The following is a 144179-nucleotide window of genomic DNA, read 5'->3' as shown; positions in this document are numbered from 1 at the left end:
GTGCGTATCTTGGGTGTGACACTGCAGTCTACTTGCCAGGGTTTTGTGTTTTCCATAAGCATTTTACAATCAATAGCCATCAAAGTCCCCAAAGTCTGTTCATTAAGACAGAAGAAAAGATGGTGTCTTATCAGTGACTGCTGCAGAAGCAGTTCCTGCCCCATAAACACTTATCTGAACTACAACACAACTGCTCCCTGTTCATTTCTTCCTGTTTGATGTTTGAAAGTTGATGATTAAGGCAGTAACTAGTGACAAAGCACTGTGCAATACAGATTTTGAAGAGTGCTATATAAATTAAGATGATTATTATTATTGTTGTTGTTTTTGTTGTTGAATGCACATGGCCAGCATCAGCATTCATTTACACCCCTTTGCTCTTAAACCTTAGGTTTTATTTTTCTCAGTAATGACAGTTACACACACACACACACACACACACACACACACACATACACACACAGATGTAGCCTGTCCCAGCTGGCCACCAGCATCTTTCCCCGGTGATATTTGGTAGAAATCAGGTTGTGATGTCAGGGGCCAAAACTTTAGTGTCTAATGCCAACATCAACTGATGTTGAACACTGACAACAGATGACAGATGTTCATAACCAAAATCCAATGTCTTCCAAACATCTCATGCCAACATCATCTTGACATAGGATACCAACATTAAGTTGCAAGGTGTGGAGAACAAAACTTAATATCTGCAAAACATCATAATGTGAACATCCACACAGCAAGAAATTCAAATGTCACTTGAGAATTAAAATAACCCACTTTTCATTCCAACCTTATTTAACATATGTCCAGCTTAAGAGACCCAATGTCTGACAATGTCTTGACAGACCACATATTCTCATCTGAAGTCGTCACATATCACTGCTTTGTCACTGGGCTATCATGTTGACATATTACACGCTAGGTATCTTCTGCATCTGCTGCTGATGTCCAGGGTTGTGACAACCAACTCCAACACATTAACAAAATCACGTGGTTACGTTTAGAAAAAAATAACATAATGGTTTGGCTCTACTGTAGAAGTGAATGCCAGGCTCCCAGGGGAAAGTCCATGGATTGTTGGACCAATCCAACTCCCCTCCCTCCTTCCTGCCCCATAGAGACTTTCCAGCTCCTTATATTATGTCCTTACCGGCTGTGTTTCAAACTGATGCTACACAGCGGCGTATCATAAAGCTGCGACAGGGCTGTCTGGCCAACCAGCAGCGTATCATAACACTGCAAAAGGTTCTGTCTGGCTGCGTTACGAACTGCTGCCGCCTGGTGGTGTATCATACCGCCCACCCTGAAAGGTAGCTTTTGGCATTGGTGTCCGACACCAAAATCACTGACAAAGCATTTGTATTTGGTGACCTCGGAATGAGAACAGACATATAAACACCTGGCAGAGTACTCAGTAAGTATTCTGTGGTAGTTCCTAATACTATAGGTGTCACCAGGACAACATTTTGCCATGTTGACACACACACACAGACTCATAAGGTAAAAACAATACGAGCCTTACTGTCATGGCTGGTAACATCTCAACATTCACATCATGAATTTTTATTGTACCATACTCATAAATTTATTTCAGAAAGTAAGACATTACCTTCAACATATAACACTAAAGTACTGTCTTTACATGGAAACAATACGCAGCACATGGTACAGAGACAAACAAATAATAAAGCCTCACTCGTATTCTGTATTAGTTAGTGAGTAGTCTAGTTAATCACATGTGCATAGGTGGAAATCCCAGGGGGATGGGGGGGTCCGGACCCATCCCCCCTGGGAAAAAGGGGGGAATGGGTATATATTGGGAATTGTCCTCCCAGTATATAATTTGAGGAAACTATACAATTTTAAACTATATAATAATAAAAACTGAAAGCACTTGTGCCAATTATATACGCAACACGATGCATTTATAACTTTAGAAAGATTGCATCCTCCCCCCTCATCTGTCTCACAATGGTTTGGTCCATGTCTGCATACACTGACACACAGCAGCACTCGGCATGACTGACTGTGGATCAGTGAAAGTGTGATAGAGCAGAGGAAACTGAGCTCCACTAAGTAACTACTTTGCAAAAGTTCACTTAAAACAAGAGACATGTCGGACACCTTTATTTACTTCTTCTTTTCAACAGAATAAAACACATTACCAGTTGTAACCAGACAGCGTTTTGTTCACTTCATTACCTTGCAGTTGAATCTTCTGAGTGAATGCAGCAGTCATATAAACAGCCCAGCCGCTGAAGATCATTCAAACTCAAATAATTTTGGACCAATTTTAGTGCAGTTTGGATTGTTACAATTTACAGAAGTGTGTTTACGAAAGAGAATACTTCATTTTCATAACTTTTTTTTAATCTTTTGTAAATGGTAACTGTAATATTTAAAATCAGTCTTTGTTAGTCCCCCCCAAAAATTGCTCTTGAGAAATATTTCTGTTTATTATCCCCCCCAACAATGAAACAACGCCCTTGCACATGTGTATCAATTTTGATTGATTGATTTTTTATTTATTTACGTGTCATACCACAAGTGGCCCATCCCACACGGGATTACATGACACCAATGAAACACAGAAAAACATTTCATATGTGACTTCCGGTACACATAACAAAATTCAACTTTACATAACTACAACAAAACATAATCATCTGTACAATGCCGTACTTCTTTTAACCCAGGCCTTTTCTTTAAATTCTGCAAATGTTTTATGTTCAAATAACCATGCCAGCAAATCTGTATCCTGTCTCATCTCTTCCACTTCCAGTTTGTTAAATAACTGCACTCTTAAATCATGATAATATGGACAATACATGTATCTATATTTATTTGATAATAATCAGGGCTGCTGTGGTCAGATTATGTAATATTATTTCTGGCCTGGCTGTTGATTAGCCAGATAACAGTTTACTTTGAACAAAGAATTGGGCCGCATTATTATCGAGCTGTCTTAAGGTCACTGGGCTGATAGCCAGTATGGTATGTTGCAACACTAATATTACATCCATTGGTTAGATCTCAGGATAAATATACAGTCTAACAGTCTAAGGAGACATGACGCGTTGTCTTCAAAGAACAAAGTTCTCTTCATGAATAACTATCCTGGCCTGAATGGATGATTTACTTTAGCCAGTTTCCCTGTGGGGCTGGGTTTCGGTGGTGGGCTGATGTGATAAGTCTCATCCACAGAAACTCTAAATGATTTTAAAGGTCAAAGTACAAAATTCAAGATCACATGGAATAAAAAAGCTCAAGGTTCATTTTATTCTTTCATAAAAGGACATAATTTACAGTGCTTGTCATCATCAGCCAAGACAATAATACATTTATAGAGGATGTATCATAACAATTTAGTATTTCTAAAGCACCCTTAAAATCTTAACTGGCTTACACTAAAGTTCACCAAGCAACTTTTTTCTTAACATAAATAAGTAAAATGTGTGTTGTTTTGATTGAAAGACCATCCAAAACGGTTAATAATATTTCTTTTAATGTCTGAATAATATTTTGGCAATCTTAAAAATATCACTTAACACTTGACATTATATAGTTTTATCTTTTAGTTAACACTACAAAATGGTGGGGAAAAAAGTAACCCAAGTCAGGGTTAAGAAGTGACTACATTTAGAAAAGTATTACATTAAATGATAACAGAAATAATATACTTACATTCTTGGCTTCTTCTTTTCTTTTTTTTTATATTTTTTTATATTATTTATTTATTGAGTATACCTGTGCTTTTTTTACTTTGACATGTCAAAATATCTGCTGTGAAAAAGGTCTATTGATCAGTTTCTTGTGGGCAGGCATACAACTGTAAACAAATTTACAGTAGAGAATAATTTAATTTAATTTAATTCAATAGAACTTTATTTATCCCGAAAGAAATTCTTTTGCCAGAGAATGCTTCAAATCAGTAAAACAAAATACAGTAACAGTAATATTCACTAAAAATGAAAAAAAAAAAAAAAAACCAGTAACAACCAGAACAACCAGTGGGTTTCTAAACATACAAGATATGAAGTGAACCAGTACCCAATAAAGTATCATAGGAATAAGACACATACAACAGTTACTAAAAATGAACTAAATTGGTGGAAAATGCAGACTGCGCCTGATAACCAACATTATATTGTACATGATATGACAATGAGAAGTATTATTGCACATCAGCTTGTGAAAAAGATATTACACTACATTGACAAGTGATCATGAAATTGAAAAGTAATGTTGCACAGGATGTTGAGAAAACATTGTATAAGATATTGAAAAGCAGTGATGTACACCATGTAAAAGTTGTAGTGCACTTAATGTAGGTGAATATTGTTATCAGTGTTCTTTGTTTCAGCTCTTCTTCCTACAGAAGGGGAGGAGTTAAACGGTTTGATGGCCACAGGTAGAAAAGATCTCCTGTGGTGTTCTTTTGTGCTCCCCAGTGGTCTCAGTCTACGGATGAAAGTGCTGTGATTCGACTCCAGAGTGGCACGCAGGGGATTGTCCAGAGTCTGTCTGTCTGCCTACCGAGTCTGTTAGCATCAGTTGCCTTCAGCCTGCTGCCCCAGCACACTACAGCATAGAAGATGATGCTGGCTACCACAGAGTGATAAAACATCTGTAACATGGCTCTTCTTATACACAGCATTAGTGTTTTCAGTCCAGTCTAGCTTAGTGTCACCCAGATACAGATAATCATCCACAATGTCCACCTCGGTCCCCTTGATGCTGACTGAGTTCAGACGAGTCCAGTGCCTCCTACAATCCACGACCAACTCCTTTGTCCTTGTGACATTGAGTTGCAGGTGGTTTCGTCCACCAAACTCTGTGTCTGCGGTGTAGAGTGTAAACATAAAGGGTGACAGGCCTGTCCCCTGAGGTGCCCCCATGCTGCTCACTGTGATGTCTAGATTATACAGTGGCCGACCTGTGTGGAGCATCGATCCGCATGTCCAGTAGTTTATTGCTGAGCAGAACAGGTCATATGGTGTCAAATGCACTGGATTACACTTGTGACAGAGTAGTAATAGTGACTGAGTATTTTCCCACATTATTTTGCTATTTACAGCAACATACTGTATGTACCCTTTACAGTATCTTACTGTACATATTACAGTCAAAGAAAAGATAGATAGATCACAATGACAGACTCCATATGAGATATTTAAAATGGTTGAGGATTAAAATACACAAAAGTAGCCTTAGGGCTTATCTTCTATTGCAGTTCAACATGGCAGATTGAATAGAAAATGTATTTTAATTAATTACTAAATGTAATGTATTCATATGTTTCACTTTATTATCAGGTACACCTGTGATTTTCTAACTTTGTAGGTTGAAATTGTCCAAGAATTGTTGACTTACAAACATAGAAGTTGTGTTGTCCATAGCTATGCTGAAGGCCAATCCTAAATGACTTATGCATTAGGATTTACATATTAAAATGCAACTTTTGTGAAACTTTAGATTCATGTGTATCAACAGACAGGAAGAAAATGTTACTTGTGCTCTCTTTCAAACACAAGCGTTATACACTTATCTTTTCACCTTTAGGTTCAAGCATTTTCAGATATGAAAGCCAAAGACATATGTATATATTATTTATTTATTTATTTATTGTTTAACTTAAATAATTGAATGACATTTATCATTTAGCCAAATTGCACAGCTCTGCAGAGGAAACTACGCTTTGAATATTTGGTTGAAAATATTAAAATAAAGTAAAACTCTTTTTTTTTTGCTTTTTTTTCATATCCTGGCCTTTTCTGTACAATGTTTTTACAGCAGCTCAAATTCATAATGAGTGAAGAGGGAGGAGAGACAGGCATGATGTGGTAAAATGACGACATTTCACAGAGTCACAGAGAACATTTACACCATCTAGTGACACAATGTGCTCACCACTGTGATACATGTGCAGTTTAATGCCCATCTCCACAGGCACGCTGACCAAAGACTAATCACTAATGCAGTAAACGGCAGTCCAATGACCCTTCACTATAACAACCACTGTCAAATCCTATGTTAGCAACTTAAACTAGACATGAGAGGCCTGTCAGGTTTTCAGAAAAGGGGAAATGTTGAGACCATGTGCATGAGGAACCTAAAAGTCAGACAGTTGATATCCTCAAAGTTTAGATAGGGATGTCATATTTTTTACTTTTCTGAAGCCAAAACCTCAAGTCAGTGTGGAAGACCCCACTCAGAGCTGAATCCTATGAAAATGAACACAAACTCCTTTGTTTGCTCCAAGGTATAATGCTAATGCTACTTTAAACAAATGGCAAAGTAGGATTATTTAGTTTTGCTAGTAATGGGCTAAAACAGATAATGAAAGCTGTTGGGAGCCATAACTAAGACATAACCAAATACCTAAAATACAACTATACATTCTTACTCTGCTGTGCAAGAACATTATTCTTCCTGTTTATATTTGTCCTGTCAAGACGTGGGATGCGTGACAAATGCATCGTTACTGTGAGCTTTTTCCTTGATATTATGTTCTCTTCATTCACTATACTCAACTGAAAAATTATACTGTTAATGTATGCATATTGTAGCCCTCTCTGTCTGCTTCTCTCAGATATTTAAGGACTGTTATTCCAGAAATGTATCATTATTTCCTTTGGAATATCTCTTATCAATATCCTTGAACATGTCATACTGACTTGGCAGGTATGAAAGCTTGACAGGCTTAACAACAGGTAACCAAAGTGGGGGTGGGGCTTAGTGAAGGGTCAGTTGTGCTTGTTGGAAGTATAAAAGCCAGAGACAAAACAAATGTGCTTAGTTTTGACTGGAAAAAAGACATACCGTGTTATAACTACCAGCTTAACTATAAACTGTGTTTGTTGTTAAAGTAAAAATACATTGATTCGCAGTGTTGTACTGACAGTGCGTTTATTTTTAAAGAGATGTTGAAAGAAATGTTGATATGTGACAAGGTCAACGTGAGAATGTGTTGCAGAGATGTTTGTCCTTACCAACATCTTGTGAGGACAGAAATGTCCCAGTATTTGTACAAACTCATTGGCAATTTCTTTATTCTCATTCCACAGTTCTGTGCACCAAACTACGGGACAAATCACATCTCGCATTGATTGAATAAGGGACAGTGGCTTCAGTTCTTTTTTTTTTTTTTTCAGCATTGGCCGATCCCATACCATGCCTGGTTTAAAAGTGTTCTCAGTTTGTTTTGGTATTCCACCTTTGAGGAAGAGCAGTGCGCAGCTGCTTTGTTTCATTCAGGGAGAGTCCCACACAGGGTTCTATGCATGTCAGATGGTCTGAAGGGGATATCACCATACTGGCAGAGCAATAACATAATGCACAGCAGACTATAGAGCAGGTAGATTTATTTTTTTATTTGAAACATTTTGACTTCATTCTCATTAAATTATGATATGATATGATATGATTTTTGTAATATTACAACTTTTTTCTCAAAATATTATAACTTTATTCTCAACTTCTTAGAGAACACAGGTGTGTGTGATATGTTTTCAGCATAGGCAGAAATCTCTCTGAAACACAGCTATTGAAGTCCAGGAGTTTATAAATGAACGAAAGTAAAAATTTATCATTGATGTGAGTGGGTGCCATATGCACATTTGAAGAGATTATGTCCCCAAACGAAAGACACAAAGGAGGAGGGTAAAGTAAACTATGCACACATAGATGTTGACACAGCAGGGATGACATTAAAAGAGAAGTTGATCTATACAGGAGAATAAATATTTGAAAGCAATCCAGAATGCCCGAGAGCCTTATTGCATTATATTCCATTATAACCTATTTCTATATTTTGTTAAATTGTTAACTATCACCTGAATTTTGTGTTTTTCTGTACATAAATAAGGACATTTCCACCCTAAACTGGCATTATAAGTAACCAGAATAAAGCAAATGATGCGTTTGGTATTCAAAATGTCCTGGGGAAGGGCCCCCAGAGCCCCGCTTAATATGTGTCCTTACCAAAGTTGACATGAAATCTACACCCATGGCTGGAGATGTCAGCTGAGACTGTCTTCTGTTGAGCTGTTGCTGAGGGACACTACAGAAATAAGTTGTATAGTATTGCCTGTTTTACATTAGGTCTGCTGAGTTTTAGATAGATCAGAGGACATGACCTGTTGTATCATATTTTAATTTGGACATTGTGGAATAACTCTCAGTTTAGTTTTTCAATGACTGTAGTGTGTGTGTTCCTCTCTGTTCAGGACAGTTACACTGGGACAGGAGATACAATCCATCATCTTTTACACCTGCCTCAGCTGTGTGATGGACACTGCTGGTTTTCATTTCAGCTGTATTTATTACTAGAAACCTCATCACACATACTTTCTGTGCTCCATAAAACATCATCCATCTGTGTATTAGTGCTGTCAATCCACTTAAACCCATCTGACCTAAAGGCTTCTCAAGTCCCCTATAAGTACAGGCTGAATCCAAATATCCACCCTCTGGACTTGCGGACTGAGCCCTCGGGGACTTAAGTTGTACATCCTATGATGTGTTCACTGTCATCACGTAAAGTCTGCGAGGGTAGAGACTGCAAGCTGCTTGATAGACAGGCCTCAAGACTGTTTCACTTGATGCTGTGGAAACATTCAAGCAGCAGCTACAGTCATATACAAGGTGACCACCGCTGTCATATTCCTCATGCAAGCTGATGAATAGTGTCTGCTCATCTGTTCCTGCAGATAGTATAGCCTTATATGTAGTATAGTATAGTGTTTTGTGACTGAACAAGATGATAGTCATATATATCTATAATATATAATATATACACATTCCAAAACATAAATGTCTGTAAATAAGCACAGGACTATGACTAAATAAATTGGGTATTACTTACATTAGAAAACCTTCTTTTGTTGTTTTTCAGCCTATATTCTAGCCTACATAATTCAAGTAGCATTTTAAAAGGCCTAACTACCAATAATTGTTTTACACATTCATGAGTTTTGTTTTTTTAAGTTGGAAATAGAAAAACCTACAATGTTATGTCCATAATACAATGAATTGTGGGTAATTAAATCAGTGAAGTCTGGTGATGTCTGTACCCCAAGCAGACTCTCTGCAAAAAGTCTACTTAAGGACCCTTGTGATCTTGATGAATTGTTGATTTGGGCAACCCTCACCACACCAGGGCTTTCCAGGAACATGCCTGCAAAGTCTGCAAGTGCACTGAAGTCCGGACATTTGGATTCAGCCTCAATGTTGCATGTTATACCAAAGATGGCCAACAGAATGCCAGAAACACTGAGCAGCTCAGGAATCTCTGGCCAGTACTTTCATAGTTTAAGACCCTTGCAGGTAAATAAAATTAACATGTACTATGGTACCTTAATTAATTAAAGTAACATCAAGTAACACCTAAGGGTGAGAGCCAGATTTGGCCCCCGAAAGCATTCTGTGTGGCCCGTCTACCCTTTTCTAATTCACAGTGAATACAAACTAGAATTCATTTGTACTTTGAATGTAAATGAAATGACAGAGTGCATAAAGAAGTGTCAAAATAGAGCATGGTTATAAAAAGAAAAATGCCAGGGCAGGATCCCCCGGACCTGCCAACAGAAGGTAAGTCCCAAATGTTCTCAAATCCTAGAAATGCCCCTGCATACATTGTCTATTGTACCAATGCACTCAAGATAAACTTAATTGTTGCCCTAAGTAGGCGCAGTTTCACAGCAGCCTTAAGACTTTTATGTTGGGAGGAAATGACAATTAATTATCTGTCCACTATATTGGACATTATGCAATGCTGGCTATATTTCAGCTACAATAAATGAAGTTCTAGCACAAGTTCAGTCAGGAAGACAAAACTTTTCATGCTCAGGCTGTAAGTGTCTTGGTCACCCTGCCATTCACGCCTTGCATGCATGCTCACTCACTATCTCTAGGTGCCATTTTGTGGGTAGGTCAATTGAGTCATCAGCTGATTCACAATCAGCCAATAGCACTGCGACAAACCTTTCCTGTCAGCCTATCATCTTACTGCTCCTCATTTTAAATAGGGTTCTTTCTCTGTTGTAGTTCTGTCTTGCTGCCCTCGAGCGCACCCTCCACCTCCCCATCACCACCTAGTCATTATGGATTCATCAGCCTCATACGCCTCAGCAGCCTCAGAATCAGCAGCCACCACCACCATCAGTGTCTGGACTCCATGAGGGGGAGTTATCTTGCTGCTGCTCAGATATCCCTCTATCACAAAATATCTCCCTCTGGTGTTTAAGCGCCAAAGACTTCTGTTAAACCTTAATCAGCACAAATCATCTGTTAATCTGTACGCTCATATTCTGTGTGAAATATTATCTTTACTTCATTCTTCTGTCTTTCCTGATTGAAATACTATTACTGTGACTTTTTTATTGAAAATACCAATTAAAGCTATAGTGCGTAACTTCTACAGGTCCGTAAATGTCCGTTTCACCCAAGCCACTATTAGAGGAGATGACACAATGCTGATCAGCCGATCGGCTCCTCTAACATCTCGCGGTATTTTTCAATATATATAATTTTTAGCATGCGTGTAGACCGGCGACATTCCCGCGCTGGCGCACAGGAAATGCTTCCTCACAACAAGAAGGGAGGGGGAGGACGAGCGGAGAGTGTCACAGCAAGAGGTAGAGCGCAGGTAGAAAGAGAAAGCAACATGGCGGAGAAGCGGCCGAGACACGGTTCAAAAGTGGATCCTACCACAAAGGCAAGTGTTACTCTGTGTACATGGTGTGTGGTGACTGGCAAATGTTACTCTGTGTACACCGTGTGTGGCAAGTATTACACTGTGTACATGGAAGTGCCGCCGGCTTATTAGTTGTAATAACGCATTATCCGCTGGGAGGCGACAGAAGTTACGCACTATAGCTTTAAAATGTAACTGAAATGTTTTGTAACAAAAACAAAAATTAATTTTTATTAAATTTATTTTTTTTTTTCTTAGAATGTGTTAATATAATCAGGCAATAAAATTTTCAGAAATGTAAAATATAAAATATAGACAAAATGTGTAAAGTTTTTTGTGTAAAAAAAAAAAGACAAGAATGAAAAGTAAATCAGGCATATCATTCATCAGGTTATTTAATGACAAGGTTTTGTTTATTTTGTTGATAAAAGCAGTGAGCTAGCTGCAAAGAGCAATTTTCTCATTGGTTTACTTTGTTTCCTGTTTTAACCCAGCACCATGGGGTAAATCGGTGCAAGCTGACACTCGGTGAAAAGATATATCTCACGGTGTCATACATTCATGGTGTGTGTTTGTAGTTCAGTCTGTGGCTCAAGGCCAGTTGCAGCACTTGCAGGAGTCCCAGTAGATAAGGCCGGGCTGGCAGCGGTGCAGGTAAGTGTTTCCATGGAAGCATTGGAAGTAGGTGGTCTTATCAGCTGGATTCTCATACAGCCCATCAGGGCGGCCACGGCAGAAGTCTGCAATGGGGTCCTTGGTGGTGGTGGGGGCTGGGGTAGTGGTGGGCTTCGGGGGGAAGCCTGCAGGATCAGACATAGAGAAAGAAATATGAATGAACAGAGGTTAAATAGACCTTTTCTGTCAAATGACTATAAATTGCACCACGACACAAACACAAACCTAACCTTTGTGTTAAAAACGTATCAAATTCACAAAGACAAGTTTCATTTTTCTCAGATTTCTGGGAACTCTATTGATTGAGCATTAGCATCACATCATCTGGGCAGGGATGGTTTGGCTGAGCTACAGTATTTACCCATTGACATCCTGAGGTGGTTGATGAGAGGATAATGTTCAGCTGAGCAGAAGTTTCCACCAAAGTCATCCATGTCCAGAGTCCACACATGAGCACCTCCCAGGTTGTTGGCAGTCATCCACTCGACCTACAGGATGACCACATCAGTCACAAAGATGATTAAACTGCAGTAGTTACAGCAGCTCTATCAGACAGACCTAGAGTGGAGAAGTAGAAGACCTTCTTTTCTTTGAGGGTCTGTTGTAAATTCTTACAAACACTTCAGATCATAATGGCAAAGACTTTACAAGAACACCACATCACAGATAATATGAGCTGGAATTTGCCTAATGACATTATTATAACTGCAGGTAATAATGGAGCTCTTGGTTACCTTAGAAGAATAGCTGCGCTTGTCATCATAGCCGACCCAGGAACTTCCATAGGTTGCGTATGGAACCTTCTGTTCAGGGATCCACTGAGTGTTAGCACTGGAGAGGAAGTCACAGATCTGGTAACACAAACACAAACAGGGTTAGATCAGACAACACGGGGCTTGGGATGTTGAAAGTTAAGTTTACTATCTGGTGTAAATACTTCAAGGAGAAATCCGTCCTTATTACTTTTATAATTTTGGATCTGTTTAGTTCAGAGGTGTATTCTCTCCTTGATTGAATGTAGACTAACGCAAGCTGATGTCGAGTCATGTTGTTACAGTGGAGTTAGGTATATTAAAAAAAAAGGGCATCAGTTCTTCATAATTTTAGGGGCAAAGAGGCAGAGAGGAAGTCACCACATTACCTCTTGTGTTCTGAATTTAGACTTCTTTGATTACACATATGTGGCAATGAGGCTTACTGGAAGTGGCCCAGCAGTGGATGAGATTTTGTCTTTTTAACACCATAGACTGTAGAAAAGAAGCAAATGTAGCCAGTTTAAAGTCACCCAATGGCTTGTGAACAACCCTTTTGAAGCCTCGAGTCGATCTGACTGACAACTCAAAGACACCAGCGTGGTAGCAAACTGACAATCTTAAGGTATCCACTCCTTAAAGCATAACCTGCTTTATGATAAATTTCACCCTACATGGGGCCATAATTTACAAATGAACATCATGCTGCACTGAAGGAGACTTAAAACTTGTGAATGAGCCCATAAACTCATTGGGAAAATGTTTCGTAGAAGTAAGATCATTTCCTCATCTGCTCTCTCCAATCTGACTTCCTTTTGCAATGAGTGCAGTTGACCCCTGCTGGACAATAGAAAGAATGGAGGTTCCAAGCACTTCCACATTGGCTTCATTTTTTGACCTGGAGATAACCCCTTGATGCAGTGGCCATTATTGGGAAATATTTACCTTAGACACAAAGTCCACTGAACATTATAATAGTGTGCAGTACCTCATAGAAGGCCCAGAAGCCAGCAGTACGAGTGTAAGGTCCGGCATCTGCGGGGCCATTAGCTGGTGCTCCCAGGCCGGAAGCAGCACTAGTAAGGCGGTAGGTTCGTCCGTAGGTTGGGAAACCCAGCAGCAGCTTCTCAGCTGGTGCTTCCAGAGCCAGCCAATGGGATATAGAAGAGTTCTAACAAAAGAAAAAAATAACAGAGGTAAATACTACAGCATCAAACTCAATATGTTTGATATTAACACTGAATCAGATGTCACACTGTAATTTGAAAGGTTTGCCAGTAATGCCCATTCAAACTGTGGATAAACAGATAACTCTGCAGCTTTCAACTTATTCTTTAGGTTTATCGGTCTAGCAGCTGAAAAGGCAGATACTTTCCTCAGGAGTTGGTGGAGACCAAACCAGAGTAAAAATGGGAGTGATTATTGGACTTACATTCACATGCGGCAAAGAAACATGACTCTAAATGAATCCCCATGTCACGCAGGGTCTTTGGATACTTGATATCTATATTCAGTACTATATCAAGGCTCATGGTCACATGTTTTTGTGAGTCCCTCTGCCCACCAGTGGTAAAAGAATCTGTTAATACAAGTTTAAATGGAAAAGGCTTTCTGAAAACCATTTAGCATATCAACTCTGACTGTTCTCATCAGCGAGAAAAAGTCTAACTTAAATACAGATTAATGTCAAAGATTGTGTGTAGTTTGTAGATGTTGGACTTTGTGTGCATCTTACAATATTGTGATGAGCATGTGTGCCGGAGTCCATAGAGCTGCTGTACAGTGGGCTGTTGTGTCCAGTAATTGGCTCCCAGTGTCCATGGAAGTCATAGGTCATGACATTGATGAAGTCAAGGTGGCTGTTGATTTAAAAGGTTTTCTTTTTAGATCAGCCATAGAACTTTAATCATTGTTTGAAGAACAAAGTATAAAGTGCATATTAGCTTTAACAGTGAAGTTGAAATTCCTTCTGACACTGGATAATAAGAGCTGGAGTAATGTAACAGAACTTCTGCTATGTAAGGGCACAAAAGCAGAGTAGCAAGTAGGCGCTAGTTTTTTCCCCCCAACATTACTATTTGGCATTGCTAGACTCATAGAGCCTATGAGTCTAGCAATGCCAAATAGTGCAGCAGGCAGCGTAGTTAAAGAGGTGGGTGCTATCAATCGTTTTGAAATATTGGACAAGTTTTTTTAGTTCTTTCATTCCTATCTTGTATAAATGCTTTTGTAATGTGTTTCATGATGACTCTAATGAAGGCCGAAACGCATTGGTCTTGCAATCAAGTTGTTCTAAGTACTACAAGTGTTGCTGGAGTTTTGGCGCGTTTGGTTCACTTTTTTTTTATTGCCCTACTATATATACACACCTACTGTATGTGTATTAAGTGCACATAGAGAAATGTCTTGATAAAATAATCAAAAGGCATTGCAGAGATGAATTTTATGTGTGGGAATTTGCCTTTGTTTTTACACTTAGGAGCTTAGCTCAACTTAATTATCTTTATTCAACACTCCTTTTTGCACAGGCAGTGTATGATATTCCCGCAGTCTTGGTCTTAACTGGTTTCGAGATAAAATCCCAAGTCCACTCTGTCTAAGACCTAGATAATATCAAATAAAAATGCGGTTAATTCTGAGACGAGACCAAGACTTTCATAAAATGGCCTTGAGACCAAGACAGATCTGCAGTACCATCACTTCTCTGAGCATAAACATGGGCTAGAGTCCAGTGAAATGAAACTTACAGGGCAATCTTTTTAACCTCGTAGGCTCTGTCTATTGTCTGACGGAAACCAGCAACGTTGGCTGACAGCAGCAGTCGCGTCCTTCTGTTATCCTTGGCATCATCGTCAAAGGCCTTGGCCAGCTCCTGTATGCATAATGACAAGCAGATCAGCTGGTGATAGAGCCAGCCAGTACACACTGTATGGGCAGTAACGTTATATTTCAACATGTTTTTTTTTTTTCAGTTATTACAATAAATTTAAAAAAATTGGAAGCAAGGCTGAGTGGCATTCCTGGGGGATTGGTAAGTGCACAGTGTAGTGTTTAATATTTCCTGTCATTATCATCTCACGTTATTGGTTTGCTTTTGTAAACATCACAGGCACCTGCACAAACAGAATGCAGTTCTCAGTAACCATATTAGTGGTATTTCATACATACAGGGAATATGCACCATTTTAGTAGGATTGCTTCATTTCCTCACCAACAAAATCTTATGCCTTTAGAATAATGTTATAAGTGCAAAACGTGACACTATTACACTAATGGCTTTTAGGCAGGTTAAAATGCACCACACCTATTGAATGGCAGATGGGGGATAAAACACTAGAGTAAGGACCGTACGAACCATGACCAGCAGAGTGAATCTCTCCTTGTCCTGTGGTGGGCTGCCATTGTGTCCAGGATATTCCCAGGCCAAGTTCAGCCCATCAAAGTTATGGGTGCGTAGGTAGCTGATGGCTGACCTAATGAAGGCAGTACGACCCTCAGGCCTGGCAACCATGGAGATGAATCTGGTGGGATGTATAAAGAAAAACATTGCTACCTTTATTCTGTTGATACAGCGACAGGAGAGGTTGTCTGACTTCTAAGTTGAAAGTGTGTCAGTGGCATTGAGAAGGTTATTAATATTTGAACTTACGGGCTCACTCCATTGACTGTGCCTCCGACAGACAGCAGAGTCTTCAGTGCAGGATTACTAATAGCAGAGAGAGAGAGACAATCAAAAAGTTAAATGTAATCACGTCCCTCCACTGAATAGAGTTCACACTGCTTAAAAAAAAATCTACAACCAAAGCAAAACTGGACTTAGTAGAGAGCAGATCTCTACCAGGTGGCCCCCTGGAATGATCACATGATCAAGTGTCCCAGAAGCTCACAAAAATACACACCTTGTCTATTTTTTAGGAAGGCAAGGTGCGTTGTACAGAACAGATCAAGTTTTCCTGCTAACAGTCACTGTATGTGAAATATAGGCACAATTGATGGATTCAGTAGGATGAATGTATTTTAGCTAAGTCACAACCATAATCTTTGATCTGTGTCATTTACGTAACAAATATTTATATTTGATAACTGGACATTTACAAGTATTAACTTTGTCTGTAGGCTACAGCACAACAAAGTAGGAAATACCAATAAATACAATTAAAGGAGACCAAGAAGAAGAAACCATAGCCAGTATACTTCCTTATGGTAGAAGCAAAATTATTAAAGGTAGTGGTATGATGGCATGTGGGGGGGTGGAACATACTGAATTGCAGCCATGGCAGCCAAAACATAGCACAGCTGCACCTGGTGGAACTGGCCCTCTTGTCTTCCTTAAAATCAAGATGGCAGCAAAAATGACAAAAAGTGGGATTTATCCATCTTGTATCTTGTCTAACTTTGGTGGATCCTAACATATTGGTTATAGAATTAATCTGCAGATTCTCCTTTCTGTGGATGTAAGATTCTTTTCAGCAACGACAAAGGCCAAAATGTGGCCTGCAACAGATGGTAAGGCTTGTGGTTACTAGCCAAGCCGTTATCCAGAAAACTTGCAGCCACTAAAAGCTGCTTGAGAGGAGTGAGGAGTCAGTAGTCATTAATGCACTGTGAATCACTGCAACCATAAGAGGTGCTTTAGTATACAGTCATGCATGTTCATACATACAAAATATTAGGCTGCCTGGTCCAGTAGTTTGTGGGATTAGATTTGGACACGAAAATAGATACTAAAGATTTATTAACTCACGCATTCTTGAGGTTGCTGAGCCTGACAAACTGCTGTTCATCGTTCCACTCGATGGGGCTGATCTGATTGAAGCTGTTGATGGTGGCCAGAGCGTAGATGACGTGTGTGCACAGGAAGGGGTCGATGTTGTCTGTGGTGAATTTGGCAGCGCCTGGCCTGTACTGGGCCCAGTTGGTCATGTGGCACACCAGTTTACTGGATGAGGCTGAGAGGTGACAGTCAGATAGAAGCAATGAGAGTTAAAGTGCACCGGTGTTTGCTCTGAAACATATATCATATCACTGTGAGGATGAGTCAATGACTGTATGAAACTAATGCTTACCAATGTGCAAAATGAGCACAACGCCCAGAGCTGCAAAGATACCAGAGAAAACAGGAAGAGAGAAGATGTGAGACATTGCCATTTTAGACATGTGATGTATACATAATACATATGTGTCCAAGGAAGGAAAAACATTGAATGAAGAAGGAGTTGGTGTGCAAAACAACAAACTATAATAATATAAAGTTGCTGCAAGAAAAAATAAATATATAATTGTATAATTGTAATTCTAAACTTTATCTTTTTTGTTCAATTTATTTGTTACAAATGGACAACCTAATTATGTTAGTTTACCCATTTCAGCAATTTGGTCCTTAGCATCATATGTGTACTAGATTTGAATGTAGAATATTGCTTAATTTCAGAGGTGGGAGTAAGTCACATGTGGAAGTCACAAGCAAGTCTCAAGTTACTGTGGCGAAAATCAAGCAAGTCAAGTTAAGTCATTGCTCAGTAGAAGCAAGTCATATTGAGTCTTATGAAATTCTAATGATCTGGTTGCACGTTAGCTAGAGAGCCAATAAGACATTTCTTTTTTGTGGGTTATGTAGTGATAGTCAAAGTTGGGCGTTGTAGTGGTCGTGTCTAATTTTTGCACTTCACACCTTGCAAACTGCTGCTTTCTTTTTACTACCATTCTCAACAACACAATCCAACACAATCCTCTGCTGGTCTGCTGCATCCTAGTAGGTTACCAGGTTTGCATGTATTGCACTAGAAGCCTGCGCAGATGCGATGTTTAAAATAACAATTTGGTCAATAGCCAAAGGCGTTGTTCTTTTTGTTGTCGTTGTTGTTTTTATCAAACAATGTGCCTCCTCTCCCAAATATTAATGATTAAAGGTAAAGTAAAAATCACTGGTACATCATAGCCTGCTTCTTAGTAAGATTAATGCCTTTCTTTACAAAGGTAAGCATATCTGCAGTCTATTTTTCTTCTACTTGTCTACTTGTCTTGTATGTGTAAATACCTGGTATTATTGAACCTAAAAAAACTGAAATGAGAGAATAGTATTTACCTGTGAGGAGTCTCGTCATTGTGCTCTCTGAAGATCCAACCAATTTCTGCTGCAGCAGGGAACCCCTTGATGATCATAGAACAATCACATGAGATGATAAAAAACAAAATTAGATATCAGGCAACTACTGCTGAAGCAATTTACATGTTAACCACTCATGGCAACTTTGCTCATTTTTTTTGATATTTTGATGAACATTTGGCACCACTCCTTAACATTTTATGCTAAACAATATAATGTTTTATCAATAACATAATCCTTAAATAATGAATGAAATAATAAGATTTATAATGAAAATCATATATGTAGTAATAAAACAGGTAGCTACTTATAATTGCAGTACAACGTGACCCTTCTTCCCCCTTTTTAAATTGAATATTTTATGTTTGCAACTTGCAGCTAAATGCTAGTGGTACACAACACAAATCTAGACATGGCAATGATCTTGTTACCTTTCTTCAAGAGAAACAGACGCAGAGTCTTGAGCTCAGTGGAGTTGGGTCAGATTTATATTTTACTCATTAATGACTAATAGCTGGTAGCAAAGTGCAGCTGATAAGGGCTCAGGGTGGTGGAGTCTGGCTGATGTGCATAATTACCCCACTTCCAGGTAAGACTGGGTGAAGTCATGTAAGACTTGCTGGGAAAGGAGATATCAGTTTAATTTCTACATTACAGCGACTGCAGTGATAAGTGTAATCAGTGTGCATTTGCAATCATTAGTAACTGGACACAATGCTTGGTAATAATGAAATAGTAAATGTGGTAAATAAGTGATGAATATAGATATCCTTATTATATCTGGAACCTGAAATGGAGCTCACAGCTTCCTGCTGGGAATCAGGTTTTGTACCCCGCTTTATCTTACACATGATTAGATGAGTTGATTGACATCTTTGTGCATACAGTGCATGTGCATGTGGAAACTGCTAGCTCTGTCAAAAATGAAACAAACAGACAAACAAACAAAAAAAAAACCGTTACATTACATATTCCATGATGTATGGGGAATGATTCCCATGCCATTAGGGTACATGGGTACTTAGAGTTACCTATAAACCACCTGTACCAGCCTGGAATCAAGAGTTGCAGTTACACATGTTTCTGCAACTTAAGTCACTTTCATGCTGTCAAATGAAAAAAAAATTAACCTCAATGAATTTTAATCATCAAATTTTGTTTTACATCTAAACAGACACACAAAATTGCATATAGTCTTGTAAAGATTTTAATCTGGAACATGTTTATTTTTTATGTTTTTCATCACATCTTACAAAATATCCTTATTGTGCAACACATTCTCACTCCGATCTTGTCACATATGGATGTTTGGTCATGGACTTTCAACGCTGAGATACGACATGCAAGGTACCCTGGGTGCATTGGTTGTTTATATTCTGGGATGCCGTGTCAACTTCTGCCTGTTACATGCATTGTCTGTTTTTGAAAATACACTTCTGTTTTCACAGGAAATGTACAGTTTGCATACAGTCTCCTTCAAAATAAACCCATTATGTCAACACCAAAAATTGGCGTCTCTTTTACTTCAACAACAAATGTGGGTATGTTTAGCCAACACACACACGGTTGAATTTGGGAAAAACAAAACAAGGTTTGGCTTTACAGTCTCATGGGAAGTAAACTCTGGCCACCTCCAGTCCCACCCACCCTACATGGACACCTTCACTTTTGTTCTTGTCACGTCGCGTTTCCCCTTGACGCTGCTCAGCGCCCTTGAACTATACCGGCAACTGGCCGCATTTCATGCTGGTATGGAGCAACAGCTTTTTTTGTGGGTGTCTTTCACTGCACAACCACTGGCATTCAACAATTTTGGAACGAGACTAGGTTGTACTGCGATATCAAAATAACATTAATTTTATATGCTTCCCTTAAATATGTTTTAGAAAAATTTACAACAGTTGAATTAATTTTCATTGAGCTTTATAAACTATTGTAAATACTGATGCAAAAAGATAAAATAAATTATGGAATTTCACAGTTTTCTCTATGCAATTGGAAATTTTGACAGTAACCTTACATGTCAATTGTCATTATATTTTTAAAAGAATAAAATGTATTGCTCTTATGACAGATATTCCCATTGTAATGTGAAAATCATCTCTTCTTAAGTGTTAATTTTGTTTTTTGTAAATAAGAATCATAATAATCAAAATAAAGCATTGCCACAGTAATGACATCTTGTCATGGTAAGGACACACTGTTAATGGCACTAGTTATAATGTAACCTTAACAATAATCTGCAGTACATCATAACAGTGACAGGCAAAAACAGAAGGTTTTACATGTATCAAAGACCAGGTCAAACTGATTTACATGTTTCAAAAATATTATGGTATCTTAAGTGGATGTGGCACAAACATTAATGCTAATACACTAACACAATCACTAACCGCATCTCGCCACAACATTACATTTGTGTAACAAGTCTAACTATTTCTCATTTTAGCCTGAGGAGTAAACTCATTCCAACTTTGAGGCCTCTGGTACACTTCGGTACACCTTTGAAAGGACCTTCTCCTTGGGGTTGGTCAGTGACCTGCTACTCTTAACTCAGCTGTAACAACATAATGGGACAGTAAAACCCTTGGGGTTAAAAAAAACTTGGGGTTGTAATTGTGACTCTGGAAGTGGAATTACAAAAGCAGCTTGAAACCTTGTTGCCTAGAAACATAAGGTAAGCTAAGCTAATAAAGTGGCTACTGAGTGTAACTCACCTTTAATTTGTCTTTACTGCAATACAGCTGCTGCGGTAAGGACATGTCAAGGAAATGACATTTTTGCTGTTAGCTTTGAGTGTTAGCATCTTTTTATTCACAAATTTAACAGTAATATTAACTTATTCTTTGTATACAGGTCAAAATAAATTATTACTAAGTGTAACGGTAAGGATGCACAATAAATACTTTAGAAGAAAAGATGATCTTTACCTTGTTTTTCTTGAATGGGGGTCACCAAGTGTGAGTGGTCCACTCTATTGTGCATGTGCTCACTTTTTTTTTTTTTTTACTATATTTATTCAGCATCGCAATAAGAACTTAGAAGTGTGGGACAAATGCATTTAGACCAAAAAAATGATAGATATGAACATTAAACAAAAAACATTTTTTAATATGGTGTTAAGTAATATTTATTTGAAACAATTTCATTTAAAATAATGTCATATTGTAATTGAATTAGCAAATTTGACGTATCTCAACAGTGAGACCAAGGTTGTGGGAATCACAATATTTAGTAATTTTTTTGTATCAAGGTGTGTAATACCATTGTGTATATATTTATCAGTTATCACATGACACATTTTAATATAAATCCAAAATTTCAGTGCTGGGACTTAAAAATGCCGGCAGTTGCAGAAACACCCTTACATGGACAAATGTCTTCAACTTGACTGAAATGTAAAGTGTAACCCAGGTTATTTTCTTACAGATGTCCTCTAAACTCTTCACATGCAGACTGTCTTTTGGTAGTTTCTATAATTTACTGATGTGCCCTGATTATATAATTTCAGGCTGTTCTCATGCACTGTTGTACATTTACCTACAAAAAGTAATGCACCAAAATTCATACATATCCCACTTAGTCATAAGCCAGTAATTCATGTATAACCTACATATCTGGGAAGGCTGCGATCTCATGACCAAAGCGCTGACAGGGGTAAAATGAAAAAGGCCAGGTTGGGGTCATGGATGGGTCACAGAACACAGCACTTTCCCAAAGGGACTGGTCATCACATTTTTCTTTTCCTAAATTAAAGAAAGTAACTTTACTTGCCTAAACCCAATGTTCATAACTTTATGAGAAGTACTTTAAGTCATTCATGGGGAACTAATTTGTAGAATTTCATATGAACCACTGTATGAGGATACACTGCTCATTTACAGGCTACGGGCATGGTCATATATGAGCAAATGCAGGTGAGTGACGGTCATCTGCTGAGACGATATTTCTGCTGAATATGGGCTGTGCCAGGTGTGACGCATACGAAAAGCTATCTTGCTAGCTGATGTAAGCTAGCTTGCAAATAAATACCACAAAATATGATGTTATCGGTTTATTTTCCATTTTCCTATGTTCCACGCCTGTCTCCTGACTTAATGCCAGCCAGGCAACATCTCTCATATGGGGCAGTTTGTATTTTCATGTCCAGGATCATACAATATCAGCAGGTTACACAAAAAAATCAGTCAGTACGTTTACATGACATTAGAGAAAATTGATTTATTGTGTTAGTCCGAGTAAAAGCCAACTTCTATAATGCATGTAAACATGTCAGACTGACACAGGACTAAATGGAATTTGTCAAAGTTGGACTAACACACCCAGATAATGAGACTGGGAGTCGAATTACTCCTGCATGTATACAGTCAATTGGACCCAAACTAGCCTATGTGCTCTACCCATGCTCCACAGTTTCCAGAAGCCTGCGACAATATGGTGATATCTACATCCAGAGCTGTGCATTTTTGGATGGATGAAATGTACAGAGCTGTTAAATTGTCCACCATGGTACCAGTTTGCCACTGGCTAACCATAGTTAACCTGTTTGTCAGTTGTTTGATCTGTGATGTAATAAGTCAAATGGAAAAAGGTCCAATACTAACAAGCTGAAAGGGGGCATATCACCACCTATCGTAGTGGAGTCGGACATACTTTGGTCAATAAATCAATTGACCTCCCGTGCTTGTATACTGTGACAAGGACAGTAGCCCAATTAGGTAGCCTAGTCGAGCTATTACGTAACTTGACTTAACTGTGCTAGTAAAAGGACCTTGTGTCTCCTCCACACTTACTTCTTTGCTATAGGTTGAGGCTGTGACTTTACCAGTCAAAGTTTATTGAAGTTGAACTCCACCCAATGCGAAGATGCAAATTTGCTTTGTCACCAGAAATCTAATTGATTAGACTGTCGGGCCAGTCTCTTTCAGTTGAAGCAGTTACATAGGACATTTTTATTCTGATTATTTGTGTAATAAGGGTCCATGTAAATGCAAATATAGTTTATAGTCTCTTCACTCAAAGAACCAAGGTTACTCTGTGACCAGACAACCTCTTACGATACTCTCAAAGCAGAATGACAGTGTAAGAATATATGATTTATGTGTAAAGTTAATCAATAAATAGCACTGTGAATGTAGTAAATACACGTTACTCAAATACAATCCCAGGTGTTTATTTTAAATCATATTTACAGGTAGCACCCCTCCCACCCCTCCCTCACATTTCCATTCAATCACAATTTTGAAAAGGCCCAAAGGCAACATTATCCAGGGCAATCACCCAAGCCATATGAAACACAGACTCACTGTTACCACCTTGAGTGAGTGGTGAGACCAGTCAGTCCTCCAGAACATTCAGTGACTGGGCACCCAGACATGGTGAAATGACTTTATGGCTCTTCAATGAATACTAAAGGCATTGAGAAAAGACTTTGTACAGAGTAAAAACACAAAAGCAGGACATCATTCAACAGTTCTGGGAGCTTTTCCAACTTTTGGACTGCAGCAGAGATGAAACGGCTGTGAGGCTCGTCAATTCTGAGAAATAAACAGTGATGGTGATTTAAATCCAGGTTTAGACCAATTTTGTTTTTGAAGGCTGACACCAAAAATTCAGCATTGTAACTTACAGCAAAGCCAGAAACTGTATTTAGATCAGAGCTGTGAAATCATTGTAGGAGGTGGACCATGCTGGACAAGAGCTGAGAAGTGTCAGCCCGTTATCAATATTGGTCTAACCTAAATTGAAACCATTACTTTTTACTAACCAAAGATCATGTAATCATGAATAATAATGACAGGTATAGGGTGTAAATGTTTTGACATTTGTGATATTCTGCTTTCCAGTGCTCAAAGAAAATGATACTTCCTAGTTTGCCTAATACAACCAAATTAATGTAAATTCAATGATACGAAAACAGCAAAAATATGTGATTAAAAGTTGCATTTTCCTTAAAAAATAAAGCACATCAATCAGGTTGACTAATAAAATAAATAAGAATAAAATGTAATACTGAGGTACACATAAAAGTTCTGGTTGTCCAGACCATTAACTTAAGCTTGTGAGTTCATCTGGATCTCCTATCAAAAGGTCATGGGAAACTGATAACCTTCAAATTTAACTCACAAGTTTGTTCACATTTGGCATTTGAAAAACATTTATTAAGTCTTTTCCCACGAGTGTGGAAAATACATATCCATGCAGACCAGAAAACAAACTGGTGTATCTGTACCCTAAAGGGGCTCTATGCAGAATCCAGAGCATATGAGTTGTCTGAACACAGTTCTCAACATGGATGTGGCTGAGCCAGCAGCTAGCAGCTAACGGTGCTAACTTCATAAACAAAGAGCTATTGGTATTAACCAGGGGAAAACCTGAGGGTGGGCACTATGCTTTCACAAAGACAGCGGTAGCTGGCACATGAGCACACTGCACCGATGTATTAAGAGGACTGGATACAGCACTGAAGGCGGGGCCCTGTTCATTCCTATAAAAGTTGGTGATCAGTGGCACATAATGCCAAAACAGCTCAATTTTCAGGGTACAAAATTTCCATCATTCTTAATCATTGAGCCCACTGAGCAAGCGCTTCAGAGACTTATGCTAGCCAAGCGGCTCATTTTTGGTTTAGTCCTCTCCAAATCTGAATGAGGAGTTATCATACAGAATGGATGAAATCCCGAAAGCAAAATAAGTTGTTTCGTGGGGGTTGTGAAGCTCAAAAAAAAAAAAAAAAAAATGTATCCACAAGTGATGTAGCGGAGGGTGTGCGTGGGTATACCTGCCTCTTTTTTTTAAAGCTGTTTATAGTACACCTACCAGCCAGAAAACCATTGGATTATATTGGAGAATATACCCACTTCCTCTTAGGTAATCTAACATCAACCTAGTAGCACACCCACTTTATCAATTACCACTACACCACTACGCTGGTATCCATTTAAAGACGTCTCTTTCCTAATGTAAGTCAATAGGAAAAAGTCTTTTTGGGTCCAGTGGCATCACATGATGAACCTGGAAGTTGTAATTCCATGATTGGCCACTATGTAAAATTGGCTTCAAAGCCCAGCACTGTTCCTGGGGTCTTGGCACAGTGTAAAGCAATGGTGATGAGCTAGCCAGTGGGATACACATGTATTAATATGCATGTGCAGCCTGACCGGCTTACCCCAACAAACCATAGAGAAGCTCAGATTACAACACACACAGAGGGAGTGGGACTTCATTCTCTGCTCAGGACCCAATTACCCCCTTGTATCTTTACATAGCAAATAATAGTTTGCTGCTTTATTAATGCTCTGAATGTCACATACAGAACCTTAAGGGTAAATCCTTTTACCATTGTTTTTCTGTGATTCACCAGCTCTTAATACTTTGGCTTCTGACTAGTATATGAAGAATTTGATCTGAAACTGGCTATTTCCAGAGCTTTAACATCATGGTTTTCCTCAGTGGGTGGAGTTTAAGAAAAACTATGAGAAATGTATGACAGCTAGCAGGTGGATCTTAAGTTGATTTTGTAAAATGACTGTTTCCAGGATCAAGAATTAACTTTCATGCTGTACTTTGTTAACATTCGAGATAGACTGAGGTAATGGAAACACAAGTTACTGTACAACATGAAGTAAAAACTCCTTTAAAGTAGACTGGGCTGTTTTTTGTTGGCAGGTACAGAAAACCCAAACCCTGTATTTCAGTTGTTAGTGACTCTACGAGGACTGTCTAAACCCAAAGCATGTTACCCTCTGAAGTTTTGAGCATTAAATTGCTGACAACAAAGAGTTCAGACATTTCTGAGCAAATCAACAAAAAAATAAGGTAGCAACAAAAGAGAAATTGTAAGCACTTGATGTTGATTTTTGACATGCTGACCAGACCTGACCTGGACAGGATAAAGAATATTGCAAGACTGAGTGACAGACAGAACGCTGGAGGTCACATCCTTCCTGTGAGCTGCAGTGAACTAGGCATGTTACATAAGAGCTGATAGACGCTGACAGGATTACAATGAGAACGATATATGATACTGTTAACTGTACTCTCTGATAACTTTGGTGACCAACGCTTTCATCTGTAGCAGTGACTCATCCTTGCTGCCCCTGGCATTTTTATATCAACCCACCAGCAGAAAAACAGCTGAGATAAACCCAATAAACACTAAACAGAAGCATTTTACATTGTTGTTGGAAATATTCAAACAATGCAGGCACAACAAATGTAAACAAATAATTAAATACATCCTCCATCCATCCAACTTATACCTCCCCCCAAATATGAGACCTACAAAATAGAAAATGTAAACATTCATTTGGACCAGTGACATATTTCTGCAGCTTGCTATAATTACAGCCAAGACAAAAACACAAACAAGCATACAGACATGAGCAGGAGCTGAAAATCAACAATAAAAAGTTCTTCAGTGCTTCAATGAGTGACTCTTTTTCTGTGTTCACTCTGAGAGCGACAAGACCAGCAAGTCAAGTTCAGTTGGGTAGATGTATGTTTGTAGATAAATCTGAACGTTGTGTCAGTGATATTTGGGTTACTGAGATGATTAACAAAGAAAATGAATTATTAAGTGCAACACACACACCACCGCCAGCGCGGCGCTGTGGCCGTCAAGGGCCGCCCCCAACACACACTGGCAGCGGCGCGCAGCGGCACCGTCAATATGTATTTCCCACCCCAGCCCGCTAGGTGGCTGTACCTACACTAGTTGCCAACGGTTGCCAACTGCTAATAACAGAAGAAGAAGAGGAAAAACTTTGAGGCAACAACAACTTGAATTTCACGGGTGAGTTTCTTATCAAAGTCGTCTTATTAAAAATTTGAAACAACCGGAGTTGATCCTACGAGACGAGACGTACATAAAAGGCTTTTCTCGCAGCGCCGCCATGAGCGCCGGCCGCGCTGGAAATAGAGCAGTGGGCTGAAGCAGAGCGGCGCGGCGCATCGGCCAGCGCCTGTGTGGGTTGGTTCATAGAATATAATGGAGGCGGGCGTTTTGACGCGCGGCGTACGGCGGCGGTGTGTGTTGTACTTTAGATGAAACTTTACAACTGTTTTGGATTTGAATCCATGTCATATGATCTCAAACACAAACAGAAATCTATGAAGTTGGGAAACTTTTTCTGTATACATTTTGTTATGACCCTTTGCAGCCTGTTTTGTAGGGAGAGGTCAAAATGACACACAATTCTCTTTGATGATGTCTTTTCAGTCTGCAATAAACACCAGCTGCATTGTAGATGGCAGTGGTCTGTGAGGCCATTAAATGCATGGCAACATGTGGACAGACAATTCTTTTCACCAGAATACAGATTTGTTCTGTTTAAAACTGCCCTATGGTCGTGTCTCATTTAAACTACACTGCCCCCATGGTTTCCAATGGTACTGCTCCGTGTCGTCTGTATCTGTAAGCTTTCAAAAATTCACTCACAAATACGGACAATATGAATGCAGCGTAGGAACAGAAGGCTCCATCTGTGTCTATATATAAATTACTTAAGCATAAATGAGCCCTTTCATGGAAATGTAATGTTGACATGTTTTGATGCGCGTCCAGTGTGGGTTGCCTTGAGCTTTTTCTAGACAGCTGTGTTACAGTAATTCAGCAGAATGACAAAAAAATCCTCAGTCAAACAGCATCAAGAAATGAGTAATATATCAACTGAATATGTTTTTAGGTACTGAATAAAGACTAGTTGGAGATCTCCTTTACCTTTGTCACTGATAACTGATGATCTTTTTCACCGATGACAGCTTGTTTATACAAGGTATACTCTGCAGGATTTTCCTAAAAAAATAATACATAATACAGAAGTAATCCCTCTCATCATCACATGACTTATTATCATCATTGAGTCCAAGGGAACGTTTGTGCCAAATCTGAAGAAATTCCCTTGAGGCATTCTTGAGATATTGTGTTCACAACGATGGTACAGACGGGAGGACACAAAGCTCAAACTACACGGCAATAATTTGTTTTCTCAAACATGGTTTCTGCCATTTTATTTTATACCACGTTGCTGTCATTTTCAAGTGTTCCTTGTTTCTGATAGAGTTGGTTATAGTAGTTATTTGATGCTATAAAAAGACTGTTTGACATCATGACTGACAGATGTGTGTGCTAATCGATGTGGCGCTGCTTGCGATTGGTCGGATGGGTGTATGGGCGGGAACTCGATACCACAGAGATCACTACTGCACAGACTCTGGCTCCAAATGATGTCACCAGCGCAAGATGGCTGTGGCTGTATCCAAGATGTTTTGGCTTTATTTTTGTACGGTAGAAGCAGCGACGCATCGTCTATTTTTATATACAGTCTATGCTGTTGACTTAGTTGATAGTAGTGCTTGGTGTCAACATGGTGTCAATTTGGTAAGATGTATACAATACTTAGTGGCTACAGTATGTTTGTACAGCCATCTGAATTTAATTTCAAAAGTTCTCAAGACAAATAATTGTTCTCTTGACAATCTAGTGACTTCATAGGGTAATCATATCATAGGGTTTTTAAAAGCTGCATTATGAAATTCCAGGTTTTTCAAAATGCGGAGAAAAGTGACCATAAAATTCTGACAATACCATAAAATATCTGACAATACCAAGCAGTGAAAAATGCATGAAAAGCTATTTTGACACCACCCACTGCCGGTCAGAACACAGAGACTTGTTGAGTTGCTCTCAGAGTGAACAGGCAGACACCCATCACATATCAGACTGTACTGTATGTACACAAGTTATACACATCATTGATTCTATGAATAATTTACACCTGAAGTCTGTGTCTAGCCAGCTACACTTTGGAAGGACACGCATATGAGACGTGTCAGCCACAGATGTGATGGTCCCCATAAGGCATGGTTTTACTGACACCCGTACACAAATACACACCCAGACAGGGCTGCCCTGCTCCCCCAACCCCTCCAACCCAGCCAGATTTTTTGTTAAAAAAGACCCTCTTTGTTGTTATTGTTTAAAAAAACATGAAAACTAAAATGACCCACCCGTCCAATCCCTGTAGTGCTACAACCTTCCCCATCCACCGGAACCCACAACGACCCAAAACACAGGCCGAGACACAGGACAGCTTTAGTTTCAAGCCATTAAAAGCAAAAAGTCCACAAATTGGCAGAGATCACAGGCCTGATGATGGCACGAGGAGAACCAAGCCAATGAGGAGGTGGAGAGTAGGGCTGCAGAGTGTGGAGGAGGCCTCGTTCTGCACCATCATTCCAGTGCCTGTGTGAGAGAGTGAGACAGTATGTAAGGACACAATTTAACAAGATGCAGAGTTGCTCAATGTCAGTGGCAGTCCTACTGAGGCCCTAGCCAAGCCAGCAAATGTTTCCTTCAAACAGCTGTATTTATTCAAGTTTCTTGTTGCCAAAAGCTTCATTTTACAAGATTACAGTGAACACCTCATGGGATGTTATAATTTACCTTCCTTCAATGCTAATTTTTACTAAATAGAGCTTGAACGCCTCACAATGTAAATCAATGCAATCTCCGTGAACTGTTGGTTGTGGCCACTAGCTGCTTAGAGGTAACAATGACGATCTCTCCTCCTGCTGATTTCATGTTCTTTCCCTCCACATCCACTCTTTCAGTAGTGTAGCGGTAGATTTTGTTGTTTTGACATGATTACAATACAGTGTGTTTCTGGTTTCATGTGACGTCAGATAACTGTCCCATCTCCCCCAGAGAGAAAGGTAAAGTAAGCTGGGGAGGGGGGCCGGGGGGGGCAGCAGGAACCCAGAAAAAAGGCCTGTCTATTATTTAGTTGGCTTTACTATGTAGTTATGTTGTTGTGGCCTTATGCAATATGTCAGAATAACTGCAGTCATAGTATTAGTAAAAAAATTGAAGAAGATAAACAGTAATTTTTTTGTTCCGTAGTTGTGGTGCCCCCATGGATGCAGTGCCTTTAGTAATCGTCTATACTGTGATTGGGGATGGGAGGGTTTGTTGTCTTGCTGCGCCCAGATGTCCCTTGATCACAAAATATCTCCCTCTGGTGTCACAGCACCAAAGACTTCTGTTAAATCTTAATCAACACAAATCATATTCCGTATCTTTACTTCATTCCTCCGTCTCTCTTGAGTGAATCAGGGCAGGGTATTGAACCTCAGTATGTTTGGTGCCTACCTATGTGTAGTTGTAGCACCACATTGGCAAAACTGCCACGTAGCCAAAGTCAGCATAAAATGTTTGGTTAGGTAGTTCCACATTTAATCAGAATTTTGCCATTTTGAACAGTTTAACTGAGGTTCAGGGTTAAGGTTGTTGCAAACCTGCTTTTGTCTGGAAAACACTTGAAACCTTCGTTAAATTGAAAATAAATAAATTAAAAAAGGGTCTCTGTAAGAAGCTGTTAATATGTCTATGACTAAGTAAGCATAATTTGGTCCTTTTGAACTTTCCTTTATAACCAAAGGACCTTAAATCACTCACCACAGAAAACTCACTGTTCCTTATTTGTTTGAGATACTGCTGACATGTTTATGATCAGCATTATCGATATCCTAATGTTACTATCTCTAAGATAACATGGCCTTGGATGAATAATAGGCTTCAGTCTTACTTTAGAGCACTGCCCATAACCAATTACAAAATGTCATATTTCATGTAATCCTATTGTGAAGTCATAACTACACCTATAAATATTTCAACTTATCACCTTAAAAAAATTAACATAATCATATCAGACTTTTGCAGTCCGGTGCACAGATTTAACAGACTGAAGATAATGTCATTCTTGTTCTTTTGTTCGTTAAAGTGCACCCAGGGCTCACGTGGTAGAAAACGATGATGTGGAAATCTGTCTGAACTGATGGTAAAGCTGTACATGCAGATTGCCAGACAGTGCACTTTTGACCCCTCCTTTACATATTTTTCTGTTTCTGTTTCATTAATGTTGTTGTAAGCTACTGTCATTACCATCTGTCCTGCATCTCTCTCTGTCTCTCTCTCTGTCTCATTGTGTCATGCGGATTACTGTTAATTTATTATGCTGATCTGTTCTGTACGACATCTATTGCACGTCTGTCCGTCCTGGAAGAGGGATCCCTCCTCAGTTGCTCTTCCTGAGGTTTCTACCCTTTTTTCCCTTTTTTGGGGGGAGTTTTTCCTTATCTGCTGCAAGGGTCCTAAGGACAGAGGGATGTTGACCATCAATCACAATGAAGCTAATGGGCTGCAGATAGTCATTATTTTATGATCACAGTACCGTCAGACAAGTAAAATACAGGTTAATGTGGGGACCAGTGTTGTTCAAGTGATTAGTTACAATATTGCCTCCAAAAAGTTACTGAAATACTTCTACAATCACTTGTAGATTGAAATGTAATAGTTATGAGGGAGAATAACTTCTGGGCTTAAATATCTACTCCAATTCTCTTATTAATGCACACTTTATTATTTAAGTGTTGATGTGGAACAGAGTTGGACAATACAACTGTCAAATTTTATCTATGATTGGACCCATTATCACTAAGCAGTGAAAAAATTAATCACATTATATGTTTGACTGTGCGGCCTGAGCTGTCTGGATGGAGTGGCTCCTCTGGGTCGGTCTTGTGCGATTAACTGTGTAGAAGGGTGTTGTTTTGCTTCATAAGATCAGAATTAGTACTCTTTGATGTGGATAAAGCGCTCACACCTCCAGAAAGACCACAATGGACCACAATATTTTTGTCCTTGATCCCAAAGAGGGAAAAATACTCTTCATATTTCCTGGACAGCAAGCTCAAATGGTCCGAACTGTTAGCCATTGTGTGCAGTGACAGTCTGATGCTGATGATTTAAATAATGTCATTCATTGGGCTGCTGTAAGATCAGGCGACATTAGATCATAACCCTGACAGAATCTGTCCGCTATGATCAAGACAAAACTAACAAGTAAATAAGTAAGTCTATGTAAACTTCAGTAACTGTAATATTGTTATTTAATGTAAAAAAGTATTTATTTACATTTCTAGTTAGTAGGAATTACAGTAATTAATTATTACAGCATTAACACTGGTGGGGTCCACCTATGGTAGGAAAAAAATACTGATGTGGTTCACCGCTTTATTTTCATAGGTGTTCAGCAGAGTCCTGCACTGGATCCAAAACAGCTGATTTGCGGGTAGTTTTTAAAAAAACATTTTTTCCCGGGTTCGGATCTGGGTGGAAAAAATAACATGCGGGTCGGATCGCCGGTTTTAGATAAACACATCAGTCATTAGTTTGGTAAACTACAGATAACTATCGTGGTCAATATTTACTCTCTGAGGATCACCTCCGCTATTTCGCAGCGGTCACTGGTTCAGCTGTTTACATACGTTTCACCATCTAATAACACAATTTGTGATTGGACGACAGAATCAACATGGCTGCCACCGTCTAACAAGCGCCGCTTCCAAAACAGTAAATAATTATTTAGGTATTTGAGAAATAAGTGGATAAAACGTACAACTATCACTTTATGTTTCTGAAGTGAGTCCCTGATGGATTACTTCTCTCCTCGATGGATTCTAAAAACACGTGACGGCTCGTAACTGCTGAACGTCGCTCTGGACAGAAAGTAAGACGATTATTACACATGTAAAGTTCCTTTACATAGATTAAAAGTTTAAAAGCATTAAACGTAACAAACGAGTTCTTTTACACTCGTATAGGAGAAGAACACAGAGGGTTGATGATGGAGCTGAAGTCAGGTTTTTATTGTGAGAGCTGCTTCATTCAGGTTGTTGTTTGCTCACTGGCACCTTAACTGTGGCGATATGCTGTTCAATATTCAGCCAATATGACCCAAAATGATTACTTTAAATCCGGGTTACGGGTCGGGCTGCGGTTCGTGTTTCAATGGGTCGGACCGGGTTGCGGTACTAATTGGCCTGATGCGCGGGTTTGCGGTTCGGGTGCGGGTTTGTACGTCGCCGGGTCGGGTCGGGGCAGATCTTGAAAACTGGACCTGTGCATGAATCTGGTGTTCAGTCTGGGCGATTTTGATTGTCTCTGCTGCTAAACAATTTACATGGATCAACGGTCAGAGTTTTTATTATTTACACTGTGGTATCTATCTCTGTAATATCTCTGGCTATGCCTTTATCAGTTAGGTATTTACTTTGCTGTCAGAGTTCATGTTTGAGTAACAGAGATGTTTATTCATGTGTTTATTAGACTGAAAGAGCTCTCAAAGAGGAACCTATCAAACTTGCCACTAACACACAGTGGGTGAAAGAAACAACACTGATGCAATGCAGTCTAATGGAATACTCTAGTACCGCGGTACTATTTTAGTACCGGTATACCGTGCAACACTAACCCAGACTTTAACAAGTCCAAATCAGCCAGAAAGTAATTCTTGCTTTGTACAAAAAACAAAAGCTCATTCGTTGTCATACATTTAAAAATGTACAAAAAAAAAGATGATTTGTTTTCTGGCATTTCAGAAACAGAATTGTTTCTTTTGTTCGTATTTGTTTATAAATAAAACAGCACATTTAATATTTTATAAGAAGCCCCTTTTTTTATATGCTACTAGGAACACATGTTAGAAGATGGGCCACTCAGTTCTAGCTCCATCATAGTTCAAAATAAAAAAAAATATCATACTTTAACATGTTAGTTTTAATAAATAAATGAATTTAAATAACATACGATTAAAAATTTGATATATTAAGGAAATTTCTCTGGCATTTCTACATTTTTGCTGTATCGAAAACATACCAAATCGTGACACTACTATGTAGTATGGAACCGAACTGCGAATTTTGTGAACCCTTACACCCCTCATGTCCAAGTGTTTTTTAATACTAACAATGTAGATGATCATGAAGCTAACGCTGGCTGTTTACAGAACGTTATTGTATGTTATTGTACAGTATGTAATCATTATAGTTATCGTTTCTGGTTTGGGCAGCCCTAAAATCATTACTGTCCCTCAGAGAAAGTCTCTGTGTGTGTTTCCTTGTTTCTCACCTGAGTCCCGGGACACAATAATCTCATGTGCTGGCCCATCCCCACCCTCTCCCCAGGACCTGATCTCCAATACAACATAGCCATTGTCTTTTGGCAGCGGCAGGCTCACTGAGGTCTTGGCCTTGTCCAGAACCTTCAGTGCTGTTTGGCCCTCATGTTTGTACAGGACCTAAAACAGAGACAGCAGGTGGAAAGTTTAGTTCAGACCTCAATATTAAAACATAAAAGCCATTTTTTTCAAAGCTTAATAACATCCTACTCAGAATACACAGTGTTAGTGATGGAAGTGTTTGTTGATTTTAGTGTTTTATATACTGCAGTGTCATTGTGTTATAATCAAAGGACCATTGTTAAAGTGGTTATCTTTTGATGTTTTTCTCATGCATAAGCAGTTAAAAGGCTTGTAAACATGATCTTTGATTTCATTATGGAGCCTTTTTATTGCTTCTCATATCTCACACGCAGGAGATTATACCTATCGTGATCTGACATTTCAAAAGCAAAACCTCAGCCAGCAGTACGTGCAATCATGCCATACTACACAAGGGTCATTATTATTTAGCCTCTAAACACGATCATCATTTTGCCTTAACATCAACATTTGTGTGAACACTCTTAATCCTCAAAAGCTCGGGCTACATCCAGCCCTAGAAAAACGCAACACACCAAATCTTTAATGTGATTTGTCCTGTTTTTGATGAATCTGTCTTGCTGCTTGTCTTTTAGTGATTATGTGTTCTAGTTCAAGTCATCATAAGAACATAATAAGCCAAAATGTAAATACTACAAATCACTCAATGCTGAGTATTAAAGCATCGCAGCCATGGTTAGATAATTGAATGGGCTTATTGCTTACTGTGCCAGGGACCCACAAAGTGTCAGGGGACCCCTGGCCTTTACCTGCCAAATGTCAGATTGAAATTTAAATAAAACGTAAAAACAAAAACAAAAACAAAAAAACAAGACAGAAACAGCATCTGAACAGTTTGCTACTCCCTGTGTAAATAATGATTTTTACATTAAGTCTTGGATGATACTAACTTACATGATTTATTGTTCCAAGATTTTAAAAGATGAAACTGTAAGAATAATTTGGCGAACAAGTCTCAAGTCATGTTTCAAGAAATGTTAAGTGCTTTCTCAGGCCCCTATTTTTGTTGCTGCAGCGAGTTCAGGTTTTCATTGCCTTGAACCAAACTTTAGTAAACTGCTCTCAGATACCCTTTTCCACCAAAATTAACGCTGGTTCTTGAACCAGTTCCGTTAGGGATTCTTGAAACCAGTCAACGGAAGCCTTTGCACAATGCACGATGGAAGCAAACAGTGGCACCAAAACAGAGGCAGTCCTGGCTAGTTTTACGCCCTGGGCAAACCATCCCTCGCCGTTTTAGCCACCTAAACAAATCAATATCAGTGTGTGTGTATTTTCACTACTTTACCTTTCTGTCGGACAGCCCATTTTGACAGGGATGTCCTTAAAAGGCATCATCTCCCCATCTATACTCTAATCAAAGCCACCAGACTCTATTAAGAAAAACACTAATTTTAGCTCACTGACCACAGGAGCTGCTGGTCTACCCCTGATTTGATGAGTTAGGTAGTTTGTGTTATTGTGTGAAACACCAAAGTCACACAATAGCACAAACTAACTAACTGATTGAGCCAGTGGAAGACCAAAAGCTTCTGTGTTCAGCAATGTTAAACCACTGTTTCTCAGTAGAGTCTGGCTTTAAAAACAAAATGGCTTTTTTTCCTGGTGAAAATCGCTGTCAAATGGAGTGGTTAAGCAGTGAAAATACTATGACTATTGTAATTTACCATCTATTAGTACACCCAGTAAAGTACACCCATAAATACACCCATAAATACACTCTCTTTAGTGTGCCAGTTCACATGCAGACAAACACATATAAGCACACTGTTGGTCAGACAACACTCACTTTGTAGCCCAGTACGGCCGACTCATTGTGCATGGCTTTCACATGATCCCACCTCACTGTTACCCATGAGCCATCAGTCTTCCATGACACGTTGCCTGGACGACGATTAGGAGCTAGGAAATACAAACAGATTTTAAAAAATGAAAACTGACTCCTGCCTAACAGGAGGAAAAGAAAAAAATCTAATTCTGTGTGTGTGTGTGTGTGTGTGTGTGTGTGTGTGTGTGTGTGTGTGAGAAAGAGAGAGAGAGAGAGAGAGAGAGAGAGAGAGAGAGATGAAAAATAGTATCAAAGAGTATCAAAAAAGAAAAGACAAAAGGACAAACAGAAATAGTTTTTCCATTAGGTTATCTGACCTTGGTCTTCGGAACTTTAGGATGTAAAATTCAGGATATCTTATCCTCTGCTGCTTTTAAAAATTCTATTTCATATTTTGTCTCTCACTAATCCCTACCATTTGTATGTGCATTGTGCAGTACTAAATCTCTAGAGTGGCACTTTAAGATTAAAATCTCTACACCATAAAATGGTTAGTATAATGTGTACATTACAAATGAAAACAAAATACAGTGCACTTTGCAGAGATTACAATACATTGCAAGAATACTTCTCTACTAGCAAATGTAAAATATAAATATTTTAATTCTAGGACAAAATTTTGTTTTAAATGCTTCTCTCACACACTTCCATTGTCTATTCATCTTTTATGTATCACTAATGCATTTACCAAAAGTTTGCTTTTTTAAATGTATATTATTTATGCATTTATATTTCATGTATGTCAATATAGTGTATGTTTGTCTACATGTATTGATTTATGTCCACTGTACAAAGTTTGAGCAGGCTATTTTAAATGGGTATATTATGTAATAGCATTAATATTACATAAACAAACACACACACACACACACACACACACACACACACACACGTTAGAATCATTTAGTACAGAGTTTTGTGGGGTCTGTTTTGACAGGTCTGTGTGTGTCCATGCTGATGTGTTTCCAGGCAGAGGAGTGAACTGAAACAGAATCATGTTTAATTCTCCAGTTGGTTACATTTACAGCCAGGGGCCGCGGAAGAGCTAAGTGCCTTCCCTCCTTCCTGAGTACTGAGAGGACCCACTGGCTACTCCAGCTGAGAGGGATAATCCATTTCTGCCAGGAGGAGAGGTGGAGGCGAGACTGCATGGGTCATTTAACCTCCATGTATGAAGTCACAGGATCTTTTAGACAGGAGCCTGAGGGCATGAGGACCTGACTCCTGTGTGTGTGTGTGTGTGTGTGTGTGTGTGTGTGTGTGTGTGTGTGTGTGTGTGTGTGTGTGTGTCTGGGTGTGTGTCTGGGTGTGTAACTGTATCTGTGGATATGGAAGTTAGATAATGACAAAACTGCTGCAAGTCAAAAACTGAGAGTGACACAGAATAGTGAATGTTGCATAGTGATTGATTGAGAAAAGAATCAGTGTTTTAAGCCTCTGAGAAGAATTGTGTTGTAGATTTAACTGACTTACGTTTGTGCTTCAAAGCTTAGTGCTTTTTAGAGCTAAATAAAGATGTTGTTGCGTCTTACATACACTTTCAAGGCCGTTGTTCAGTTCAGTTTGGTCTGAGTGAAGGAAAAAATGAAGATATATTGCATTCTTAACAGATGAGGATCAGCAGATGGATTTAAAGGTGGTTTAGCTTTTGAATTTGAGCTAAAATTACAGATCTACAGTCATAAAATCCAGTTGCATTCTGGTTGTTTGGTCCAAGTTGATTGACAACTTTCACAAACACACCAGATTCTGTGTGACCATATTCAAGGTGTGAAAGCACCCTTATCAAACTGATGTGACAGCCAGATGTGAGCATTTCCTGTTGGATATTTGTTCTCTTGCTCTCACTGAGTATGTTTACATGCACACAAATATTCATCTATTATTTTTAATTTGATGTGGATCATGTAAACAGCATATTCCGTTTGGATATTCCGAATTAGGCCTTTTTCTGAATTAGCATTTTCTGATTACGACAACCAACTCACCACCACTTTGCAGTAGGCTAACTAGAGATGCATGCCCAAAAGAAAAACCCACATTTCTGGATGGAAGGGGAAACTCACCTAATTTTAAATATTATGAAAGACTTGGATATCAACAGGTTTTTGTGTATGTGCAAATATCATAGCACCAACCATTTCAAGAAGCTGGCTGCAGGAATGAAAGAGGGAGGCTGTGTTCACATGGTTGAACAAGGCTGCCATTGGTAGCAAAAATCTTACTTTGATGCAAAGAAGCATGACAAACAGCTTCAGCTGTTCCACTGTTCCATATTTTGGCGTAATAATCGTCATGTTAAGGCACATTAAAAGGAGTATGCAAGGCTGCATGTAAACGAGTATATTAGTGGAATATTCAGTTTCATCAGCGATGTAAACAGCTTAGTAGGAAAATTATCTTTTTCAGGGCAAAAAACTGGATTGTTTTGTAGCCACTGTTGCTGAAGACTGATTTTCAACTAAAGGCAAACAAAATAATTGTTAACAAACTATATATATATATATATATATATATATATATATATGATTTCTGAGAATTTTCCATATATGTCACTGTGTTTGTATGTGTGGGTGCTGTGGCCATACGTGGTTTTCTGGTGGTGACGGTGGTGCGTGGTGAGGGCGGCCCGGTGCCTGCACTGTTGTATGCCAGCACAGCAACATGGTATCGAGTACTGGGTCTAAGTCCAGACACTCTGGCTGTTGTTTCCAGTCCAGCTGTCCGCACTCTGTCTGCTGCTGCTTCCCGTTCATGCTGCCGCCAGTACCTGATCTGAGGATGCACATTATGCAAAACAAAAAACACATTTACAAACCAAACCTGAAACATTGCCTATGAACCTTACAGTAGCAGAAGCTCACTTTCACAGCAGCAGATGTACTAAATATATCAATATCTTTTTCGGTTTGCATTCTGTGTGTTTGTGCTTCTAGTGGTTACCTAATGAGGTCATCCATCTTCATCAATAAGGGAAAATGAAACTGATTATCTAACTGCACCAACAAGCAACAAGCTCCTCAAGTGTTGGACATGCTGACTTTGGGCATCTCTGCATTAATAAAGTGATTCATTTGTTATGATCTCAAGCATTAAAAGAATCAAAGTTGATAACCTGAACTGTGGCAGCTTGTAGGACTGAGATTAGCTCATAAAATGATTAGAACTTTAACAGCAGGTCAGAGGACTGTGTGTAAATAAACTGGACCCATATGCCAGCACAACCTTGTCATTGAGACCAAAGTTTGATATTGTTTTTCCTTTACCACACTGTAACTTTAGATTGAAGGATAAACTCTAAACAAAAACAGAGGCAGGTCCAGCTGAAGGCCACGTGACAAAATACATCTGATTTCACGATAAAGGGAGCAAACATTTTGTTGGATAATCAAGTGTGACAATTTGTGCTTTCCAATCTTCTGTTTTTTTTATTATTGAATGTCAAATATTCACAACAAGAAAAATATTCCATTTTTTTAACCCTGCTTTGCTGTTTAGCAAGATGCTGCTATAAGAGCAGATTAATTTAGCTGAACTATATTCGTGCTGGAAATTAAAACACATGTCCTCTAAAGATTACATTTCTCTGTATGTAAAAAAAATGTCTATGCATGACTTCAGCGGGTCATTCTTCGCCCCTTTAAATTTTTACTGTATCACTTTTTCTTTCCTATATTTGACAGACAGTAAAAGTCTACTGCAATGGATCAGACAACCATCCAGATGTGTGTTTAAGCAGCTCATCACCTCATATCCTCTGAGGATGCCATTGGCGCTGAGCTGCTGGACGGGCTCCCATGAAACCTGGATCTCAAAGGCAGTCAGTGCCGTGGCGTTGATGTTTGATGGTCCTACTGTTGGCTCTGTAAGGAGTCAAGGAAAGGTCAGGGAGTCACAATATCCAACACACTTCATGACATACACTGTCTTGATATATTGGGATCATAGGTATGAAGTGTTCATTTTACGTTCAGTGAAATTCAAACTGTAAATGAGCAGCCTGTGGTCCCTTTACTAAAGGCTGTGGCTGCTCTCTAGTGGTGATAGCAAATACTGCAGTTAGAGACAGAGGCTGTCTGTTTTCACACCTTTCATTACTAATTTTTCACAGTTTATCTTACTGCCAGCCGTCTTCCACTGTACACTGCTGAGTATATGGTTTCTTTATGTGTCTCCACCTACTTCACTCCACTTAGAATATATATCTCTAACAGAAATAAAACCAGGTTGGATCTTCAGTCTATTGCATACCAATTTGAGGTCTAAGCATGATGATGTACCTAATATTCCTGCAGACCAACTGAGCAGAAGGTAGGTAAAAAACCTAATATTGCTATAGTGATGTCAGAAAACTGCTCAGCACTTTAACAGTTCTGTTCTGTGCTCATTTCAGAATCTTAAAGCCTGGCCTGGGTCCAAACTTCCACACTCACATGATGTTTAGTAAGCTGAAAACTGTGTAAGATTTTTTAGTAGGTCTGGAACCTTGGTATGAAACCAGCAGTATGTCGTTTGCTTTCTGTCACAGGTGAAACAGTACACAGTGCAAACACTGGACATTATGCCGACCCATGTTGTAATGCAGTAGTGATGACAATGTTCTCAACAGACAATGGCAGCAACCAAGAAGCTTAAACATTAAATATAAATAAATAATAAATATAAGAAAGGCATATTCATTATTACTGTTATCCATTGAAAGTTTGTATTGATACACTACATACATACACATATTAGAGTTGTAAGCGTATGAGATTTTTATGGTATGCTAACCGTCTCAGAAAATATGGCTGTTTCACAATATCAGGCATTTACAGAATGTATCTTATTATCAGTTAGAATGATCCTTAAAGGAATGAAAACAGAAGGCTATTTTTGGTGGAACAAACATTTGATTACTACAACTGAAACTTGAAACCATTTTTGTTAATGGAAGTATGTGTAAAAAATCTCCCCTCAGAAAATTACTAAAATAAAGGGGATATTCAACGTCCAGTTGCATTTTTTTTTCTTCAATATCGCAGATAAGCAAATGTACCCGTTTTGATAACCGTCAACTTATATGTCACAGTATACCCTGAAACCGGTATATTGCTGCAACTGAACACACACACTCACATATAGATTGATACTAATATTTAATAAATTAACCATTAAATTACACACGTTAGATGATACATGTAAACAATCAGTAACTTTGTCACATGTGACCGTTGGACTAGTTGCTTCCCTTTTACAGTAATTGGCATGGCAGCAGGAAGTGATGTGGTAATTAAAGCTAAGTGCGTCCGAAAAGATACAGTACATACTACTTTTTTTGTACAAAAGTATGTTGAGCAGCACATATTGGGTATGTAGTGCAGAGTGTGCAATTTCAGACCAGCGAGGAGAGTGTGGATACCTGACCTGACCAAGCCTGGTATGGAAAGATATTTACAAATAATGTTTGGGTTTGGGTCGGGTTGACGTTGACATCTGACAGACCTACCGTCTGAGTTGAGCTGAGAGTTAAGGTTAGCAAGCTAACAGTGGAGGACATCAAACAAAATATATCACCTAACGTTACCCAAAGCTTGGTGTACTTCACAGGAATAGAATGAGAGTTCCATTGAAATCAACATAGTAGGATGGTCAGAAAGATGGCCATTTTTATGTGTACTGTTGCCATTGCAACCTTTATAGCTAACTTAGGTAAAAAAAAAAAACAAACAAAAAACAACACTAGTGGCAAGCCACCAACTCACTATGGAGAGGTTTTGTAGTAATAACCAAACCAGCAATGGAGTTGTAATGTTATGTTTTCAAATTAGCATTAGTTACTTTTGACTGTTGCTTCCCTGTTCCTTCAGTTGCCATTAATTTTATGTTTGTTGAAACACGATGTAACATTCAGGTCCGGCTTGGTTACAACTCTCTCTCTGACTCTGCTCTAATATACAGCCCGAGCAACACTCAGACAGTGTAGGTTTGTCCAACAGGCAGCTTGTTATTTTAATTATCTTCAGTGAAATTCTGTTTTAATGAAGTGCCCTGAAATTCTCCTCTTGACAATCACCCAGTGCTAGATTGGATGAAGTCCATCTCACAGTGTTCAGTCTCTGTGATCAACAACACGCTTACTGAAAGTATTTTAAATTCTCATCCAGTTAGTATATTATTTTGGAAGCGAGAGTTACAGGATTTCAGTGAGGAGCCAGATGTTATTGAAGATGTTCCCAATCCTTGTCTCTGTCGTCTTCACGAGGATGCAGATATTCACAAAAGAGAGTGCTATTTTCCTGAACCTCTGAATTGCATTCCTGAATTACACTTGGTGTATGGCATCAATCTGTGTAAATAATCAGCTGAACACAGTAAATCTGGAATGTACGACAGAAAGGCTGATCAACACTCAACTTGTTACAGTAGAGGCCCGGTATTTCTCATCAGGGAGCATTTAAAACTTCACATCACAGAGGAACTGAAAAAATAGACTGTTGTCAAGAACAATAATCAACTTGTGATCTACTCTATTTTTGTTTCACACCTTTGCCAGAGGCCTTTTTTTTTATGGACCTCCCTACATGTCATTATATTTGTATTGCCTGTCCTTCTCTGTGATGTATGTTTTCTTTCTGTTTAACCAAAGAAAAAAACACAACAGTGAGACGTGGTAAAAACTGGTTTAGCTCACCTTCCTCTGCAGAGTAGACCACAGCGATCTGACTGAACGGACCTTCTCCTCTGCGGTTGTAAGCTTTGATCTTCACCTCGAAGGGACTATACGGCGTCAGGCTGTCATTGTAGTAAACATAACGCGATGACTCCACGTGAGGAATACGTAACACTGTCCAAGATGATGAGTCTTTCTTCCTGAATGCCAGGATGTAGCCAAAGCCATCTCCATTCTGGTACTCTCTGGCCATGGGCTGGAAGGTTCAGCAGAGCATTAACATGTGAACCTCTACAAAGAAAAACAGACCCAATTCCAATGTTCTAACAGACATCTGACTAGGGCTGCCACGATTAGTCGCCTAATCGATGACTAATCGACTATTAAAATAATCGGTGACTATTTTAGTAGTCGACTAATCGGTTTGAGTCATTTTTCATAGAAAAGTACTATAAAAGTACCCCAAAATACTCTTGTTGCAGCTTCTTACGTTCAGATTTTGACAGCTTTACACACTCTCCCATGACGGTGAACTAAAATCCTTTGGCATGAGTACGAAACAAGACATTAGATGACGTAATTTTGGGGTTTGGGAGAGACAGACTGACATTTTTCAACATTTTAACACATTTTTCGATGAAATGATTAGTCGACTAATCGAAGAAATAATCGACAGATTAGTCGACAATGAAAATAATCGTTAGTGGCAGCCCTACATCTGACACAACCTCCCTGTGTATGTGTGTGCACGCACTCACAGCTGTCCACTACAACATCAGTAGGCTGAGTAGGCTAATTATAGGTTTACAGTCTGTAAACAACAGTCAGGTGCCCATGTGACACTGAAACAGGTTTTTGCTTGCTGTAGACAGTCCTTCTGTTCCTGCTGATCATGTGGATCTCCTCAAAAGTTAAAGTCTTTGTAGTTCAAAATTCCCTTGTTGTATAACTATCCTCCCACTGCAGCTCCACAAGAAATCACAGACTGGGGAAACTTTGAGAAGGAATTTCAAGCTAAAAACATTTTGGATGATATCCACTTGATTAGACTAGTTCAGACTTTAGAAGCCTTTTAGAAGCATTTATGATTTTTATAACTAATATATCTTTACTCGAGATTTGACTTGGAACTTGAGTGCAAAGAAAAATACTTAATTGTGACTTGGAATATACTATGTACAAAAAGAGCACACGCACACACACACACACACACACACACACACACACACACACACACACACAAACTTCTCTAAGTGCAGCGCTCACCGTCCAGGTAACGATGAGTTCGTTGCGGTCTCCACCTCCTCCTCCAAGACCACTGGGGGCCACTGTAGGAGCTGAGGGCCAAATATATAAACACAAGATGTGGATCAGTGAAAAGCAGCACAAGTGAAGAAATCACTGTCTGAACAACAGATTCTGCTTTTAAATATTACAGTGCTACAGTGCTCCCTCACCCACAAACCAAATCCTTATTGGGAAATGTGAAAGAACACACACTCTGTTTTCATCTTACATCAATATTTGTTTAGTACATCTGGCAGACAGACATGTATTAACAGAAAGGACGTAATAACACTTGAATGTATGGCCCGCTGCTGATCTCTGCCACTACTAACACAACACACCTAAATCTCTCAACAAAATGTCAGAGTTGAAATGCATTTTGGGTAATTATGCTCAAAGTTTTGACAAGGAAAAAGAATGTGTTGCTTCAAATAAGATATATATCTGGTTCCTCTGCATTGATTTTAATGTTAGAGGAGTGTCATGCATGAGGTCAGGCAGGTATGACGAATAAAACTACTCATTGCAGCAGCGATGCAAATTACCAGAATCCCATTGACCCAGAGCAGCGTCTGGAAGTCTGTCTGAGGTAAGTTGTTGTATAACCTACTGCATGATATTTTAGTGTATTGTTTCCTTTTAGTGAAAAGCTCTAAGAGAATCTGACTTCCCTCTGTAAACAGTTGCATAGTGTATGTGTCTTGCATTTTGTTGTGAAAGCTAAGAACAAAGGGAGTGGATCTGGTATGGAAACCATTTGAAAGACAGTTCGAAAAATACACTGTCGTGCGAATTAATTGCACAAAATAATGCCACCAGCATGTAAAGGCCTGTATGCCAATAATCTACTTGTTGCAATGACTAGAAGAAAGAACAACCATATTTTCCCAGAAGAAGAATGCACTGCCACATTTTATGTGTATTTTAATCATTAATGATGTTTAGCAGTTTGAATGGCAATTTGTCTTTGAACTGACTCTAATCAACTTCAGAATAAACTCTTGTGATTATTCATCCTTTAGCAAGCTACTGTACATCTGCTACATCAGTGCTCCTGAGCTGCTTTTACATGTGTGTCTTTTCAAGCTGTACGCTGTTTTTTATACAGTAAGTTCGTGTATCCAGACTATGAAGGCGTGGTAAAAGAGTGGGCAGACTTAGGTTAAATGTAAAGTGACTGCCATTGGTTTGCAAGCAGTTCTGGATGCAACATGTGGCTCTTTACCTGCTTGCTGTGTGCGGATGGTGTGTGAGGGCATGCTGGGCTCTCCACTGCCCAGAATGTTGCTGGCAATGACCTGGAATTCATAATCCATCCAGGGCATCAGTCCCATCACACGAGCCGACTCTGCATTCCCCTCGATGTTCACCGGATCTAGTGTACAGTAAGGAGACGTGTTTATTCGCATAGAAAGAGATGCAAAGCATCAATAATTAATCTCAATCTATCTATATCTTTTTAATCCATTAATGTGACAAAATGTCCAAAATAAATTCCCACATCTCAAAAAGACATTTTTCAAACTTATTTAGGCAGACTTAGTGGTCACATTTGAAAAGCTGTGACCACTAAATGTTTTGTTTGAATACTGTATAAAAAACACTAACATGATTGGAAATTGATCAGTTTCAGTTAATCACAAGATTGTATCAGTTCTACACACTCACACACACACACACACATACACACACACACACCTGTTCTCATCTTCTTCCACTCTGATGACAGCAGTGATCGGCCCATGATGACATATTTGCCGATCGGACTGTGGTTATCATAGCCACGACTCCACCTGAGCTCTACTGACGTCTCAGCGACATTCTTTACCAATAAACCTCCAGGAGGTCCTGGGGGGCCTGGACAGAACATAAAACCATTTGACTGATTAAATGAAAGGATTCATATCACAGTGTGTATCTGTTTACTAAGTAAAAGGAGTGTGATCATAAAATACACATTTGTGTGTGGTGTGTATTTCAGATTTAGAGCTTGTATCATCTCCCTGAGAATATATAACAACAAAAAGTGATTCTCTGATTTCTACAGTAACACTATTACCTCAAATTAACCACAGCAATGTAATAAAAAATACTTATATGCATTCATGCTTGGGCACTGATATTTACGTGACAACACCTGAACATAACACACACACACACATTGGCTGTGCTGCACTCTAATGGAAATGCACATGACGTTTTGTTTTTTTTTTTTACAATCTTGGAACCGTTTGCAGGAACCATAACTCCAAATGTGATGGAACTGGTTCCGTAACCGGAACTTTGGACCCAAAAAATAACCAGATCCGGATCCCAACCCTAATGTTACTACATCTATACAGTTCAACACTGTACCTACTGCAAGACCAACTGTGACACAGGCATTTCTTCACAATATTTCCATAAGGGATGTTTTTCCTGCATTTTGATAAAAATGTTTTACTTTTTCCTTGATTTAAGCCCTTTTCACACAGAGCGCGCAAAGCGCAGACCTCCGCCAATGAACCCATTCATTGTGTATGTGCTAGTGCCGCGCAAGAGCGCACTGCTGTGCCGCCGAGCTGAGTGGCGCACGAGAGGGCACATGCCACGGCGTCTGCGCGCCGCCAGCCTGTGCTAGAATTGAAAATGTTTTCATTTCACCGCAACGCGCTGTGACAACACCTCAGCACGTCCAATAGCAGAAAAGAGCCTGTAGTAGACCTGGAAGCGGTCACCATGGAGCTGTAGCTCCTGAACGAGCCTGTACTCCGCCAAATCCTGTCTTGCGCACCTTGCTCTCCGCTTGTTCTTCACCCTACCCCGCGGTGGGTGCCGCGAAAAACGTGCTCTGTGTGAAAGAGGCTTTACTACGCTGAACAAAACTTTAAACACAACACTTCTGTTTTTGCTCCACAAGATCTAAGAATTTTTTCTCTCACTCAATTGATGTATTTCTGTCAAATTTAGGTCACAAATTAGTTAAAATCCATAGTAGTGAGCACTTCTCCTTCTCCTTCTCCAGGATAATCCCATTGGAGGTACTATCAAATTCACAGAAACGACATTGGAGACGGCTTATGGTAGTAAAATAAACATTCATTTCACGGGCAACAGTTCTAGTGGACATCGCTGCAGTCAGTATGCCAATGGCACACACCCTCAAAACGTGGGACATCTCTGGCATTGTGCTGCATGATCAAACTGCACATTTCAGTGTGGCCTTTTATTGTGATCATTCCAAGGTACACCTGTGTAGTAATCATGCAGTTTACAATGACATTTACTTAATGGCTCAGCAGGTACTGAGCAGGGCAAATTAACAGCACATAATATATTTTAATACTCCAGCAAAGTCTCTCCACAAAGTTATTCATGGCCTGGCTTGTTTGGCAGGACAAGCTGAACCAAGAGGCAGGCACCAGTCACCAGTCACCAGTCAGTAGGGCGCATGCTCTTGCAGCGACCAGCAGCAGATGTGAATGGCGCTCGCTTGTTTGTGAGCAGTTAATGTGTGCAAGTGCTTAAGTGAACTGCGAGCAGGAAGCCGTCCTTCGTGACTGTGACTGAAGCTGTGCTTATCTGTGTTAGCGACCCCGCTAGCACGGAGGCTACAAACTTTTGCTGGCTAAATCCTAGCGTCAACTAGCATCCAGCCGTCCTTCTGTAAGACTCTTCTGACTTTTTTCGGCACCTCGAGTCCCCAGTACTCCCTTGTAGGGTTCAATGGAACCAGGTACCCTCTTTGATGTGTGATTATGGATTTCTACGCTATGATTCTGACGTGGCAGGTGTTCCACCTAGCCAGTCGACCTCGAACCGACGGACTCCAAGTGCCCGTTTTTCAAGGAATTCCTGGCGGCCGAACTCATAAGATCAGGAAACAAGGAAGAAGAGGCGGCACTCATCTGAGGCTGAAAAACCAGCCGTTCTCCCACATCCTGTTGCCATCTATAATACTCTCTAATGTCCAGTCCCTGTGGAACAAAACCAACGAACTTCAAGCCCAAGCCCGCTACAGCCACGACTTCAGAGATGCCTGCATTCTAGCCTTCACTGAGACCTGGCTGTCTGACAGGGACTCAGATGGGGATCTGGAGACGGACGGATTTTGGGGGGGGGGTTCTATATTAATCAGCACTGGTGTAAATCTGTACTGCTGACTTAGAACTGCTCTCTGTTTCATTACGCCCTCCATATCTACCTCGGGAATTATTTCCCCAGATATTTGTGACTCTTGTGTACATACACCCGAGGGCTAATGAAAGAAATGCCTGTGAACTTATCCATCAAGCCACACAGAGGAACAGGAACCAAGGACACGGAAGCAGGTCCCGTGGTCAGGGACAGAAGGCTAGTAAGTTTACTGGAAATCAGACAAAGTAGGCAGGTCTTTTTTCAGAGTGCTTTAAATTGATTTTTCAGAAGTTACTTCACTGCTGCTTCTTTAGCTCAGCTACTGTCAACTGTCAGAACAAAGATAGAAAAGCTAATTTCTTTGGGAGTAAATTGGGGATGGACACGGTGGGTGCTGTGCTTTAATCACCGTTAGCTTTGTAAGTTCAAGGTTAACTGTGTCAACCCTCTGTTAATGTAATGCTTTGTTAGCCACCTGGTTAATGTCAGTGGCAACATATTGTTGTCAAAGAAACAAAACCCATGTGCAGCCTGAAGCACTGGGATGAAGCGCTCCATGGCACCCTGCCAGCCTTTCTGCTGAAAGAAAAAAAAAATGCTATGTGGACACGGGCCACAGTAAATGGAGTGATCTTTGATAAATGACATGACAAGACAGCTCTGATGCTTCTTACCTCGAACCACCAGTTTAGCTGAAGCTGAGGCGCTGTCCACCACAGTCTGAGCTGTGCAGGTGTACATCCCTGCTTGACTCAGATGAGCGTTCACAATCAACAGGTCACCAATGTTTTCCTTCTGAAAGGGCACAGACAGAGCAAGAGAGAGAACATGGCAAATGAGTGAAACTCTGTGTTAGTCAGGAGTTCAACAGACACATAAACATGAGCTGCATGCTGCAGATGAACATTGTACCGAGAGGAAGATTATAGGAGCTCATTTTCAGCTAGACACACAGGTAGCTAACAGCAGCAACTTATTACATCAACATTCATTAAACGTTTAGACATGAAGGAGCCGGGACATGAAATGGATAGTTAATCTCATTTAGGAGCTTATTTCTGCCAGGCTCTGTGCTCAGGTACTGTGAAATGCTCAACTCGCTGTCCTGAAAGAAACTAATTATAGTTAGAAAGTATCTTGCACACAATGGTGTGGTCCATTTTGTCTCTCTGTTTAAGAGGACACTGGGAAACCTGTCTGTGTCGGACATGTCCCTCCAAACTTTGGTGTCAGTGTAACAGCATTTATTTCGGCACCAGATACAGGTGAAACCATATTAGCATATTAATAAACAAGTGCAACCCTTGGTGATGAGGACAACAGCCTCTACCACACTAGACTACACTGCATTTTATTTGGACTTGAAGAGAAATGTAGAGCTGTTCAGTAAACGATGGATGGAACAAATCTTGATCAAATCAATTATCAACAAACTAACAAGTATTGTGAGTGTAATCAGAGCCAGATGTTTAAGTCAGAAGAACTGAGATATGGTCTAATGCATTGCTCATTTTGATTTTGCTGGCGTAGGAAAAATGTTTGGAGTCCACAGATTATTTTTTTTTAAATTTGTGTAAACTAGCATTCCCTTTAAATTAAGACCACTTGAGATGGAGCCTTTTTTTGATGTTCAGATTATGGATGGACAAATTAATTCAAAAACTCATTTTCCCACTTTGTTTTTTCACACCTTCATGTGAAAACTTGCCCAATCAATCACCATTAATCACTGTGGCACATGACCCTGTGATGTCATCAAGCTAACAAAAAGAAGAATCTGCTGTTCTTCTCTCTTTTTCTCCTGGGACCCCAGCAAGGTAGGGCAGAGTCCTGTCCCAGGTTGGGTACCCATTGGTTAAAAAGCTGTGTAACTGGCAAAAATATGTATATATATTAATTTAGGGGTATGGGCACAGCTGAAAGTCAATGACACAAGTTGAACCTTTGTCCCTGTCGTCATATTTGTCACAGAGGACTCCAGTGATAGATCTGCAGCTTGAGGATGAGGTGACAGCCTACATCGAGTTCAAGACACTCAAGGTCTGAGGTTTTATGGTGGTGGAGGGAGCATGTTAACATGTTTCCTAACCTGGCAGTGATTGTGCAGAATGTTTTTGCCATCCTGGCATTAAGCGTAGCCAGTGAAAGAGACTTTTTCTTCACTGACTGGTAATCCAAGAACAGAGAACCCATCTTAATGTGAGTGACTGTAGGCTGTGCGTGTTTGATCATGGGTGCATGTTAGATCACAAGACTTTTATGAACGGGTGTGGGTGGGTGGCTTTGACTTAAACATAATGATGAGTAACGGATCAGTCCTGGTACTGAGCATTATGTGAACAGGCGGGTGCAGGTTTTAAAAAATGGACCTGTGCAGGACTCTGAGTTAGGGTTGTGCAGCTGGAACTGCTACACTATTCCCCCACCTTATCTTACCCGAGCTCCCAGCAGGAGCTGCAGCCTAACTCTGTAAATGGGTCTGTCAATAGACAGACACATGCACAGAGACACAGAAACATTTTCTTAAGTGAAGAAGAGACCAGACAAGTCAGTGCTCCAAGCACACACAAAGTTTGCAAGCTAACTTTCCAAGCAAAGGAGAACAAAGCTGAGTTTGCGCTGAACTGCTAACTTTCTAAGGACACACAGAGCAGCCAGATTCCTCTGATCTGTACCACTGAAAGACAGCACAGAAAAGACTGCACTGCAACCACAACTCTTCTAACCCAGGCTTATCCACGGCAGACAGGACCACCAGCTAACAACTAGCACAATAAACCTACTCTTCCCTACTTTCTTAGACTGGTAACGTAACAACTGGGCACAGCACTAACACAACAGCACAAGCTAAGCAAGACTGATCTGATGTTTTTCAACAAATTGTTGATCTCATTGTTGTCAGGTTATTGGGTTGTTAGTTTTGCCAAAGCTAAGTTGATGTTAGTTTGCTAATGCTTCACACAGACCCAGGGTCTTGCATGCAACTAAACATCCCATTTATTACCCTTGCACCTTTACACAACAAAGATGACACACACATATTCATCTAATTTGGCTTTCAACATAACTACATCCTGAGAGGGAACTCAAAGTTCCAACTTCATAAGTTCCTATTGCTCTTCTGACCAACCACGTGTTCAGAGGACCTCCCTCTGAGGTCATCTTTGATTTGGTCACCATCTTTGTAGTTATCTCTGTTGTCAGCCATTTTATCTTTGTGTGTTCTTACATGCACCCTTGTCTAAACATGACATGAGTCATGCGTCGATGTAAGTCACACATGCATGAAAAAGTCTGCCATCTTGAATAGCTACCTACAGCTACAACACTTAGACAAACCACATACACTCACCAACTCTGACTCTGAAAACTCAAAATAATAACTTTTGACTGCTTTATTGCTACTATGACTGAAGGCTGGTTAAGGTCAATGCAACAACTAACCATGCAGTCAAATTTAAAAGTCACACATCTTAACATACATTCTTTATTTCTAAAAATACAAATAATGTCATTTTTCCCCACAGTAAATGTAGTCAGGGGTTTGTAGGGTCAGTTCTGCCTGCTTCTGTGAAAACAAAAAAAAGTTCAACTCTGGTCTGCAGCCTCTGATTTACTTTACAAACTATTAGAAGAACACTTGCTTTCTTACTTAAACAATTGCAGGTTTCAATGACTGTACACAGTGTGCGTGTGTGTTGATAAAGGACTTCTGTTCAGGAAAAGATGGAGGGGCACAGCAGCCATATTGAAATGAGTGACTAACAACTACTGACTGACAGTAATATTATGGATGTAGAACCAGTAATTCATTCAGTAACCGTCTCCATTACATTTACATTTTCAGTTTGTCTGTGGACAACACAACATAATGAGCTCCAGTAGCACATGGGAAGAGAAGGAGGGGACTACATGAGGGGTTGCAAAAACTACAGCACTTTTCAGTTATTTTCTGAGAGGATGAGACAAAGGAGACACAAGAGGACAGGAGAGCCTATCTACTAATCAATTAATGTCAACTATAGGGAGACTAGGCTCACATAGGTGTTGACTACAGGACACAGGTATGTCATGAATGGCTCTTTAGTGTGCTCGCATAATTGGGATGTGAAACCAAAACTAACTGGATCAAATGTATACATTGTAACAAATATGTGAATCTTGGTGTGGACTATCAGATGTGAAAAGGCCCTTAGCTTTAAATACACTATATAGTGAATTATGGCCAACCTTTGTAGTGGTCTGAATGAAATTATTCAAATCAGAAACGCTGAGTTACTTTCAGAACAAACACAACTCAAGTTTTCAGACTTTGGTGGTGAGAGTAAAAGGCCAGTGGAAACATAAAATCACAAAAAAACTGTGTTTATCCTCTTCAGGAAAGCCAGATAGAAAACCTTTGATCACAGACGCAGCTGGATTTTTTTCATGAGAATTACTGACACTAACAACCTCAAAGCTCAGGTGGATTCTGCTAATGGTCTTATTGGTTGTTTGATGTTTTGAATCCTGAATGAACCTAATCAGAGCCCATCACAGCCTCAGTTATCAGTGATGTCCACGATTCCCCTACACTACCTCACAAAACGACTAAATCCCCCAAGCAATATTTAAACAAACACAGTGCATGTTTAACCTTCATGCAGTAGAACTGTTCTGCAGGTTCTATACACAAGTATCATCCACACCACATTCTCTCAAGCATGCATCAGAGGACTCACCCCCTCCACCCGGTGGTACGGCCCCGCTGTGTCCTCCAGGTCCAGCAGGACCCCGTTGAGGGCCCAGGTGAAGGTCAGGTCCATGGTGGGGTCGTGGGAGGCGTGACACTGCAGTGTCACATTCTCCCCTTGATTGATATCAGCGTTAGAAGGAGCCAACGTGATCTTAGTTGCATCTGAATGGGCAAAAATTAAAGCTAATTCAGATTCAAACGAATGGCAGGGGTGTGAATTTTCTTAATAAGTACCACATGTTTTAAAATCCTAAAAGAAAGAAGAAAATCCTCCAAAATGAAGAGAGAGTTGATGATCCTGACAGGTGACTGTGAAATAATGAGGCTGGTTTTCACATCCTATTGACAGACGTTTTTCACAGCTCACATTTTGGCATGTTCCTCAGGAAAAGCACAACTACAGTTGATAACATCCTAATATTGTGCATACCGGCTACTGTTGTGGCTCTCTGGGACACTCAGTGGAACTGAGCCATCGTTAACAAAATTAGTTTCACCTGCTATTTCTTGTTATGACGGGTAAAAATGTCTGCTGAGCATTTAAAAGGGCGGTCTTATGAGAGCCCTAATGTATGTGTGTGTGTGTGTGTGTGTGTGTGTGTGTACCTCTGACAGACAGGTGTCCAGTGCTGTTAGCTTTGCCCAGGTAGTTTTCAGCAAAGCAGGTGTACTTCCCTTCGTCTGCCCTGCTGATGTTGTGGATCCATAAGATGCCGTCTGGAGTTACTGTGACTCTAAGAAGACACAAGCATACAGAGAATAAAGAGCACCCGCAGCTGGCTGACTACAGCACTGCTACCAACTCAGTGCATGCAAGGAGACGGACAAAATATCTGAAACAACTCTCGTGTAATCCAACATGACATAACAATCTGTTTCTTCAAATGTCATTACAGAACATAAACATTATAGGCATCACAACAATAGTATCGGTGTTCTCACATACTGCTCCTCTGGGTCATGTCTATTTAAGTCCAGGCTTACACTGCATGTGTGAAAGGGGCTTCAGTCACCAGATCCCAACCAAACTGGACATTTCACACAGTGCAGTTTTCAATTAGAGTGCAGCTTTTTGTGTCACTTTCACTGCCAAACAATTGGCTCAGATGTTTTGGCCAAATCAGATTGTTGTAAAGCTGTGTCCTCACATCTCAGCAGTGCCTTTGGTGAGTACATCATCAGAACAGATAGGGATTGTAGACTACAAGACTCAGGCTGGCTGAACACACAGTTTCCCGTCATTACTGGGTGGAATTCAAAAACAATCAGGAGTTGAATTAGACTGAGGCTACCTGGCAGACATCTCTCATATTCACTCATAACTTTAAACTGTGGAAATAAGTATTACTTACATGCTACAGACAGACATACATGCACAGTGCTCATGTTAGCTTGATTGTTTAAAGCTTCAAATGACTGACAGGTACCACCCACTCTACTGCTTTAACACTGAATGACTGATGTGTTTGGACTAAAGGAGGATGGCTGATCCATTAGATGCTGTCAATCACACTGACTGAAGATTTCAACTAAATGGGTAATTGATTGATTGCTTCCTAAATTCATCTGAAATTTTAAATAAGCAATCTAATCTTCACTACTTTGACAGCCTTTTAATCCTTAAAAGGCTGTCAAACATCTGACACAGAGAAGAGAGTTTGCCGACCACTAAGCATATAGACAATGATGAATTCGCAGTTAGACCAACATTAATATGACACTGACAAGGGACTGAAAAACCTTTCCACTGAAAGACTTTAACTCTGATATGATGCATTCTCTACTCTTTATTGTGTGTTTAGCCTAAACTTTGATGTTTTTACCTTTGAATCAATATGACACACACCAACACTCAGGTGGTTACAGACTTTCCATGCAGCTGTGACAGAATCTGATGAAATCAACAGCAATAAATCCTCTGATACATACACACACAACTGCGGGAAGTCGCTTTTGATCTCACCTCCAATTAGACATCTCTGGGTTTTTTCTGTTTTAATCTTTCAACAGTTGATATGAGTTAAAGGTTGTTTTTTAATGAGCTGCGTCTCCCAGATTGTGGGGGCTTGCTCACTCTGCAGATGACATTATGGTAGCTTCTCTTGTTTATTGCTTGAAGTTGCAAGAGTGGACAGGTGTGATTTTGCCTGGAGCAGGGTCAGACTGCGGCAATGACCCTCACTATCAAGAGAATGTAGCATCTACTGCAACAGTATATGAGTAAATTATATATACAGTATACATAGCAACATTCAGTAATGTGAAATTCTGTTAGAAACATTCTCATCATAGTTTAATCACTGGTACACTCAGCAGCAGTGAATGTGTGTGTGTGTGTGTGTGTGTGTGTGCGTGCGTGCGCAAGTGCATGTGTGTTTGTGTCTGTGTCTGTGTGTAATAATGATGACTTATGCCATCAGTCTCATTTCTACTAAAAGAAGTGAACTGCTTTATGAGACTTTACCTATTTCTTGCAAAACACACATTTAGAAACATTGCAGATTTTAGTTGAGGATCACATAAATGGAGTCGTACAATCTACAGATAGGAAGTAAAGACTCTGTGTGAAACCGATTTGTATACTAGAGATATTTTAAATCAATCTAGTGGACCAGTAGCTTGGATGAGTAAGTTAACTGATGGCTTTTGGCTCTAAAAATCTTAAACAAAACACTAACACACAATAATAATAATATAACGTACAGAAAACCATTCAAGGAAAGCTGTGGCTTCTTTAGGCAACATGTGTAGCTGTTGAAACTGGTACTGGCAGGTACTTAAAGGGACACGTGGTAGGTTTTCAATCAGTGTCACTGTGATGTGTTTCGCATCATCAGGCAGATTCTGGTTGCCAGATGGGCAACTGGTGGCACGGGGGGGACTTTAACACTGTTCAATTGCACACATTCCCTACAATACGGCGACACAGCTCTGGTTGAAAATCTGTAAAGTATCCCTTTAACAGCCCAGTCACCAGAATAAAGTTACTACTGAGTCGATTTGTGTACTTGTGTTTGAAATTGTCACTGAAGCCATGTTTTGGGTGTGTTTTCAATCAACTAAACTTTACAGCACTTCACAGAAACCCCTCCGCCAACTAGTGTTTTCGAGGTGTAACTGCAGAGTGACACTGAAACGCCACCACACAAGTATAAATGCTCAAAATGGCCACATGTGTAGGCCACACTGTAGACTCTGCGTAGAGCTGGCGCACAACTATAAATCCACCTTCAGCCTGCAGTATAGCATAGTTTCTCCATTTCATGTATATGGCGTGTTAATTCTTTATTTTGCAACACAGGAAGTACCTGAACTCTGAAATCACAGAAAAAGCCATCCCATAAAATATCCATGGGAGGGAAATGAGAGATATATAAATATAGCAAAAAGGTTTTAAAACATGAGGCAAAGCACTGTACTAAGTATGGAAATCAGACTGATTCTGTATTACCTGCTACTGTTGATGAGCAGCTCAGTCCCACGGCTCCAGAACAGGCTGGGCTTCGGGGCAGCTCGAGGGCGACACTCGATCATCACCTGCCCCCCTCTGGCTGCTGGGATCAGTCTCCTTACTGGATTCAACCTGAAGTCTGGAGCCTGAACTGGAAGGACAGGAGGCAGGATGGAGTAACAACAACAGCACAGAGAGGAGAATACAAGGAGCGTAATGGAAGAGATGCAGTAGGGAAGAGGATGGAAAAAGGATGATTATGAGAAATAAAGAAATAGTGAAAGATGGTTAGAATGCAGTTAATGTGAGGCAAGTGAGTGGTACAGTATGATTTGTACACAACACTTTGTGTACAAATGTGTTTGTGTTTCTTTAATGATGTAGGTCTGAATGTTTAATACTTGTGTCTCAGTAGTATGTGAGAAGTGTTATTTTGGAAATTAAGATCTTTTTACAGTAATAATAATAAAAACAGTGTAATGAATGTAATTTCAAATGAGGGAAATAGAGACAATACTTCTTTTCTACCTTGGACTCTGAGCTCGGCAGTTGAGTAGATGGTGCCATGTTTGTTCTCAGCCACGCACTGGTACATCCCAGAATCCTCCAGGGCCAGGTTACTGATCTTAAGACGAGCCCCGTTCACCTCCACCCGGTCCTGGGGGCATCGGAGAAAAAGGTAATGAGGGAGGTAAATAAAAAGGGACAGAAAAGGAAGAGAGTGAAGAGGTAAAAAAATGATGTGTGAGCTGAAAAATGAAGCATTTGTGTGCTATGGTGTACAGGAAGAAAAATGTCACAACAAGTCCTATTCTACCCAATAAAGGGGAGAACTCCTATTCACAGTGAATCAAAGTGAAGTTGTGCCCATCCATGAAAACATTTCCAATTTTCTTTAGTAATTCTTTCTGAAAGGGCAGATTCACATGGGACTAGTGACATTTTGGAAAACTGATATTTTTCTCTCTGTTTTGGCCTCTCATCCACAAACAAACAGAGTTTTAGATCATTACAACAGAGATTTTTGAAAACATCTTTCAAAGGCAAGTTTGATTGCCATCCTCTCCACTCCCCCACCGCTCAGCTTTCACATTAGTAATGTTGTTTCTTGCTCGAGAAGACTTGCTTTGTCATCTTTGTGACATTTTGTTGTGCTACAATGTAGAAATGATGCAGATGGATACTGCTGCCATGGGCACTGTCATCGGCTGGGACCCGGAGCAGCGCGGCGAAGCTCTGTTGGGCTCCGACAGCAGATCATAGGTGCCTGCAAAGCCGAAACTGGGTCTGTCTATAGAAGCATCAGTATTAAATTGAGACTGTTTCATAACTGGTTAAAAACTCCTCGTAGTCGTGGTAAATAGCACTCCATTTTTGTGTTTTGGTACAGTTGGTGTGCACACCTGTTGCATACTGAACATGCATGGTCTTTTATCAAGACCACTTTTTTGAGCGGATTCGAATACAGATTAATGTAGCATACCTGGGTACAGTACACAGTGCTCAAATTAATCAAACAAAGTGGACATGTGGACATGTAAAACAGAGCAATCCTCAATTCATGCATGCCAGTTGTTGCTGTTTGTAATGACACTGCGCCAGAAACAATAACAACAATGGCGGACCGCTGCACTTAATCTTATCTGCTCCACCTCAGCATCCAGAGGGTTAATGTCTGACAGAAACGACAGTTTTAGATCAGTACCAGCAGATCTTGGGACAACTTTTTTGAGCAGAATTGTTGTCAGTGAGGAGTGGAAGGAAAACTTTTGCATGCCCAGAGTATCATTCTTATCTTTGAGTGAGCTCCTTCATCCTTATATCGAAGGAGAAGGTGAAGAGATCTCCAGTGGGTATTGTGAAAAAACGGAATGTTAGCCTGTACACTTTACTACCTGAGTGACAAGAGGAGACTGTTGCAGAGAGCTAACACTGCTGAGCATTTGGAGTTGTCTTTGCATTCTGTGTGCATGGAGATATTTTGTAAAACAAAGTGATATAGACAGAACTTTTTCTTTTTTTAAACAGAGGGGGAAATATCTATTTTCAAAAACACCTGAACACTAAAGCAGTATGCTGTGTGTTTTACCTGTGTGCTGAGTGGCTGTGCATTGCGTAGCCAGCGTATGGAGGGCCGGGGTTTACCAGCAGCAACACAGCTCCAAAGAAGCTCTGAACTGATCTCCACCTCTGAGTCGCTCATCACCTGTAACCACTCTGGCTGAGCTGAAGGTTTGGAGAAGAAACAGGAGAGAAAAAGAACAGAAATAACAGAGACAGACAATAAACAGGAATGCATTACAGAGTGAACTAAAGGTGCACAGCAACAAGATATTTTGCCCTTTTCAGACACTGAATACGTTACAATGCAGGCTCAATCAGTGATGGGTTCTTGACATTTAGATGGAGGTGACTTTTACATTAATGTTCCTTATGCTTACGCAATATTTCACACCTGGTGCATGAGAAAGTGAGGTACAGGGAAAGAGAGAAAACAGTGGTGAGTTAAAAGTCATGATACCGAGGAGGGAGTGTTTTGTTTTCTCACTTACTGTATCACTGATGGATTTTAAAACATATTTTCCCACTGAACCCTTAATAACCATTGTAAGCTTGAGGGACAAACAGTGAAACTACTCAAACATTTAACTTTGACAACCAATTCTGCTGCTTGTTTTATAATATTAGTCAGGGCATGGGGCCATTCATGTCTGTTTGCTCACATGCTGTATGTAAAGAGTGTTGCTGGGAATTCAATTACACATTCAAGCAATTGGCATAAATGAACACTGAAAATTCATTTAAAGAATGTTAGTCAGATAATTATTGTTTTTCAACGTCTTTTGCTTCATTGCACTGAGGGAAAATAGTTTTTGTAGACTAATCTGATAGGAGAAGATTGATGTTTTTCAGAGTGTATTAATATACTGATTTTTTGCATGAGAGATAAAAATTTAGATAATAAATAATGAATGACAGTAATTTAAGGCCACGTCCACACTACATTTTTATTTTAAAATGGCATTTTTATAATGAAAATGATCTCTCTAAGCGTTTTTACATCGTTTCAGAAATAATTTCTGTCCATATTAACATGCCTGAAAAACATATCACATGACCAATCACCTACATTGGGCATGCATGTCCCACTTTAAACAGGAAGCAGATTATCTACTTTGTTTGGTTGCTTAGTTACTTAAAATACTACAGAGATGGTGAAAGATAAGACCAGAGATTTCTTTTCACCGACACAGCCATACCCAAGCTCTACGGAGAAGTGAAGCATAAAGTTGAGGAACCTTTGAGTGAAGCAGGAAGTGTGGCATTAACTTGTGACACCTGGACTTTAAGGTCAGAGGATTCATATGTGACAATAACAGCCGATTATTTCACAGAGGACTGGTGACTGCTGTCTCACGTTTTCCAAACTAGAGCAGTACACGAAAGTCACACAGACCTCCTGCCAAATGCAGCACAAGGATGGAAGATTGCCCATAAAAACCTTGTCACTGTAGCAGACAACGCTTCTAACACAAGTGTTGCCATTCAGTTAGCGGGATACCTGCATGTGCAGTGTTTTGCTCACCTGTTTAATCTGGCCTAGTAAAGGGAATTAAATCTGCCCACAGTTCAGTTTGTCAGGTGTATGCTATGTTGGTCAGTCTGTATGCTTTGCATCACATTTTGCTGCAATAAAAATAATTAAACTCAGACTGAAAACTTTATCTTATGAGATAAAACTGATGTTGACAAAGTTTTGCTTTGGGAAAATAATTTACAGTTGGAACAAAAGGTAATAAATCACAATATATCACAACATATTTTAGCGTAGTACTCAGCATATCATCAGTGGATGCTTGGCATAAACGTAGCATTATTATGATTATTTGTTTTAAAACAAAAATGTATTAGTTTGGATGTATCCTGAGAAGGTGATGCAAAACATTCAATCACTCTCCCTCTCTGCATGCCTTACCTTGTGCTGCTGCAGCCTTTTCATTAATCCGACGGCATTCAGCTCAGAACTGTGCCGTTTCGAAAGTGATGAGAAAACGTTCCCAGGTCTGACCTCACAACATTGCCCTTGTGACTTTTATGTCAAAGTGTATTTATAAGACCGACATGTTAAGATAAAAAGTACAGTAAAGGGATGCAAGTCTGAAAGGGGCTATAAAACATCAAATTACTTAACATGCTTTGTTGCAATCCAAACAAATGCTCACACAATATGTTTTCCTTACCTTGCACGTTGATGCGTCCCTGGTATGTGTCGCTTCCCTCTGAGTTGTAGGCCTCACACTCGTAAACACCCTCATCATCGAAGGAGAGTTCTGGCAGGATGAGGGTGGGACTCTCAGCACTTAAGCCTGCCTTGGACGGCATCAAGCCATCCACCTTCCTCCATCGCAGTTTTGGGACTGGACTATAAGAGAGAGAAAAGAGCGAAGGTTAGGAGGTGAAGCAAAGGAAGAGGAATTCATTCATTTCTGTAACCTCTTGAGGGTTGCGGCGGGGCTGGAACCTATCCCAGCTGACAGTGGCAGGGTACACCCCGGACAGGTTGACAGACTATCGCAGGGCGGAGGAACAATGGTGGTTTCAAAATGAAACAGCACAAAGAATGAGCGAGAGTCAGGCAAATTTAAGAAGTGTGAGGAAAAACATTCAGACAAGTGAAAAGCTGCACAGGTCACAGCCTCTCAAGCCAAAGCCGTTGCAGAAACATTACGCAGTGATTTCAGAGTTGGAAACTTACTTTCCATAGGCAAAGCACTCTAACTGAGTGGTGTGTCCTGCTAGGGCATAGGTTTCTGCTGGGAAGCGCACTTTGATGCTCGGAGCTGACTTTCTGGGATTGGCTGAAATGAAATACAGATGAATATATTCAGATTAAATCCCATCCAGATTGTGCACCTCTTATCTTATCTTTGATAGGATGGGACATTTGCACTGTCTACTTCACTGTATATTTATGTTACACACATGCTATTCACATACACAGTACAACAGAAAAATTTGTCTTGTTAGTAATGTTAGCCTTTGTTTTGTTCTGGACAGTTACAATACGATACGATATACTTTATTGTCCCACTAAGGGAAATTTGTCTTGGACTCAGCAACCGCGCCATAAATGCCTTGACAGCCACAATGACAACAAACAATACATCAACAGCCATACCCTCCCAACAACAATTACATAACAGTATTCCCATAACATTACACATAACACATACATACGCCATAGATTTTTTTTTTTAAATTCGTTTATTTTTTTTTATCAGGGACCATGTACAGAGAACATTGGACAGAGTAAAGATGCACTGCACCAGATTATAGCTTTTTAGCTAGTTTCCATCTGCAGTCCCTGAGGCAGGCAAAACAATAAATAACAAGAGAAAAATTAAAATATTTCAAAGAGACATATAAAAAGACAGACTGAAACGGTACAAGAAAATAGAGTGCATTGAAATCCATGGGACAACGCACACACAGCGTCCGAAGTGCGAGTCCTCACAGTTCCAGAAAACAGTCATACAAGGTGCACATGCCCATACAGAGCGCACAGTGCAGTGAGGCAGACAGAACACCCACATGTCTCATTTGGTCTTCATGTAATCTGTACATAAAGTACATAGTGCAAAATGAGAACAGGATATTCACAGGTGTTAAATGGCGATTAATCTACTACATAAAGTGCATGGTGCAAGATGAACACAAAATAATCATAGGTCATATAAGCAATAGATCTACACACTAAAATAGGAGACACATACAGGGTAACTATACCAATATGCAATGGAACAGTAACTCGATCGACCGCTTATGAAAAGAAAAAGAAAACAGCACAGCATACCTCGACAGCAGAGTACCTACTCAATGCTGTCAGGTTTGGTTACTTAAAATCATTTTTCTTGCTTCTCCACAGAAGGCTTCATACTTAGCACAGATTTTCAAATCTGTTGGAAGATTATTCCATTCCTTTATAGCTTTATACGAGAAAGCTGTTTGTGCAAAAGCAGCTTTACGTTTGGGAATACAACACTGCCACCTAGAGGTACTTCTCGATACCCTGCTCATTTGTTCAGAGGTCAGCTGAACAAAGGGCTTGAGGAGTGGAGGTGCAGTGTTGTGAATGATTTTAAAAACCAGATGAACATCTGCATACATAATCATGTTATCAAAGTTTAGCATCTTATGTTTGTTGAGTATGTGGCAATGATGATACTGTCGTGTTTTCTTATCCAAAATTTTAAGAGCTTGCTTGTACAGTGACTCAAGGGGCTTCAGGGTTGTCTTGTTAGCTTGGGACCAGCATGAGATACAGTAGTTAAAATGTGACATAATCATGGCATTAAAAAAGGTTTTGGCTGCTTCCATCGTAAGTGAATTTCTGATACATCTGAAATTTGCAAGGCTGTATTTCAGAGTGTGGCTCACCTGTTTTATGTGTTTTTTAAAACTGAGAGTGGAATCCAAAATGATACCCAGGTATTTAAATTCAGTTACATTAGTTATTTTTTCTCCATTTACAGTTATGTAGGGATAGTCCTTGTGCTTTTGTTTGTTGGTGAAAAACATGGTTGCTGTTTTCTTAACATTTAAAGTGAGACATGATTCATTTAGCCACTTAGAGACTTTCTCCATGGCGACTGTTAACTTGGCAGCCACTTGGTCTGCATCCCTCCCATGCGTGTGGATAAGCGTATCGTCCGCGTACATTTGTATGTTTATATCACAGACCAACGGGAGGTCGTTTATGTACAGAGTGAACAGTAGTGGGCCTAGAATCGAACCTTGTGGCACCCCTACTGTGCAAGCTCTTGTAGGCGATATGAGACCATTTATACGCACACACTGGGAGTGACCAGAAATGTATGATTTTAGCCAGGTCAGGGTATTCATGGACAATTTACACTGTGTCAGCTTTGAGAGGAGAACTGAATGATTAACCGTATCAAAGGCTTTGCGCAGATCTAAGAAAACTGCCCCTACCACCCCACCTTTGTCAAGATTCAGTTTGATAGTTTCAAGAAAGTGGCAGCATGCCGTTTCGGTTGAGTGATTTTTCCTGAAGGTGAACTGCATGGGATGCAGCAGGTCTTCAGACTCAAGATGTTCTATCAGCTGTTCCGCCACCACCTTTTCCACAGCTTTTGACAGGACAGGGAGTATACTGATAGGCCTATAATTGCTAATTTCTTGTTTATCTCCTGATTTGTATATGGGAGTTACAATAGCTGATTTCAGAGCACTAGGAAAGGTGCCTTCCTGGATAGATTGATTTATCAACTTTGTTATTGGGGTGGTCAGGTTGTCTTTTTGAGGAAGACAGTGTCTAGTCCATGAATATCCTTAGTTCTGGAGCTTGACAGAGATGAAAGGATTTTAGCTTTGCCTCATCTGTGGGCTGAAGGTTTAGATCCCTTTCATGGTTTATTATGATCTGATCAGGGTAGATTAGTGAGAAGTTGTGACTCAGTTCCTGAACGGACATAATAAAATAGTCATTAAAATTGCTGGCTATATCTAGGCTGTCTGAGATATGTGTACCATTTAGTTTAAGCTGCATGACTTCACTCTTTGAACATTCCTTTCCTGTGAGTTTGTCAATACTTTTCCAAAGCTTTTTATTGTTCCCTTTGCATCTTTAATTATCTCCAAGAAAAAGTTTGCTTTTGCTTTCCGAAGTTGCATTGTGACTTTGTTTCTGAGGCTTTTGAAGATCAGGCGATCTGTACTTAGACCAGATTTTAGGAATTTTTTAAGGGCTGAGTCCCTTTTTTTCTTGAGGTTCCAGAGTGTGTCATGTAGCCATGGTAGCTCTTGTTTTACCTTGTGTTTGCATTGCACAGTTGTTGTATATTTTAAGGTAATCCGTTTAATTGTTGCCATTAGGTTGTCACATGCCTGTTCACAGTTTATATCAGAAGTTATTTCATCCCAATTAACATGCCTTAATTCGTTTTCAAATGGTTCTGTGTTTTTCTTTGGTATAGACGAGGTGTATTTTCCTCTTTCCACAGACTTTGATTTTTGTATCGCATTTTTGATAGTTTACGAGTTACCAACATGAGGTTATGATCAGACATGCCAGTGATCAAGTTGTATAAACATCAGGTCCAGTAGGGTTTCGGAGGAACTAGTTATTCTGGTTGGACTGCTTATCATCTGAGTCATGTTGATCTTGTTGGTGATGTCCTTTAATTTTTTCCTCCGGGTTTTACAAAGCCAATTCAGATTAAAGTCCCCCATAACAAGTAGTTCTTTGTTGCCATACTGTCTGAGTACATCTGATAGATAATCAAAGAATGTGTCCTTAGAAGATGGAGGTCGATAGATCGCAATCACAACAAAACACATTTCTGGGGATAAAGTAATCTTAACCCCAGCACATTTCAGGGATGTCAATTTGTGTACACTGATAACCTTCTTTCACATAGATCATGACCAATCCCCCTTGCAGTTTTTTCTGTCTTGTAGATAGATACTATAGCCAGGTACATTAAAAACAGTTGATGGGGTTGATGGGGTTAACCAGGTTTCTGACAGACACAGGTAATCAAGGTTTGAGTTGGTCAACAGTTGTTGAAGCTGTTCTGTTTGAGAAACAACGCTCCTTATGTTGAGATGACCTCCAAAAATGCCTTTTGGCTTTACCATTGGGTCCCATAAAACCTTAGCATGATTGACTGTCTGAAACATTTTAGTAGCTTCTTGTTTTTCAGTTACAGTTTTTGACCCACATATGTCTCGCTTCACAACAGTCTTAACAGATCTAGTTGAGTTTAGTCCCATTGAGGGGACTACTGCTACGCTGATGATACCGGCCTCCTGATAAGCAGGGTTGGTGTTGTCCTCCAGCTGCTGGACGTCTAGCCCTCGGCGCGGCTCCGCTGGATGAACCGGCGCCACGCAGACACCCGGAGAGACCGGGCCGGTGTTGGTCGCCAGCCGCTGGGTTTCAAGCAGTTGGCTCGGCTCCGTCGGATGAACCGCCGCTGCACTGACATCCGGAGGGACCGGGTTGGAGATGGCCACCAGCCACTGGGCTTCATGCCGTTGTCGCGGCTCCACCAGGTGAGCCGCCGCCGAACTGACATCCAGAGAGACCAGGTCAATGCAGGCCCGCAGCTGCTGGGCCCCCCGCTGTCCACGCGACTCCACTGCGCCGGTTCCCGCAAAGATAGGAGCTGTCAGTTGGTAAGCCGACAGTGTACTCGGTGTTAGCTGCGGTTGCCAAGTTAGCCGGTTTAGCTGTAGTTGTTGTGCCAGCTGCGGTAGCCAGGTTTGCCACTGTGATTGTTGTGCTTGCAGTGGGGGCAGAGCTCGCCCTGTAGAGAGGCTAGCTGAGCTGTTAGCATCCAAGGGCTGTGGGCCCGGATTCACCTCCACATCACCCGCTGGTAGTATCATAATTGCTAGGTGTACAAGCCTCAGAGATGTAGCGTTACCAGCTGGGTTTACTTGCTCTGGTTTCGTGGAGGGCACCCTAGCACGGCCGTTGTCCAGGAATGTGGAGTACAACACCTGTTGACTTTCGGAGGTCGGAGAGTCATGGTTTTCAGCCGTGACATACATAACACATGCTAAAAGATCACCATAATAAAAGCACTATAAAAATTATTGCACAATCTTCGGCCTCAAGCAGAATTATTTAAGAGTTTGATAGAGGTTGGAACAAATTAATTCTTAAAACGGTTGAGTTTGCAGTTAGGGACTCTATATCGTCTGCCCGAGGGTAGGAGGTCATATTCTAAATGAAGAATATGGGATGGATCAGTCACTATCCCCTGGGCTTGCCTAAAAACAGTTTGCTCATAAATGGACTGCAAGGTCCGATAGTCCCTACTTCCCATAACCCTCATGGCCGTGTGCACCAGACGAGCAAGCTTAGTTTTCAGTTTTACAGTGAGGTTCCCATACCAGGCTGACATCCCCTATTGGACTAAGCTCTCTAGTACTGCCTGTTAAAATAAAAACATGATGCTTTTGTCCACACCATACACTCTAAGTCTGTGCAAAAAATACAATCAAGTACAAGTTGTGACATTTGGTGGATATCCATGATCCCCAGAGGAAGAATACTACTAATTTAGATGATCACCTCACCTTTCCTCTAAAGCTGCCCTGATCCTGGCCAAGTTTTCAATTTGTTCCAACAATAACCTTAAAATGTAATGGTACCAATTAAATCTATTAAACATATTGGGCCCTAGCTTAACACCAGGCACAAAGCAGCGCACAGTGCAGTGCAACTGTCATTTCTTGTTTCTGACCGTCACAGTTGTCCTATTTGCTGCCAGTGCCCACATTGTGTAAGTACTAAATGGACTCGCACCCATCTTTGTGCAAAGGGGGTGTAGCATCTTAAAGTGAGGTATGATCCAGCCTATCCCAGCTGACATTGGGTGAGAGGCAGGGTACACCCTAGACAGGTCGCCAGACTATCACAGGGCTGACACATAGAGACAGACAACCATTCACAATCACATTCACACCTACAGACAATTTAGAGTTACCAATTAACCTAGTCCCCAACCTGCATGTCTTTGGACTGTGGGAGGAAGCCGGAGTGCCCGGAGAAAACCCACACTTGCACAGGGAGAACATGCAAACTCCGCACAGAATGGGTTTGAACCAGAAACCCTCTTGCTTTGAGGCAACAGTGCTAACCACCACACCACCCTGACGCCCATGGTCTTAAATCAATGGTGCAGTATCTTCCTCCTACTTAAAGGGCACATTATTAAGATACTAAGATGCGACTACATACGCTGGTTCACAACACGCATTGACGCACAGGGAGCAGCATTACTTGAATTAGAACTGTGTTAGTCTGTAAAGGTTAGAGTCATAAAGCTGAACACACACAAACGCAAACCCCCTCATCCTCAATGGAGGATTTTTTTAGGTGGGGGGCTGAATTCAAGTCTAGCACCTGGTTTGCTCACTGTCACTTTCTACTGTTAAACACTTTTGAATTTGCACACTATACTGTATACTGTACCTTACTTACTGAAATTTCAATGAGGTATGAAGATACAAAAAAATAGATACCACCCAAACCTAGATAGATATCCCTCTGCCCTCTGCTCATACTTAATCATCAGTAAGTATGCATACGGTTTCTCCAGACCTCTGTGTTAAAGCTAGATCGGGCTGCTAATAGATGAGTCATGCAGCTGCAAAGCTTTCATACCATCAGGCAACACAGTGAGCTGGTTGGCCTTGCTGAAGGTGCTCTTGGTGCTGATGTCCAAATTGATGGTGGTGAAGCAGAAGTAGTTTCCGGTATCGTTTGGTTCTGCTTTGGCCACGTACAAGTTCCCTGTTACCTGCGATACAAACCAGCGGCCGTCGTCCGTCTTGATGAAGTTGGGAAATTCGTTGATTAACCAGCGGTAGGACAGAGCTAGAGAGGAGACAGATTGGTGCAAATCACATTAATTAATGAAACAGTTGGGATGTACTGGGTTGAACTTACTGGCATCCTGCCAGTGCTCAGATTTCAAGCAGTCAGCAGACTCCGTCAAAATTTGCGCTTAAATGCGACATCATATTATGTTCACCCTTATCCCAAAGAAGGTTCATAATTCTGTTCATTTCAAACACTGTGACCTGTGAACCACCTTTTGACCCTTATCCCTGTCAGCAGCAGGCTGTTTCAGCTTTTCTAACAGCTGGTTCTCAGTGAAAGAAAACTATCATGGAAATAATTATCCAGCACATCAGTGTCATATCATATCTGCAGCTTCTCCAGTTACCCTGAAAGAGAGCGGATACCTGGGTAATGTACAGGTGGCTGGCAGGCCAGGAAAGTTCCTATGCCTTCATATGCTGTCTGAGGACTCCTGCTGTCTGGTGGGAAGTCATGGAGGTCTGGAGAAACATGCAAAGGTGTCGTCAGAAAATCAGAAAGTCATGGAAATAATAATGTCACACACAGTCCATAACAAGGACAGCAATTGTATTTGCATAGACTTAGTGTAAAGCAAGTCCTCTGAATTGCCACAATGCCTTCTATCTCTGCCACAGTGACCCACTCAGGCAGCTCAAAGGATGAAAAGGTCATTCTCACTCACAGCCAAATTTGAGGTTAGCTGCTCGGCTGATGATGGTGCCACAACGGTTGATGGCCAGACACTGATAGGAGCCTGTGTCTCGAATAGACTCAGGGCTACTGATCACCAGGCTACCAGCCACCAGGGTGTAGCGCAGGTCCAAACCCAATGGGACCTCTGTGCCATTCACAAGCCATCTGCAAGACAAAGAGCAGGGCAAAGTAATAAGAAGAGGAGCTAATAAATGTAACTATTAAAGTTCCAAAAAGTTAGGGGCTGAGAATGGATGTTGTGGTGAAGCTTTTGTCTTTGCTGTGAGCCTGTGAAAAAGATACATACAACATTGTATGTTTGCAGGTTAGGTAAATACTGTGCACAGTATAATAACAACAACAACAACAACAATGCTAACAATAATGTAATAATAATAATAATAATAATCATCATCATCATCATATAATAAAATAATAATAATATTTTTATACAGCACAATTCATGTATAAAATGCAACACGAAGTGTTTTACATAAAAGCAAATAATCATAGCATTCATGATAAAACTGTAAAAAGAAATAAAACAAAATAAAATGGAACAGCAGGATAAGAAAAGATAAAACAACCATTTGTGGTATGTGTGTTTCCAAGTGGCAACCTCTGGGGCTAAAAAACAACCCAAAGGGGTGGTCACTATTTCAGTGTGTTTTCAGTTCATGAAAGTTAAATGTAACATTTTGGTCCCCTAAAATATTCTTGTTTAGTGTTTGGTTGTACTAACTTGTAAACTTCTAAGGAGTCCGATATTCAGTTTTTCCGCTAAGTACATTTTGTTTAATGGTTTCAAGCCTGTTTTTCTCCCACATTAGCATTAGCACTGTCATACTTATCCAAAGCTGTAAATGCACCGTGCTTACCAAGCTAGCAGGTAGCATTAGGGTTATCGTCAGCCTTTCATCCAAATATGGTCATTTGGGCTCCAAAAATCCAAGATGGCAATGGCCAAAATGCCAAACTTGAGCACAATGGGAAGGTCCACAAACCAGTGGGTGATGTCACAATGGCTAGGTTCATTATTTGGTGTTACCCACCTGTAGGATGCAGCTGGACTGGCTCTGGCTTGACAGCTGAGGGTCACCTTGCCTTCAATTAGGCCCTCTGGGTAGATTAAACTGCTCGGCTGTTCTTCAAACACTGGCCCGCTGTCATGACCCGATACACACACGTCTCCACCTGGAAACAACAGTTTTTTTCAATACACTAATCAGTGCCAGAAACTTCTCAATGGTAGGGACCTACAGTTGTGTCCCGCACAATTTTATTTTATAACTATTAGGACTGGGCGATAAAACAATGACACTTATTATCCCTATTTAATTTTCCTTGATAGAGATATAATAAATGTTTAACAAATCCTCCATATAATCAAACCTCCCATAAGCCCATTAACCAGAGAAAGAAGTAGTAGTGGAAGAAGACCGACCACAAAAGGGTATGGTAACATTAAAACATTACAACATTCACCATGCTCATGAAGCTATTTTTGATTTTTTTTTTTAATATCACAGATAACAGCACTGGGCTACTCCCATAATTAAATTCCCACATAATGTTTGCTAGAGTGGCTGTATGTGTGGTTGTCTCATCTAATGCTAATGGTAAGTTAGCAAGCTAATGTGACTGACTAACAGGCTATTTAATTAGAATGACATGACACATGGTAACGTTAAAAATCCTTTTATAGATTTCTTTGTACGTATGTAAACATGATTTCTGCATCAGTCATGTCAGATAGATTTCATGTCATAAAAAATTGTCTTTGTTATTGTTTTGAGTAGGCAATGGCAAAAAATACATATTGTGCATTGCAAACATGTACAGAAAATACTGACCATAGTTAAGATTTTTTTTTGTCTATTTATTCTGTTTACACTGCCACCTAAAACACTAACATAATGTGTTAAACAGTCTGTACAAAACCTATGAAGTGCTCCAGATTTAGGATTTCTTTGTCTATCTGTTGTTTAATTTTTTTCAAAGTTTTTTTTTTTTTTTGTTATAATTGTTTTGAATCTACCACAGATTTGCAAAGTGTTCTGCTGTTTGACAAATTTCATCATGTCCTGACAATAAATAATAGTTTAAAACACAGTTGGGAGTTAAATATCTTAAAATCAGCCATTAAACTTGAAAGTAATAATGACTTGACTATTTTAGATAATTATCGATATTGACTGACACACAAAAAATTTCATCATGATGGCATTTTTAGCCATAGTAACCATATGCTGCACTTTCTTTTACATCTTGTCTTTTCTGGGTTTTAACCATTTTTATTAAGGTTTTTTACTGATGTACGTACTGACTGACTGAATTCTGACTTTTACAACCAAGATTTGACAATCTTCCCTGGGTTTGTGCTGTTCCCTGTTACTCTGTGTTTTTATAAATAAAAGGGAAAGATAATCTCCTTTAAAAAAGGTACAGTATGTATAAAATCAACAGTATAAAGTACATATAGGTTTAAGTTTTTGTTGTTTTTTTTTTTGTTTGTTTTTTTTGTTTGTTGGATTGATATATATTTATTTTATTTCATTTGAACCACAAGATGGTGCCATTTTATGTGAAGCAGACACAGGTGGCAATGCGGGTGATACAGATGATGACTTGATTACCAGTGATGCCTTGTTACGTTTGAAATGTAGCAGCACTTATTTGATATGGTTCAGGTGTTTCTTCATCTAAATAAATGTCTTTTGGTTGCCAGAGATGGACAAACAAAATGATAGTGATAGTTCCAAATGGATTTATGGGTCAACAAAAAAGGTACAGTATGTATAAAATCAACAGTATAAAGTACATATATCACTGAAACAAATATGAATGTTCTTTCTATATAAATCCATTAAATGAGCTTGAACGAAAGAAGTTTTTGTTGTTTTTTTTGTTTGTTTTTTTTGCTGGATTGATATATATTTATTTTATTTCATTTGAACCACAAGATGGTGCCATTTTATGTGAAGCAGACACAGGTGGCAATGCGGGTGATACAGATGATGACTTGATTACCAGTGATGCCTTGTTACGTTTGAAATGTAGCAGCACTTATTTGATATGGTTCAGGTGTTTCTTCATCTAAATAAATGTCTTTTGGTTGCCAGAGATGGACAAACAAAATGATAGTGATAGTTCCAAATGGATTTATGGGTCAACAATCACAGAGGACTGCTAAAATAATCTTGGATGAACTTCAGACCAATGTGACAGTTTGGTTTCAGATGTGAATAAAACAGATCCCCTTCACTCTGAAAAATTTTATGACACCAATGAGGAATAAGCCCATATTATGAGCAGTAGTCTGATTTGATAACTGGCTCTAAAGGCAGGTCCAGTGGGGGACATTTTTGTGAGTGTAGTCAATCTGCAGTCTTTCTTTGAAGCCAGATGCAAAGAGCATTATTGTCTGCAGGAGTACAACTGCCCACCAACACAGTGGGGAGACTTACAGCTTAATCATTACACAATACTTTAGTCCAGCATGAACACTGCACCAGCTGCAAATGGCAAGAAATGTATAATGCATAACAGAGATGTTTTCTTTGTCTGATCTGAACCTTGAAAAGCAGAGTAAGTGGATTGTTTAAAATAATGAGTAATATTTACATTGCTGTGAAGACAGATATATTCTGCAAATCCCTATGCTCCTGCTTCGAGACTAGGGTTGGGATCCGGATCCGGTTCTTTTTTGGAACCAGGTCCAAAGTTCCGGTTCCGGAACCGGTTCCATCACATTTGGTGTAACAGTTCCTGCAAACGGTTCCTAGATTGTCACATGCATTTCCATTAGAGTGCAGCACGCCCGCATATTTCTGTCCGAACCCGACCGAGCCCGACATTATCTAATCACTAAAGCACTGAGTTTGTGTCACACAGTTGTCATGGTTACAGGCTATTTAACAGGCTGGGCATGCGCCGTGGGCGCTCCGGAGAGGGAGACCTTCGTGTTTGAGACGGGAGCGGGCGGCGGCAGGTCCTACTCTTCCAGCGAGGGGAGAGGGAGAAATCTCATAAAATAAGATAAAATAGGAGACACCTGTCTCCCTCTTTTATTTAATTTTCAGTGTTTAATCAAGGTGGAGGCTGGCGGCTGGAGGTCCGCTTCCAGTGAGGGGAGTGGTAGAAACAAACAACCAATGTGTGTCTGTGTGTGTTATGTTCAGGTGTTGTCACGTAAATAACAGTGCCCAAGCATGAATGCATATAAGTATTTTTTATTACATTGCTGTGGTTAATTTGAGGTAATAGTGTTACTGTAGAAATCAGAGAATCACTTTTTGTTGTTATATATTCTCAGGGAGATGATACAAGCTCTAAATCTGAAATACACACCACACACAAATGTGTATTTTCATCTAATTGTACAGTGCAACAGTTAGAATAACGTTTTTGTATTTGTATGATTGCATTTGTGTTTATTATATACTTGTATAGCAAGTATAATGAATATAATGTAGGAATCGGTAAGGAATCTGAATCGTTAAAATCCTAACGAGTCCCAACCCTATTCAAGACATCAGTGTTTAGTTCTAGTAGTTGGTCTTGGTTATGTGTATGAGTGCAGATAGGATAATGCAGTTAAAACTTGTGAATTTCATGAATTTTATTTGAAAGTGAAAGTGAAAAGCATAAAACCTGAGTCACATTCAGTGTGGCTGAAAGAATGATATACGTCAGTGGCATCTCAGAAATACTGCGTGGACTGTCCAAGACTGAGCAACAAGGGACTTTAAACCTTAGCTGTAATTCTTCTGAAGGGTGGTGGAGGACAGGAGGGACAAGTGAAGGTAAATCTGTTGTCCAGGTATGAGGGTCCATCCATCACCACTGTGCATGCTCCCCACACACTGCTCTGAGCTGTCTATCTATTGTACACAATTGTGACCCAGTGCATTGTAGGGTAATGATGTCAGTCTAGCCAGGTTCCTAACCACTAGGGCTTTTTGTCATTACACTCTGAAAGTCCTCTAACAATTCCCTTCAGCACAGAGCAAAATACTGTATCTGTATTTGTTATAAATCCCTAACATCCGTTTCCCAATCTGTCCCAGGCAGACAACACAGCCCTCAGCTCAGCTTTCTAACTGAGCATACTACAATGATATAATTCCAACCATATGTAACACAAGCTTTGGAACACATTTCTGAAAATTTGGCCAAAAAAAGTGAATAAGCCGTTCTCATGCACTGTTCATACATTTTCCTCCAAAAAGTAATGCACCCAAATTCATATATATCCTACATAGTCATAGCACTGACAGAAGTAAAGAGGGAAATGGCCCTGAGCAGTTCAGTAAGTACGCTGATTGGGTTGGTGGATGGGTCAAAAACACAGGACTTTCCCCAAGAGACTGCTGTTTGGATAAATGTGAACTTTAAGTGAACTCTGAGTCATTTAAAGGTACATTGTCACCGTGTTCCTTTTCTTAAACCTTACCACAGTAACTTTACTTGCCTAAACCTAACCTTCATAACTTTCATAGCTTTACATTAAAGACCTAACATCGTTCATGGGGCACTAATTTGTAGGATATCATACAAACTTGTGTGATAATACGTTTTAAATGTAAATATCTCAAGAGCGTATCAAGATTACAGACTTACTGTAAAACAGCATCACAAACTCTGGCAGTGGTGGAAAGTAGGGGTGTGCCATATCACATTGTACACAATAATACCAGTATAATTTTCAATATGATATGAAAAATTCATATTGTGATACTCGCAGTATTTTGACTGTTACGCACTGCAATGAGCTTGGCTGAAAGTGAAATTATTACAGACTCCGCAATGGTTCCAAAAAGAGGAGCAGCTTCAGTAGTGTGGAATAAACGGTAGCGTCGTTAGGCCTGGGCATCCTCCATGTTTAATGAACAGCCCTGGATTCTCAGACTCTTTCAGCAACTTGCCGCTCAGAGAGAATTCATTCAGCAGCTCCTCTGGCAGCAGCACAGCATCTCTCCCTCTCCTCTATTGGCGTGCGCACACGGGAGTCTGGGTCATCAGGTGACTTTGTCATAAACCTTTGGTAATGCAAACCTATGTGATGCTTGTGGCTTGACAAAACACTACACAGATGTGAATGTGTGATAGTTATGATGGCATAACAGCCTGTCACAGGTTACAGCTTGATGATTAGAGGCAAAATGGCAGAGCATAAAGGTCCAGGTGGAAAAAAAAAACAAAACAGCTCAATCATTTAGGATTTTGCTGAAAGGAGGAAATCGCCTGTTGAATTGTAGATCCCAGGGTACATCTTTTGTATTTTGGAGCTGTTTAAATGTGTAATTTGTGGTACATTTTATTTTGTTGTACTATTAATATTGTATACAGAATCTGAATCTCACTCTGAGTGTTGTTTACAAACTAAAGAAATGAGAGAAAAAAATTCTTTAGTTTTTACTGAATATTTTAAGGCGAACTGTTTGGTTGACATGTAAAACTGTATTTGGTATTTTGTTGCAATTCTATGCTCTTTATTAATAAGATATTTTTTTTACTAATGCGTCATACCGTCAAGAATATTGTCATCACAAAAATACCCTAAAATATCATATTATTTTAGTGCCATTACGCCTACCCCTGTTGGAAAGTACATTTACTCCAGCACTGAACCAATGTACAGTTGAGAGATTCTTGTATTTTACTTGGCAATATCCATATTATTATTCTTTATATTTCTACTTCATTACATTTCAATAAGAAAATATGGTGCTCAACTACAGTACATTTAGTTAACTGACATAGATACTATTACTTAAGAGATTAAAAATTTACATGCAAAACACACAATAAGTTTAAAAGATATGAAGTACTCTTATAGGTAAGATACCTATCAACTAGGTTTAATTTTGTTTTTCTTTTGATGCTATGGAGGGGCAGAGCCATGTAACAATGGGTGGAAGCTGTACTTATACTGTAGGTAAAACTAGAGGAAAAAGAAAATAGTTTTCCATCAGCCTTCATAAAATCTTTTCTTAAAATACAAAACTTTACCAGCCAGGTTGGATTGAATTTTAAGGCATAATCCAATGTGATAATAATGTGATAATGTCAATGTGTCTGCGCCGCACAGCACTGCGCAGCAGATATGCTCCCATTCTAGTAGGGTTGCCATAAATGGGCTTGTCCCAGAGGCATTCAACTACCAGAGAGCTTTTGAAAATTGAAAATAAACTTAAATGCTCTGATTCAGGGTACCGTACTTGCAAATCATGAGGGAGGGAGGGGGAAGGAGGGAAGGAGGAAAGCAGCAATTTGTGTCTGTTTGTGTGCAATTAATTTGAGTCTTGCCTTTTGTTTTCTTTTCGTATTTTGTATTGTTTTGCGTATCTGTAACTGTGTTTGTGAGTGTGTGAGAGAGAGAGTTTCAAAAGAATATTTTGTCTGCACATGATAGAAAATAATAAAATAGCCCTCCAGAGGCAGATCAGTACGTTAGTCATTTTTCTTTTGATTACTGAAATGTTTAACCACTAATCCTTAGCTGTATTTTAAGTGTAACCCTTCACCATAACATACCACTAGTGTTTTTATCAGTAAACACCCCCAGCCTGCCCAGTGTCAGGTATAATGAGTATTGATTTTAACAGGAAGCCAAAATTTGAAAAACTTCCTTCAAATATTCACCTGGCTTTTTGCCACAGGGCAAAAAAAAATTGGGCAGAGCATAGTTTTTTCCCCAGTGAGTGTATCACTTTATCAGTGCACACACCCATTTTAACATATCTTTGAGACAACAGTGTCTCACTTCCTTGCCAGCTTTCTATTTTAGTTAGACACTATGTCATCTACATTGTGAGGCCAAATGAGAGCTGCAGCTGTTTTTTGGTAAAATTGATTTTGAGGTTTATTACCTGCATCCAACTTTCAATTTGTGTAGTGCAAATGAAACAGTGTGCACAGATGAAGCTGATTCATATCTCAACAGTATTTTTTCTGGTTTTCACTGACAGAGCTCTTTCATGGGCTGCACCCAGTCATTATCTACCTGTATCATTCATCACACTGGTGCATTAATTCAACACTAAGGCCTGCTGGAGAAATGCATCCCCTCTCTTTGCTGTCGAAAGCCCTATTCGGAGGGGATTAGTTTTGCATACGTACGTGGGGTAAAGTAATACTTACCAGAGATTTTAGTCCCGTCTGAGTGTGCCATGTCAGTAATCATTACCGCACAATGTCAGTAAAGATTACTACGACTTTTACCTTCTGTAAAAGGGTCCCGGACAATACCTCAGGTAATACTAATCCCGTGCAAATAGACCAGCAGTAAATATGTGTGTTAGGGCTGTCAAAAAAAATCAAAGTTAGAAATATATTCGAATATAGCCTATATATTTTTTTATAAGTTCTAACCTAAATTTGATAATTAATGGCTCACGCAGAAGCCAGGCCAGACTGGGACGCAGCGATGGAGGGAGAGGCGCAGACGGAGGAGCCTCCGTGCCAACACCACCCACTGCACTGTCCGCGATGGGTGACCTGTTCCGGAGACATACAGGGAGAGTGTTGCACCTGCTGCCTCCCTGCCTACCCTTTTTTGAAGAAGAGATGAAATGTTACCAGAATGAGACACCACTATGAGCCGGCCAGGATCCACTCTTGTGGTGGAAAACTACGCACTGAAGTATCCAAACATTGCTCAGATAACAAGGCAGAAGTTGATCATACCTGGCACTTCAGTGAGGTCAGAACAGTTGTTTTCATCCGAGTGTCAAATTCATATTGCGTCTGCAATAAGCGTCTTATTTTTTGTGTTTTCGTTTTTTTGTAAAAAAATAAAATAAAATAAAATAAATAATAATAATAATAGTAATAGTAATAACAATAATAATAATAATAATAATAAATTCTAATATTATTTGAACTTTACTAAATTAATTCGAAAATATTCGAACTCAATTTCATGGTGCTTTTGACAGTCCTATCATACGCTCATGATGGCAGGAGGGGACGGCGGTGCGTGAATGGATTTACCCCTCCCACTTGTGGTTGTTTTACTGATTTTTCTTATCCCGTGTGAATCGGCCATTAATATTACTGACGTCCTGTTGTGTAGTGACATTACCCCACGTGCCCATGTAAAACTAATCCTGTCCGAATAGTGCTTAAGACAACAATCATGAAATTTTAATCAGACCCGAAAGGCCCCAAAATGAGCCGCATCCACATATTAAACTCACTCTCTTACACACACGAAGACACAAATACTTTGGCAAGTTAACTGTTTAAACTATTTTTGAAGATGTTTCCCAGCCATTAATACTTTCCAATAGTTCTGTGAACTGTTTTGAGATTCACCATAACAGTGAGCTAGGAGGACATCTGAGAATTTAGGGGCACTCTTTGGGGCTAAAGAAAAATGAGAGAGAGTATTTTTAACTTCAGCTCACAGCTATTACTAATTCTAATTCTGTTTTGTGGTCAAAAGTCGTTAAAAAGTGTTTTGAGTTTTGATTGTGCTATTATTATTCTTTCATTATTCAAAGAATGAATAAAAAAGCTCTGTGTTTTCAACAGAAATTCTCCTTCAGCCTCCAAGTCTTTGAGTGGGCAGGTTCACAATTGACCCTGCAAATAACAATTGCTCCAGTAACTGGACGAACAGCATTTTGCTAGTATTATATGTATTTCCACTGTGTGGTACAGCTCTACTTGACTCGACTCGACTCACTTTCGGTACCAGGTCCTTTCCCGTATTTCATTCTCCACTGCAGATAGTATTCCCTCAGTGAAGGTAGTATCCTCTCAGTGTAGGTAGGATTCCCAGCTGATCACCATAGCAATGCCACATGAAAGTGCCGTGACATAGTCTTCAACACAGCACTCACTGAATTCTCTCATCAGCAACAACTGTACAGCATGTTGTAATGCATAGTTCTACAAGCTGCCATTTTTTTTAAAAAAAATCTGAGTTCAAGGTAATAAAAAATTGTGGTCCCCATTAAAATAGGCGGGTGTGTGCAGAATGTCCTGTGTTGTCGCTAGTGAGGATTCTCCCGTTGACCAATCAGTGGTCTGTAGTGTATTAACTCCACCTTTTATGATTGGCTCAGCGTACTTGGACCCGCAGTGATACTAAAAAAAAATGTACCAGGTACCATCCACAATTTTTGGGATACCAAACTAGATCTAATCAGCTCATTGTTGAGTCCAAGTGAACAACCAAATTTGAGATATTGCATTCACAAGAATAGGATGGAAAGACAACCCAAAATCATAATGCCTCTGGCCATGGCCAGCACCATCATGGAAGCATAAAAAGAGCAAATCGAGTTGAGTATAGCTGTGCCTTTTCATGCAGTGGAAATATAGCAATTGTTGAAGAACTGAAGAATATATACCACACCATTTAGCATCAACTGACTAGGACCGTCACATTTAGTAGAAATTTAAACCACAGTTCAAATGTATGAAAAAAAATTAAATTTGATCTCTCTTATTTGAACTTATACAGTGTATATGTACAACAAGCTTTGCCGAGTTCAAATGACGTTTTTCAAAACAACTTTTTATGTCAGGGCTGCAGCACACTTGGATCACTACAGATGAGCATGTTGGAGATATTTTGTTGTTTCAATTTTGTGCTCTTGGACGTTAGTCTGGGGCGCCGTCTGCCATTACGTGTGCTAGCCGCTCCCCCCGCCGATCTCTGCAAGGGATGTGAGGACTCTAAAACTTCACCAGGGCCTTCATCGGCATATGGGTGAGTAGATAATGGCTGAATTTTCATTTTTGGGTGCACTATCCCTTTAACTCCTCAACTGGCTAAAATTAGGCCTAGTTCTAATGTAATCATTAACACCAACACTGTTTCTGCAATCAGTCTGAAAACCCCCATTGAACATGCATTATTAGTGTTTTAAAGTGGAACTTACCGACAGCTTCCCTCAGGGCTACTAAACTGAGGACCAGCAGACATAGCAAGTGCTCCATCATCTGAATCCAGATGGATTACAACAGAATCACGAACAGATCAGGTGCAGATAGGATCAGAACCTCTTCACTTTATCTCACAGGAAGAGGAGGCATTCAGTCTGGGCCTGTGCAGGAAAAGGAAGAACAAGATTACTTACATGACAGCTCCTATAGCTCTATGGAGGAACTGAGTTCATTAAGCATTGATTGCTAAATGAATTCAATTCAACTGAGAATGTAATTTTAAGTTGACTTTCCATCCATCATAATAATTCCTTGGTCCCCTTTAGCAAGTAAATATGAAAATCACCATTTTCTCTACATATTGACTCTTCCCAGTATCAGTTCCAAGTACTGTACACTCCATGTTTGAAAATCCTGACTGTCAAACTCTGGTTGTAACCAAGTGGCAAACTTTACGGCTGGAAAGTAAAACAATGTGAACCGAAAATTGCATTTCCTCTAGTGGCCTTTTGAGGCTGGCTCAAAAAGCAACACAATCGACATAGACCCTCATGTTAAAATGCCCAAATTGACAGCAGAAACAAACATGTCTGGTACAAAAACAGTTTTGGTGTCTACAGCCAATTTCCTCGTTCAAACTGTACAGGGGTGAATTTTTGTATGATCCACCCATTTAAATGTTTTTAAGGCTTAAAGTTATGCATAATTAAGGGTGTGGCTGCTTGAATGACAGGTAGGTGCCATCAACTGTAACGTCAGCATGACAACAACACTGGTTTGGTAATGTAATCACGCTGTAACCCCAGATTCAGAGAGTATAGGCAAGTTTATAAAAGTAAATTGTATGGTTGATGTTTTGGTCACCTAAAAACGTCTTGTTGTACTTTGGTTGTACTTACAGATCCTCTAAGAGTCAGATACTGAGATTTTCTGGTAAATACATTTTGTTTTAATGTTCTTTTAGCCTATTTTTCACTAGCAAAAAATAGCATTAGCACTGTCACAGTTAACCATACCTGTAAATGCAATGTGGTAACCAAGCTAGCAGGTAGCGTTAGGTTTATCTCCACCCTCTCATCCAAATATGGTCATCTTAGCTTAAAAAATCCAAAATGGCAATGGCAAAAATGCCAGATTCAAGACTTCAATATAGCAGTCCACAAACCAATAGGTGAACCTCATGAAAACTTCTCATTACACTAAGACTGAAGCATGTGTATCTTTGGAGGCGAAAAAAAGAAAAGACAAGACTTTCTCCCAACAGTCTCTCTGTCCATTTGGGACTCTATAAAAAGGTCATTACTCTGAAAATCTTGTACAATTGTACTGTAGGGCCACGACTAGAGCTGTTGAAAAACCTTTTAAAAATGTTCTACCATACACAGTAGCATCATACCTTTGTGAAACTGTAAAGCAAGAGTTCCCAAATTCATTAATATGAACACAAAAAAAACAAACAAACAAAAAAACGAGAAGACCACAAACTCCTTTCACATGACCCCACCATACTGAAATCAAATCTTGATCAAGTCAGAGCATTTTTCTATTTTCAGGGAATCTCACATTTTCAAGGTTCATTCTTAACCAGAATATCTCTTTACAGTGTATGGAAATGGTTCAGGCTTACACCATAACAGAACTCTTTTTGCAAAATACTTCTAGAAGGGTTTTTGTAAGATACATTAAAATAGTTCAACAAAGTTACTACAAGGTCCATTTGTCAAAAGATCAATGTGTCCTGGTAATCTGGGACTCGAGTTGAGCTAGGTCCAAAGTATATCCCAGTGAATCCAAGCTTATAAGCTCTGTGTTTTTGAGGCAAGTTGGATAGTTCACATTGATTCTCAAGATATGTATTGTACTGTTGCTTGTTAATTGGTGGCACATCTTGCTTTTGTGCATGTTGGCGTTAGCGTCTGTTTGGCTGACCACGTTTTGGATAAGGTATTTATATACTGGGGGATATTTCAACCCACTTCTAACCAGCCTGTTCTTATTCCCAGGTCATGCCCCCTCAGAGTATGATACCAACGCCGAAGGTACCCTTTAGGGTCTCTATGAGATGCACCAGGCTTTTAACTAACACCAGTGTCAAAGCATTATTTGATGCTGAGAGCAAATGAAGTAGTACAAAGAGCGAGAAATTACGCATTGCGGTGGATGGATCAAACAAACTTTCATCTCAGGACGGTAGTTTGTGTCAGTGTTGTCAGAGTTGTATTGTTATATAACTTGCATAGGTACGTGATGTTTCATAGTTATTTCAACTGAAATCATGATGTTTTTTCTAAGTCTAACCAAGTAATTTTGTTGCCTAAACTTAATTGTAATTGTTTCATGTTTTCCAGGTATTACAGTGTATTTCATCCAGAAGACAGCTGTGTGTCACATACAAAGGCTAAGGCAGCCGACAGTATGAGGTGCCATGGCGGCATGACAAAGTGTCTGTTTTTGATGACCTGGGAATGAAAATGGATTGCTGTAATTTTTGCCAGGTCATTTTCGGATCAAGTTTCTTCCTTTTTTTTCTCCTTAGTTTTTGCCCTCTGGTTTCTTGTAGGTATAATTTCAGATTAGGTCCACAGTTTCGAACAGGTGAAGGCTCTTCGGAGAACCCCACAGAACCTGTATCAAGACCAGATAAGATTGTGAGATACTGCCTGACTAAGATGGTCAGTCCTAGAGTTCTTGACTCATTAGGGTTCCATTCTAAGTCACTACACTGACCAAAAGTCTTATAAAGAACTGCAACTGTTGGTGCTATGCTCCAAATGAGCAATATACACGGTCAAACTGTATCCTTTTTTTAATAATTTTGTTTCAAAATACAAATGCTAACATGTTTCAGTAATAAGCTGAATGCATTTGTTGACAAAATTATTTTTCATCCTTAACCTAATTTGCAATGTAGCTTCTAATCTACTCCTCCAATTCAAAGGAAGTAAACCAGTTTCACTGTCAACATTACAAGATGGCACAGAAATTAAGGATTTAATAGCCTGTTCAAACATGTTTAAAATGTTGCATTATGGCTCTGTGCAACACTATATTATTTCTATGAGTTATTGGGGTTTTTTCATGGATAGTGACCATAGCGATTTTCTAGTAAGAGATGTGGATTAGAAATCAAGGATGTAAGGAATTATCATGGGCATATTATTCTGAATGACTAAATACATCTGTGATTGAGTTCTTATTGTTTTTTCTGTCCAAAAGGCCCTTGAGGGCCCCTCCTTTATTCATGTGTATCACCATAACACACACACACTGTGTGTCTTTTCTGCTCACAGCAAGAACTGATGGTCCTTCCCAAGAGACAACTCTGCTTTACAGGCTTTGATTCACTCAATATAAAGTAGGATTACAATTCTCCATGCATCACAAGGCCTGACTGACTTCACTGAGTCAAACACGCACGCACGCACGCACGCACACACGCACACACACACACACACACACACATATAGACACATCACCGTCAGTCTGAACTCTCACACACATTGCTGAGAGTGAAGGGATGGGTATGGTGAAGGGAGAATAAAGCAGGAGGGGGATGAAAGAGAAAGAAGGGAATCAAAAATACAAGTGGAAAATTTGAGACTGAAAGAAAAGAGTGCACAAGAGGATGACTAAAAGTGGGACTGATGGATGGATAACAGAGTTAGACCATGAGTTAAGTAAGAGGAGAGTAGTGTATCGTGTAACTCCAAATGACCCCAGATGCATCACAGAGTAGAATCAGCTCAGTACTGATCCCAGCACATTTAATATTTTGCTGAAGTTAAAGTGTGACAGTCAGCTGCTCACTGTGTACTGACATGTCACCATTGTGGGTCTGCAGGCTGAAGTGTGGGATGTTGCATACGGCTATTAACATGAACTGGCAGTGATGTTGGAGAGACACATTTACACCAGCAAAACATTACATCCCTTTCGGTCACACTATTTGCTCACTAAACTATACCATTGACCACTGTATAAACAATTCATGTGACTGTTTTTCGCAACATGCATGCAGTCCAGTTGCCAGAAGAAGCAGGTTTCTGACAACCATGAATACATTTGTATTTGCATGTGTCATACATATCATATCATTGTTTATATGAGCTGACTTTGTCATTGCAGGTGGGTGGGGATGGTGGATGGCAAGGCACATGCCTGCCAAGCTTCAGACCATAACTGGAGACCAACAAACAAAAATGGTTGTTTTTAGTGAGTCATCGCATGTTTCCAACAGCTTTTTAGCCACCTTCGCTGTTTCCAGTGAGGACAGTGCCATGAAAAGCGGTTGTTTTTTTACCAAGACACTGCTGTTTTCTAGCCAAGATTGTGCCACGAAAACCAGGTATTTTAAGCCACATTATGTTTCCTAGACATGATTAAGTGTTGTGTGTGCCTAAACCTTACCACAAGGTAACCACAGTGTTGTTGAAATGTAAGGAAACAAAGTTTCAGCATATTTGCTACATAATAATGCAAGAATATCATGTATCTGGGGTTTGCAGAAACGATGACAACGTTGGTCAGTCAGTCATTCGGTCCACCACTTTGGCCCAGACAAAAATATCTCAACAATTATCTGAAACATTGCCCTGAAATTTCACACGGACGTTCATGATACCCAGAGGATGAACCCTAATGACTGGTGATTCCATTGGGTCCTCAAGCACTATCAGGAAGGTGACATTTTATTTTTTTCTGTGAAATGTTTCAGCAACTATGAGATAGATTGCTTTGAAACTAATCGTGGTGAGTAGACGATGTATCCTGAAGACCTTGGTGATCCCTAAACTCTTCTTCTACCCCATCACAAGGTCAATGCTGTGGCTACGGCTAAAATGTCCCAACAACTATTAGATGGATTACTGTTTAATGAAGACATTTGTGGTCTTTGTCAGCTTCGGTGAAGCACAGACTTTTCATCTAGTGCCATCATAAGCTCAACATGTGAATGCGTCCAGTGGTTTATCCGTCTAGAATTTTGTTTTTCTCTACAATGAGCATTAGAGCTTCACAAAGCTTGTCACATTGCTGTAAATTTGTTTTATTCAAATGAAGACCGTATTAAAGTAGCCTCTACTTTTATTTACTTTACTTACTTGTATTGATTCTTGCGAACAAATTGTGTTGTTTGGTGATCAGGTTCTCAGCTGAAGAGGGTGCCAATATTTTCAGGCAAAGTCTGAACATGTCTAATACAATCTTTACAGGTACAATGGCAGAGTAACTTTTTCTGACTGATCCTTCTCTCAAGACAAAATTTCATGATTTCATTTATGACTCTGAATATTTACTTCTGATAGCAGACTGAAGCTCTGTGGCCGTCCCTGTGGGGTCGGTGTAAGCCTGGCTCAGACTAAGCCTGATTTGCTGTCCTCCCGGTGCACACACTGGCAGTTTTCTCTATCTGTGTCTGATAGGAGGCAGAAATACAGCCTGGGATAACAGGAAGAGAATGAGCAGCTCTTTGCTTGTGGAGAAGGCTGCCCTCAGGCCTTCATTAAGATCCTGCTTCAATGCCTGCTGATAAAAGTCTCAGGTTAGGAAAACGTCACTGACCTAAGGCCTAGTCCACATGTATACGGGAATTTTGGAAAACACAGATTTTTCTGTGTGTTTTGGCCTTTTGTCCACATGCCAGCTGCATTTTCAGTTGCTGATAATTGACCTTCTTTAAACTCCTTCCACAGGGAGAGGGTGAAGTGGCCTGAGACATCCTACCTGAGTGCCCTGTCTATCTCTGACAGAGAAACTCTCCTAAATCAGGATGTGGGCTCCTAAAATCTAATGCTTAGTGTTAAGGAGCTCTCTAGAAGTGATGCTGCCATGCATTATGTTGTGCAAGAGTTGATAAAAAGAAGCAGCATCCAGTGCTGATGATTACTGTTAAGTCACCAAAGACAAACTGAGCAGTGTGAGCACTTTATGTTAATGGAGGTGGCTAAATGAAAATAGCTTGATGGTGAAAAACTTCCCAAAGTGATGACTTGCCAAAATGTGACTGTAGCATTATCTATATATGGTATTCTCATTTATTTCCATACAGGAATAGTTTTAGAGCCAGCATCTAGTGTTCCTTTGATGAACTGCAGCTTTAGAGATATCTGCAAAGGCTTCAGTTAGGGGTTGTCAATGGTTAACAGCTGAGAATATTTTTGAAGGGTTGCGCGTTTCGGTCTATAGGTTGTTTTTTTCTACTCCTTAGTTTACTGCACTGGGCACCAACCAGGTTTGGTGGGAGTTGTTCATTTGTTTATTACCACTAGAAATGCCTACCTGACCCAACAACGTTGCTGTGGAAACATTTTGCCCACCCTACAGTCTCACCCCATCACCCTGGTAAGTACGTAAGTGGTTCAATTTAGAGCCGCAAACCCTCTTTCGCTGTGTTAACTATGTTACCACTGTTCTCCATTACCAGTGTTGGCAGGGTTAATGGTGCTAACATAATTATCAATGCTAAAGAGGTTTTACAGCTCAAAATAAAGCCATTTACTCAGCTGGGCTACAATAGGGTGACCAGATTTTGATTTCCAAAAAAGAGGACACTCGGCAGGCCACGACATAGCCTACTTAAATGATACTCGCAGTTTACTCAAAGATGCCTTATATTTTTAATATATTTAAAGTTTATATGTATGGATAGAAAATTCAGTTATATTACAAAATAATATCTCTGAAAGACAGAAATTCAGATAGGCTCCTATAGACAGGGGACACATACACACACTAGAGTGTGGCTACCGGATCCGAGCCCGACGGGTACCAACGGTAGGCCTACCCGATGAGTCAGGCCGGTTGAGTCAAAAATGTATAAATTGTGTTCGGGCTCAGGTTGGATTCGGTCAGTTTTCAGTGAAAATGTAGTGTAAAAATAAATAAAATCCTGTTGTCTGTCCTGTTTATTGCTTGGGCACTGTTATTTACGTGACAACACCTGAACAGAACACACACACACATTGGCTGTTTGTTTCTACCTCTCCCCTCGCAGGAAGCCTTGGACCTCCCGCCGCCCGCTCCCGTCTCAAACACGGAGGTCTCCCTCTCCGCAGAGCACCCACGGTGCATGCCCAGCCTGTTAAATAGCCTGTGACCATAACAACTGTGTGACACAAACTCAGTGCTTTAGTAATTAAATAATGTCGGGCTCGGTTCGGTTTCAGACATAACAAAACTGAATGACTGTCGGGTTCGGACAGAAATATGCATCCTGTGCCGCACTCTAACACACACACACACACACACACACACACACACACACACACACAAACAAGGAAAACCGGACATTATCATCAATTTATAAACATCCCCTGGACGCCCCGGACAGGACGTGAAAAGTGGACATGTCCGGGCAAAAGAGGACGTTTGGTCAGCCTAGGCTACAGGAAGGGGTCCAGAGGGTGGCCAGCTTGTTTCAACAGCGTTACCAGCAATAATCACAGCATTAGCGGTGCCACTAGCCAGCTCCCACCCAAACCCCAGTTGTGTGGATTGCAGAGTGGCCAAGGCTAATGTCGGCTAACAAATAAACACCATGTTAACACCAGCAAAGCCAAAATAAAGTAAAATAAATTAAAAGGCAAAACATTTAAATTGCAAAACATTCAAATCTCACCAAGTCTACATGGTTAGCACTTTGAAATGTGGCACTAAATTCACTGTATTTCATTTCCTATTGCGTTTTCTTAAAAAAAACAAAACAAAAAAACAAGTAGTTACTGGTTGTAGACTGTTGGGCTATTGAAAGCAAAATTAAGCAAAACTGATAGCCCTTATTAAAAAAAATCTTTTAGGACCAGCTTAAAAACCCAGTACAGTGTTCCTGAGAGTTTCATTCATGTTGGATAATACTGCAGTAAAAGTGTCTGCATTCTGTGCCAATGGAAGAAGCACTGTGTCCTTTGTTGAATGTAGTAAGGTGAAGAGTAATGGTGTGGAGGTCATGTGGTGGATGGGTGTCTGACTTTCATGTAGAAAATGAGAGTTCTGTTTGAAGATTGGGTTGAGTGAACACAACTAATGGAAAAAGATACTAAAATGATCAGTAATAAAATTGGTTCTACATCATTTATTGAAAAGGGACTGAATGACCATGTGCCAGACTGCTAGAGCACTTGGCACTTTAGCAGTCACTTTTCTCTCCATATAATTGTATCATGACAAATACCCCATATGGAGATACAGTACTGTGGCTCACACATTTTCATCTAACTAAAAAACAAGGTGAATGTTAAAATCTCCGTTTGTGACAGCATTACATCATAAACTCCAGAGGTGGGGAAAAATTGATACAACATAGTATTGCCATATTTTGCATAATTTGCATGGCAATTGTATCAATACAAGAAAGCCAAGTATACATTCGTTTTAAGGATGTAGGCTCCTGATCAACAAGTCTATTATTTAGTCGCTATCGTCCGACCAAATTCTCATTAGCTGAATAATCGCCGTGTTACTTTCATGAGGTGAAAAGTGCTACATCAACAGCTTCCCAGGATTAATCCATTATTTCCTGCCGCAGGGGGACAGGCTAAGTTACCTGTGAAAATGGGGGTTGACAGAAAGTTGAACTCGCCCACCCTCACGCTCAGCGTCGCGGTGACGCAGACCTCCTGTCAGTTTCTGTAAGCTGAAACCATTTCCCTCAGTGGAAACAAAGCTTGTATTTACTTGTATTTCACAGATAAGAAACAATAAATTGTGAAGACAGTAAAGCCTCCACTAAATCAGCATTTTAAGTCGTGTGTGTGATCTATCTTTCAAGGATTTATACTTCGGGATTTATCCTGGCTTCATATGAGCAGAGGAAATATCTGCTCGTCGCTAGGCTAATGTATACCATGTAAAATGCCGTAGGCTGGCGCTAATAACGTTAGCATGTTGTATTTGCTTGGAAAACGTGCTTAGTGTACGACAGTTGTTTTGTCAGTCAACCTTGTGAGTTGTAATGGAGCCAAATTATGTGCCGTTACCTTTGTTAGATGCTGCTGTTGTCCCTGGTTTTATATGAGAAGAGCAAAAGATCGCTAGACACTAGGCTAATTTATACAAACGCCATAGACTTGTGCTAATAACGTTGGCATGTTCTATTGGTGGGGGAAATGTGTCCAGATAAAGACAAGTGTTTGTCAGTTCTGTGATTTATAGTGAAGCCAGTTTGCGTATTTGTGTTTGAAATTGTCCCTATTAAGCCATATTTAATATGTGTTTTGAATCAACTATATAAATAAAGTTTGATTTGAACTAAACTTTACATCACATAACACAGTCCTCCACCACCGACTAGTGCTTTGGAGGTGTAACTGCAGAGTGTCACGGACACACCACCTCAGAAGTAAAAATAACGTGCGGAAAGTTTTCCTCTGAGGACACAATCTGCAGTAGAAAAAAGGTAGAAAATCACAATATATTGCAACATGTGTTGCTGCAATACTCAGCACATTGCAAAGTGTTTAGAATTGCAATAATACTGTATGGTGACTCAAGTGGCATAATAATATCATATCGTGGGGTCTCTCGTAATTCCCATCCTCTCTAAACTATACAGAAAATATACAATTAAACGAACACACAGAAATATTAACTCAAACTACACAAAATGTGTACATTCTTCTAAAAAACTACAACATATAGCAGCTGTTTGAGCAGAGTGTAACCCATAAAAATAGTGAATGGCTTTGAAGCTTTAAAAGGTGTAAGCTTTTTCTGAAGTAGCTGCAGTCTGTCCTTAACTCTATTTTCTTCTCTAAAGTTGAGGCTGTTGAAGGGCACTTGAAGACAGCTGCAGAAAAGGTCAAATGGCTCCCGACATTAACAATTAAATTGTGGGACACACACTCTTCATCTGTCCTTCACCACAATGCATCTCTCTCTCTCTCTCTCTCTCTCTCTCTCTCTCTCTCTCTCTCTCTCTCTCACCTTCATGCTTCATAAAGGAGAATGACCACCCAAGGCCATGGGGCTTTTAGGGCTGTGTAGACATCTGCTGATGGAGCACATGCTACCCCAAGGACCACACACACACACACACACACACACACACACACACACACACACACACACACATTAAGGCAGCACAATATCAATTAAACAGAGGTTAAAGAGATGTAAAGGCTGGGTGGTGGAGAGATGTGAAAACGAAGTTGAAGGTCGACCTTAAAGAGGAACTTCAGTATTTTTCATCCTGTATCCATGTTTTCGTGTGTAATGGGCCATTACTATTGTCACTTTTGGCCATGCTGAGTCCAAACATGCCAAACCGATTTGCGTTACTTTGTCAGTTTTAACATACAAAGCCACACCAAGCCATTCAGACACAGACCTTTTCTTGAGTAGGGTCCAAAGGGTAGCACTGATGTCTTGTTGACAGCAGCAAACCCCCAGCAACCCCCTTCTCCCCCCTGAAATAAGTGTGGGTGTGTTGTGAGACTCCACTTACCTCTGTCTGCAGGACACAAGAGAGAAAGACCTTTTAAAAAGTCTGTGTGTTCAGCTGTCAGTACTTTTGTTCTAACTGAATCTCTGTGGTTCGGAGTTTAGTTTCCCTCCTGCGTCCTGTTTTTATTTTAGATAATCTGCTTTATTTTACTGTTTGATGGCTTTCACCCTAACATGAGCTTGTTAAGGGCGGCGCGGTGGTGTGGTGGTTAGCACTCTCGCCTCACAGCAAGAGGGTTGCCGGTTCGATCCCGGGCGTGGGAGCCCTTCTGTGCGGAGTTTGCATGTTCTCCCCGTGTCAGCGTGGGTTCTCTCTGGGCACTCCGGCTTCCTCCCACAGTCCAAAGACATGCAGATTGGGGACTAGGTTAATTGATAACTCTAAATTGAGCGTGAATGTGAGCGTGAATGGTTGTTTGTCTCTATGTGTCAGCCCTGTGATAGTCTGGCGACCTGTCCAGGGTGTACCCTGCCTCTCGCCCGCTGTCAGCTGGGATAGGCTCCAGCCCCCCTGCGACCCTCAAGAGGATGAAGCGGTTAGAAGATGAATGAATGAATGAGCTTGTTAAGTTACGGCTGATGAAAACCCTACATTTCCCTATTTTGCTGCTTCACAAAAAAAAAAAATACATACATACACACACACACATATATATAGATATATATATATATATATATATATATATATATATATATAAATATGTGTATATATATATATATATATATATGTATGTATGTATGTATATATGTGTGTGTGTGTGTGTATATATATATAACAAAATAACAGGGGACTTTCATTGTGAATCAATAGGAAATTAAATGTTTTTATCTCTGAATTAGCAGAATGTTGTCAGAGGCTTTTCTTCAATAGAAACAAGTCTACTGATACCACAAGACGGAAAGTAAAAGCAGAAACAGCCACAGTAAGATGTTAGACGAAGAGCTGCAGACAACAGGCTCTTACTAGAACCTGGTAAGTACTCAGTCCAAACAGACGAACCAGATGGAAACAGGCAAGGTGAGGCCAGGCAGAGGGTCAAGAAGCCTGTAGGTAAGTACTCAGAGGATGCATACACAATGGCGAGTGTGGTGACACTGTGAAACTCTCTGGACCACAAGAAACCACAGGTGAGCAGACTGGAACACTCACACTGTAGCGTCATCGTCAGATGGAAACGCCAAGCAGCTATAGCCAAAAGGAACCAAGGACACGGAAGCAGGTCTCGAGGTCAGGGACAGATGGCTAGTGCATTTACCAGGAATCAGACAAAGCAGACAGGTCAGAGACACAGGCAGGGTCAGCAAAGGGAAATCAGTCCAGTGCTGGAGAGTCCTGCATGAGTGGCGAAGAACAATCTGGCAACAAGTGACTGTGAGGCTGGGGCAAATATACTGGCTGAGAATAATGAGGATAAGGTGAACAGAGGGGGGCGTGGTGGACGGGCAGAAATGGAATTGTGATGACAGGTGATAGGTAGGTAAGAGTGACAGGGAGGCGCAAGAAACCACAGTGAATGGAAGTTTACTGACTAAGGGCTGAGTGACTGGCTACGCTGAAAAGAGCAGGCGACCAGGAATGCAGAACTATGATACTAAGATGATTTGTGGGAAGGAGGTACAGGTCTATCTAGCTGAAGAAATCAGGTTCCTTTACTCTCTTAGTAAATCTCCGCTTTCATTTTGTGCAGCGCATTCTTGCATTTTGACAACATGGCAAGTGAACCTGACAAACCTGAAGACCCACCCGCAAACCTTAAGTCCTCCGTTTGGGAACACTTTGGTTTCAGGATAAAATACGAAGATGGAAATTAACAAGTTGACAAGACAAAAGCAGTGTGCTGACACTGCAGAACAGCGGTCGGGTATGTACTTGGAAACACGTCTAACATGCTAACACGTCTAAAGCGACACCCCCTGAGTTTGAACGTTAACCGGCATGACTAGAAAAAGCAATCTGGTGCAAACTATGATATCGTCGTCGTTTAAAAAGAAAGAGCATTTCCCTAACCATTCTGATCGCACTAAAGAAATAACCAACGCCATTGGAGTTGAGTAAAATTGTTTAAGCTGCACTTTAGATATAAGCATGTTTTGTTTACTGCACTTTAACAAAGTGGGAAAGCTAAGTAAGTTCCTAGTAAAACTGAATCTGAGCAGGCTTTAAAGCTGACCAGCTGCACTATACTTTTTATTTTAATTGAGTAAAACTGTTTAAGCAGAAATTTATATTTATATTTTTCATTCAAAAAATTTGTTTAAAAAATAGCAGGATTTTATTTTTCGCTTTTATATTTCTATTTTCATTCAAACAATGTGAAAAAGCAGGATTTTATATATATTTGTTTCATTCAACAATTGTGTAAAAAGAGTTAACTGCTGTGGTGGTATGTTTTAATAAGGTTACCAATAAGTAAAAGATATTTAATAGTTGTCTATTTTTTTCATTACTGTACCAAAAAAAAAAAAAACGAAACGTGATTTTTGTGTACCGTTACACCCCTAACAGACAGTCAGAGGAAGGAGGAGTAGAAAGGAGTGAACTTGGTGCAGAGGAAACAGCACTGCAAGCCTTCCGGTAACCCCCATTAACAAGGACCAGTAGCTCCTTCCGACTGTATGATTGGCACCAAAGGTTTTTTTTTTTCCACCAGGAAAATACTGTAGGGTGTGTATATTCCTAGGTGTTCTAGCAATGTCAAAATATGACGTTAACATAAGCAGGTCTATTAAGTTATTCTGCTGCGGTTTATGTACAGTGTACATCCAGCAGCTTTATACATCCTAAAAAACAAAAAGACTACATAGACAGGTCAGACGCAGGCAGGGTCAATAACAGGGGATCAGGCAGGTAAGGAGTGCTGGACAGTGTTGCATGAGGTGGAAGAACAACCTGGCCCTGAGGGCAAGCAACAGCTGCTTATATGCAGGGAGTGCTGATGAGAGCAGGTCAACAGGTGAATGGAGTGTCTTGATGAGGCAGGTTGTGACACAAATGAGTTGTTACATACTGGCATATCAGATATCGGCAAAAAATACAGTATCATGCATCCCTACACAGTAATTCCAAGATTGGCCAGCACTAGCCCTAACCATTACCTCTTTGCCGAGTACTAGCTAATCATAGTACCCAGTGGAATTCTTACTAATGTGTCATAAGGATGGGTATAAATAGCCAAAGAGCTGCAGTGTGATTTTTTTCCTTCTGGGTGCAAACAGACACCCAGTTTTTAATTCTAAATTATCTCTGAAGACTTTTCTTTCTTTCTGTTTTTTTGCTTTCTTGCTTTCATGTGAGAGAACAGTTGAAGACATCATTTTCAGACAACGTTCAAATGAATAATAGTACCATAACGTAAACTTACTTCCAGACTGCCCCACTTATTCAGATTTACCTACTCCCAATTTAAGATTAATTCCTGATGGTGTGTAATTCTGCCCACCATCCCCAGAGTCTACCAGCATTGGAAAAGACTTCTGTGCATGTCAAGAATCAAAATGTTTGTGTTTAATGATTTTGAGTCCTTGTAAGATCTACAAGTGTATACATGTATTTCAATTCAGATCTCCTTCGCATCTTTATTTATGTATATATATGTACATCTGTTTGTTCTGAAGATGACCCTTACAGAGGGCCCCTCAATGAATGTTCAGAAGCTAGCTCTCTCTACCTCTGCTGCATTCTGAAGAGAGAATAGTATTTGTGTATTTCAGATTTGGCAACAGCACAGCATCACTGCCAGGACAAAGCAGAACTGTGCACCGTGGTTGTGTTACCTGAATATTTTCTGTCATAGATTTTTTTTCACAGTGATGGAAAATCTGAAGGCCGTCCATCCTTTCGACAGATTAGAACACTGACGGTGATTCACCATAACTTTAAGTAATTCACAAGCTTGTCCAGTTGGTGGCATGTGACTATTAATTAGCTATTGTCTAATCTCGTCTTTGATGTCACATCTATGACCTCGTTGTCTAGTTGGCTTTAGCCATTACATTGGTTTGCTATATCACCACATACAATTGGAAAATATCACTGCAGCTGAGTGTCCAAAGTCTCTTTGCAAGGTCAGTGTCTCTGTTCTCTTTTTTCTCCATGCAGAGCACACCTGAGTGACGCTCCGCACATTTTTTTTTCCAAAAGAGGAAATAAATAATCCACAGTTCTCATAATAAGTGTCATGCAGGAAAGCAAATAAAAATAAATGGAGTGGTCAGAGCTGTGCTATTTACATTTAAGATGTGTTGATTCATTCATGATGTCAACATGCAAGAAAGCATTCCATCTTAAAAGTTGCTGGTAGCTGATAGCACACACGCACACCCGTCATACACTCTAAAGCGTTTTGTTTTAAATTTAAATAGTTAGTGTATGGCCTGCCTTAATATTTTAAGTTTACTGACTGTTGAGTTGACTTGAGAAGACAAGCCGAGTTAATTTTTTTTCATGATTCAATTTGTCATTTCAAATTCAGTCAACGTAAAATTTTAAGGCAGCCCAGACACTAACTTTTTAAAGTTAAAACAAATTGTTTCTTTTTGCAGTGTAGGTAAACTGCAGTACTTAAACAAATAGCACTACACCCCTGCTTGTGAAAACATAATATACAAGCTTGTTCTGTATATTAATTAATAAAAATGAAAATGAAATGCCATTAAATATGTCCTACAATAAAAAAAAAAGACAATTGAAATGATGGGTGGGCTTGGGTGGTATCACGGTATTATGGTATACTAGGGTATTGATTTACAGTACCATCAAAAATACAGATGTTCATTTTTCTATTAACATCCTACTGGAGAGGCTGCAATAAGGATGTTTTGCATGTAGTGCACATCACGCACCACCAGAGGTCAGTGTGGTGCAAAAGGCAGCTTAGTTGACTGTGAGTGGTGGTAATAAACATATCAGGATGAAGGTAAACAGCTGGAGAGAAAGCAGACAGATCGCGGGGGAAAACAGTATATTTTTACTTCTAACTTGGTAAATTAAGGTTTTATTTGGACCAAACCAGAGCTGATGATTATTTGAATGGTAGGCTAACTAACTAAAGGACTAACAAAACTAACCAAGATGGTTTTGATGAGCTTTATTTTGTTTCTGTCAAGTTTGACAGATAGACTGTTTCCACCTTTTAGTGTTCAGGATTTTTTGGGCAGGCCTGAAATTGTGGCTTGATGATGCACTGGAGCCATCCTTATCATAACATAACCCCCTCTACACTATATAAACACTGGAGAACAAAGCACCAGTGGTTTGCCCCCCGCTCAGTCACCATTTACAATACTTCCACGGCCTACAGTTTGCTAGCTAGCTATAGCTAGTATTAATACCCACACCAGAGTCCTGCATGGGTCCATTTTTGAAAACCCCCACCCATCAATACTCGTAATGCTCAGTACCAGAACCGACCCATTAACGTCATTATGTCTAAGTCCAAGCCCCACCCACCCGCACCATTAATAAAAAAAAGTCCCACAACCTGACCCACACCTGTGATGAAACACACACAGGCTACAGTCACCCACATTAAGCTGGGTTCTCCGTTCTTTAATTACAAATCCTGCTGAGGGAAAGTCTCTTTTTCTGGCTGTGCTTGGATGGCAGAAACATTCCATGCAATCGCTGCCAGGTTAGGAAACATTTTAGCTCGCTCCACTACCATAAAACCTCAAAAAGATCCTCCTTGGGTCTTGAACGCAATGTAAGCTGCCAACTCATCCTCAGGCTGCCAGTTACGACCCAATGCAGGACTTTGACCCGCATTATAACAGCAAATACACAAAAATATGCGTTAATCAACCACCTGAGCCCGACCTGCAAATAATGAAGCACAATGGTGAAAACTGTGGACTGAGACAGACAACCCCTACCAAAACCCCCAGCAAGCTCAAGTTTTGGACCATGCTTGAGTAAAACCTTGCATACTGATCTGCTTTAGGCCTTTTTATTATGGAGAAATTGGATGAGTGACTTCTAGCAAACTCTAGATTTCATGTTGCATGGCCTGCTTTACTTTTTGCTTTTTATTTTAGATTTATACCGTATTTTGTGACCAAGATTAATCATATCAGCTAAAATCACTCTTCCTCTGGATCTTTCTTGCTGTTGTTTTAACCTGCCTCCTTGCTTGGTTTCACAAAAGCTGTCTTGCATTTCAATGCATCTAAAATGACCTGACTGTGATCTCTCAGTCTGGTTTGTGCAGTTGCATGGCACTAAGCCATCCTCCTCCGGGTTATACTAATGTATTATTAATGGGTGCTGAGTCAAGAGAGTGCCGTGTATCAGCGCAGCACTGCTTGGCCTTTGCCTGGCCTTTAGCACTATTAACCAAGTCTTACTAGATACATTTCTGACACTGCCTTGGAGTGGTTCTATTGTTCTACCATTTATCAAACAGGAGGATTTTCTGTGTCAGATCATTGTTCATGTTATTGTCAGTGATCCTGCAAAATACTCTGCAGACCAACTTCTATTTTTATGGTACAGCTTCCAGGCTCATTATGCTTAAAACAAGTTAGTAAATCAACATCTGGTTTCTATCAGTCTCATGATTACCTAAGGTATGTTAACATAAGCTTTCACAAGCTTTCTTGAATGGGGTTTTGCCACATCTAAATTGCACATAAACATATTCATACCTACACAAATCTTACACACATATATACACACACTCATACTCAGACACTCACAGACACATGCATACACACACACACACACACACACACACACACACACACACACACACACACACACACACACACACACACACACACATCCACCTTTATGCATACATACACCTTCATATCTATACACACGCTGTCAACTTCTCTACATGTATTGGTCCATTTATTTGCTCCTGTTGTGGATTTGCTGACGTGCTTTGTGCCCGTTAAAGCTGGGGTGGGCAGAAATCTGAAAAAGGCAAAAAAAAAAAAAAAAAAAAAAAAACTGCAATATTTTAAAAAACACACCCTGCTCCTGCAGCTCTTCCCTCTCTGTCCTAAGCCCCTCCCACCAGATAACCACAGGCATATGCATACACCTAATAAAGTAACCCAGTGTTTCCAATACATGAATTTATTTCAGCTTATTTCATTGTGGAGCTCATTCACTCAGCCACTCCTTGCCCTGCTCTTAGCTAGCTAGGCCCCCCCACAGTCCCTCCACCTTGCTCCCCACCACTGTGGACTGCTTCCCCAGGAGGAGAGCTGGCAGCAGCTCGGGAAGCAAACCTTTAGGTTGGTGGCTGTAGCAGCTTGCATTGGGCCAGTGAAAACCCCCAAGCAAAAGGTGTCACAGCAGGCTGATGGCCAGCAGCAGCACTAGGTCTGTCCTGTGTAACACCTGATGGATTAAAATCTGCCTTTATCAAGAATCCCTTTGTTGCCCAATTGATTAATCTCCAGAAAACATTCTTTCAGTTGCAAGGACAAAGACTGAAGTAGTTGTGTGGAGAGAGAAAGAAAGTTTCTGAGAGAGAAGTTCAAACCCTGCCTGCTTTCTCACTTCCACCTCTCACTTGGCCAAACACTGTGTGAAGTGGGCATGCTTGTCTGAATTACAAAAAGTCAAGAGCAACAAGCACATTGCTTGAAACATACTGATGTCATAAAAGTTACATTTGAGCTCTTTTCTATTGCAACTTTTCCTTAACACTGAGGAATATAAAAAGAACGTCTGAGAAACTCAAACCTGTGAACCTCCGAGCTGAATTTATGGCTCTGCAAATTTACCCTGAAATACACAAAGTCAGTACATGTATCTGCCAAATCTCAACAAAGTGACCAAACCATAACCCATGTACTATCTAGACATTTGTTTTCTATATTTAACAGCATATAATAAGGTGCCTGGAAGAATATGCAGTATATTTTAAAAAGATGTTTAAAATATGCAAATTTAATTAATTCCTCCAATCTGATGTGACATCTTCATTGCCTCAGGACAAAGTGCAAGGGTTGGGGTCCACTCATGGGGCAGCTAATGTTAAACTTAAGGAGAGATTTGGGGTACTGGGAGATACTATACAGGGCTCGACAGCGCGAACGTTTCACTCGCATTTGCGACTAGAAATAGGTGTGTGCGAATTGTAAAAAATATTTAGGGGCATATGTGCGCATGAAATAATCAGCCGAAGCAGCCTATATTTTTGTCAATAAAAAAATATGATAATCTAACCGCAAATGTTGGAGGAACTCCCGCCACCTTCCCTCTTCCCCGTGTGACACGGTTAAGGGCAGTTTTCCAAGCCACTGTAGGTACAATGAATAAAGGCTAAGTCCCACTGTCAGCAGGGTGGAAATAAGTCAATAAGCGCAGACCTTCGCCAACGAAGCCATTCATTGTGTATGTGCTACCGCGGCACAAGAGCGCACCGCTCTGCCGCCGAGCTGATGCCGCGGCGTCTGCACGCCACCAGCCTGCGCTCAAATTGATTTTTTTAAAATTTCACCGCAACACGCTGTGACGACACCTCAACGTGTCCAGTAGCAGAGAAGAGCCTGAAGTAGACCCGGAAGCGGTCACCATGGAGCTGTAGCTCCTGAACGAGCCTGTACTCCCCCAAATCCTGTCCTCTGCGCCCTACCCCACGGTGGGCGCCGCGGAAGCTCTGTGTGAAAGAGGCTTCAGTCCTGCAGAATTTCAGAGGACCTGGAGAATGTTTTAGGATAGTAATAACATTATAAAAGATAATCATATTGCAAAGATAATATATATAAGATAATAACATTAAAGACAAAATTAAATTGCAATACTTTTTCAAAACTTGATGATTTTACCTTTCTGTACATTTTGTATACAAATTCATTAAATAATTTTGTTTGTAAATGTCTATTTGCATCACGTTTATTACGGAAAACACATTATTTGATCAATTTACATTGTACCCCTAAAGTTCTTTGTGCGCTCCTTACTTTTTCAACTTAGGAGCACATGTGCTCCTTGGGAAAAAAGCTGGCGTCAAGCCCTGCTATACACAGTACGTGACGTCCTGCCTGTGTGGATATTGAAGTGTCTCATGTGTCTCAACTTGTGTTGAGGTGAAATAAAAAGCACTTCCTGGTTCAGAACTCATCTCTTTGTCTTATTCTATACAGTTGAGAAACCTAAGCTTGCCACAGTATGTTTTTATAGCTCGGTGAAATTAAAAAAAAAAAGTTGTAAAAATGTGCACTCAATGTTTTTATGTCATATCCATAGAATTAAATGCTCAAAGAACCAAACAAAGTTATGTTAAACTGACATAAAATTCCTGACATACAAGGGGCATGTGACACATTTATTATGTGCCTGGTGTACTAAAAACTTTTATGTTACTGTATTGTATTAAACTAAAAGTTTTGAGTGCAAGCTGTTCTCCCCCAAAAAATAAAGTGTGAGCTAACTGGGGTTTACAGTGAATTGTATGTTTCTGTAAACCACAGATATGTAACATTTTCACCTTATTAAGTGGCAGATATGTTGAAACTTCAAGTTTCAACAGTGCTGTAGTTAACATCATTATGTCTAGGCACTTAAACCACTTGATTATGGATAATTATATATATATATATATATATATATATATATATATATGTATATATATATATATATATATATATATATATATATATATATATATATATATATATATATATATATATATATATTTTGTTGGCACAATTGCAGCTGAAAATGCAGCTGACGTCCTGCTGAAAAACAACCAGTTTTTTTTTTGTTCATTGGTCTCAAACAGTGGTCTGCGGCTGGCAACCGTCTCGCCTAAGCGCATGCATATACAGTACACATATTTTTGCACACACATTTATACTTCGCAGCATCCCTCTGATTGTTTGCATAAAACTAATTGGTTGATCTAACTTTCTGTTGGGAAGAGATTTCAGAGTGGAAAGGAAAAAAACATTCTGTGCAAGTATGAAAGAAACAGCCACAAGAAAGCCTCAAACACATTTTAACCACGCGTACTCAGAGTGTTAATCATCTAAACATTATGCTGTAATTAATTGATTGAGATCACTAACCACTAACACACAAGCAAATGTTACCAATTAGTCATTAAAAAATAATGAACAACTAAAGCCTTTAAAGCTGCACCGGGAATTTATCTAATTAGGAAGAAGTCAATCTTGTTGCTGTCAACTACAACAAAAAGGTACTAAGGTACTAACAAAAAGGTACCATGAAATGTGAACAATATAAATTTTGAGCATCTAATTAGCACTCCAGGGCAACTCCTCTACCTCAGTGTACACCATGTATCTGCCACCACTTTATGCAAGTGAGGCATTAATTGACTGACCACATGCAGGGAAAAACACAATTACTGCAACATTCATGGATGGAAAAATATGAGTGATCATATCAAGACATGCTAAACTGTTCACTAAGTCCCTAAATAAAACTGGCAAAGACGGTGCATAATGATGAGTCCTGAGCCAGAACCCAGGCAGCCAACCGGGGGGAAGATACAAATCTCCAGGCTGTCTGCTGCACCCTGAAGCAGCTATTAGTTTGCCATCCACTAACAAGGGGAGTGTGGCGCTTGAGAGCAGAATGACTTCATGCCCACTGTGGCTGACTTCATCAGAACACAGAGAAACACATCTATTATCAGTGTGTGTCTGTGTGTGTGCGTCTCATCATTACAGAACAATAGTGGGTCTATGAGTCCCTTTGGCCACCTCTGGCCCTGTTAAACAGAGAACCATTTACTGAAGTGCAATCAACACTTTTAACACATACACACACATACGAAGGGCACTTTCACTGGGCTGACTACTGCACCACTGCAGCAGCACTCACAGAACCCACTCAAATCACAGTCACTTGACAGGATGTTAGAACAGCATGGGTTGACAAATACTTAAGAAAACAGTCCCTTCTATCTCAGCATTTAAAGGGCTCATATGAAGGGACACACCTTGTTGTTTAGGTTTCATCAGTAGCATAGATTGTATTAAAAAAAAATGGACGTGGACACCATGACATCTCCCATTGGTTTATGGACTCCTTTAAGTTTGGCATTTCGGTAGTCACCACCTTAGATTCTTGGAGAGAATCAGAAGTAACCAGGTGAAGCTGTGTAGGAGCGAGGGGTGGATCTAAATCAGACTGTGGTGACAGTGGCTCACAGACAGTCTGTCAATTAAACATCCGTAATTATGCGTAACTTTGAGCCTGAATAAAATGTAATTCAGATAAGTCATATAACAATTCACCCCCTGTGCAGTTGTAATGAACATTGAAATTAGCTAGAGACCAAAACCGTTTTTTGTACCAGGCTGTAAAGATGTATATTTCTGCTATAAAGATTTGCATTTTAACATGGGGGTCTATGGGGATTGACTCGCTTTTGGAGCCAGCCTCAAGTGGTCACTCAAGGATCTGCAGTTTTTGTCACTTTCACGTTGGCTTCATATCTCAACCCTGGAGGTTGCTGCTTGGTCTGTCATCCATACTGTCACCAAGACAGTACCTGAGTTTTTGGGTTTAGGGGTCCACAGTTTTGGACTAATCAAACACAAAATTTGGAAAACTTAGCTAAAACGTATCTGCATATATACATTTTTAAGAAAAAAAGAAGAAACCCTTACATTTAGGTTTGAAAGGAACCAAAGGATACTCAGACCTGGTCCAGGAAGACACAAAAATAACTGGTTGACTCCAGCAGACCCAATTAAAGACTAGGAGTGTAATAATACATTTATAATAATACATTTATTCACGTTGAACCATTCGATACAAGGCTTTCAGTTCAGAATGCAATCCAAACCACAGAATACGATGAACTGTTCTATTACATGTGGAAAATAAAATCTATAGCTTCAACAGTGTTTAATATAATGTTCACAATGCCACTGTGTTCAACAAGGCAGCATGCTGTCTGTCCCTCCCACCCCCAAACCAAAATATTCTACTCCAGTGAGACACACTGGGAGGCAGCTATGCTAAGCTAGCTTGTTGCACAATGGTTAGTAACTTCATTACCAGACCAGAAAAAGAAGATCCTCTGATAAACTACAGGTCTGGTGTTTGGAACCATGCAGTTTTGCTGTGAATTATGAGGGCGATGTTGAGAGAGAGCGGTGGATAAACACACCAAGCCAAAGAACGAGCCACTGCACAGCTACAGACTCTCTTTAGCAGCTAATCCAGTAGCACAGAAACATACACGACCCTGGAGGTAAAGCAAGAGCCACTGCTAGACGACAGACTCTAATAGCAGCCAAGCCAGAAGCACACACAGTCTGTAGTAACACAGCACAAACGTTCCCAAACCAGGGAACAGGAGCCGCTGCGTGGCTATAGCCTCTTGTTCAGCAGCAAGCAGCAGCTAACATTAGCACAAGATAGAAGATAACGCCTTGGACTTATTTTGTACCTAAAATAATTAATTGAGAATATAACTGGCAGATTAACCAATAATGAAAATAAACATTAGATGCAGTCCTAAACTTGGTGACGTACTTGAAATGAATCAGCAACTATTTATTTAAAATTGCTAATTAATTATTTAAGCAAAAAGGTCAAACATCAGCAGATTATTCCATTATAATAAATAATAGTTAGCTGCAGCCCTGGACCAGACCTGACTCGCGTCCCAGGTTGCATCTTGACAAAGTATTCAGTGGCAACTTGACTTCTATACACACAGTATGTAATAATAATAACACGGGCATAAAAGCAAACACACACATACACACACAAACATGCAGGTCACACAGACAAGCAAACACCCTACTCCACTTTCTCTTCCCTGCTTCACAGCCTTGTTGTTCTACTTTCTTCCTGGCTGAAGGACAAAACTCCAAAGCCCCTCTCTCTCTTTCTGTGTGTGTGTGTGTGTGTGTGTGTGTGTGTGTGTGTGTAAACGGATGTGAAGAGTCTTGGCTTATAAACGCCGGATGTGTGACTTCTGACCTCAGATATAAGTGCTGCCTCTCAGTAGTCATCACCATCACTTCTGACTTCCTGTCCTGACGGCTGTCAGGCCTGACTTCTAGCTGACCTCAGGCCAAAGAAGGCTGCTGGGTGGAATAAGGTCAGCAGTGCACTCAGGGCCTTGGACAGCTTGTTCTTAAGAGACCGCTATGTTTGTTCTCTGCCTCCGGGCCTTTATTTATTAAATGACTCAGTGATGAAAATTAGTCTGAAAGTGACCCAAAATTCTCTGACTGACACACATTTGGTCCTACTTTTAGACTAAGAGTAAATACATTTTTTCAGTTTTCTTGACCTTGGGAAGTCGTCCTTCAGGATTCCAGAGAGGTGTAAGCCTTTCCTAACTTGTTCAGAGTTCTAAGCAGGCATTGACTTATATAGATACTTAATAAAGTCTTTAGCCTCTTTTCCACCACAGGATATATTATCCATTAGCCGGAATTTTGAAAAACCCACAGAGATCTCCGTTTTCCTCTGCCCAACAAACCACTTGTTGACAGCTTCTCACCCTCAACCAGAGCTACAGCAAGTATCCTCTGCCTGTCCAGTAACCAGCAACTAACTAGTGTGAATTAAATAAAATAATAATAAAAAATAATAAATGGTAGATTGATTACACAGGAAGGTTAGGGTAAGGATGAGGTGCTTTGCAAACTGCAAAACACTGTCTGTGTTATTGGGGCCTAACCCTCTAGGGGGGCCCGGGGGCATGCCCCCCCTGGAGAAAACTTTGTATTTGATTTGAAGGCATTAATCTGGTGAATTCTGAGAGTCAAGTTATGATGGCAGAATATGCCAAGATTTCAACATCTTTGTGAATTCTTAGTAGGTGCTCCAGCCAGTGCACTACAGAGTGACGTTCATTTACCGGAGGCATTTTAAATCTGGCCGATTTTTGGAGACTATGCCGGGGCAAATTAGACAATGGCAGGCCACTATTGGCTCTTCAGAGTATGGGAAACACAGTGCGTATTGTTAGGGGTATGCCTCACTCCCTCTCAGATCACGTTCTAAAACAAATAACCCAGAGAATTACAGCTTGACTACTGCCAGCAGGATTTTATTTAGCCCAGTTTCCAAATCAGCAACACACTCAACAATTCTCTCTCTCCCCCTCTCTCTCTCCCTATACATACATACATACACACATACATACATGTATATACATACACACACACACACACACACATATATATATATATAGATAGATAGATAGATAGATAGATAGATAGATAGATAGATATAGATATCAGGGGTCGCGTTAACCGGATATTCTCAGTCATTGACCGTTTTTTTACAACAATGACCGGAAAATCTGAAGGCCGTCGGTCATTTGACCGGTTGCTATTACCGCCCCTGCCCACATGGCGGCGGAGTGCACAGCTAGTGGCTGCAGTTTTCACACTGCAGAGAAAAAGTCACTCATCTGCTTCATGTAGCGTTGTTGACATAACGGCCTGGACACACCAGATGCTGTAGTGCCGCAGAAGTCCTGCGAGTGTACTCGCAGACGCTTGACTGTCCACACAGGCAGCGCATTTCTCCTGCGCTCTCCGCGCCGGTTAAACATCGACCCCACTCGTCTGTTCCCGTCAGTACTCGATTTTTCACTTCAACAGATCATTTTAAACATGGTTAAGTCCATATTTTAATCATTTTTATAACGTATTAAGTTAATTACAATTTGTCATTGCATATCCATGTATTGAGCGTGTTGGATAATATAATAAAATATTGTTATTGGCCATTTTATTTATGTAGTTATGTCTGTAGGCTCGGTGACACAAAATTAAAATTGTAATGAAGTGATTAGGGTATTGAAAAATGTGTTCGGTTATGCACTGTTGTGTTATTTTAAATGATAAACAGTATTTTACTGCTCGCGTGAAAAATAGACCAGACGCCGAACTGAAACGCTGCCTCCGCGGACGCTCCGCTCTGCTCAGCGGCCTGTGTGGACAGTCAGATAGGTTAACATGGGCGCCGATTGAAAACTGCCTCCGCTGCTGGGCGCTGCGCTTCGGTTCCGCGTCCGGTGTGTCCAGAATGGCACAGGTGTGTGGATGTCTGTTCATCTTTTTGTTCATGTCCTTATTAATGCACACTTGCTTGTTGGATTTATTAAAAACAAACGAATGAAAACTAAATATCTTTGAATATCTTAAAGGAAAATTAAAATGACCAGTAAAAATAGATTATGACCGGATTTTTATGACCCTGTCGGTCAAAATGACCGGCGACGAAAAAGTCCAGCGATATCTGATATATATGTGTGTGTGTGTATATATATATATATATATATATATATATATATATATATATATAGTCGGTGTATATATATATATATATACACCGACTTATCGCATATCGCGACAGGCCTAATATATATATATATAGATATGCGATAAGTCGGTTAATTGCACAGTAAATTAAAAGGGAGACGGTAACTGACATTAGTGTAATCAGTGGAGGGAAAGCTCAGTGTCAGTGTCAGTGAGTGTCTTTGTCTCTGTGGGGGAGACGGCTATGGGCTACACACACTCAGTGCAATCTTCGTGAGGGGGAGAGGAGGCGGAGGGGGAAAAAAATAGTTCAGCGTCAGAGAAAGACATGGAACTTGTTCCTAAACCAAATGCCACGGTCCTTGTGTGGGAGTGTTTTCGATTTAAACCAAATGACAGAGCCGGTGTGCCGGGTTTGTTCTAAAACCATCTCAACAAAAAGACCAACTTAACTGCACACCTGAGAGTGAGAGACTGACAGTCTATTTTTTGTATTTATTTATTTTGATATTTGTTATATGTTATTTCGGATATTCAAATTTTCTTTTTTGCACTCCCAAATATTCTTGTTAAATAAATATTTATTTATCTTTAAAAGGGTGTACTTGCATCATTATGCCTTTATTATTATTATATAAGTTTAAAAAATGGTCTAAAAACAGCAAAATTACAACAATGATAAAAATGGTCTTATTAAAAGCACAATTTTACACAATATTGTCGCTTACCACAATAATTTCTGATGCAATTAATCACCCAGCAAAATTTGTTATCATGATAGGCCTAACATATATATACACATACAAACATATAAATATATCTCAGTTTAGAGCAATAAGTTACTTATTACATTTCTTTTGCATTGCTTTCAGCAAATGACATCAGCACCGCAGAGAGTTATGCATAAGAACGGGAGGGTGTGCCTGCCAGCATTGCTCTGAAGTTCAAGGGGATGTAAATTGTCACAAAAGGGAGTCCACACATGAAGTACCAAATCAAAATATAATTTATTAGTAAATCATTTAAGTTGAAAATAAATAACTGTTAAATCATTTAAGTTGAAATTAGATCAAAATAAACCAAAAAGTATGAGTGGGATTAAATGTTAAGTGTCAGTTATGTATGCAGTGTATGGGTGAGTGGAGTGTGCTGTGTGAAAGTGCTGAATGCAGGAAGAAACAATACTTAGTTCCCCATGGCAGGTGGAAACCCAGAACCAAGCCCAAGTCTGGAAGCAGCAAGAGGGAGAATGCCAGTTTAGACAGCCCTTAAGTACCCTGGTCCACATACACACAGGTGAGGCAAATTGGCCTGATGACCTGCCCACAACTTCCACCCAGGGAAGTGAGAGGCCGTTTACACGTACACGGTGATTTTGATAAATGGAGACCTCTTCCTTCGTTTGTGCCTTTTGTTTACACGCAAACAGAGATTTCTCCTCTGAAAACGACTCTTTCTAAAAACTCCGGCCAGAGTGGAGATTTTGGAAAACTCCAGTTGCGCGTTTGAGATAAACAGAGATAAACGGAGTTATAGGCAGTTGACGTCACAGTATGCGCCAGAACGTGCGCCTGTGTCAAAAGTGCGACCTATGTTGCTATGGTGACAATGGATACATGGAAGGCTTGAGCTTCTCGTTACACTGCCACCTACAGGTTTGGCATGCTCTTGTGTATATATACACGGGTAAGTGTAAACGAAGATCTTTTTGAAAACGGAGACGGTGAAATGTCCGTTTATGAAAATAGCCGACAACGTGTAAACGGCCTCTGTGAAAGCCAGAGAGCAGGCAGAGGGGCAGGCCGTCACAAAATGGAAACATCCAACATAAACTAACATCACCCAGATGTGCTGATCACCAAGACACGGTGCTTAACCCCACTGCTCTCAAGCAGCATTAGGACAAAAAAGCATATGTTGTAAACATTGCAGGTATATTAACAGGAGTGGAGCGGTGTGGATCAGTGTGAATGAATGAAAAATGAAAACAATAAACAGTTTTTTTCAGATAGTAACGCAATGCGTGATATTGTAAACATCATAATATTACCAAAAATCAAACGTGTAAAGAAAAAACACATATATTGTGACTACGTAGCGCACACAAGACAGGACTAAGAAAGAGGATCGAGAATTTAATAGAGCAATGCGTTTTGCTTACAGCTTCATCAGGCTCATACTGAGCACAGGAAGACAGTGGTTTAAATAGGAAACAGCACTCTAAGAATTTACATATATAATTGAACAACAAAAATACATACTATATATACACTGTTTCAATGGCAAAAATACTATTATACCATATAAAATATGGAGAAGCGTCACAAAGTCAAATACATTCAAATAGTAATGCAAAGTTGAGTCAACATCACTTCTGCAAGAGAGATAATTACAGCACATCATATCAGATCTAAGGTAATCTCAGATTTTTACGAACAGCACAAAAAAAGATAATTTCTGAATATTGACTTGAATATTGACTTATATATACATATATATATATATATATATATAGATAGATAGATAGATAGATATAGATATAGATATATAGATATATATAGATATACATATACATATACATATATATGTGTGTGTGTGTGTGTGTGCGTGTGTGTGTGTGTGTGTGTGTGTTTGTGTATATAATGTACTTATTTTATTTTCCTGAGTGACCAATCATCTGGATGCCTTCAGCATTATAAAACACAAACAGCTCCTTATAGAACATTATATGTAGTATTACAGTTATACAGGGTAGCTGCTAATGCTTGTCACTGCTTCTGTCAGTAATGTAACTGTCACTGTCCACATCTTTAATGGTACTACAAAGCACTCTGCAGGCTGCAAATGCAATGTGGGAATGTGTCTGAGAATTTTTACAGAAGGCAGATAGCACAAACACAAACACAAACACACAGAGACAGGAGCACAGAATGAGAGAGCAATTTGGAAAGAACGTTTTTATAAAGCCCTGTTGATTCTTGAAGAGTTCCACATAAAGACTGTTGTGGATCTGACTGTGTGTCATTTTAGCGATATTTCTTGACTCGTTTTCGGTAAATCTTAAAACTTCTAGTGTAGCCAATTGCTACACCAAGAGTATGCACTTACATTGTAAAACTCTACTTTATTTTAACTGATACTGTGCATTATCAAGACTTAGGGGCTGTTATTCACAGCCCCACAATAGATTTTTCTCAGCTACTTCCAATATAGCCAGTGATGATCCTGCTTATCTCTGCGCCTCGTGTCACCCAGCACGGAACCAGCCAACATTAAAATAGATAAGCTCCCCCACCCACCCTTCCCATCTGGTGGCACCCAGGCTCTCCTGAGACCCCGACCCAGACACTGTGACCTCTGGAGTGAGGCACTGGCGCCGCCAGAGTCCCTGTGGGGAACCATCCTTGGCAATATTGGTCTGTCTATCCCTGCTCATCTGTCACACTGCACATAAGCAGTACCGAGAGACAGAGCAAGAATAAGACAGAGAGGTAAGAGCTGGGGTTACACTGATGTACCAGGCACATATTAGCCTTTCAGAACAATTCTTATCCTATATCCAGTAAGTTTAGCCAAGCATGATGGACTTGTCTATGCTCTTTATTCTGTTTGACCTTCTATAGGTCTAAGAGAGCATCTTAACCAAATGTTGGTTTCATCTATTTGGGCATGTATACCCACTTGGATTAGTTTTATGCAGTGAACCACCAACCAAAATATCAGAATAAATGTTACATTTGTACATTATTATGTAGTGGATACATAGAAACTTAATGTTTCGACAGTGCACAGTTCGACATGTGGTTAACGCACAAAAAAACCACATTGGTATATGGTTAAGAAAAGATCATTTTTTCCGGCTTAATATACCCAATTTTGGTGGCTAAACATATCTGCTGGAAACAGTAATGACTCACTAAAAAACACTAGGTTTTGTTGTCTGTTAGTCTTGACCAGTGGTCAAGACTAACTCATTCATTCATTCACTCATTCATTCTCTTCAATAAAATTCACTGACTGCAGTCAAACTGTGCAGAAATTAAACAAAATAACTGTAAATATGCCTTTACAAACTCAAGCCCCATTTTACAGTGGCATGTCTGTGGAACAAAATCGCATGGGGATAAAAACAGTCCTACTGTAGAAGATTTTATCGGTGACTTCAGAGGAATTTCAGTGACATGTGACAGAGACAGCTGTGGGTCAGTGTTCATCAATCTGCTGTTTGGATGTTTTCTGTCCACTAGGGCTGTCAACAAATATTCTAAATTCGAATTTAAATTTGAATTTGAAAAAAAAAAGAACCTCGAATGTGAAAACTGATATTCGATTGTGGAGGAAAAAAAACACCACCGCAGCTGTCCTCTTTGCGAGTGGGCGTGGGCCTGGGCCACTGAACTGAACGCACTGCATAGGCCACACCGCCCGTGGAAGTGCTGCGAAGCGCAGCGCACTGAAATTCTCGCGCTAGCCGGAGCACTTCCGTTCACATCAGACGCGCATTTCTCCACGCTGGTCGACAAGCGGTTCTGCTCCCAGCTGTTGTCTCCGTCACCCAGCTTGACACATTCGCTCGCGGCTCGTGTAGAAAATACACCAGACACCGAAACGATCGCTGCAGGGTGCGAGCCGGCCACAGCCAGTGTGGATGACACAATCGGTTAACATGGGAGCCGAAAGGAAACGCTTCGAGGCTATTCGCAGCGCTTCCGCGGGCAGTGTGGCCTGACGGTGAGAGAGGGGGGGTGAGCGAGAGGTCTGCAGTCGTTTATAACGTAATGTTATAGATAATTGTTTTATGTGTTTTAATGTGTAGGTATGGAAATGTTTTCAAAGACGTTTATATTGAAATAAAAATACCTACAAGTTGTTATGTTTCCTTGTATTAATACATATACAACTATGTTTCCTTGTATTAGTTTTCCTTCTTGTGGACATAATGCGAAAAAAAAAGAATTCGAATGGTTCGAACCTGTGAGTTATTTTTAGAAGGAATATTCAAATGTCATTTTTGAGCAATTTTGACAGCCCTACTGTCCACTGTTCAAACTGTAGAGGTGGTTACTGAAAACTTGCACACACTACTGTGCTGTTTTGCTTCAATCTAGCTCAGTGCCTGTGTGGAATGGCTCACTGCCTGGTTCCTGCAGTGTAGGCGGCTATATTTACATAAAGTGGAGTTATTAAAGATTTCAGGTCAGACAATATTTGCACTCAGTGAAACAGTCATGCTGTGTGTGTAATTCCACAAACAGCAAATGCTAAGAATCTTATGATGCTCCCCTTGTTTATATGAAACCATGTGCAAAATGAATCATGTGATCACATTTTTAAAAATTTACTTGTGGCAAATAGTAGCTAATGCAGGTCCATTATGTAAATTAACTGCATCTAGCTATAACCAGACACATATTGGGCCTTATCAAATATTAGATTAACACAGGGTGAGTCTGTGCTGTGATACTCATACCAGCTCTACAGAGCATTTACTTAACCAGGTTACATGTTTACAAGCACTGTAGTAATTTTGTAACTATAAACCTGTGGGTAACTAACTAGTCCCAGTCTTTGTTTGAAACTATGTGTTACCTGTTCTGCCTGACAGAAGAAGGTGCTTCCTGGCTTACACCTGGAGGGAATCATGCGTTTGGTTGTGTGTTAGTGTGTGTATCTGTCTGCAGCCAGTCTCACAAACTACTGGACTACTTAGCTTAAATTTGTCAGCACATTTATTACTGTATGCTCAAGGATCTGTCTTGGTTGTAATGATTCACAATTACTGAAATAACTGTTTCACTGTTTTATAGTGGTATTAACTACTCACTCTTCAACCCTGTCAACCGAATCTGCTTGGCTAAAAACAACAAGCCCTAATTTCTGTTGCAGGTCACATGTTGGCCTTTGTTGTGGCTTAAAACTGAAATCTATAGAAAAGTTTGGTCTTATTTTGAACCACAGCATCTGCAGAATAATTCCATATACGATATGTTATGATCCACTAAAGTTAGGCACGATGCAAGATGAATACATTTCCATTTTTGTCATCTTTGCTGCAATCTTGACTATAAGGAAGACAGGGAATAGCACAGCAGGAGCATTTCAGAAGCAGAGTGTTTTGTCTGCCCAACTCTGCAGACTTAAAGATTTTGTTGTTTAAGTCATTTTTACTTGATATTTGTGCTTCTACCATAAGTAAGTAAACAGGCCATATCCTTATTGGTTTGTTTTTGTTTTTTTTTTGTCTGTTTGAATTCTATTTGTTATTATTTCCTACTTTGTTGTGCTGTAGCCTACAGACAAAATTAATACATTTCAAAGACCAGTTATGAATAACATGGATCAAAGGTTTGTGGCAATTTTGTGTTTTAGTTATTAACCAATATTACTGCCTTGCGGTTGTATGCCTCCATAAACCTGTCAAGTTGCAGTTACAGTTTACATCCATGTCTGTGAAAACATGAATGTTTCACACACATCTTCCTCTTGGCAGCACAGAGGGTCTATACAATAAGCACAGTTTCAAGGTGGACACCCAAAAATAGTGTCACCAATTTAGTATCTGACCAAATACCTCCCCTTCTGTTCCTGAGATATGACACTGAGTAATGGCCAGAAAATATGCAGAACATTATGATGTCACAGTGAAGCTGACCTTTGACCTTTTTCACACAAACTGCCATCATTTCATCATTATATCCTTTTAGACGTGTGAAATTTTGTCATAATTAGCGTATGAATTATTGAGTTATGGCCAAAAACATGTTTGTGAGGTCACAGTGACCTTTGACCACTAAATTCTGAACAGTTCGTTAGTTCAGTCCAAGTGAATGTTTGTGCCAACTTTCAAAAATTCCCTAACAGTGCTCTTGAGATATCATGTTCAAAAAATGAGACAGAGCAAAGGTCACACTGGCTTTAAAACACCAAACTGTAACTCATAACTATATATACTAGTCCATACCCATTGGTAGCTTTGTCCCCTTGTACCTATGCTAATCCTCAATGCCTATGTGCAGTTTCACATAGATTGACCACGTCAGTGAGTAGAAAAACGTGTGACTAACAGAATGACACACTGACAGTTTCTGTGATTATGTACAGCATACCATACCATGACTTAGTCATACCAAAAATTAGAAAAAAAACAACAACATTCGGCCACAGGGGGAGCCACAGCGTTCTGTTGCATTTTAGCCATTTTTAAGCATTTTTCTGTTGTCATAGCGCCACCCAGTTGCCAATTAGACATAAATTTCTCCAGTCACCTTGAGGCTTCCTGTTCTACATATCTACCAAGTTTAGTAAAAATCGATATGACTAGACAAGAAATTAGCTCTCTAGCGCCCCCATTTTGTTTGATGGGGTCAATAATGGAGGGGTCCCCTCAGATTATGTGTGGTCATATGCCTACAAAGTTGCGTGGTGATCGGTGAAACCCTTGAGATGTTATAAACCTTTATGTGATGAGCCACACCCTCCGCAATATTCATTGCCTTATAGAAGCTCAGTTTTAGTAAGTTTTCCAACTTTTGCCAAGAGGGAACTTTAGATATTGGTCCCTAGATTATGTTCACCGGGTTTCATGCAGATCGGTCAAACTTCGTAGGAAGAGATCCATTTTAAGTGTTTTTCAAAAAATTCAAAATGGCGGAAAATCTATATAACTGAAAGTTATGGGTTCTTGAAACAGATTTGTTCCTCATGAGGAGAGGCATCTCTATGCAAAATTTCACGTCTCTATGACATACGGGGCATGAGATATGCCCATTCAAAGTTTGCAATTTCAATCGGTTGCTATAGCGCCCCCCTTTGACCAACCTCCCATGACCCTCTACCACTGTGCCAAATTTCATAAGGATTGACCAAGTCAGTGAGGAGAAAAACATAGAACAGATACACAGACAGAGGTTTCGTCATTATATAGTAAGATGTATATGTCTTAATATAACACATGATGCCTGAGTGCCCTTTCTCTAGTTTTGCGTGTCTTTGTGTCTTTGTTGGAGCAGACTAGAGAGGCAGAGCATAACTCTTTATCACCATGGGAAAGTGTGTAAATTTAACAAAAAAAAAACCCTCAAATGTTCAGCAAACCATTATATTGTTTTTAAATGTCCTTTACTGTGAAAACTGTGACTGCAGTTTTAAAATAGCAGAAAAATAATTTAGTAAGAGCTTATAAGCTTTATAGCAGCTTTTTTTAAAAGCTTTTTAAAAGTTTATTAACAATGTCTTTACAAGCAGTAGGTGAAAGTTTTTGTCAGCAAGAGTACATTTTCCAGCTCTCAGGAAAATCAGCAATCACTGAATAGGTATTAGAAAACACAAGAAAAAGAAGAGGAGGAAATGTCAGACAAGACGTTTCATCAGCAGCAAGGGAATTAAAGATAGGCCGCATCATACTAAAGAGATATAAAGTTCAAAGACATAAAAAAATCAATGAAGGACAAGTGAACGTTTTATGAAAGAGACATGCCGACATACAGGCACTGAGTTGACAGCACTGAGCCGAGCTGTACTGTTGCTGGAAATACATTTTCCCCACAAGATGAAGTATCATGTTGTGATTCTCAGAAGAGTTCAGACTGTAGAGACAGACACTCTGTGCTGACATGCTACTCTGACTTTAAAAAAAGGACTGAAAAGGCTAAAAATGGACATTTAAATTATTTTATGCCCTAGGACTGAACTTGTTCCATACCTACGCTCATATTACCCTTACCCTGTGGTAAACTGAGACACAAAACCAGCCTTTATGTGTCAGGATTCTAAAACTGTACTCAGAAAATGCTTTGATTTCAGTAAATGCTTGATAACCTTGAGTTTACCGTATATTGCAATGCTCAATACAGATTTATTTCACCGTTCTAGCAGAAATTGTGAAATGTAACTCACTGTAAAATAGGGTATTTTCCTCATATTCAACTTTATCTTCAACTCTCCCAGCTTATGTTGTTAAACCTGAAATCTAAATGATACATCAGCTTGGCCGATATTAGCTCAGCATCCCATTTTAGCTTATCACTGATAAATTAATATCAGTGTATTTGTTTTGAGTTCAGTAGAGAAATGTCACTTTTACATAGCTTGTCCACCATGGAGAACTGATGCTTATTTTCTAACTGACAACTGTCCTATTCAGTACTTGGTCAAAGTAACCAAATAAAAGCTGGCGTTATGTTTTGTTAAAAAGCTGAATATCGGTTGATATATAGCAGAGCTCTAAAATACTGATATTGGTATCGACTTCAAAGTCCAAATTCCAGTTCAAGTTCATTGGTCGGGATTTTAATGCTTTCCATTCCAGAGATGATACTATAACAAAGTTGACAGAGGCTTTTTTACTTCGTTGTTGGTCTGCAGTGAATATTTCATAGCTTCCAGGTACCTTTCTAGGCAGCAAAATTGTGTTTCCTAAGTTAGCGAAGGCATGACTTGCCCTACTCTGCATTAAGCCTACTTCAGACCAAAGAGTCACGACAAGATGAGCTGAAACAATTAACTACTTGCAATGCACCGCTCTGAAACGTTCTAAAAACCTGCCAGTTCACACCAATGCAACTAGAGGGGGGGTAACCCTAACCTAACCTATCTCACTTCTTTTGCATAAATGTAACCAATCCAACCAACACAGGTAACAAGTACTGGTCAATCACAGAGAGACAAGGGCAGGTCACACCTTCGCCATCCTAGGAAACACAAATGCAGCTTCCAGGTATACATAATTACATTAATTTGCTTAAGTCAATGGTAACCAAACTACAGTGATACATCAGCTCCTACTAGTAATACACAGAGAAATCAGAGAAATCTCAAAATATTTGATAATTTATTGGAAATATATATTATGCTATCAAAATACAACATTTCAAAAGAAACTACTTAAACCATGAGATCCGTGAAATGTAATCTCTTTGCCTTTCCTGTAATGTTTTGTTTTTGACATCAGCCTGCTACGTAGTCAAGTTAATGAATGTAGCGAGCAGACAGTACGTCCATGTTTAGTCAAGAGCTAAACTGTGATCACAAGATAGTATGCGGGAGGAATAACGCTGCAAATGTGGTTCCAAGGGGGAACTATTAGGAAATATTTCAAGCAGCCCTGTTGAAACTGAAATAGATGACAATCAACCGAGTACATGTTCCAGTGGCTACTAAAGCAGTGGCAGTGAAGTCTCAACAGATTCAAGATTCAAGATTCAAGACAACTTTATTAATCCCCTAAAGGGCAATTTCATTTGACAGCTCGCACAACAACACACACACACACAACACATAGAACATAGAAAGAAAATTGACAGCTGTGTGCAAATTCTGTTAGTCGCCATGATGAATTACATTAAAATGTGAAGAAAAACACCAATAAATATGTTCATTTAAAATAATTAATACCGGCACTGGATGATAAAAATACATAGAGGTACACAGTACCCAATGCACAATACACACAATACAATTCATAAGGATGTGTTTAACAATCGGACAGCAGAGGGGATGAAAGACTTGGAAAAACGATTACCCTCACAAGCAGGTTGGGCATAACAACGCCCTAAAGGCAATAGTGAAAATTCACTTGCTAAAACATGCCCAGAAGTACTTACAATGCTGTGTGACTTCCTCAGAACCTGTTGCTCCCATAGAGAACTTAGGTCTCTCTGCTTAAGTCCAATAATCTTGGAACAAATTTTCACAACTCTGTTCAGGCTATTCTTGTCCCTGAGTGACAGGTTGTTGAACCAACAGATAAAAGAATAAGTCAAAAGGCTTTCAATGAAGGACTGATAAAAACGACAAAGAATCACTGGACTGACAGAAAAAGAATTTAACATTCGAAGGAGATGAATCCTCTGCTGTCCATGTTTGACCAGAGCTTCAGTGTTAACATCCCATTTAAGCTGGTTGTCAAACACAGTGCCTAGATATTTGTAGGAGCTGGCTCTTGGGGTTTATGCGAGTTGTGTGGAAGAGTTTATGTGCCACTTCTAATGCTATCCCTTTGTATAGTATGGCTGCCACTAAAAACAGTCAATAATAAATAATCCTCTAAGGAACAAACCCGCCTCCTGCATGAACTGCCCACAGCTAAATAGTTAGGCCTACACTATTGTTTTTAAATGTATGTTTATAAGATGGTAAATGGTGTAAAAAGTTTGAGGACCACTGACTGTGTTTTGTGAATACAGCCTGTGAAATTCAGCCAGTTAAGTTCCGTCATCACTTAGAAGTGATAGAAGGAGTTTTCAGGATACAATGTCAAATTAGGTCTTAGCCAAAGTGCAGGCGAAGTAAAGAGGATTATTTGTTTATATTAATATCAGTGCTATGTCAAGAATATTCCTTCTACCTTATCCAGCTCTCTCAGCCTCGTAAGGTTTATGTAAATAGGACATGTTTACATCCACTTTGCACTGCACATTTAGTTTAAACCTTAATAACTGATGCTTCATTTTGATGAATATTGCAGGAAACTTAGCATCCAAGTAAAAATAGACAGCACATGTCTAAAGCAGCTTTATCTTCAGCTTATGGCCCAACGAATCACTCTTAGCTATATTTTCAAAGCTTCTGAAATGTCCAGATAGAAATAAGGGGATTTATGACTTAAACTATTAAAAAAAAGTATGCAATATACTTGAGCATGGTGCCCACTTTGGCCACTGTAACCTTGCAAAGGGAGAGGGAACCAGCCTTTGAGCCTAAATCCCTGTTTCCACCAAGAATTCCAGTGCGATTCAGTTCAATTTGGTACGCGTTTTTTCTGTTTCAAATGTGGATGGACTTAATTGTGGATGGTACCATCTGGCTCTAAAAGGTAGACCTAGAAACACTGCAGTCTGTTGATTGGTCAATAGAGAACCATCATTCTTGCTCAGTGCTGAGTTGTGGTTGGTTTTTAAGCTCATGTAACCATTGTTCATATCGTGGAGAGTTTTACACACATTAGTAAACTATAACTATAAAATGTCAGGATGTTTTGCTGCCTCTTACAGCAGCTGTAGACTGAGAGAAAAATAACTTAATTCACTGGGCCGACTGCTAGCAACTTATAAGGTGGAATATTTTCTTGAAATGTTACTTAATGCATGAGGTGCCTGGCCCAGAACATCTCCACTACTACCTTTAGAGATGCACTTTAAACCTTACACCACTTGTGATTTCCCCACATACCTATTTACTAATGGTGTTGCATTCCTCTGAGCAGCTCCTTGCTCCCTTTGATTTGATTGTGTGTTGTCAGTGAAGGCCCCAGGCTAGATGAATATCCCCAAACAGTAACAGACAGAAACAAATAATAAGTCCAGCCTTATTAACTTTTTCCTTGGTTACGGGTACAATCTGTTTGTGGGCTTTTGAATTTCAAGGAGGATGTATCAATGTGAGCAACAGGCTTAGTTTCTAAAAGCCAAAGTTCTGTAACTCTGTATGTTCGCCAGCTTGGTTATACATAAAATTAATAAAATGCTCAGAGGGATGCTTTAGAGAGCTACATACTTTGTTATTAATAAGTTCAAATGATTGTAGCCAAAGATGCTCAAGATCAGAACAGAGCACAAACACAGTCAACCCTCTGTTGACACCTGACGAGGTTGCAAATATCACATAAGGAAGCGGTGTTCATATGGACTCTTCTTGTGAACACAGCAAACATGACCACATTTGAAGGCAGCATTACTACAGGCTGCTGCTTTAGATAAACAAACATACAGCACTTTCATACAGAACATGAGTGTTATGCGGTGAAAAAGCTTTTTTTTTCTTTTCGAAACAAGGTTGATTTTTCTGGGCTTTCACACCATGAATAACGGTAACCAATCATGTTATGCAGAACAACAACGTGGAGGCTCAGAGTCCAAACCAAGACAGCTACCTTTATTACTCCTTTAAATCTTGACAAAGGCAGCACATCCACTCCTTCTGTTCTCATATTTCACAATAAAAGCTTTAGAAATATATACTAAGTAACTGTTAACTAGAGGGAACTCAAATTAACTCAGAGCATTATGCTACAAGGAAACTCAATACAATAGCTTACAGTGGCTTTGGAGCCGTGCACATGTCGTATGTTTTGCACCATCAAATTAATTGTTTTCAATACAGACGCGCAGCAGGAGTGTTCACACACCAGAGCGACAACGTCATGGCGCGCACCTGTTCCTGAGCGCCTATTTTTTAGGGTGCAATGGCTGCAACCTGAGATATACAGAGCTCAACTTTTGGAATGCAGCAGCACGGGCTGCATGTCATGTGAGGAAGAACAACCAATCACAACTGGCAGATATGTTTCCCTTCTGCCGTAAATATCAGTCTGTGATAAATATGAAGAAGAATTTGATCATTTGAGTGCAGGGCTGCCAGGGCTTTATATCTGTCCCATGGACAATATTTTTGGCCTAATACATGTTTAACAATGCCTATTACTTATTTATTTAATTTGGATCTCCACAGAACAACTCACACAAGTAACCCTCCATCAAACTTAGGTAAAGGGTTATTGTATAAAATTTAATGTTTTCAGTGAAAATTGTGTAAGTGAATTACCATTATACTGTACCGTTTTAACTCTCAAATTAACAGCTGGTATTCAAATAAGGGCTGTGAGCATGGCTGCCATGACCGAATAAAGGCTGGATGCTAACAGAAAATAATGGTGGTGAAATTACCTGTTGGCTGATAGCTGAGCATAATGAACATTTTTATTGCACTCATTCCATCAGAACACCATCCTGCTGCTCTGAGTGACTCTTTGTAACAGACACACTGTTTTCACTTCAGTGGAGTTAAGCAACTGTCAATGAAACTCAACACTTTTCACATTGATTATGCCTTTTTAGCTGCTGGAGGGCTTTTAGTGTGAAACATCTGTGCAGGCCGGCTGACTCTAATGTGAGTCTCTTTCAAATTAAGGCCTGTTCTCTCTTTAGTTGTGGTGAAGAATTTACTGATATAATGGAAGCAGTGGCGGGTTAATTTTTGGCAGTGAACACTAAGACTGAAGCTAAGGGGCATATTAGTATTTTTTTGTGGTTTGTTTGTTTGTTTTGTTTTTTTGCAACTGGTAAACTCCATGCAAAGCCACGGCTGAAAATGGTCACAGATCAGCTGCCTGGACTTATCTTTAACCTCCAGTTATCTATGGTGAGCAGGATGGTACTACACTTGTATTAACAGTGCCACACTTGTAAGTCAAGCCTTGTATTCTCAGTGGGTTAGCTGTGCAATGCTAGCTTACCTAACATTATCAGTGCGATAGCTCCCTGGTACTGTCCTGCTATTAGCAGTCTGCAGCATGTTCTCCTGCAAAGCGCTTCACTGAGTTTTAATTTGGACTCAGGCTGTTTGAAGACTTCTATCTACGGCCTCAACACTTCCCAGACACCAGAAGCCTTCTAGCAAGTCATCCCAGACACTGAGAAACACACACACACACACACACACACACACCTGCATGACAGAGTGTTCATATACTTTTCTAAACTGACATGTTTAATATGCAAAAATATGAACAAACCACCTGTACACACCGCATCCCCACTCACTCCTAGATAAACACACACACACACACACACACACACACACACACATCTATAATTTAAACTGACAAAGTGTTTGACAAACAGTGTGATGGTTCCCATCTGTGAACCTCATTCTGCTCCAATCAGGTGATGATGGCAGTAGATTACAGAGGAATGACCCTCGCCTGGGCAGTATTGATTTGTGCATGTAAAGTCTAAGTGCTAAGTGTTTGTGACCTGCTGTGCACTGACTGGGAGCACTATGCTTAGCCCAGAGTGGTCCAAAAAATGTGAGTAAAACAGCAGGTCATTTATCACCCTGACTGTAGCCAACCTTACTCAAAGTTTCTTCTGTTCTAGATGAGAAAAATAAAATATATAACTGTTTGTTTGGGGGTTTGCCACTTTTATTTTGGTCAAGAATTTGAGCCACTATATTCTAATCAGCAGAGTGTGTTCTGCACCAGTAGGATTTAAGGAACGATGGGCATGTTGTTGAATAGGCAGTATGGTTGTTTAATGACCTGCCTCAGACAAAGTTTTGCTTCCATATTTCGGTGAAGATACATTTCTGTGACATTATCGTCACGTCTTTGTGCAAGTTTGTGTCTGTGAATTCATTCCAGTGTGTTAATGTTCTTTGTTTCTATGTGCGTGGGTGTGTACATGAAGTCGGACAGGAAGAGGCGAGATGAGAAATGACCACACACCAAACTCAGCCTTGTCTAATGAGCATTTTGGGGCTCTGTATTCCAGCAAGCTGTTGTTTCTGGCTGAAGCCCAGCATGCAGCTGTTTATTGCAAATGTTAAGAGTTCAAACAGGCAGTAAATGTACCAGGGCAAGAGGGTGATTTATATATACATATATATGTATATGTATTTAAAAGATGTAGACAAGACAGTGTGTGTGTGTGTGTGTGTGTGTGTGTGTGTGTGTGAGAGAGAGAGAGAGAGAGAGAGAGAGAGAGAGAGAGACAGACAGACAGAAAGAGAGACACAGGAGATAAAGCTTTCAAGCAACCAGCCAATCAAATATTCATCAAATCAAAAAGCTGAGCAGACAAAGACAAGTATCCTATGATAATGTTCGTTTTTTAAATTCACACTCCACACTGACACAGTGACGGTCAGATTTTTAAGGAGATTATTTAAAGGGTATTTTCTGAATATTCAACAACCCCAATGTTATATCAGTAAAACATGGGTATAAGCCTTTATCAGTAAGAAAGTGTGATCATTCAGGTCTCAAAGCACCAACACAGTTAACAATGTTACACATGCACAAAACTGGTAAAAAAAAACTGTGAATGGAGTACAGTCTGATAAGAATATCACTAGTTTTGTGTGTATTGCATGTGTATAAATATAAACTTTGACCTGCTGATGGCACTTGCAGTGCATCACCAACATTATTACAATTAAACATGTGGGGAGCAGGAATGTCTGAACTGAATTTTAACACAACCCACCCTCTGGAGGTATATTGTGGAGGTATATTACTGTATAAGTAACTAGAATGTTGTATGTAGATGCAGTTGTATGCCTCCACAAAGTGGTCACACACACAGTTACAGTTTACATCTATTCCCTCTTGAGATATTGTGTTCACGAGAATGAGACAACATCAGGTTGAGACATCAACTTTGACCTTTGACCTCTGACCACTAAATTCAAATTATTTCATCGTTAATTGGACATTCGTGCCAAATTTGAAGAAATTCCTTAAAGGCATTCTTGAGCGATCAAGTTCAGGAAAATAGGACAGATGGACAACCCAAAAATATAATGACTCCTGCCATGCCTATCACCAGCACAGAGGCATTAAAACTGCTGGTGGCACTACACTGTAGATGAAAAGGATCAAGCCTCTAGGACCACAAATGTCTGTTTAAATTTTTGTTGCAATTCATCCAGTTGGTGTGGAGATATTTCAGTCTGGACCTAAGTTGGAGACTGACTAGGAACTTCACATTGTCCTCCCTGAACATGTTGGTTAGCCCCTCAAGTGGCTAAAATCTGAGACAGACATAGGAACAGACTTGAGAATATTTTTAAAAAATCTTAAAAAACACAAATACATCAGCACAATACAAACCAAAGAAAAAAGATGTGCTGCTCTACACTGAGCTGTACAGGCAGCATACCGACATGTCTGAATTCATCACTGCCTACATGAGTTTCAGGAGATGTATTGTATGCATTGATGCATTGTATTATTGTATTAGCAGTTGAAAATATTTGAATTTGAAGTTACAGACAGTTTAGCTGGAATAACATTGCTGGGTAACCTTTTGGGTCCAAGTTTATTTCCTGTCAGCTGATGTCATTCATATACACTGCAAAATATTTCTAAAGGAAATACAGCAGGACCCATTTAGAATGTTTGTCAAGTTCTCAATGATCTATAGTCAGCTATATTTGGCCTCAATGCACCACAGTGGTCACTAAAGTACCCAGCCAAAAGCTGTTCATGTGTCTCATGCTTTCTGAATGCTGTATGTGTGGTACTGAAGCATAAATGTCAAATGCAAAAAAAAAATAATAATAATAAATTTGACTGAGGAATTTAAAATTCTAGCAGATGCCCTTCCTTTCCAGATGTACAAAGAATCCTCCTTCCTGCCAGCTTGGTATCTCCACATCTATCTGACACTTTGCAGCAGTACAAAGGTTCAGCAGTCATGACAGGGTGCTGTGGCTCATATCTTTCTGAGATGGAGGGATTGACCTCCCTGGTCTCACCCCTTATTAGAACACAAAGAGCTGTTGAGCAAGCTGGGCACACTGACATGAATCTTCTATGAGAGAGAGGTTCGAGTAAAGGCTTTACTGTTCCACTGCAGCTCAAAGCATGTCATATGAACCACAGATGGAGTCTGGGCTGTTCAACTGGTGGATCGATAGCAGCCTTGATATGGAGAAGTGGAGCTGCAGACTAGCAAACAATATAGATGTAAGAGTGGGGGACTGAGGGAATTACAGACAGATGAAGCAGATAGCACTCTGGCAGAAGCTGAGAGCCACTGTGGTTGTAGACTCACAAGTCAGTCTTTAGACGCTTTGCTTAAATAAAAACTGATGACTTTCTCCCTGATTTTTTGTTTAGATGGGCGGATACAATTTCAGAGTTTAAAAAAAACTCCCTACGTTTTAGAGCCAATAGTAAATCTGCAGGGCGGTCCTTCGGTGGCTCGCTGAACTCTTGTGCTTGTAAACATAGTCCGACTAGAAACACGTGTAGCGGTACAAAATGGCTCAGCCGTGCTCGCAGAAAACGGCATCAAAGTTAGTGGATGTTTGTCGCGTTTGCAGCGACACATTCTCGCCAACTAAAAGAAACAAACATAATCCTTTACAAGGCCATGGCTCATCCATCCGGCTGGACTATAGAGGGAATCGCCTTGTTGTTTACAAATGATTCCGGGTAGAAAACCAGCAAAGCTTTTAGCTATATATATATATATATATATATATATGTATAACATTTTTTTCACATCACTGTATCACCGTTTAGACTAATCCGATGTTTGTAAAGTCTATAAACACAATGATTGAACAAACATTACTATTTCTGTGTGCATGTTTACTTTAGCTGGGCTAACCGTTAGCTGTTAGTCCTGTTAGCCGTTAGCAGTGTCTGTAATAGGTAATAACTCATTAAACGGTCTGTGAAAAAAATATCTTTTCCAGCGGATATCTTAGTTACAACATGATTGAGCTAGCAAAGCAGTTTTGTGTTGCTACGTGTGGTATTTATTCAGTTTTGGGAAATCACGATGTCTAGAAAGCATCAGTGGCTGCAGCTGACAGGGACAGCTAACACTAGCAGCAAAGCTAACATCAGGACGTCATCTGTTAAAAGCCTCCCGTTGTCGGATATGACATGAAACTACTCCAGTTAGCTCAATCGTGTTGTAACTAAGACATCCGCTGGAAAAAATATTTTCTTCACGGATGAGCACACGTTTGATAAAACAGAGTTAAATCTCTCGGCATCCATTTTCAAGCTCTCTGTGTGTTTGTTCCCTTGCGGACGAGAAAAGGGGGAGCACACATTTCTGAGAAGGCGTGTCCTTTTCAAAAATGCAAAAGGCGTTGCTTTGTTGCCGGCCGTTTTCGCCGGTGTGTTAAACACACTTTAGAAAGGAGTGTCCCCAGACTATCAGAAGGCGGAGATCTCTGATTGTCTGGTGGCGAGACTACTGTGGTTGCTCATATACCTGTTTTAAGCCTGTTATCTTGAGGTCATAACTGAGCCTAACTATCTTTTTAAGTCTTAAGAACAAGCTATTGGCTATCACAACTTAATTGCATCATAATCTCAAGATATCAAATCATGCTTATATTAACCTTCCTAAGCTCAATGTTCTATACTGACCGGCACACAGACATTGTTATGAGCCAATTACAGCTTCTTACAGATCTTTCAGTATCTGCATATACATGAATATGTAGATATTCTTAGGTAATGTAAAGGCAGTGTCGCCATTACATAGTTTGTCCACCAGAGAGCATTGACAAGTATGTTTTTTCATTAAAAAAAATGCTCACACTCAGTACATATCTTGGTCACAGCTCGTTAATAAATCAATTTAACAAACCCTTATTAAACTGTTAATGTTAAGTTTTTATGTTCAGAAGCAATTACAAGCCAATATTATTACAAAAAGTTTTTATTCTCAAAAATCAATGAATAATGTGGGAAAACAAAAGCGGTTCTGGTGTCCCCTACTACACCCACTGGTGCTCTTTTAGGCCACACATGGCTTTAACCTCCTGAGACCTGAGCTTTTGTTTGATTTTTCATATTTAATTTCTCCTAGTGATTTGGGATTAGTAGGATCTGATATAGGCATAAAAAAAACAACTAAGCATTGTCTTTGAACTTTAAGTAGTTTTTGAAAAAGGTGTCGACAGATCCAGCTTGGCGCAGTGACAGTTTCGTGCCAAAAGGCTTCACCGAAGGTGCGCTAAAAGCTCGCCAGCTGAAACCACGTGTACTGTCAGTGCAGGCGGAGCGCAGCTGGTGTAAGCCGAAGTTTGGCTGACCGGCGGACAGTGCGCACACGTCACCAAAACCTCACAGGCAGGTTTCCAGAATGTCAGGCACATTAACAATGTAATAAATAGCCACAAAACCACAATTCAATGCAGCTATCTGCAATCAGCACATAAATGTATCTCTATATTGACTGTCCCGTCACATCTGATGTCAGATCAAAGTGGATTGGCACCGTTTGGCATGTTTGGCATGCGTAATGGAAACCGAACCTGATTTGATTAACACAGCTGCAAAATAATGAGTTCACATCCCTCTCAGCCAACCACAAACAGCCACAGCATCAGATAGGGAGTATATATTCAGCATCTGTCATCTTAGAAAAGCCAAAAGAAAAGAAACAGAGTGAGACTGCGAGAGAGTAAGAGAGAGCGCGCGCACAATAGAAATGCATCATTGATTTACAATTGTGGTGACCTCCTCCCAGGCTACCTTTGCATCATCAGCCCGTGGAGGTCTGCTCGCAGTTCCGTATATTTGGACACTGCGAGCTTGGACCTCCTGGACCAAAACATCAGTTTCCTCCTGGGAGAAGTTTGGCTGTTTGACGCTGCTGCTCTCTTCTGCCATGGCGAATTGAGTAAACTCTCATTACGCCTTCGCGCGGCGCATTTAAGGGCGAGGAGAGGGGCTCATTTGATTGGTGTGATGTGTGTAAAACCCACTCCACGCCTTCTCTCCTCCCTCTTTCCGACTTGCACAGGTAGAAGGGACAGAGGTGGGACAGACGAGTAGCTGCGCCAGCGAGCTCGGTGTGCCAAACTTGCAAAATCCGCCTGGCCACACCCAGTTGGCGAAGAGCAGGTACGCTGTGCCCCCGCCTCGCCCGGTCTGTGAAACTAGAGCCCTTAGGGTTAGGGGTCACTGTTCAAATCTAAAACTGTTCAAATCAATTTATTCCAATGACTGAACATGGTTGTGCACAACAAAACTGTAAATATAACATTTCTAAAAGCCTTATGATTTGTTCATTTTGTAACTCTGTATGAATTTTCCATGCTCCATACTCCAAGCTAGGGATGTCGTTTCTGTCTATAGGAACAGTCCGTCACCAATTAGCCTGTGTGAACTGCTGCAATAATACAATAATGAAGTCCCAGTGTCCTCAAACGAGTACTTTAAATTAACAGGGTCTTAGCTTGTTACTATTGCTGAAAATTGGTCACATGTTATATCAAACTATAAACTTTATTAATCATAAATAAACAAGTTTCAACAATAAAATGTGATCAGGTTTTGGACCTCGTCCACTTTTGTGTCAGGATCAGCTGTAAAGTGACCTGGCAGAGATGGCTACCATCATGTTTTTACATGCATTAGTGTATTGTGGTCTTGCTACCACTAGTTGGGGCATAAAAGTATCCACAACAAGGACAGCAGGTCTAAGTTAAGCAGAATGAAGTAAAAGGTGCACAAACCCAAAATGTCATGTCCTCATATGAGGACATAGGGTTGCAGTGGATAAAAAACATCATCAACATAATTAGCTAATTGAATAGATAACTGTCAGCATTATGTGAAAACTTATGTAAATCATAATCTTCACAAATGGATTAAAGTCATTTCTCAGCCTTGATAGAAAAAGAAGAGAACAAGGAAAAATTTAGGGGAAGAATTTAGGTCTACACATATTTACATTATGGCCACCATTTAGTGCAATGAAATAACTCTGTTCACCTAATCATGATCTCAAGACAATGGGCCTCCAAAAAAATTGGCAACCACAACTGCTTTCACCTTCTGCGCACTGCCTAAATTGTTAACACCTGATGCCAGTCGCTGTAACTTAAGCTGAGTGTGTTGAACCTCTCTGCACTGTGCTGTTATTCACCCCCTCTGGTCTTTATACTAGTTAATTACACATGAAGAAATAACTATATGAGTGCCAGTCTGAAATCAGATTACATGTTGTTCGACTATCTAAAGGCAATAAAGGTCTTTATGTGCAGACAAACTCATCGGGGCCATAACAGAACAAGGAATACTCTTATTTCAGTGGCAAAACAAGAGCAGATATAATACTGTATTTACACACTTCTCATCTCAATATGTGATTTTAATGGCATGAACATAACATTAAACAGGCAAACAAGACAGCTCTGGAGTTTTTAGAAGATGTATTTTCTCTAGTTTATTTAGGGCTGAATGGTATGGGAAAATAATCTAATTGTAAGATTTAAGAATTACATGTGTTATTCACTACACACAAGCTATAAATCATTCTATAGTGTGACCAACACTGTATAACATCACATCTCCAGCTTTGCATCTTTGCTCAGCTTTTCATAGCGAGGAGCACAGTGTTTCACAAGCACTGACTTTTTTCTTCCTAGGATCTGACATGTCTCTGACAAGTCAGCCACGGCAAAATTAGTATGTGATGTCTCCCTCATCTATTTACTGAAATCTAAACTATGAATCATTCAATTCATATTAGTTGCATGTACTGTGCATAGAGTGGGTGCAATAATGAAATGTGAATATGACTGACTCATGAGGAAATGGTTTCTACGAGGTTATACAGTGTGTAATAAAAAAATGAAAACTATTAAAAAAATGCATAAAAACAACTCTCAACTTTCCTTTGAGCCCAATCAGTTTCTTCACAACAGCCTACGGCAGTCTTTAACATTTAACACACCACTGATACTAGATAATAGTGACAATATGGTCTGTTTTAAAGTCAATACAGTGCATCTTCCTGCCAGTGATCAAATTACAAATGCCAGAATAGAAACACAAATCTATTAAAATAGTGAATCAAAGTGTAAGGCCCAATAGAGCAGTATTTTAAAAATTAGTACAATGCAATAATTATATTAAAAGTCTACGAGATAGTTAGGATTTTTTTTTTAAGCGGGGCTATCTTATCTTACTATCTTACTTATCCATAGTCAGTGTATTACATACAGTAGATGTCAGTCGGCACACCCCCAGTTTGGAGTAACAGGCTGGAGTATGAAAGCAAAGTTCATCAATATACTGCTGTGGAGGGGGTCAGTTAGGTGTTTTAGCTACCTAAAAAAAATTCCACCTAAAAACATCAATATCATGTTAAATGTATGCTACATTGGGAGTATTTTCACCACTTTGCCTTTTCATCAGACATGCAGTTCAAATGGGAAAGCCATAAAAGGCTTCAGTTCCCCATTAATGCTCTGATCAAAGCCACCAGACTCCACTGACAAAAACATTTTTTCATTTTAGCTCGCTGGACACAGGAGCTGCTGGTCTACCGCTGCTTCACTCAGTTAGATAGTTTGGATAATTGTATGACTTTGCTGAATCTGAAAAAACCCTTTTAAACACCAGTGTCACACAATAACACAAAATAATTGTTCAAAGCAGGGGTAGACCAGCAGCAGCTCCTGTGTACAGCAATGTTAAATCTCTGCTTTTCTCAGTGGAGTCTGGCTTTGAAGAACACAATAAAATGTCTTCATTTTCCTGTTTGAAAAGCAGTGAAAATATTCTAAATATAGCAGACGCTTAATCTGTTATTGATATTTTTATGTGATACATTTTTAGGTGACTAAAATACATTTTGTTGCTGACCCCTCCACAGCAGTAGATTGCTAAGCTTCCATATCAGACTCCAGCCTGTTTCTCCAAACTGGGGGTGTGCTGACTGACATCTACTGTATGTGATATACTGACTATGTACCCCATACAAACCCACATAAAAAAACTGAACTATCCCTTTAAAAGTGCATAGTACAGTGCACTATATGTAGAGAGAGAGAAAAGTGTAACCCTAGATGAAGACAGTGCGCTACCTTCATTACCACAGCATCAGTACCAACACATGATGTGATTACTGAATAAGATAAGATGACTTGTTCATTTAACCTAAACCTTTTCATCTGTCAGAACTCCAGACATTATTTATAAGACTTATTTAAGGCCCCAATTAGTCTTAAGAGTTCATATGAGTGGAGTTTATGATGATAGCACTGAGTTTTTAACAGTCAGTTAATAACAGTCACTGAGAACATGAGTCTTGTGATTACACTAGTCACTAATGAGGTGGGCAGTACAGAATAATTATAGTCATAATTATTACAGTCTCGGTACAGATAGGGTATGTTAAGTATTCAAAATCACGCTGAAAAAAATAGCTTGTGTGTAAGAAGCACATGTTCAGGTGCTGTAACATGTAGCATTCATGAAATGTTTATCTTTTTCAGGCATAGATAATGCTGAATTATCACCCTAATCCCCCATCCTCTAATTCTTATCTCTCAACTGAAACAACTTATTAGTAATTTTGCTGTGGTCCTCCTGCACAGGACCTCTGGAGACACACTCAAAGACCCCTGCGTGGGGCCCTTTTTGGAAAGCACTGCTCAGACTGCTTCAGTTTCAGCACAAGCCGCAGCACAAGCCGTAATAATAAACCTGAGCCACCAACTGAGTCTACAGCCTACAAACCCTCCCTTGCCAAACTACAACACAGTATCCTGAAATGCCCCCAGCATGCATACAGATCTTAAAAACATGAACGTGTCGCTTGTATGGATGTCAAACCAAACAGGTAAGAACATGGGATCAGCTTTGACTATCAGTGACCATAGAATACACATGTAGAATACAGCATGGTTTAACCCTACGTGGAAACAGTCCATTTAGTGTGTGCGACATACTCAGCTGTAAAATACATGTCCATTATCTCCACACATAGGCTACACACATAAAGGTGTTGAAGTTTAACGCTAACCAAATTAAATGTACAAGTCGACGAAGAAAGGGTGACGTACACCAAAGGTCCTAAGTCATGTTATGAGACGTAGCTACGTTTGCCGAATACATGAATTTCCCAGATTAAATGTGAAGTTTGGCGTAACGTTCACCACCTTACATGGAGGGAAATACGTTTTATAACGTTAACTGTTGCTACTCTGTGTCTGTTCAAGCTACACTTGTGCTATTGCGTCAAAAATACTAAGAAGCGGGATACCCTTCCACACTGTAGGGGCTATCGGTGAAACAGCAGACCAGCTTTAAACAGCATCCCGAAAACCCGCATCTGCCGGTATGGGTTTTTTTTAGCGCATGTTGTGCATAAAGATAGGGGAAATAATATTAGTAATACGAGGGAAACGATAGAGGTGTTTGGTGAGAGGTGTGGGTTTGTTTACCTTGCAAAGATGCGGATAGTCTTCTCCCCGGGCAGCTGCGGTGCGGAGCCGCGAATGATGCGCAGGAGGCGGGGTGATGCTGCTCGCTACGTCGGTGAGACCACCTCCGTGATTCAGATGATAGAAGCGACCCGGGTGCGTCTCACACAGCTTTGTTACTGTTCTCCTCCGTCTCTGTCTCTTCCTTCTCTGGATTCACCGTCCTGTCTGCTCCTCCTCTCCGCTGTGAAATGTTAGTAGAGCCGCATTAAAGGACGGGCCAGCCTCTCTCTCTCTCTCTCTCTCTCTCTCTCTCTCTTTCTCCCTCTCTCTCTCTTTAATGTCTTCCTCTCCTCCGCATCCCTGCTTTCTTTCGATCACCTTCTGGTCTCCTTTCACGAGTGTCAAGCCCGCGAAAATACAGCAAAAGTACTTCCGGTCTTCAAATGACATAATTAAACGTGTCCATGATAATTGAACCCGTTCAGAGCACAAATAGGTTTCAAAAAGTAAAGTAATAAAATATATTGTAGTAGTGGATTTCTACTCTAAATGCACTCGTAAATAATTATCAAAAAAAAATAAAATAATAAAAATAGGATACTTGATTATGTGCTATTTTTTTCATTCCATTTCAGTGGACAAAGAATCTGAATGCGCAAACCACCTAATAGTAAAATGGACTTCTCTCAACAGTTTTTTTTTCTTTTTACAGAGAGACATGCGTTTATTTATTTTTCATGAATATGAACTCGTCAATAAATAAAGTGACACTCTAAAACAAATTGCATCTATATTTTGTGTTGCATATTATTTGATATATATTCATTTTTCCCTGAATAAGTTGATAATGATCATTTTGTATTGTAGTCTATTTGCCATCACTTCTCAGAATAGCGTGAACTAAATAAATCTCCGACTGCTATCCAGTGGAACATAATTTGGAGGCCAGCTTTGAGATCTTCTAAATGTGTGAGATTTAGTATTATACAATATCTGTAAGATTCTGTGCAGAGCATTCATGCTGGCAAAATTGTGGCATTGGAGGCTCTTTATTCCACTTCCTCATGGACTGTCAAGCTGTTAAAACACTGGTTAGAAGCAATAAGCAATATCTCTTATGTCAGAGTTTTATAGTGTTAACTTCCCACTGTGCCCCAAAGCATGCTAGCTGGGATTGAAATTGGACAATAATGTTGGAGTCACAGTTGACGGTTGTTTTCATGCAATGTCTTTCTTGTTTTTCCCTTGAATGTGTGTTGAGTCTAAAAGAAAAAAAACAACAATAAAACTGTTCATTAAAAAAAATCACTGCACAGAATATCCTCAGTTTGTTAGGTACGTATGTTCAAAAACTCCTGAGGTGAATATTCTGTTTACATAGTCAGTAGGATGTATTATAAGCCCCTATTAATTTTCTGGTGATGCTCAGATCCCCCATCCATGCCAATGGATGGATAATTTTAACAAAATCCTGAGTAAAAGCTATAAATCTTTCATAAGATTTTTTGATGTGAGTGATATAATATCTCATGTTTACTTTAAACACAGTTTAAAGACAAATTATGTACTTTAAAATATGATTTCTAGACTGAAACGTGCCTTGTTCTTCCTCCTTGCCTCGTGGTCAGCCATGCTTGTTGAAAACATATTAAAAGACTTGCATATAGCATTGGCTGCAGGGCTTCATTCATTCCTACGAAAGTTGCTCAGTGGTGCATGAAGCCAAAAAAGCTGTAATTTTGAGGTATGAAATTACCCAGACGATAGGTGCTGCTTACACATCATTGTGCTCATAGAGCAGGCACACACTTACAGTCGGCAAGCATGGCTGAGCGCACCACCGGTCAAGCACCTGACTCCTGATATAGCGCTCTGCTAACTTGAATGGGATAAAATGATTTAATCTTGCAGCTCTTTTAGACCTTCTGGACCGAATGGATTAAATCTTGATTGTGAAACTAGTCATTTGACAGGGGTTGTGACGCTCAAAGGCACACTTCTGAGTACCCGGTTGGAAAAGGGGGCGTGGCTACACTGCAGTCTGCTTTAGATGATGTGGAAAACTGTAACTGGCTTCTAGACATCCCATTAAATAAGTCTATGTACCTGGGTGGAGTCAGATGACAGTGAACATCTGATATATAGACTTCCTACAATATTTATGTACATAGGGATGGATGTGGGGATCTGAATGGGTTAAACATGACTGGTTCTATTAACTTACACTGGAACATCCAATTAGCATAATGTTGGCAGTTTAAAGCTACGTTAATAAGCATTCAAAAGTTTACTTTTAACATTTAATGTTAGTGGCAAGGCTACAAAGAACTATCATCCAACTCTTCACCTTATAAGCAAGTCACTTTGTTTTTATGCCTGTAATGGTGTCTCATTTTTCATATCGCCCCTGTATCCAGCAGCAGACATATTAAACAATACAACTAGGTGACTAGTTGAGATGAAAAGTCTAATATGTCAGGGGTGTGTGTCTATCATTTTATTTTCAAGGTTGTCTTTTCCCTAGTGGCCAAACTTGTAGGCTATTTAAGATCCAGTGTGTAGGATTTAGGGGCATCTATCGGCAGAAATGGTATATAATATTCATAACTATGTTTTCATTAGTTTATAATCACCTAAAAATAAGAATTGTGTTTTTAACACCTCAGAATGAGCTGTTTAAATCTAAATTCGGGACGGATCCTGTTTCAGGGAGTCCACCATGCTGTTCTTCAGTAGCCCAGTAGGGCACAAACCAAACAATGGCTCTAAATAGAGCCATTCTTGTTTTTAACATTGGCCACCATAGTTCTCTTATGTGCTTGGCACACAGGAGAAGTTTTCAGTTCTGGAACCTCACCACTAGATGCCACTAAATTCTACAAACTGGACCTTTAATGTGGCTCTATGGATGCATGTCAACGAATGACTTTTCAAATATGCATTTCTTTAATATGAAATAAAGAGTAGTCTATACCTGTCAATACAGCAGCATGTCACTACTTTGATAAAATCCTCAACAGTGTTTATAATCAATGAGCCACAACCCGATCAGTGATGTCCCACATTACTAACAATGCATCAGTGTTTGTCAGTGTTGTAGACCATTCCCTCTCGCTACGTAGTAGCGTAATGCTGACAGCATGCACTGTTTTGGTTGTTTTTTCAGTCAGTCGCCAACACGTTTATGCTACTTTGTTTTTTTCTGCCAATTAAGTTCAAAGCTTCAAGAATAACAAATCAAATTTTGTTTCCTCTCAGTCTTATGCCAGAACACTTATACCACTGACTACACTTTGTCACGTATCTGCTGTGTGATAGAAACAGTAATCTCGCACCGAGCATCAAAGTAAATCCTTTTATTTTGAAGGGAAAATCGTAGAACTTCCGGTACTTTTCTTGCTCCAACCAACCAGCTTGACACATCATCCCCGCTGATAGATGGAGCGGCGTCAGTCCGCGTCTTCTTTTGTTGTGGGCTCCTCGGCTGCCTGGAAGTGAAGCACACAGGGGGCAGGTGCTGCTCCCTGCCCCGCTCCACACCCCTGCTCCCTGGGGACCAGGCAGGAGAAAGAGACCCCTCCAATTAAACCCTGCGTGAGATAGATTGGGATGATATCACACCTACATGTACTTCCGCTAATATAATCTATAGTGTTTTGCGCTGAAGACTCGTTTATATTTTTCATTTTCTTATTAAATTTTGCTATTTATCTCCCATCCAGCCTACAAAAGACAAAACAATTTAAACACCCCACAAAAAATTGAAAAACAAAGGATTAAATAATATAAGTGATTAATAACGTAATAACGTGATAATAATAAAATCGCCCATGTTATACGACAAAAAGTGTTAGAACGCATGTTTACGTTATATGGTCTTATGATCTTTCTAGAATGTTCCATTTCAATACTGGAGGTAAAAAGTGAACAGCGTGGGAAAAAAAACTGTTGAGATTTTCATACTCATCTTAAACTTTGATTTTGTTTTAGTTACCATTACATACATTAAATTGATAATGGGATTAACGTGCAACATTTTTTTCTCATGGTTTTCTGCTAGTACTTTATAAATTGGTGTCTCAATGGTTTGACGCTATCTTGGAACAAATATTGTCAGAAATGTTAAGCTGGGGAATTCACTACAGTTACATTATATGTACACTGCAAATCATTTCCAGAAAGTTACAATATGTTACTGTGATATTTCTCAATATAATTGTCACATTAAAGTCGACAGCTGTGATATTTGATCCTATTCAGATTTTATTGTGAAATTCATGCAGGTAAATATCATAATTTTAGAAAAGTACACTGCTAAATCACAGTAATATATGGAGTTTAACTGCGATATTATAGTGGAATACAGTAAGTCTATAGGAGTCTAAAGGATATATATATATATATATATATATATATGTATACATACATACATACATATCGTACATACTTATAGATAGATAGATAGATAGATAGATAGATTGCTTGCGTAGATTGATTGATTGAGTAGATTTGATGTGATGTGCCCAACCCTCATGAGTGCAGTGATCAGTCAGAAGTACGCGTTATTTTGCTGCTAAGTCTCCAAACAAACACCTTGCTTTCTATCCCAGGCCCAGAAAAGAAATTCTGCTACAAAAATGGTTCCCCTTCTAAAACAACTTAAACTTTTCATGGCCATCCCAAAAAAAACCCCACATAAATAGAGGTCATTTTACTGAAAAGTATATCCATGATGTCTTCATATACAGGACAGTAAAATATGAAATGAACCTCATTCTTGTTACAAACAAACAAAGTATGTCCCCTTCTAAGGTGGTGTTATACTGTCTAGTCTTCAAGGCAAATGTTCCTGAGCCCAACTGTGCACATAGGAATCTTTGTCTTTTGTTTAAATTATATTCCCCTAAGGTTCAACACAGTAGCTATTCTTTATGAGATAGTACATTTGTAATTTTGGTTTATACTATACATCAACAGACCATTTTTCTCTAAGCTTGAGAAACATCTTATTCCTCATCTCCTGAATATTACAGAGTAACCTGTTATGGAAAACAAATGACACACTGTTCAAATGAAATACGGATTTCAGCTCATTAGCCCAGGGATGACTATGGGGGATGTCCCTATTAAATATCTTTTTAATGAGTTTCTGATCAGACATCTTCACAAGTCTATTCCAAAGCTAAAGCATATGTTGTTTGGAGGCCCCATCCCATATTTCCACTTGTGGTCAACTGAAGTAAATGTATGCAAATATATATATATATATATATATATATAATGCACATAGACATACAATAGACTTCGTACGTAGATTTCTTGGAAGGCATACAACTAGCTGAGTTGTTCAGAATATCACTCGTTAGTCAGTATTTCAAAGAGTGCTAACAACAGCTCTGTTTGTCTTGTGAAGAGTACTTCAAATTAAATGGCGAGAATGTGGAAAAACAGTAATGCAATACTGACAGTGTTTTGTTGCGAATTCTGTTTGTCTTGTGAACGAAGTACATCAACAATAAACAAGGTCATTATACTGTAAAGAAAAATAAAACAGATTCTATAAGAGTGACAGCAGTGGAACAATAGAATCTGTTGAGTAATGAATTACTCTGTGAGCAATGAGCACTGATCCGTTTCTATTATTTCATATTCCCCCCTCAGGGTCATTAGAGCAGAACAGGCAAGTGCCACCAATTAGACAGACGGGGTCACCTTATGACAACACACAGCAACAGACAGTATGCAGGGCCAGCATGATCAGGTCCTGGCTAATTGGTAATTACTCCAGTCCCAGTGCCTCAAGGTAGACTGATATGTGTTTAATTAATCAGCAATAATTCACGCTCTTGTTATGTCTGCTAAATAATGAGCCCCTATGCTACCCCCTCCAACCAAGGCATTGACACTAAACAGTTCAATATCTGAGTTGAAACAGTGGAAGTTAGCGGTAAAAGTGTGGATGAAGTGGACGTTGTTCAAACTGAATCAGTGTGCCAGTCAGACACTCAGACAGCATAGTTTAGTGGATGTTGAGGAGCAAACAGAGGTAGCCATGAATCTCAGTGTTCACATAGGGACTGCATTGTAATGAGAAAGGATATAAATATTCAAACAAAGTTGAAAACAGTACAAACACACCATTCTTTTGCTGATGTTAAACGCTAGGTTTTCCCTGGGATTAATAATATAGACTGTATGAAAGAAGTGGACGTAGCCACTGTGACGTCAACCACTGGTTTGTAGAACAGTGACCTTTGTAGAAGTGACCATATTAAGACAAGAGGGTGGAGCTGTGGGGGAGCGAGAGTCGGATCTGACTGAGAACCTGAGGATACCACCACGGCATTAGCAAAGATAGCCATGCCCTAAAGCAAACCCTGCTTAATTGTCTATTTTACTCTAAACGGGAGCATAGTCTACAAAATGAACATCATGCTGTATTGAAGAAGACTTGAAACTAGTGATTGAGACCATAAACTTATTATGAAAATGTTTACTGAGGTAATACATCAAGTGAGAAGCACAGTCATTTCTCATACACTTCTATGCAATCAGATTTCAAAGTTGTCAAATACTGCCGCTTTATCTGTGATTCAGTGTTAGACACCTGATGCAAAGTGCCACCTTTTGTGGTGGTATGATATGCTGCCAGACAGCATCAGTTGCTGGTTGGCTCGATGGCACCGGCAAAGCACTGTGATATGCTTCTGGACAGTGTCATGTTGAAATGCTGCTGGTAATGACGGAATGTAAGGAGCAGGAAAGTCCCTATAGAGTGGGTAGGGGAGGTGGATAAGTCCAACAAACCCTGGACTTTCACCCAGGAGGCCAGTGCCCGCCCCCTGTATGAATGTAGGACCAAACCTTTTTTGTTTTTGTTTTTAAACTCAACCATATACTTTTGTTGACATCCTGGTGTTGATAGAGGCATCCTGATGTCAAATGCAGGATACCTAGCACGTAATATGTAGACATGAAATGCCACTGACAAAGCGACAATATGTGATGACTTGGGATGAGGACAGATTGAAAAATCACATAAAGCTTCTCCAAATAGCAGGCCCATCAAAATTAAATATGTTTAAGGCCCTGATCACACAGGTGTTTTAGCAGCTGAAGGCGCCTTTTTGTAATTATTTTTTATGTGAAGTAAGATTTTGGCCCGCGGTTTTTGCAATGCAACGTGCCTTGCATTTCTGTGCTCTCAGCATCTGATGTTTTTCCTGGAGCGTTCTGAACTCCTCCAGTTGAAAAAACTTTAACTTAAAGCTGAAAAACACCCATCATCATCTCGTCTTTCGTCATCTTTTTTCCAATCAGATGATTTGAGAGACGGCGGGTCTTCTGTGGTGGTCGCAACAATAAATTTACAGTTGGTAAACGATGGAGGAGAAACTGGTAGTAACGGTTGCTGGATACCCAGAGATATACAACCCGACGGTAGACAGCAGGTTGTCAAACTGCCCTCAAGTCATCCTAAAAACAGTTTCTGTGTGATCAGGGCCTAACTCTTCTCCAACATACTGTGCTAAGTATTATCTGCCAAACATTTCAGGTTGTCTTGCCTCATCAGGGTGATATCTGATTTCTGGTACTTTATATTCTATTAATTTTATAGATCACCATAACATACTTTACAACATTACAAGCCACTTTTCAAAACACTCCCACTAAGAGTGTTTCATCTTAACCCATCAATGAAACAAAAAGATGAAACAGATGATTCACAACCTTTCAATGCAAAGTCTCCTACACTCTGTGTAACTTAAAAGAAGCTTGTCTTCTTTTTCATGATTTTATAACCATGCTAGAAGCAGTCCATCATTTTGGTCCTGACTGTATGTATGATGTGATTTGTCACAAACTTTGTTGCAGAAATTAAGACATTAATGTCCTCCTCAGGATGACATGTAGCCTAAAAAGCAAGCACAATCTCTGGGGCTGAAAAGTGAGGGCAGCGCAGCAGTGCCAGAAACCGCATTTCCTCTAGGCTGGCTCAAGGAGCCAGTCCATCCCCATAGACCCCCATGTTAAAATGCCCAACTTTACAGCAGAAATATGCATGTTTACAGCCTGGCACAAAAATGATTTGGTCTCTGTAGCTAATATTGACATTCATGACAACAATATGGGGGGTGAATTTTTACGAAACTCACCCATTCACAATTTATTAAATTAAGCTTAACTAAGGGCCTGGCTGCTTTGTGTGACAGGCTGTCTGCAAGGCGTCACCACAGTCAATGAATCAGATCTATGCCTCTCTCCTCCACAGCTCCGCCCTCTTATCCAAATTTCGTCACTTCTGGTTTTGAAAAAAGAAGATGGTGATGGTCAAAATGCCAAACTCGAGTCTTCAGAATGAGAGTTCACAAACAAATGGGTGGTGTCATGGTGGCTACATCTATTTTTTTGTTTTTGTTTTTGTTTTTTTTTGTTTTTTTTGTTTTTTTGTTTTACACTGTCTATGGTAATAATTTTACCGATCCTCTGCTTTCTTCTTTTAGCACCACCAACAAGGTTGAATTTAAATGTGCCCAACATTTTGGTAATGTCATTTCATTCCCATAAGCACTTTGTTTTCAGTTATAACTACCAAATGTTAGCATATTAGCACCCTAAATGGTGAAGATGGTTAACATTTTACCTAAACTTCTGTTACAATGTTAGCATTGCTATTTTAAGCATGGTAGCATGCTGATGTTAGCAATTAGCTTAAAGCTTTATTTTGCCTAAAGCTTTATTTTATTTTGCTGTTAGCATGGCTATGGACTCATAATTTCAGTTAGTGTTGCATGAATGGAATTTGTCTACATAAAAAACAAATTTATTTCTAACATGTATGTTTACATTTTTCCAAAATTTCTAAAACAGCAATATAGAAAAACAATTTTATTATTGCAAATATTTTAATTACATAATCAGCATTTCTCTTTTTCCTCTTACAGAAAGATAAACAGTAGTTGTATTAAAATACTATTTTAACATGTACAGCACTATTAAAATAGTGCTGTACATGTTATTTAGCTTCTCAAATATTCACATACATCATCTTCAGAAAGATGTATGCAGAGTGGGACTCTATAGCACATCAGAGACCATGGTGTTCCTATGAGCTTCTTAACACAATCAGTCCTGTCACCAAATGGTCTCTGTCTGTGCCAGCTTTTTGTAAGTCACAGGCAATTGAATTAAATGAGGTACAAGATTATATCGAATACCCTGAGTGGTTGCCATGAAAGGGTATCAAATTAATTTCTTTGGCCATGTTCCAGGATCTCCACTTCTCCTTTTACACTCGTATTTGATGCGAGTGCCGTTTTTTTTTTATCTGAACCAATCCCCTCTGAGCCTCTTTGCTCTTAGATTTTCTGATTGTTCAGGTCTCAACTACCAAAACACCTTGAGAATCTGAAACCATGAAGTCACACACACACACACACACACACACACACACACACACACACACACACACACACACACCGCACAACAGGCTCTTCATTTTTCATCTGGGTTTTATCACAACCCTCTTCATCCTTCCTGCTACTTTCAATGGCCTCCTCCAGAGTTTGATTTCAGAGTACTAGCTCTTGAAGTCAAGACTCTAGACCTGCCTTTTCTTAGAGTTCAAGATACAGCTTTTTAAAGCTAAGATTGTATCATCATGGGCTAGTTTGGTGCAGGCGTTAAGGATGTTTAACACTTACAATGTTCATTCAATGAAAAAAAACAAACAAAAAAAAGCTTTTAGATTGTAATCAGATACTAAAACTCTTTTCTCTGATTGCCAATTAACTCAGCACTCAGCCATCACTTTTGCTCTCCTTAGTCGTTAATATTACTATAATTTAATTAATTTTCCACCTTTCATTAAACCCCCTTTAATTGTAAGGTTTAAATTTCAGACCTTTTCACACCTCATACAGTGTAATGTTATCTGTGAATTACGTATTTGTTCCGTGGCATTGTACAAGGATCAACTCCGATGAATGTGATCCCATCAGCTCCTTGAACTTGTGCACTACAATTTAGTCCTTTTTTGCATGTTGGCTGCTGCTTTATAATGCCACGTTTCAGTATGGTTCTGATAATTTGTGGTTTCTGGTTGTGGAATGATTTAACAGTCCACACATCCCGACCTTAACAAGATGGCTGCATGGTTGCTCCTTGCACAGCACAGGCAGCGCTGCCTCTGCAGCTGCCTCTGCAGCTGCCTCTGCATGGTGTACAGTTGTCATCAACAGCAGGACTGGGACAGTGCCTCACAATCCCACCATCCAGAGTCCTCTGCTCTGCGCCTCGTCTGGCATCATAACATGACTATGGCAGCGTACAGCAGTGCAGTGGCTTGGAGCTCTGGAGTTTTTGTTCTTCTGAAAAAATAAATAAAAAAACACACAGCTTCCCACCCTGGCAAGCATCTACAATGCTCACTGTAAGAATAGAACATTAAATATTCTGAAAGACACTTCTCACTGTGGACATCGCCTCTTTGCACATCTGCCCTCTAGGAGGCGCTACAAAACAATAAAAACCTGCACAATTACACTAAAAAACACCTTCTTGCCTGAGTGCTGTTGTGCAGTTGAATCAAATACTACTAAGCCATGTATGCTTGACTCAGAGCCGCATCATTTTATTAAACAGGCTCAACCACTTAGTGGGTATTTCTGGAACTGCCCTGGATAGGTTTTCGTGTTACCTCACTGAAAGGAGTTTTTCTGTCTCTGTGGGTCAGTTCATGTCAGACACAGCTCCCCTGTCATGTGGTGTACCACAGGGTTCTGTTTTTGGTCCCATGTTGTTTTCCTTGTACATACTGCCTCTTGGACAGATCATTAGCCATTATAGCCGTATTTCTTATCATTTTTATGCTTACGATATTCAGTTTATTACTCTTTCAAACCTGAAGAGAGTGGCCAACTGTCCATTTTAAATGGATGTTTGGATGCTATCAAAATTTGGATGGCTGACTATTGCCTCCAGTTAAACTCAAATAAGACAGGAGCTCTTATAATTGCTCCTGAAATTAAGCGCAACAGACATCAGATCCTGAATAATTTTACTGATGAAGGGGAACTTACAGGTTGTTGAGAGGAGGGAAGAACTGATAGCGTTTTCAGCATTTTTTTTCAGTGGGAGGTGGCTAAAGCCTGTTCAAAAATCACTAGGGCATGTTGTTGAATGGTTGACTGAACAAGTCGCTAAACACACAATGCATGAGCCAGTGTCCTGCACCAGGTAACCCGCAAAAAATGAAATGGGTAAAAATAAATAAATATTTAGACAGGGATATATTCATTCATTCATTCATTCATCTTATTATCACTTAGTTATCAATTAACCTAGTCCCCAATCTGCATGTCTTTGGACTGTGGGAGGAAGCCGGAGTGCCCGGAGAGAACCCACGCTGACACAGGGAGAACATGCAAACTCCGCACAGAAGGGCTCCCATGCCTGGGATCGAACTGGCAACCCTCTTGCTGTGAGGCGAGAGTGCTAACCACCACACCAAAAAGTAGCATGAACCAACTATTAATAATACTACTGCACACTCTTTGCTGCTGCTTTCCCTGCCTCAGGCTTTCCATGTAGGCGCATGGAAGGGCAGGGAGGTTTGCTCTCTCTGCCTCAGGTTTTCCTCATATACACATGGAAAGGCAGAGAGGTGTGCTCTCTCTGCTATAGGCTTTCCACGTAGGTGCGTGGAAGGATGGAAAGGTGTGGTCTCTCTCCGCCTTAGGCTTTCTGCATAGGCCAGAGAGGTCCCACAACAGAGCCATATCGCAAAATGTAATACTGCAAATGGAACTAAAGTTTTCTTGACTAAAGTGGTCCTGACTGAGCTATATTTGCGGTCTTTTGGATCGGTGTCCGTGATTTTCATACCATCCTTTCTTGGCTGTGTGCTGCTTACAGTCTGGCACCTGCTTGCTACCTCTTTATAAGGTCTTGACCTTATCTACACACTGTGCCCAGGAACATCCCCAACACAGCAAAATAAGAAAATACAGGCAGAGGGCAGAGATTACTGTGATTACTTCACTGTGAGTCTGAAAAAAGCAAACCCTGCATAGTATACCTTAATACACAAAATGGGACATGACAACTTTCTCAGCATTTAACCACCATCTTTTCTTTACCTTAACTAATAAGTTAAGTAGTCTAAACCAAACAACACATGACAGCTAAGATGTGAGCCGTGGTCTTGCCCTGTGATTTGTGGTACTTGTTCACACTTATTAGACTGAAAAAAAAATTCAAGTGAATATATTCAAGGAAACAATTATGTTTCCTTCGAAATGTAAATGGTGAAGCAGTATATGAACATATTTTCAGATATGGCTGTGAATTCTTCATACTGTGGCATCTTACAGATGTTACTCATACTGTCCCTACCTGCTTCAAAATAATTAATAAATAAAAAATAATAGTAAGAAAAAAAAAAAAAAAAAAAAGACAGAAATGTAGGACAGGAGACATTTTGCTCCTGTCACTACCCCTTCTCTGGGTATCTGATTAACCCAGACAGCATCGCCAGCATACCACATCACCGCTGTCTATGTTTAAGTCCCCCCACCATACCCCCCCACCCAAACACCACTCCACTGTCTGCCCTCTGTGCTCCCTGTCGTCCTATTCATTTTCATTTTGGTTCTGCATACACACAAACAATCCACCAGCTGCCACATGTCATCTTCACCGGCTGTGTGTGTGTGTGTGTGTGTGTGTGTGTGTGGTGTCATATTTATCAAACAAGGTTTACAAAGAGTGATGTGCAGCAAGAGCAAATGAATTGAAAATGTCATCTGATGAAACACCACAGTGACAAATGTATCAAGTGACCGTGATTAAATGAAGTTTAAAGATTCTCATTTCCTTGTGTGACAAAACAGAGACAAAAATATAATTCACCTTATGTGTCCTTTACTCCAGTTATACATACTGAGTAAAGCAAGAACTTCTACTGGCTGTCATCGGTCCCAAAGGGGAACTGAAATACATTTACTGTATCTTAAAAATTTGACAATTTAAATGTTCTTACCTGAAATTATTTACTTTTTTGTATTTTTTTTTCCTCAAAATGAGTTTTAAATTATTGTTTAAAAAAAACTGAGCTAGGAAACCCAATCTTACATTTTTTTAAATTTAATTTTGTTTTGCTTTGTTTTGCTTATTGTGGTCTGTTGCAACACCATGGATAAATTAGCTTGAGAAAGATCTCATTTTGATGTTCTTCCCGTAGCCATTCTGGAACTGTTGTCAGATCTCTCCCAAAATATCCACCAAAGTCAACTTGTCAATCAAGGGGAGAAAGTGAATACAAGCTATTCATTTCCTGAGTCAGGGGCACCCCCAGAAATTAGAATTCTTTTTAGGGGTGGCCAAATGGGACCACAAAAAATCTTGGGGTGGCACACCAAAACCAAAAGCCATGACTGAATTTCAAAAATTCGATTATGCTATTTGGCTAATTAAAAACTGTGCCATATGGAATATGTCAATGAGGACACATGTCGCACATTGATATAATTTGGTTTCTTAGTTTTCAGTTAATGTTAATAATGATACTGGTATGGTTAACATTTTGAATGTCACAGCAATCCTGTTTTAATGTTTCATGTAGGGCGATTCACTGTTCTTTAAATAGGCTGGTTGTTCTTTCCTTAAAAAGACAAATATACACAGTACATTGATTTTAAGGAGCCAAACAAATACTGGAACATGAAGTTTTGTGGAATAACTACCTACATGTAACTAGATACATGTAATTAAATTACAAACTAAATGTAATTGTAATCTAGCTACTGAGAAAAAAATATGTAATTACATTGTAAATCAAAATGTTGGTGATTACAAAGGTGTTACATGTGAATATACGCAACAATTATTCTGTTGCTTTGCATATTTTCACTGTACAGAAATGCCTTCTTTTGGCTCAGCCTTTATCTGGACATTTTTTGGCTTTATTGCCCTGTTTAGGGTAGTTACATAAGTGACATTACCTTGATGAAGCGCTAAAAATAGTTACATTACTTGCATTTTTAACAGGGTAACTAAGGATACACAACATTGGATTTTTGGCTGATATCCGATAGGCCAATATACAACAACCTACTTAACTGATAACCAATACCAATATCACTACATCCACTTTTTCCTCACCTAATTTTAGTCATCATCAAGTTCCTTCTGTAGTGAAATTATTATCACATTATACATGTATGCTTTTATCGTGATGGTCCACCAGCAGATGGAGACATGAAATACAATACCTTTCAATGTATGTAATAATCATTAATTGTGCAGGGGTGCAGTGCCTGCTTTTAATAGTTGTTAATGAGGCTCAGTTTTTGAAGAAGCAGTAATGCATGTAACGAATAGCCTGAATATTGGCTGATTGGT

General features: G+C 39.8%; 2 protein-coding genes and 1 long non-coding RNA gene across 3 annotated transcripts; 1 reads left to right on the top strand and 2 right to left on the bottom strand.

Moving 5' to 3' along the window:
• Positions 1–11090: 11090 nt before the first annotated feature.
• Positions 11091–18712, bottom strand: chia.1 (chitinase, acidic.1). The gene is made up of 12 exons (XM_049571368.1): positions 18664–18712; positions 18212–18276; positions 17193–17222; positions 16871–17075; positions 15776–15832; positions 15482–15647; positions 14874–14998; positions 13862–13985; positions 13115–13297; positions 12109–12225; positions 11736–11862; positions 11091–11499 (listed from the first exon to the last, which is right to left on the bottom strand). Exons 2-12 carry the CDS (start codon positions 18228–18230, stop codon positions 11291–11293), a joined length of 1362 nt encoding a protein of 453 aa, XP_049427325.1. The 5' UTR covers positions 18231–18276; positions 18664–18712; the 3' UTR covers positions 11091–11290.
• Positions 18713–26926: 8214 nt separating this feature from the next.
• On the top strand, positions 26927–41165 carry LOC125886139 (uncharacterized). Its single transcript, XR_007448993.1, has 4 exons — positions 26927–27026; positions 39865–40064; positions 40396–40492; positions 40575–41165. It is a non-coding gene; the product is annotated as an uncharacterized LOC125886139 (long non-coding RNA).
• cntn2 (contactin 2) lies at positions 27023–130160 on the bottom strand. The gene is made up of 23 exons (XM_049570821.1): positions 129795–130160; positions 79415–79579; positions 69569–69710; positions 68506–68681; positions 68207–68302; positions 67623–67835; positions 61179–61281; positions 60664–60845; positions 58512–58648; positions 56951–57080; positions 56423–56573; positions 53578–53705; positions 52958–53133; positions 48911–49031; positions 45819–45977; positions 45346–45495; positions 44100–44170; positions 42855–43089; positions 39929–40044; positions 38770–38956; positions 36143–36255; positions 34203–34371; positions 27023–29477 (listed from the first exon to the last, which is right to left on the bottom strand). The coding sequence occupies exons 2-23, from the start codon at positions 79473–79475 to the stop codon at positions 29374–29376; spliced, it is 3120 nt and encodes a 1039-aa protein (XP_049426778.1). The 5' UTR covers positions 79476–79579; positions 129795–130160; the 3' UTR covers positions 27023–29373.
• Between the last annotated feature and the right edge of the window lie 14019 nt (positions 130161–144179).

The sequence above is a fragment of the Epinephelus fuscoguttatus genome, linkage group LG1 (genome assembly GCF_011397635.1).
Source record: "Epinephelus fuscoguttatus linkage group LG1, E.fuscoguttatus.final_Chr_v1".
NCBI lineage: Eukaryota > Metazoa > Chordata > Actinopteri > Perciformes > Serranidae > Epinephelus > Epinephelus fuscoguttatus.
The sequence above is the reverse complement of the archived record's forward strand: the minus strand, read 5'-3'. Positions and strand labels throughout refer to the sequence as shown.

Excerpts from the sequence above, each read along its gene's own strand:
- chia.1 (XM_049571368.1), bottom strand. Across the intron at positions 13,986-14,873 it reads GAGGTTAAAAAGATTGCCCT|CCACCTTGACTTCATCAATG; the intron begins GTAAGTTTCATT and ends TTAAATCAACAG. Across the intron at positions 11,863-12,108 it reads AGCGCAGCTATTCTTCTAAG|GTCGAGTGGATGACTGCCAA; the intron begins GTAACCAAGAGC and ends GTCATCCTGTAG.
- cntn2 (XM_049570821.1), bottom strand. The coding sequence starts at position 79,475 with ATGATGGAGCACTTGCTATGTCTGCTGGTCCTCAGTTTAGTAGCCCTG. Across the intron at positions 45,978-48,910 it reads AGCTAAACTGGTGGTTCGAG|GCCCCCCAGGACCTCCTGGA; the intron begins GTAAGAAGCATC and ends TGTTCTGTCCAG. Across the intron at positions 34,372-36,142 it reads CGGCCGTACTGGGCTACAAA|GTCCTGTACAAACATGAGGG; the intron begins GTGAGTGTTGTC and ends TCTCTGTTTTAG.